The following is a 121,896-nucleotide window of genomic DNA, read 5'->3' as shown; positions in this document are numbered from 1 at the left end:
ACGAAGAACAGATGTCAGAAGTAGTACAATATGCAGAAATTGCTTTTGGTCAGTACTACCACGGCCCAGTAACGTTAGAAAATATTTCCTTGGTGTTCTAGAAATAAAGCAAAAGGATATGCACACATGGTTGAAGTAACTAGAGGCTGATGAATCATATAAGGGACTGTCCATCCCATTGCTATGGAAACACTGCTGTGACAGAACATGGGAGTGGCAGTAATCAAAAAATTAAGAATGTTTCTAAATTGTGACAATCACTCTAACTGAACTTGGTAGGGTGTACATGAAGCTAAACAGGATCCACTGATGGTAAAATTGAGTTGATTTTGAGTTTAAGGTCCCTTGCAGCAGCGAGGCTACATAAGACGGGATCTACTGATTAACGTGGATTCTAAATCACATGAACTCCCGCCGGGAATCAAACCTGGGCCTCCAAAGTCAAAGACGCGTACGCTAACCGCTTAGCCACGAAGAAGCTCTGATAGTAAAGTGTTTTGGTACCACAAGCTCTCTACACATGTTTTCTTGAACTACAAGATTCTTAGTTCCTTCAATACAGTGCTGGCAAATAAACTGAAAACTACTGTTCTTACAGTTATAAAGTCCAAGTCAGAGACTAGGTGGAGTGCAAGAGTAGGAACTGTAAAAATCCATCATTAAGCACATTGAAGAAGTACATTTTCAATTCTTTATGTTATCACAAATGATAAGTGCGAGAACGATGAAACAAGGAATGATGCAGAACAATTAAACGAAGTGTTGATGAAATACAGATTTCTAACTTCGTTGGGATTTTGGAACAAGGACCCTGCTTTGATGGACCGAATTCGGAAGAGGTTCCAGGATCCTAAGATGAGCTTCCATCCTGAATTAAAAAATGTCTCAAAAATAGAAAGAAAACTTTAGTCTAAGGTCACCCTGGATAAAGGATTGGACTTCTATCATAAATGACATGTTAGATTAGGTTTAGGAATTAGATTTCTGAGCTTTCGGCATTGATGGCCCGTCACGTATGACACACTTTCCGAGGAAAGAGAAAGAAGGTAGCAGCCTGAGACCTGTACGTTAGGCACTATCCCGGTATTTGTCTGGTGTGAATGTGGAAAATCTCACTCAAGACGGCTGGCCTGAAAAAGTTTTACACTTTTTCGACCGAGTATCCCTACCGGGAGTCGAATCCGGGACCATTCACACCAAAGGGGAGAGCATTAAATGAGATTTTGAAATTGAGAGATAAAAAATAAATAACATTTTAAAAAATGCAGGTGAGATGTCGAAAAATTAAGGACTTACCGTTAAGCAGGCGATGGAAAGGGTAATGAAGGAATCACTTAACCGTGTTCCGATGCAAGTTGATGAAGATTCACTCAGTTGCAAGATTCTAATTTAAAAGTTTGGGTTACTTGTAGATGATAATTGTGTTTTGGTGTTAATATTGTAACATTCTGGTTGTGCCATAAAAAGTATACAAAAAAGTAACATTTTGAACAACCCCTGTGTGATTCCATATTATTAAAAGTTTCCAATAAGGCAATTAGATCATTTCTTTCTTTTCTACTCTCATCAGAGAAAAGTGGATAAAGTCTTTGGAATTCTCCCGATGGGTCCAAAATAAACAGTGCTTCACAGTGAGTTTTCCAGTGTTTTAATTAATATAAAAGAAAGTTACAATTAAAAGTATAGAAGGTTACAATTAATCGTGTCCCAAATTATTAATACACTTAAAATAGTGAAAAGTGAATAAATGTGATTTTTCTTTCTTAACAACATAATACCTCACTCTTCCTCTACTCCGTTGTATACTGTGCAGTTGGCGGGAGAGAAAGGAAAGTTAAGAGAAAAAGAAAACAAAGACAGGGCAAAATTAGCATCAAAAGAATAAAGATGTAGTTATATGTTTATGCACCTTCAATTGGCGCTAAGCTTCGTATCATCTAGCTGACTTTGTTGGTGTAAAATAATTGCAGTGGAAATATATTGTTTAAAATGTTTAACATACGAACAGTTTGTAGTAAAATCAATAACAAACCAAAATCTGTTAGTAGCAGCTGAATAAGAATAAACATGACTCAATGCACGCAGTTATCTTATTGTGGTGTATATTGAAGCATTTCTTCATTCATCAATTTCAAAGTTTAATTCAGTGGAAGGCGTCTCTCCCAAAATGCAGCAAAGTATCAGTGCAGTTCAATAATAGTGATCGTAATCGAAATAATATGAATAATTCACGTCTAAAAGTGCAAAGACATAAACCGTGCATCCGTGACGCGAACTTAGAAAGTTAGGGGCTATAAACCAAAAGTAGAAAAATAATTAAATAATATGTAATTCAAGTAAAAAATAATCAATGTTTTTATGTGTTTGTGTATAATATGTGGTAAGTTGCGTACTATGTTTTAATAGCAACATGATCTTTCCTATATTCAATAAATATTTATTAATAACATTACATTTTTTACAGGTCCCTAAAATCATAATTGCTTCGTAAAATATATAGTTAATATATAAGTATTTTATTTCTATGTTTAGCGTTGTACAGGTAAAATGTATTAACTTCTTGGTTATTAGCTTGTATTTGCACAAAAAGGTGTTCTACAGTCAGTGACTATAGTTTCATTACGTCCAGTAACACGTACCTTTTCGGACTATAAAAGCCTAATAAAAATCCTATCCCGTTATTAATAGTTTGTCCATCAAAGGGATCAAACCCCATGACTGTTATATATGTGTTCACCCAAAGATACAAACAGGAAACGAACCCAGAATTGTTATAACATTAACGACTTAGAAAACAAATGTACAACCTTATAGGAGCTCTTTCGTTGTTATATGGTTAGCGTACACATCTTTGATGTGGTACACCTGGGATCGATTCCCGGTGGGAGCTAATGTGATTAGGTTCCCAGATTAAGTTGTACGTTCACGTTTCATACAGCTTAGGTGGTGAAGTGAACGCTGAAGTCCGAACCAATCAAAGTAGAACCCTACAGTAATGATATTGATGCACAGCAGACACATGAAGAAATTTTGATCTCTGAAATGTTACTCATAACTCGCGCTGCAAAACTTTCAAAGCCTTGAAGAATTTTTTACATTGGTTGTACGGTATGAAGTTTAAAGTGTGATCCTTAATCTGCGAATTGCCATCCAATAGTGCTAACTATTGTTGTTTGATTCTCCATGAACAATTAACCGCTTAGTAGGGCCATTGTCGGCTCTCGATTGGTCCGGAACTATAAATTCGGCCTACTATCCAACCGAAGGTGCATGATCATATGATTGGCAACTACGAAAAATAATTTAGCATACAAAATTAATTCTTTCTTACTTAAAACCATCCAAAGGTAAAGACAGACTGAGTTATCTTGCTCTTGTAAGTGATGAGTGAGAAGTTAAAAAAATAGTTTGAAAACATTATAGACAAATTTGCAGGAGATACAGCAAAAAACATTGCAATTTGTGTATGAAAAAACTATAGCTATCCTGAAAATGAAATGATGTTAAAGTTTCTTCAAACAGTTGTCAATGATCATTCTTCATTTATTTTCTTCCAAAGCTAATATGTTTTGAATAATGAAGTTTCCATTTTTCTCTCTACAATCAAATCATACTCGTGTTTAATAGAAAGAAAAAATACATAATTGAAATAATGTACACTCATGTCCAAAATGATTGTCGCATATCTATAACTGTCTTCTTGTAAGAATATAATTTGATAATTATTTTGCAGGATACTTTAAATACTGATACTATGTGTGTAATCGAAAAATGTATATTTGTGGTAAATTTCATAGAAAAATAATTATAAATACGAAAATTAGAATGAGTAAAGCAAAATGTTGCTAAATGAGCAAGAAAATTTTATTTTCGTTTTATTGTTCTTATTTACTGCTCTTTTGACATGAAATTTGCCACATGCATGTCTTTGCCGATTATACATAAACTAACATTATAAGAAACGCTAGACGAATTTGTTATCAAATTACGTATATTTCTCCAACAACATATTTATAGACATGCGACAATAATTTTGGACATGAGTGTACATATAGTGGTGGGGATAGGAAGTAGGAAGTAGACGCGCAATTCCCGCTCCTGCCCTAGACGCACCTGATGCTAGATATGTCACTGGCCTTCTCTCTCTTCCATCTTTTAAATTTGAAATAGTTCCAAAGCACAGTTCCGCTATTCAAAAGGACTTCCATCTTCTTCTGATAAGGGTTTCTATTAATCTGAACATTTTCTAGATTTTCAAGGTTTGATAATGAAATTCGCTGCTTATTTCAGTTTTTTTTACGGTATTCAAAATCCATGGCATCCTGTGATAGCAATTCGTAGAACGACTGATGCAAAAACTTTCACACATGTTCGAACATTTTTTTATTGCTAGTCAACAAGTTTTATTTCTTAAGAATATAAAAGAAATGATTCTTAATATGCAGTGCAATGTTTTGCGTCATTCTGCAGAAAATTATCTATTTTGCAACACACTTCATAAGGCTTTTAGTGGAATGACAGTCAAGTAACGGTACGTGCATATATTACATACTATAAAAATCTACAGACTTCACCACTTACCACTGGAAATTTGGTTGTCATATCAGGGTGTCTTACACGTGACTGAACGCTAGTTCACCAATAAAAGAAAGTGTTAAATTTGGTTCCACAAATGTACATAAAATATTTTGTATTTCCGATGGAGCAACAGCTCACTATAAAAATTGCAAAAATTAACATTACATCCCTTGAAGATTGTATATGTGTGTGTGTTATATGCTTTACGCTATTTTTTCACGTAATATGGATAAAAGTCATGTGACTAAGTAGGGGAATAGATAATAACTCCAAGACAGTTGTATGAACAAAGCAAAATATAAAATATGAATTTCAAGTATATCATCAATACGGAATATGAAGTTAAAAGCATCAGTGTTGTCTAATCGATTTTCTAAGGCTAATTCAATTCTTGGTACCTAGAAGATTCATACAATTATTCCTATTGGAAAATATATTAAAACTGAATCATTAGCCTGAGTAAGTGAATTTACAAAACACAGTTTAGTGGGACTTTTAGAAACCTTATAACTTAAATAAGTTAGTAGATTTATTACACGTATTTACAATGACAATGGTAAATCGGACGTGTTCGTAATGTATCTAAACAAACAAACAATGTAGAAATCAATCTTCATTCTCTTGAACAATTAGGATACACACGTTAACGAAGAAGAGAAGTCAGGTCGCCAGTCAATGTAAGCTTCCCGGACAAAAAATTAGTCACCCCCCTGGCCTGGATAACCGCCTGGATGCGGTCGGGAAGGGAGTCTACAAGGGTCTGCAAGGCCGTCACATCCAGTTGAACCCACTCACGGAGGATAAGATCACACAATTCCACCAAACGTCGGGGATGCTGATGTCGACGTTTCACCCGCTGTTCCAACTGGTCCCACAGATTTTCAATTGGGTTGAGGTCCAGCGATTTTGCGGGCTATTCGAGGTGTGGTAGGGTACCTCAGTGTTCCTCAAACCAGTCACATATGGGTCCAGCTCTGTGGACCCTGCTGTTGTCTTGCAAAATGGGGGGTGTCTATAGCAAAGTCATCGCGAAGAAAGTGACTCAAGGGCAACACCTGCTCGTACAGGATGTTCAAATAAACGTGCTGGTTCATGTTCGTCGGCACCTCAATGAGTGAGCCCACCCCATAGTACGAAAAACACCCCCAGAACATCCATCCCCGGCCTGCAACTGAATTTCCTCACACTGAGAGTGAAATGCTTCATGTGGCCGTCGGTGGACACGACGCCGGGCGTCATTCGAATACAGGAAAAATAGTGATTCGTCAGACCATATGACACAGTGCCAGTCTGCTACTGTCCATGTTTGATGATTATTGGCCCTCTGCAGACGAGTAACTTTATGTGCATGTGTGAGCAGTGGCATTTTGCGAGGTACCCGACTCCATATGTTCATTGCACGCAGTTCCCGTCGCAATGTTCTCTCGCTGACAGGTTGGATTGGGCCTGCATTCACGGACTGCAGTAATTCCTGGCGGGTTTGGAAGCGATTTCGATTCACAAGCCTAGAAAGCCGTCTTCGTCCCTATCTGTGAGGATCTTTTTCCGACCACAGTTCTAGCGTCATGTTTCATGGCCACGTGTGTTACACCACTGCTTGTAGACACGTTGAACAGTCCGCCGCGAAACACCAACAAATCCGGCAACTTCCATGACTGTGTGGCCATGGGCACGGCGAAACACGATTGCCCCTTTTTGCCACTGCGTCACGTCCGCGCTCTTCCCCATCTTGCCCAACACACACCGCTTCGATCAGTTCTGTCACTGCACGGTAATGCCCTATGATCGCCTCGAGGTAGTGTATGCACGTTTGGCCATGTGATTCGACGAATACGTCATCTGTACCTTTTTGCCGACGCATCCTTGCTCTCGCGCGGGGGTGACTAATTTTTGTCCGGGGTGCTTATGAACAAACGAGTACACATGAGTTTCCTTATGCTGTATGTATGTAGTTTTTTAACAAACAAAATCTCTTTTCCGATATTATATGTATATACTTTAGCTACCAAAATGCATTATTATTATTATTATTATTATTATTATTATTATTATTATTATTATTAGTAGTAGTAGTAGTAGTAGTAGTAGTAGTAGTAGTAGTAGTAGTAGTACTACTACTACTACTACTACTACTACTACTACTACTACTATTATTATACTATTATGTTCCTAACTGGCAATTGTCAATAAAAATGGCTAGTAGCAAAAACATTTAGCAAATAAATCGATTTTATATTATGTCCTCGTTACCATCCCAACTTCTATTTCAGTAAAGTTACAATATAACTTTTTGTTCAAAACATATCCAAGTTAAAAAAAAAAAAAATCCAGATATGCATCTTCAAAATTTTAAGCTCGATGATCTTCCGAATCTAGTAGTGCAATATATCATTTAAATGCTTACTTTATCATGATATATTGTTGGAACGTTTATTTCATTGCATTCCAAGTAGGACTTGAATCAGCCCTCTACGTCAATTTGGTCAGAAGCAGTGATGCATTAAATAGTATGCTCCAGAATTTGACGTTTTTTCTAATTTCCGAGCCTACATAACTCTACAGTTGTATAATCAAGAAAGTAAACTCTGTCATTATTTAATAGTTCAATATCTCGATCAGAGTTTCTAAGATGACTGGGTCAGAAACTCCAGTTTTATTTGATGGTTTCACATGTAATAAACGAACTCGATGAAGTGACTACATTGTAAAAGAAGAGTCATACCAAACCTAGACTGAGCAAATTTTCCCTCTTAATGCATATTTCCACTTTCCACTGATGAGAAAAAATTCCAATAGAATGTCAATTTTTGCTACGAAATCTCAAATAAATACAATAATTATACAGAATGGATCATTTATCTTGATACATTCGACCTGACGTAGAGCCATTTGAAAAAATACAACTACATGTTGGGGTGGCAACACTGTTAGAATTGTGATATCACAGAGTATATCAAGAAAATCTGCCTGCTAGCCTTTGCATAGTACAAAATATCAACGTTATCTGTTTATTACTTTAAAAGTTACAAGGGAGTATCAAGATAAATAGTTCATCCTATATACTATGTCTCTCCTGCATGAACAACAAGACGAACAGAATTAATTTGCTCCCTATAGTATTTCACAAAGAAATAACTAAGAAAAACTCAATTCATTTCACCTTTGAAACTAGGTCACTTAAAAGCTGCAACTTCTTTTCTTCAAGTTGCATTTTCTGCCGGTGTCTTTCTTCTCTTTGTTTTTCCCTGTTTACATATCTCTGAGTTCTTTCCTTGTCTCTTTTGTGTTCTCTCCGCTCCTTTCTAAGTAAATATTCATAAATAAGAGAGAATATGTTATCAGAATTTACTTTATTAGTAGAATGTTTCACTGTGGTACTAGAAGTATTACTATCGAATGGGTCAAGCTGGGGTACCCGAACAGCATCTTCACCACTTTCTTCTGTGCTATCACTAAACGCTAAAACAGAATCGTTGCCTTCTTCTCGTACATTGTCACTCATCAATGATCTTCCAGGACTCTGTTCAGATTGTCCCGTGTCACCATTTACTTCTCTTTCATTGTTAATTGATGATATTTTAATAAAATTTTCATCAGTGTCACCTGTGGTATCAGGATTATCTTCAGAGAGTTCTTTTAGATCGATAGATTCTGGTTCTGAGTCTACAGACTCAGAAACTACAGTTTTGTTATGAGACGTTTTAATTTCACTACCAAATGGAATTCTGTCTCCAATAATTTTATATAAGACATCGAAATATTTAAACTTTGTTTCCTGACCAGATTCCACCTTACAAAACGCACTTTTGTATTTTGCCATTAAATAGTTCCACTTGTTGTTACATTGTTCACCTGTCACCTGAAATAAGAAGTCTTATTTAGTATTGATAAAACAATAAAAAAAAAAAAAAAAAACATGTATTATTGCTCCAGTACAATTGTGCAATCATTTTTCTACGCTCCTGTTGAAAGACACGAAAGATAATTTATGGTTAATAATTACATTTTACTGTCTTATTTTCGATTTTCTACGAAGTAACTTTTCTGTTCAGTTATTTTTTGCCCTCGCAAGCGTGCAAACAGAAGGAAGTAATAAGCAACCAGTTGTGTTTCGTGTCTACCAGAGATCGTGTATATTATTATTAGTGTCAAATTATTTTAACATTAAAACATATACCATTTTATTATAGTCAGTAATATTTTTATAATTCTGTCAACAATGATATTTCAACATTTATGTTTCCGTGAGAATAATAATTCCTTTATTGTCATTATTTCTCTTAGTAAATTTTTGGAACAAACAACTCGTTGCTACTTGCAGCTTTAGAACATGCACTTACAATATTCGTGCAGCCTTCACCTAATAACCGAGCAAATCAGTTCAACGTGCTTTACTTAATTTTATATACCGAACACTTGTACTAAGCTAGAACAAAATCGTTTGAAATTAATGCTGCAAGATATATATTATTCAAAACCACATCATTATGATGCACATCAACAGTTTCGAACAACGTATTCATGATATTGGATAAAAATTAACTTTGGAAAAAATGGTATTTCCTAGTGAACTGACATTCCGTGTTAGCTGTGACTCAAGGTCGGCAGTTGTGGCAAAATGCTATCAAAGTGATTTTTGTCATTTTTAGAAGAAATCATGACCAAATGTCATTTATTCCAATCGTTGGTCATGTTTCCTAACTTATGGTTATCTCTAAACAAAATTTCACCTTTCTACCGGATCACATTGCTTCTTCTTATCGTGAAATGTAGCTCACCTTCGAGATGTGGAAACTAACACTCCTCATCGTAGAGGATAAATCATTGTTGACCAACCAAACATATCGAAAGCACGGTTCATATTACTACGAATTCCAAGATTACGACGTGATTCAAATAGAATCCTGTCACATCGATAGGTGTTGAACGATTGTTTTCAGGTCTCCAATGCATTTTAAGAGTCAGGCGATGTAATCTGTGTAGACGAACTAAAAAAAAAAAGGTTAGAATATGATGCAGATGTGAACTAGGTGTTGTATGGCATGACTAATTTATTAAGTCAATGTATTCACCTAATATGCACAGAGTTCTGATGTACTTTTTATTCTTATTATCACGGCATTTATTAGCACATTTTCTCTACAGTTTTACGTTTGATACAAACTTTTCTATGATTTGTAATTTTCTTTCTTTCTTTCTCTTTCTTCGTCTTGATGTCTTGTTATCGTTATTTTCAAGGTATACTTATTACTTAGTGCTATTTACGAAGGTTAATTCACAAATAATGCACAGTTGGCAAATATTGAGTAATGGATGACGCAATCGCAGTAAACCTTGCATCACTTGAACTTCGGTTCACGAGGCAAGAGAACGTGTGTTTGTAAGCAACGTACTGAGCATCTTTGGAGTGATAAGTGTTGGAAATGGGAGGCCTCAGGTGTTTCGGCTAGTCTGTTGACGATCAGAGGTCCTACCTTAAGACTGAAACTTTACATAGTAAACCCGACAAAAATTCACAGTGCTTTAGGCAGGGTTTGAAAAACCCGGGTATTTTTGAAAAAAACCAACTTACCTGGGCCCATGTAGGTTTTTTCGGATATTTTCGTTTTTTTTCGAAATATTTCAATGTCTTTAAGTTAAAAGTGTTAAAATGTGATTTACATTTCAAGATTGTCATTGTCGTAACTTGCAACAATTTTCTGTTCACTACTGTTTTGAAAGAAATGGCCACCATTTTGAAATTTTATATTGGATCGCCGAAAAAATTATATAGCAAATTTAGAAGGCCTCTTGCTTCTACCCTCAAAATTTCAATTTAGAGGTCCGAAAATTGCACCCTGTAGCGTGGATACCGCTAGTTGAAAAATGGCCGCCATTTTGAAATTTTACGTTGGATCGCCGCCAAAATAATACAGCTAATTTAGTGTGTCTCGTGCTTTTACTCTGAAAATTTCTGGGTAAAAGACCGAAAATTGCGCTTTGTAGCGTGGATACCCGCTATTTTGTCTGTGTTAGGTTTGTTCTGTTTTACCAAGTCTTAATTTTTTTTGTTTTAGGTTTGTAGTACGTAAGTAAGAAGCCCAAGAAGCCATGCCAACCAACCAGGAGAAGGCACAGTGTGTCCTGTGGTACCATGAGACACGATCACCAACCACGGTGCAGAGACAGTTCCAGATAACATTTGGGAGGACTCCACCTGATGTCAAGAGCATTAAAGCCTGGTATGAGAAGTTCAAGAACACAGGGTCGGTTACTGACCTCCCGAGGTCTGGTCGACCAAGAACCTCAGCAGACACGGTGGAGGCTGTGCGGCAGTCTTTTCTGAGAAGTCCTAAGAAATCGGTGCGCAGGGCCTCACGTGAATTACAGATGCCAAAAAGCTCTATCCATGACAATTTACACAAACGTTTATTGTTTCGTGCTTACAAAGTGCAACTCGTTCAGGCCTTGTTGCCCGACGACGGTACACGTCGATATGACTTTGCGGTCGAAATGCTATCACGTATTGAGGACGATAATGGTTATCTCAGACGAATTGCCTTTTCCGACGAAGCGACATTCTTTGTCAGTGGAGTAGTGAATCGCCATAATGTACGCATTTGGGGTTCAGAACCCCCCCAGGGAGGTCAGGGAGTTCACCAGAGGCAGTCCAAAGGTGAATGTTTGGTGCGCGTTATTGCACGATCGAATTGTCGGGCCATTCTTCTTCGCTGAGGATACCGTCACATCTGCAGTGTACCTGGATATGTTGCAGCTGTATGCTGTTCCTCAGCTGCTTCAGTATCGCCCCGATGTCGTTTTTCAGCAAGACGGTGCACCACCTCATTGGGGTTTGGACGTCCGTGCCTATCTCGATAGGACATTTCCTGGGCGATGGATTGGTCGTGATGGACCAACAGCTTGGCCTCCACGCTCTCCTGACATAACCCCATTAGACTTCTTTTTATGGGGTTATGTCAAGGATGAGGTCTACCGAACACGTGTACCAGATCTTGAAACCCTGCAGCAACGAATAACCACAGTCGTTGCATCGATCCCTCCAGTGATGTTGGCTAATGTGTGGATGGAAATTGAATATCGCCTAGATGTGCTACATGCTACCAAGGGTGCTCATGTGGAAGTGTACTGATGTGACCAAAACTTGTATAGTTTGTAAACAATTCAACACCAGTTTCATATTTCTATCTTATTTCTAGCCTGAGTTATCAATTTCTGTAATCAGGGAAGGACTTCTCGGACACCCTGTATTACAGGCACCCATGGCCTTGAACTCGTTAAAGGTATGAGGGATAACGACCCCCGACATCGCCGAGTCGGCGAGCACATTATTCACGGAAAGTATTTTCTAAAATATAAAATTGCATATTTTACTTCAAATAGGCAATTCATACTTTAATTTGTTCTATGATTATCTCAAGCTAAGGCAAGATTTTTTTTTTATTCATTCAGTGCGTTCAGAACTTTAAGTAGGTCTAACGTTGAATGTTGTATTCTTTAACATGAAAGCATCTAATTCGCCCAATGAAAGTCCAAAATCTGATAAAAATCACTTTCAATGTGATCACCTTAGTTGTACCAGTAATATACTAACAAAAAGCTCAAAAACCCAGGTGGGTTTTAAAGTGGTCTTTTTCAGGTGGATCCAATCCGAAAAAGCCCGGCGGGTTTTTTCGGGCTGGGCCTACTTGGGCAAACCCTGGCTTTAGATGAAGTTTGCAGTGACTTAACAAGGGACTGTAGTACAGTTTTTCGTTGAGCTACTCGTTTCCGTAGCTACTACGAGTCAGACTTGAAATAATGATTCAACGAGTGATGAGTTCCACTTTTCTCACAAGCAACAAAGATCACCAAAGAATCATCATGACAGACAGATTTTCATGTGGAAAAAATGTCACAACAGTGTATTATTATGATTCGTTACAAAGCAAAAGGAAGAAAAAATGCAAAAACTCACCCTCAATTACTTAGGGAATATCATATGTGGAAAGCTACACTATTACCGTTGGGATGTGTTGCTATGTTACCTCATGTTCCTTACAATCCGAAAATGAGTCCACCAAATTTTGACCTATCTCTAAAGTTGAACCAACCTATTCGTGGTCGTCAATTTCGACAGCTACACAAAAAGGTCTGATGAAGCTAATATGTTCAATTAGTTGGCGAAACTGTCACACATTTATTATTTTATAAATAAACGTTGCTTTGCTCAGCGATTTGTATTTTTAGTATAACAAAAAGATCGTGTTGGATGGAATACTGGGACGTTGAGACTCAGTCACTGAGAAGCAGTTACACTACGCTGAAAGTTTGTAAAAAAGATACTGCAAAAAAATTTAAACATGTAAGAAAACAAAAAAAGTCAGTGTGTATTATGGAAAAACCTATGTGCAATTCATAATGTAGAGTACTACAATTAATGTAAGTTTTTGGTTTTAAAAAATGCCTATTTTTGGCATATAAACTATCAGTTTTCAATGTCATTTTAAAAATTTATTTTGATATTTTTATGCTTTATTTTGCCACAACAGCCGGTCTTTGGTGATGACGTAAATCGACATAATATATGTATTTGACACTCCGATTTAGAATTTAGTGTCTCGTTCATTATCCAAGCTATATGAGACGTGGAGCTAGAGCTTAACATGGGATCCGAAGACATGAGTTTTCTATGGGAATTGAACCTGGTTCTTCCATATCTTCCGACACTGAAATGCCGCAAATTGCGAGGACGCACATCCGAGACAATCTCAGCATTAATATATGATATGCTTTAGTGAACCTTTCCTTTTTCATGAAACAACTATCAACGTTAGTGTGTGCGCGGATATGTTTGTGAATTATGCCATACCCCAGTTTCAGGGTATGCAGCCTTATATATTTTTTTCAATACAATGACATATCTTCTCATTGATTAATATTTGCACAGTAGTTTTTAGATAACACATTTCCAAATCGGTAGGTTGGTAGACACAGGCTAATCCTATGGCTGCCAAAAACAATCAGGTTTGGATTTTTGGATCACTGTTTTTTTTCTTCTTCTTCTTCTTTTCTTTGGAGATAAATCAAAGATTGATGTGTCACATCATCACATGTGTACATCTATTCTAGACATGGTGAAAAATCAAACTATTAAGTGTATAAGACAGCAAATGTTGCAATATGTCTGACGGGAAGTATAGCACACATTTCACATTTAGCTTTTCACAGCGGTGCCCATATAGAATGTATTAACTAACGATGTAATGCTTGATTATGATGTATATTTGTGCGTAAAATAACAGGTGATACCGGAGTATTCGTTTTGGAACATCTTATATATACATACATCTAACGACCAAACACTACATTATGATCCGCTTTAGAACAGTGTATTTCACCTTCCTGACATGTACGTTTCGCGATGACAAAGCGTGCACCCCGTAGCACATAGCTACGAATGTAGGTAGGCAGTAGTGAGAGTTGCCGCATAATAGGTAATCATTACCAGTTTTTGGCAAAGTCTGGTAATGATAATAATTTAATGGGCGCATGGGGGGATATTCAAAATTAACAAAAGAATGGCTACTTACCAATGAATCCTCCTTTGGAAAATTTTAAAGATTTTGACGTTTCGGAACTCTCAGCTGGTTCCTTCCTCAGTGGCAAGGTAGAAAGGATTAAAACGGAAAGGAGATAAAAGGAGTAAAACCAGGAATACATACCACTATATAAAAGTAACGTACAAAAAAGAGATCCTGAGATGAAAAGAGCAGAGTGAAAAAAGAATGAACTGAATAAAAAAGAACGTGGTGTCTATGTTAGGCCACTTTTGCCAGATCCAAAGTATGCATCAAAGGTAGGTACCCAAGCTTGATCAATGTTGCCAGTATCAAGGTTCAATGCAGGTTTGTATTTATGAATAAAGAACGATTCTTTAATTTCCCGTTGTTTTTTTTTTCTTTTTTTAACCTATTACCTTCACCTGTTTTATATTATGTGAATGTTGTTTTAGATGAAGCGCCAAACCCGACATGTTTTCTTCTTATGACTTTTTTGATTGTCTAACATGTTCCTTCACACGCGTGTTAATATTACGTTTAGTTTGGCCAGTGTATGAGGAATCACATTCGCAATGGACGCGGTAAATACCTGCCTTATTTAATGGATCGACAAAATAGCTTTTAAATCCAGTGAGATGTTTTTGTAAACTTTTGGATGGAATACTTGAAGCAGATATGTTATGCTTTGCAAGAATACGTTGAATTTTTGTTGAAATTGTGGAAAATAAGGAATTCCAATCCAAGTTTTTGCTTCTTTGGACTTGCAGCGATCTACGTGTTTGATTAAACAATTTTTTGTAAAATACACAGCTTATAACCGTTTTCTTGTCCTATTTTATATAAAAACTATTTCTTCATTGAGATCTTTTTGACGGTCACAAATTAATAATGATCTACGAAAGAAGCTCTTCTTAGACAACCAAAGAAGTCACAAGAAGGCATGTCGGGTTTGGCGATTCATCTAAAACAACATTCACATAATATAAAAGAGTTAAGGTACATAGGTCTAAGAGCAAAATAAATAAAAAAAGTTCAGCAAAATAAAATAAATAAATAAAAACAACGGGAAATTAAAGAATCGCTCTTTAGTCATAAATAAAAACCTGCATTGAGCCTTGATACTGGCAACATTGATCGAGCTTGGGTACCTACCTTTGATGCATACTTTGGATCTGGCAATAGTGGCCTAACAGACACACCACGTTCTTTTTTATTCAGTTCATTCTTTTTTCACTCTGCTCTTTTCATCTCAGGATCTCTTTTTTTGTACGTTACTTTTATATAGTGGTATGTATTCCTGGTTTTACTCCTTTTATCTCCTTTCCGTTTTAATTCTTTCTACCTTGCCACTGAGGAAGGAACCTGCTGAGAGTTCCGAAACGGCAAAATCTTTAAAATTTTTCAAAGGAGGATTCATTGGTAAGTAGCCAATTTTTTGTTAATTCTAGTAATGATAGTTTGGCAAGATCATAGGGTCATGAAGAGCTGGTGCCTCGATTGCGCAAACGGCTACGCTAGTAGGATGTTCGTGTACAACTGAAGTGAAAGTGTATCAAGAATAGTTATCATCATGGACAAGTGACAAACTGTAGATGACGGTAAAAGGCTATTGTAGGGGTAAGCGTTGCATTCAGCAGCTGGTATGGGCTCACAGGCGCAGCGCAGGAGCAGCTTACTACCCAAATCTCGTATGACCGTGTCCCGTACACTAGCACGTATGGCTTTTCCAACAGATATCCCTACGGTCACTTGCCACTAACATGAGTTCAGTAATGTCAACAACACGCCTAATGTAACGAACATGTGAAGAGACAATAGAAAGCTGGTCGAATATCTGCTACTCTGATGTCACGAGTTTTATTCCATTCAGAGAAATGGGGGCGTGTATGTTTGGACACGAAATCAGACACGGAAGCCCTCATGTATAATGTAAATTGTGTACGCCGCTAGCAGGGGTATATAGTGTGCAATGAACAAGATCCCGTGATGATTGTACATGAACACATAATTGGTACACTAGCAGACTGGATACTTTCCTTACTGTTGAAGTATTGCCATGCCATATTTCTGTCAATTTAGTTTTGGACAATATCCGGGGGAATGTTGGATTATGTCAATTAGTTGAGCAAAGTGTTGCTAGTGAATAATTTGACAAGGTGTTGAGAAATTGTACTAACAAAAGAGAGTGTTTCTATGTATTATAAATTGTCTGTAATTGTGTTAAGGTTGAAATGGAGCCGTAAGTGCCTGAAGTTGTTTATATGTTGTATTGTAGCGATAAGTGGCTGTTAATATGTTAGGATGAAGAGCCAAGAGTGGCTGTTGATATTGTAGGTATATGTGTCACGAGTAGCAAGTGATATTTTGGTAGTTTACGGTAAAGCCAAGGATGACTGGTTGTTGCTTTATTAGCTTAATAAAGGTTGATATTGAAGAGAAAGAGTTATTGATTTTTATTAGTAAATTCGAGATTTCAAACCTGGTTAAAGTAAATATCTTTAGCGTGCAATTTGTGACTACTAACAAATGACGCATTCTTGTGGAATGGGATCTACGTGTAAAGCTGTTACAAGATACGGGATATCTAGGTGAAAGAAACTTTGTTTGTGGATCTTACAGGAATTTAGGCGACGTGATCGTATAATTTCTCAATTATAAAAAGAAATTAAGCATGTGAAAACAAAGCAAAAGGGGATACAAACAAAGAATCATTATAAGCATTAATGTACAAATTTCAAGAGTAAATTGGCGTCTCAATTAGGTAATGGCAAATGTAATAATTGAAGAACCCTCCGCATTAACAAGGTAAATGGAGTCATCTCAATTTCTGATAAAACATACATAAATAAGATGTGAGGACTTACCTTCCTTTTCCGTTGTCTCTAGTTCGTATTAGAAGCATCTGTAGTAAGAAAAACACAATTCACCTGTATCAAGTCGCAGTTTCCTGATGCGTATAACCGAAGGCGCCACTGTCTGCGGCTAACAAAGTTAGGAGGCGACGCGATGTGTGTGTAAATTTGTTTCCAAGAGTCGGTTGAAGTGAAAGCACTGGTACGGAGATATATTTGATGCTTTTGTTCCGAAATGGACAAAATCAAAGCAAAGAAGAACGACTGAAAAGGAAATGACGAAAGAGAAAGAAAAATCGTAAGCCCTGGGAAAGAAATATGGCAAAATCAGAGAGAAATGCAGTGTTTTGTTTGTTTCCTCGATGTTAATATGGAAACTAAAACAGCGCTGTCAAAAATCTGAATATGGGAATATTCAATTTGAAAAATTACAATTCCGAATTTCAGATGTTGGATTTGAAAATCCAAAGTCCTGATTTGCCATTCGGATTTGAAATCCGAATCCGGTTTTTCGATTTACAAATTGGAAAATCGGGCAAGTGGGAGAGGGTGAAAAAGCTCCCATATGGGTCTGTGTCAGTTTCGAAAACGTATAATGGTGTAGGAGAAAAAGCCTATTCGTGCAGGCACCACCACTGGACACCATTTTCTTCTTCCTCCAAAAAAGCCAAACCTGAAATCAAGGATTCAAAGACGAAGGATGGAACCTCTGCTACAATTTCTTACTCTTGTCAAGCATCAGTTTTACAAGAACGTGCTGAAACCTGCTAATATTTTTGTATCTGCGCTCCCGGATTCTAAATCTGAAATGGACGTATCAGATTTGGAGTTTTAAACAAGGCTCAGTATAGTGCAGTTTCCGGATTTTGTTGTCTACAACGCTGATTATTGATATTTTGTATCCTCGTGTGTTGCAATACATACACGTTGCCACACACGTCTTTGTGTTCCCATTCTCCTTTTTCTTTCCACCACCACTTTAAGTTATGCAATAATACGGTAAATGCTTATTTTTCCATCTCCGTTATGGATTATTCCACATTTTCGATATTCGCTATTTTATGCTCCAAAGCACAGACCAGATGCTACACCACTTTTCTTCATAGGTGTTAGGATGAAAAATATAAGTAGTTGGTTGATCAGAAATGTTTCATAAATAAGGGCCATGTCTATGATGGTTAAGATTGGAAGAAGAAGTTAAAAGAGGATACTGTGGTTACATCTTGGGCTAGAATGAGCTTTTGTATAATTTCTATGTATTCGTTTATTTGTGTATGGTTTTAACTTATAAAATACGAGAAATATATTGTGACAAGTATACGTAATGTTTTATATATATTATATACGGCACTGCTTCAACATTATATTTTAGATAAATTTACATAGTTAATTAAGTAGTGCTTGTTATGCCTAACACATCATAAATCTTCATAGGCACAATTCTATTTTTTGATTACCTAACAATAGGCATATATACAAGATTGACTACTGTTAATTACTATATTGCACATTAAGTATAAAGCTTTGTAACTCAAAATATCCATGTTTCACTTATCTTATTGCAGAGGGTCCTTCAATTTTTCAAAACACACATGGAAAAACAATGTCAAGCTAAAAATCTTAGATGTTTTGCTTGTTTATCCATTGGTCACTATGCATATGCTCCACTGGCAGCTCTCGAACTACAGCAGTGACGGACGAATCATTCAACATGTCCATAAATTTAATAAGCACAGATGAACCAGCTGCAGTCGAGAATATTGCATTGCGTAGTACACCTACTTCAACACATTCGAAACCAGTAAGGTATACAGCTGAGCCAGGAAGAGAAATAGAAAGAGGAATTTTTGATGGAAGAAAGGTTTGAACAGAGTTCTATGAAGAGTATAAGAAAACTTAAAAAGAGCAAGAAGAATGCAATTTAATATAAATATCTGAGTGGCTCAGAATGATTGCAGACTCCCTAGACTTACTTGAAGTAACTGCGGCGAGAAATCGTCAATCCCATGGAATAAAGTTGTCTCGGGTAGAAAGATGTTCAACACTCGAATCAATGAGGAGAAAACAAAGGTCTGCGAAAGCGTAAACTACGGATTGAATGGCAACTGTGACCGTAACAAAAACATTGATAGGGATTATAGGCAATCACGAAAGAAGCAATCTGAAGTTAGGAACTCGAACCAGACATACAACAGTAAAACTATTACAAGATATGAATGATTATGAGACCAGTAGCAGGCAAGTATAGGATGTCAATGCATCCATCTCGTGGAAGAACTTTCTAAAATCTGGTTCCATGCAAGAAGATATATGTGAGAAGGGAAAGAAAACTGATCGACAAAGGAAGCTAGTTTTATAATCCCGAAGTTATCGTAAACAAAGTAAGCAAAAATATCTTCGGAAGACAGCACAAAGCGTACCTACGCACCCGCTAAAGACAACGACGAAGAAGCTCTACCATATAAAACAGCTAATACATACGAAATAGTAGACAATGTACTTAAAGCTTCACAACAGATGTATAAAATAACGTTCCCGGTGTCGATGCAAACATAACAACATTGTAGGGAAGATTTGTCGCACACATTCAAATTCCCTGGTATCGTTCTGACGATGTCACTTAAAGCGAGGTTTCGTGCAGAAAGTTCCTCTTGGCTATTTAAGGGAGTCAAAAGAAGGCTTCTTAGGTTACCCCACAAGAAGAAACTAGGTGGAGTGAGATCCGATGAATGAGCTGGTCCGGAAAACAGGACTCCATCGTTCGATTCCTTTATCTGGGAAAGTCTGATCGAGATACACATGAAAAGAGCAGAAAAGTGGGTTGGCACCTCGTCATGGTGAAACCACATATGCTGACCAACACCAAGCGGGACATATGCTAATAATTCTAAAAGTTTGTGCTGCAGAAACATGGCGAATACTATGCAGTTAAGCAAGGAGGAAGAAGATTGGGGACTATTAAGTGATCGCAAACGATGCTTGCCCACATGTTTACTGCAAATGTCTGTTGGTGACTCTTGATAACTGTCATGTAAGAATTTTCATCAGTCTACAGGTGGCTATTCCAACTACTGAATACATCGTCTCTAGTAAAACAGGCTTCATTGGTGAACAGTACAGAGGCATGGAACTGACAATCAGCCACACAGCGCTGCACTAACATTCAAAAAATACGACACATAATCGAAGTCAGCTTGACTCAGATTTTGTACTCTTTGTGGATGGTAGGGATGCAACTGTTGTTTATGTAGTACCTTCCACACAGTACTGTGGTCCGCGTGTGGTACTATATTGGCTACGGTCCTCGTGCTTGTCAAAGGCTGTTCCTCCACACGATCAAGCCCCGCTACTTCGGAGGGGGAAGTCCTGGTGATTTGTTGTTCCCTTTAGTCATGAAATTGTGGACGCAAAGGCCCCGTTTCTCGCAAACGCTGGGAAGAGATGCAAGTAAGGAATGCTTCGGATGTCTTCTTTGTGGAAATATTTCACGGTATACCCTAGCCTCTTCATGACCATTTCCATTAGCCATTCCACAGGTAAAGATCATATCTGCAAGCTCGTCAACCGCAATTTCATTACACTACTAAGTACTCACTGTCATGCAAACAACACGAAGTAACTGCACGATACCAATCTGTCAGCGCAAACCATATGACTGCAAACAAGCCTTCGCAACTGTCTCACGGGCAAGTGGTAACTAACACAGTAGACAAGCGACCCCTATCAATTGCACTAAAGTAATAGAGAGGGCATGATTACATTATTTCTATCATTAGTTCAGACCGACACCCCATCTACTGGCCGTTTCGTGGCACCCCGTATGTTTGTCTTATTTCAAATAGAAAACGTGTTCGCTGCTATGAAATGGCGCTGTTGTATACATCTTTGGTTCGGAAGTCATTCAGAAGAGAAATAGCTCTGTGAATCGCGACAAGACTACAAAGGAGCCTGAGAGGAGACAACACTTCCTACATCTTAAATAAAATTATAATAATAATAATATATATATATATATAAAAAACGTACTTTTGATCTCGTGAGGAAAACTACAGCAGGTTCATATGCTTTCTTTTGACCGGATCAAATTCTGACATTTTATTTTCAGTTATTGTGTATTCCCGTCACTTTTAGGGGGGAGCCATACTCAAACACAAAACATTTCGGGCCAATGGTCTATAATGCAGACTCATTCTTTCGTGATTAAGCATCGTCCCTATCAATTCTTCATTTCATTCAGGTATTGAAAATCTTTTCACCCAAAATCACTTTACTACACACAGTTGACAATTTCTTGTCGCTTTTTTGTTTAAGTTGTAAGAAATATCTTACTTTTTGAGGGTTACCTTGTGCTAACCCTGCTTTCAATCCATTCTTACAATAATAAAATCTCACACGAATAGTGTACATTGCTTTTGATTGGACCTTAATTCAGCACTTGTTCTCGAGCTATGGCGATTTTTCTCCTGTTACAACTAATTTTCGGTAGCCTCTATCTCCGAAATGATGAACTTCCGAATACATGTTCCTATTCTCAAATTGCCTCTTTTGTCATCATCTATCATCACTCCGAGTCTGTCCCCAGATCACGGTAACACATTGTATATCTCATCCTTTGTGGCCGTGAAATCATGCGCTGAGATGTAAAATAAAATACAGAAAAACCTGTCAACTTGGCCTCCTGCTCATCTTGGCCTGGTTCGTCTTGAACCTGAATTTTCCTATAAGACATTAATTACCTATTACTCTGTAAGTTGGCCACCTGTCTATCTTGGAGGTTGGCCGCACTGAAGCAATGTTTACCCTATGATGGTAATAATAAATATACCTGCGTATCTTGGCCACGCAAAATACTGTTTTCTTATTTTTCTTAACTCTTTCGTATTCCCATATGAGAGTCAGATGTTCTGCATTTGTGACTGGGAAAAAAGAAGCATGGATGCCCAAGATTTGTTCTTGGAGGTCAATGGCCAGAACACTACCCTGATAAAGTAGTGAAGGAACATGTGAATAAGAAAAAGCATGTACACGAATTCAGGAAATGGCTCTACGTATTTGTTTACCCTGTCTGTTTTGGTAAGACCATTAGCTATACCGACTCCTTTCATCAGTGGGCAGCTTTAGTAATTCCGGAAAATTTTCAAGGTTAAAATTGATCATCTCAATTTTCAACTACTTGCACCTGACGGCTTGTCGAAAGATAGCGGAGGTTTTGAGGTATGAATTCCCTTAAGACTTTCTCAAAACATCTTTTGCTTCGAGGGAAACACTTGTAGCTCATTTAGTCCAGGCCCTGGCCATAGGTCCCGTAGGAATGTCATGTCTGACAGCTGTTCTCTCTGGATCCGGTATCTACCATAAAAAAAAAGCGAAAAAAAAAACTTGGATAGACATTCTGAATTCCGGGCAGATTTTTCTATGACGTCATCAATATGGCTGCCAACGAATTTCGGCTTACCAAATTTAAAATTTCATAACTTCCTTACTATTCAAAATGAAAGCTTCTTCTTCTTTTATTTGACAGAGAATATATTGAGCTTTTATTGTAATTATAAAAGTTTGCCTTCTATTGCCGCCAATTTTAAATATGGCCGCTCAAACTACAGAATGAAAATTTTCACATTATTTTTTAAACTTTTATGGCAAATAACTTTGAAACGGTTATGTTTAAGAAAAATATCCTGAAATTAACGTTATGGAACATTTCAATAGCTTTCAAACGCGATCAAAATCATTGATGTATCTCAATTAATAACGGACATATTCAATTTTATATTAGGTTAAGTGTAAAATTTCCTTCAGTAAGTTCGAAGTATTAAAATTGTATCCAAAGATGTCGGCGCCGTAAACTTTCGGTGCTAGAGCTGATAATGCCGAGAAGTAAGGTTTGAAGAAATGTTTAGAAATCGATCTGCCTTGAAAACGAGAAGTAAGGTTGGATAGGTTAGGTTGAGGATAGCTTTAAACGACATAGCTTCAAAACTTGAAAATTAAAATTAAGTTGGATTAGATATGCTTAAAATACTAATCATTTCGAACCTCTTTAAATGCCTTTTCACCTTAGTTACCTTACAATTTCAGCTGTAATTCCTTAAAAAAAAAAAAAAATAATAAAAAAAAAAAAAAAACACTGGGCTCCGAAACATAGCGTACCCATAACTTATTCAGTAGTCTGACATATCTATCATTATTTTCTGCAAAATAACACGATATTTTACATAAACTAATCACTTTACATTCTTTCAGATCTATATTAATATTGTTGCTACTAGAGTTAGGAAATTCTTTTGATATTTACAAAGTACTATTTCCACTTTCAGGATGATGGCGAGAGGCGCAATTTATGTTTAAATTATTTATTCAGTTACCAATAATTCTATTTTTAGTTTCAGGCTATATGAAATATTGAACTTGTAACGATCAGAAACATTCTGTACCATGGTATCAAAATCATATTAATCTCAATCATTAGTTGGAATTAAATGTAATATATTTTGTGAAACTATATCCAAGACCATAGATTATTGATGTTCAGAATTGTTTAAAAGCTTCAGAATTACCAATGCTATGATCCAAACAAAATTCACAATTTAAAATCGACTCACGAATCAATACTTCTGCATTTCTTGCTCACTTGTGTTTCATATGGTTTCAGCTAACTGATCAACACTTAGCTTGGAAGAAGAAATAAAACTAGGTTCATTTTTTCTGACCGAATTACAAATTGTGTATCATGTCCAAAAGTTTTTAGCAGATAAAGTTTCACTTCCTTGTTTGTTACCTTTATTTCTCCTTTCTGGTTTATGTAGTCATGTATTCCAGATAGTGCCAACCATTACCTTCATCTAGAATATCTTTAATTAATGGAAAAACATCTTGCAACATTTCTTCTTTGTTGATTGCCTGTACTGACTTCTTTATTTTCATTTTCCTTCTGCTTTCTTCTGTACTTTATAATGTAATTTTCAGGGCATATCTTGTTATAGAACAGCCAGCTCCAAAAACAGATGTTTCATCTTCCAAGCGTGTACATCATCTTTCACACAGAAAGTTGCTTCAGGAAATACTGAATCTTTGGAACTTTCACAAATACGATATTTTTCTTTGATATCGCCGTTTCTTATAATCACACACTACAAAATTTATTTCCAATGGATTTATGTTTTGGGATGGCTTTTATCGAGACGTGATATCTGATCGAAATTTTTTCCTTTCCTGCTCAATATTATCAAGTCCATCATCATCATCTTTTCCTTCTTCTCCAATTAAGCTTTAATCTAACTTGAGCAATGTCTTCTTTAAAGTGTACTGTTTGTAACATGTATTAGCGCAATGATAACTAACTCTATTCCTGGTTGCAGAATTCCTGCAGACATTCTTTGATAAACTACATCTTTCCTTATTTCAGCAGCATAAAGAATATTTTTCCTTCCAAGAACTGGCGCACATGTTTTTTCTTTCGTACCTTGCGAACAATAATACATTTGTTAATGTCAATATGGATACTAGTCTCATGATATTTTATTCTTTCTGCTGTCAATTTAATTCCAACTAATGATTGAGATTAATATGATTTTGATACCATGGTACAGAATGTTTCTGATCGTTACAAGTTCAATATTTCATATAGCCTGAAACTAAAAATAGAATTATTGGTAACTGAATAAATAATTTAAACATAAATTGCGCCTTTCGCCATCATCCTGAAAGTGGAAATAGTACTTTGTAAATATCAAAAGAATTTCCTAACTCTAGTAGCAACAATATTAATATAGACTTGAAAGAATGTAAAGTGATTAGTTTATGTAAAATATCGTGTTATACTGCAGAAAATAATGATAGATATGTCAGACTACTGAATAAGTTATGGGTACGCTATGTTTCGGAGCCCAGTGTTTTTTTTTTTTTTTTTTTTTTTTTTTTAAGGAATTACAGCTGAAATTGTAAGGTAACTAAGGTGAAAAGGCATTTAAAGAGGTTCGAAATGATTAGTATTTTAAGCATATCTAATCCAACTTAATTTTAATTTTCAAGTTTTGAAGCTATGTCATTTAAAGCTATCCTCAACCTAACCTATCCAACCTTACTTCTCGTTTTCAAGGCAGATAGATTTCTAAACATTTCTTCAAACCTTACTTCTCGGCATTTTCAGCTCTGGCACCGAAAGTTTAGGCGCGACATCTTTGGATACAATTTTAATACTTCGAACTTACTGAAGGAAATTTTACACTTAACCTAATATAAAATTGAAAAATGAAATGAAATCTTTGAGTTTTACGTCCCACGGTTATGCCGGTTAGGCTAAAGGAGACGGTGATAATGAGAGATGAGTGAAATGGTGGAATGAAGAAAGTGGGAGGAAACGGGAGAACCCCGAGAAAACCCACGAGCACGGTAATATAAAATTGAATATGTCCGTTATTAATTGAGATACATCAATGATTTTGGTCGCGTTTGAAAGCTATTGAAATGTTCCATAACGTTAATTTCAGGAAATTTTTCCTTAAACATAGCCGTTTCAAAGTTATTTGCCATAAAAGTTTAAAAAATAATGTGAAAATTATCATTCTGTAGTTTGAGCGGCCATATTTAAAATTGGCGGCAATAGAAGGCAAACTTTTATAATTACAATAAAAGCCCAATATATTCTCTGTCAAATAAAAGAAGAAGAAGCTTTCATTTTGAATAGTAAGGAAGTTATGAAATTTTAAATTTGGTAAGCCGAAATTCGTTGGCAGCCATATTGATGACGTCATAGAAAAAATCTGCCCGGAATTCAGAATGTCTACCCAAGTTTTTTTTTTTTTTTTTAAAGTGTTTTTGATGGTAGATATCGGATCCAGAGAGAACAGCTGTCAGACATGCCATTCCTACGGGACCTATGGCCAGGGCCCGTACTAATTAACAAGAGGTAGAGGATACTATACAAGAACTACAAAATTAGAATGTGCACATATGCCATTACTATATACACATTATTTAAAAGTAGTTGTGCCTATGCTTATTAAAATTTTACAATCAAGTAATACTAGAAATCCTATTCTAAAAATACACAATTACATTTATTTTCTGTAAGTTGGCCACCTGTCTAAGGTGGCCCTTTTTAATGGAACCGATGGTGGCCAACATAGATAGGTTTCACTGTAATCAGAAAAGTTGTCGCTGTCCTAGTCCTGAAACTGAAGAAGTATCCCCAAATATTCTGAATATGTACATTTTAAATTAAACATTTAGTTTAAATGTTTAATTTAAATTTTTTAATCGTTTCCTAGTAACTTAAATTGGCTTTTCTTAAAATGTGGATAATGTCCATTCTATGTCCTCACTCTAAACTATTTTCTTTACGTGTTGTGTATTCGTTTGAATCTTATATACTCTCATTAGTTTTCATTTTGTATTAGGTACTCTAAAAAGTATTAAGCCTTTTGCGCACAAAATGGCGTTAGTGTACTAAATCTCAGAGTATATGAGTCATAGCAGTCAAATCTAACGTCATTTGACAGCTGATAGTGGGAGTTAATAGAGTACAAAAGGTGTCCGAATACTTACAATCAAACGTAAGGCATTGCGCCTTGAAATTGAATGAACTTTGCGTAAAACTGTACTACATTTTACGATTTTATTTCGATAAAGGCGCAGATGCCGTGCAGGCCCATAAAGGCACTTGTGTTGTTTATGGGCATGGTACGTGATCAAAAGTACAAGCAGAAAGATTATGCAGTCGCCTTCGTTCTGGGCATTTTGATGTCCAAGATGCTGCTCGCACTGAGTGACCAATCACACAAAAAGTTGGCAAAAGTCGAGGAAGACTGGTATGTAAACAGTCATGACATCGCCATGGATCCAAACATCCATAACCAAACAGTTTTAAACTATTTGGAGAAAGCTGACTACAACAGAAAGCTTGACGTTCGGGTGCCACATGATCTGACTCAAAAACATTTATCCAATCGAATTTCTTTCTGCAAATCTCTACTGAAACGTAACGAGCTTGAGCCATTTCTGAAACGGTTTATCACCGTTAATAAAAAGTGGATAATCTAAAAACAGCACTCTACGAAAAAAATTGTGATCGAAACAAGGACAAGCTCCACAATCTGCGGCAAAATCATACTGACACCAAAGAAGGCTACACTGTGCCTTTGATGGGATTCGAAATCATCGTGGATCACAAGCTGCTGCCGCCGGACAGAACTAGACTTGAGACTTGCGAGTGCACTTAGCAATTTAAAAGAAGTGGCCAGAATTGATCAACAGAATAATTTCGCATATCACGCTGACAACGTTAGGGTGTCGTACACATCTTTAAAAGGCTCGTCAGAAATGGAAAAAACTTGCCTGGGAGATTTTAACGCATCTACCGTATAGCCTGGGCCTGACACCATCACTATCGTTTGTTTCGGCCTTTGCAGAACTGCCTGAGTGAAGTCACCTTAGTTTCAAAAGAGGCCTGTGAAAACCAGGTGTCACAATTTTTTGACAGAAACGACAGAAGTTCTATAATGATGGAATTATGCGTTGCCGGAAAAAAGGAAGGTCATTGGACAAAATGGTACATATGTGGTTCTTAATGTTATTTTCGGATCACAATAAATGTACTTTTAGTTTTCAACTCCAAAGGCTCAATGCCCTTTGAAGAACCTAATAGATATTTTCTTGGAAAACCTTGTCCTGTTCATAAATTTACTCGAATTTTTCATGTACTACCATGGTTCATGATTGTCTACGTAAAAACTTTTATTAAAATTTAGAACCAGCTATTTAACTGTACAAATAAGCGCACTTCAATTTTCTCTAATTACTGAACATGATACAAACAAAATAAAGTAAGTTTATTAATACACAGATACACATTTTGGCAAATTTAACTATCGTTAGACCTCTCAAAAGAAATGCACAGCGTAACATTTCCTTGAAGAAGTTTAAAATGAGCATATATCAAATAATAATATGCAATTTTAATGAAACGTGTTAACCTTGAAATCTAATGCCTACTTAGTAAATAAATTAATTAAAACTACACAGTTATATAAATTTATAAATTTGTTTCACAGCGTTAATATAAATTATTGTTTTAACACCTCTGATAGCCAGGTGATCAGTCACTTTTTCATACAAACTTTACTTTCTCTTCCTTTCTTTCTTTTTTTTCTTTTTTTTTCTTTTTTTGTTTGTTTGTTTGTTTTAATGTTATCTTGAGAAATCACCTTCTTGCAAATAATGTAGTCATAGATACCAGAATATGCACACATTCACAAATTGTTGTCACTAAATTTCCTACTACGAATAAAAGGGAAAAAGAACAAGTACAAAACAAACCTCGCATCCTTGCGTGCTAAGATCCATGGCAACGCTGTCCCATACATATTTCCTTACAGGGGCATTCGCAAACTCAAGTGCATGTTTTTCAAAACTTCTGATCAAAGATAATATTTCTTCATAGGACCATCTCTTGATCAAATCTTTGAAGAAGAAGAAAAAATATTATAATACGGCTCGTAGTGCTAATTAATTACCAATAAAGAGAAAAAAATTATACTAAAAATTATTATTAAAGAGTAAAAAAAAAAGTTTTAGTGTTATTACTGAAAAAGAAGAAATCCATAGAAAAAGTTGAATTCAACACACGAAATAGCTCCTTATTATGATTAGAACCTTTGTTAGTATCTTCTGAATTAGACTTACATCAGTAGGTGTATATTCACTAAAAAACTGAACTGCTTGAATTTAATAGGTTTTTACTTACTAATTTACTAAATAACACATAACAATGTATCTTGCTACCACTTTGCTACTGTATTACCCATCAACAATACTTCTAAATTATATTAATATTCAACTAGCTCTAATGAGGTAGTTTTATAATAGAAGTAATGACTACTTTTTTCTTAATAATGTGCTAGAACCATAAGCAGTAGTACATAGTAATTATTGTATAGGAATAAGGTTGAAAAAATCAGGATTTAAAAAAAAATGTTTTATTTACTTTTTCCGATTTAAATCTATCACTTGTTTTTAATTGTTTAAAAGACGGAATAAAATTTAAATGATATTCTTTCCTTAACTTGTAAACTATGGGAGTTTCAAGTTTTTTTAATTATCTGATATTTGAATAAAAACGAAATCGAGAGTTTCCTGATATTTATATTGTTTTCTCCAAGGCATTTCTCACAGGAGATAGTTAATCAGTAGCAGTACATTATTGTTCTCCAACATACAAGAGTGGGTGGTCACAGTGACCCTCAGAATTCACTTCACAGTAATTGAACGAAAGAAAGATAGTTATGATAATCTTAGTACGTATTTCTTTAAGCATCTTAATCAGTAAAGAACTAAAAAAGAACTAAAATAAATTATGCACATGTACAATATGCTACCATTTTGTAAACTGCAACAATTTTGCACTGCATTGCACAGTGAGTATATATAACCTTACATACTTAAATAGAAAAAATGAAATCTTTGAGTTTTACGTCCCACGGTTATGCCGGTGAGGCTAAAGGAGACGGTGATTATGAGAGATGAGTGAAATGGTGGAATGAAGAAAGTGGGAGGAAACGGGAGAACCCCGAGAAAACCCACGAGCACGGTGTTTGTCCACCACAAAGTTCACTTGGCGGGGGTGGGATCGAACCCGGGACCCCAAGCACCAGAGGTGAACGCTCTATCACTGAGCCACCGCGCCCCCCCATACTTAAATAGAATACGATTTTTTATACTCATTTCATTATAACTTTCTCATAATGAATAACAGCATCTTTTGCTTTAGAACTGTAAAATTATTCACGGTAAACTTGCATATCAGCAAGAACTGTGTACGAATATAAATATTTGATTTCCAGTTATCTGCACTCAGTATAGCAAAAGTAACGTTGGAGCACAGACCATTTATTTATAATAAGCAATTTAAAAACAAAGTTTTATGTTCTAAATATAAAAGATTTGTGAAATACTCTATTTTTGGAGTATATTTTACAGCTCCTCTTACACTCCTTAAGGATACTCATTTTAATGAAAGTGACACGACAAAAATTGGCTCGATCCAAGTTTTAACAACGTCCAAAATTTCATTTTAAACGGTTCAACAGTTTTCCCGTAATAATAGGACAGACATCATCAATTTGAATATGGAAGAAATAATTATAGAAGGTTTTAGCTTTTCTCTTTAGTGGAATTTTTGAAAACACTGGGACACTTGTACAATTATTTTTAATGAGGTTTATATTAAGTTTCATTTTCCTAATTTGAGAGGCTCCTGAGACACAATTTATGGGATAAATTTTGATCCCCCTCCATCCTTTAGGATAAGCATTTCAATCAAGCTGACATGATATGATCTCAGTTTGAAATAAGGATTACTATGTTGAAAAATTAATTTGAAACGGTTCAGCCCATATAACGGTTCGTTATATGGTTAAAAAAATCTATATGATATGTAATGTATTACCACGATATGTACAATTCTGAACTAAAAATTAAGAGTATTGAATGCTAAATGGATTTAAGCTCTCTCTTCAAATTCCCTGTACAATATGCAATGGTTCAAACAAATAATTAATATTTTTCTGACCAGGGTATTTGTGATCAGAACAATTGAGCAAAGTACTTTATTGAAATTAAAATAATTCGTAACGGTTTTAATAACATAGCGTTATCTTCATCAGACGTATGTTGAAACTGTATGAATTATTTTAATTTTAATAAAGTGCATGCTCTTGTCAGGAAAATATTAATTATTTAAGTAATAATTCTAGAGTCAAGATGGATGGAGTTACATCAGTAAATCAGTATATTGTCATAATTCGTGGTCCATTAACTGTAGTTTAATAAACGATATACTTTGATTTGTATTATTAAAATTCTACCATCATATGGATTGAGATGTGAGTTTCAGTTTTTTTATTTATTTATTTTTTATTTATTTATTTATTTTTTTATGTGATTAACTTCACAGAATGACCCGAAATGTTACATTTTATTTCTGTTTTAAGTAAAATACATTTGATAAATTTATATATTCAATTTAAGTCGTGATTTAAATTGCTTTGATTTAAATCAATCAATTCTGTAACAGGAATTCCAGTTGTATGAAAATGTGGATGGAAAAACGTATCGTGTTAAATTGAAACAATGGAAGATTAGTTTGTAGATATTTATGACAACCTGAAAGTAGTAGAAATATATTAAATGCACCACCTTATTCAGAAGTAGAAGATGAGTATTGCTTATAGTCTCAAGACGACAACCATATAGTAATCTACATTAGTAAAGTTTTGAATAATATTAAGAAAATTTCATAATAGTGGTTCTGTGGGAGGAAAAAGAAAGGAAAAGAATACTGATAATATAGATGTATTTTTATACATTTCTATCATATTTCTAGAAGAAATGCTTTTGTTTTGATACTTCTATATCACAGTGATGGATAACATGTGATTATGAGTTTGCTATATATGTTTTACGAAAAAGCCGCTAAAGACGAGAATTCCCATTGAAACTTTTAGAAAATACTCCAGGGTGTCCAATATAGAATTCAACCCGGAGTTTGGGATAGTAGAACTTTTAAACCTGAAGCAATACACAAATAATGGTTATACCAAAATGAAGCTTTGTTCATGCATATATTTTTGAACTAGGAAGCAACGATTGAAGTACACTAGGAACTGCACAGTGTTGCTAGATGTAACCGAAGGTGTAAATCTCAATTTTTTTTTTTTTTTTTTTTTTTTTTTTTTTTTTGCAAAACATGTAAACTGACTCATAACTCATACGCATGGACGTTCTGTCGTTAATTTTCAGTTTGTTTAGTTGGAGTAGCTTGGAAACTATGGACAAAAAAAAAAAAAAAAAAAAAAAAAAAAAAAAAAAAATAAATAAATAAATAAAATAAAATAAAAAAAAATAAAAAAAATAAATTCCACCGATAACTAATCGGATGAGGCCTCCAAGCACCGGAGATGAATGCTCTACCACTGAGCCACCGCGCCCCCTTCCCATCATAGCTGAAAGGATTGACATGGGTTTTCAAACATTCTATCATAGCAATGATGTTTTTCTTATAACGAGATGATGCAGCATAGTATGCTTCATGATGGTCTTCAGGCTTTTTCAGTTCACTTGGTTTCATGGCTAGACCACATATCTTTGTTAGCTCTGGACTTGTTAGAAAAAACTTCATTAACGTTTCCTTATTTTGAGTTATTCCGACAATCCCACCTCTAATTTTCAATCGCCGATTTTCTTGCTCCAGTGCTTCATCCGCTCCAATATGACAAAATGGTGAACCAGATTTGTTAGGAGCCCACTTTCCTTCTTTAAGTTGTGACCATACTTCTGTATCATTTTCGGCTAGTACATTCATTTCTGCAATATACAAGGCGCAGAATGCACTGTAATTGGGCAAGTTCAATACAAGGAAATACTTTGTAAAATCTTTTAATGAAGATAATCTTAACTTCCAGTTTGCACTCCGCACTGCTCGCACAAATGACATCAAAGTAAAAACAATATTCATATAATTTAGAACCATTTTAAACTTCTCTTTCTTTCTTTCTTTTTATTTTATTTATTTATTAATTTTTTTATTTACAAAAGTCTCCAAGTTCTTCATATAGTTGCATGTTCTCCATTCCATAGGTTGCAGATTGGTTGGCTAATTGTACGGACTCTGAAACTTTTTTCTCCCATGCATCCCAAATCATTTTTGTATATTCTGGCATTTATCTTCTAAGTATTTGTGTTCTTTAAGAAACTCTTCAAAAAGTAACGTAAGCAGCATATGCAATGTAGTTATGTAAATTTTACATGACCCATGAACTGGTTTTTCGTCTAATAAATGACTGACAGTTGTATCACTAAAGGTATCGCTTTAGATCCACAGCTCGGGAATGCCAGTCAACTCGATGTAATTTCCTATAACTCTCAATGTGGCCATTATTATATGTAGGTCTCCTGAAATTATCATCCAATTTTGGTTCAATAAAGCCATTTGAATTTTTTTAACAATTCCAAACTTTAACTGTTAGACCCGTAGTGGGTTTGGCACCTACATCCCGTGTACATTTTTGTGGTCAAATATTAAAGACCTAGAAAAGAGCTTTGGTTTTAAAATAAGATAATCGAAAACGGATGAAAAATAAACGAGACAGAGATGGATTTAAATTTCGTCCGTCCGCCATCTTGAAATGACCACCATGTTTGCCAGTGGAGAGTCCAAGTTCTTCACCATCACATCTTGTACATCTTAAGTATCCAATAAAACTGATTTCTCCATATTCGCAGTTAGTTTAATCTCATCCCAAAATTCTCTTGCAACTATATGACCAAAAACATGAATTTTGCATTTTGGGTAAAAACTAAAGTAGATAGCAGAAATTTCGTAACAAATAAAAGTATAGGGCTACTAAAGACTTCTTGTTTAAAAAAAAAAAGATTATCGAAACCAGATGAAAAATAACCGAGATAGAGACAAATAAAAATGTCATTCGTCCGCCATCTTGGAATGGCCGCCATATTTGCCAGTCGCGGGTCCCAGATGTCCACCATCGCTTTTCTTATTCTATAAGGCATAAGGGGAAAAAATGAGACCACTCACAATACTTAAATCATCAAATTGCACACGGACTAAGAATTTTGGTAGTTAAAAAACCCACTAACTCGGAATTGTTTGAAGAAGCTACATACAATAATCGACACCTTTGGCTTTGTCTCCCTCTCTCAATTCTTCGACGCATGTCATTTTGTACGTATCATTTGTAGACTATGTAAAACACGTTGACACGTACTGCGCGGAATACTCACTTCTTGTAATAACTTACGTGTTCACATTAGAGGGTTTCATGCCATCCGTACTAGAAGATGTACAAAGGGACTGGGTTCATTTATTTTTGGCGTTTGCAACTGATCCTATTGTTCGTTACTTTTCATCAAACTTTGAATACTACTCTTTGCAGGAACACATACACTTGGAAACTTGTCTGCAAAAGTTTGCCGCGTCTCCTTAAATGAACCGGTGAACACAAACGCCTCAACTATTGCTATTTTCTGTGGAGACAATACATCTTGCAAAAAGCCGTCACACACTACTATCAAGGGCGCCGATTTCTCTGTAAATTTGGGGGGGAGGGGCATTCAGATGCAGAAGGTATATATATATGAGAATTTTAAGACAAACTGCATTCAAATTATGCTAAATATTGTATATTCATAAATACAATAGGGGGCCCACATCAGCTTTGGGGGGGGATGGCCCCCAGCTTCCCCCCAGGATTGGCACCCTTGACTATTATGCACTTAATCTTTACGACTTTATACTGTCGTGGGTATGTAACAACAATGAAGCCCCTTCCTAGCTAACTATCGCAATATACAATCAATAGCAACAGTTATTGATGCCGATAACAATAAGGAGTTTCATTGCAAACATGCAGGCGAGTAGGCTTCCCGTGGGCCACCCGTTAGAAATATAATGACGTTTAATTGGTGGACCTAGACAATGTCCAAATGTTTTTACTCCTAATTTTATTTTCCGTGATATCAACCGATGTGTTTTGGAACGTTATGTACAAAATTATGTTAATTTGAATAAGTTCGTATCTTTCAATTTTTGCTATGAATAAATAGCTGTTCTTACAAGCAATCTCTAATATGGATAATGATACATATTTAACTTATAGTCTACGTGAGAGATACAGTATTTCTATTTTGTTATAGTGTAAATAGGACACAGCTGGAACTGGGGAGAATTTTTAAAAAACCTGAAGAAAGGTAGCCATTTGAAAAAGAAAACGAAATGATTTGTGAATATACAACAACGTTATTCTCAGAAAAGTTTTGATTTCATGTAGTTTCGGACTACTAGAAAACATTAATTTCTGACTCAACACGTAAATACTACCTGCAACTATGAATTAAATTTACTTCTTAAGTGTAAAAAATTTAATCTAGTATTACACGTAATTTAATCTAGCTATTATTTCACCCTTACATTAAATTCCATTGTATTTACCTGCATGTTCCAGTAACAAACCAAATAAATGATATGTGCTAAATATTTCGAATATTTACTCGAATATTCTTCCTCAGTAGCACTAGGTTTTATTCCATATTGAGAAGGAGATAGATCGCATTTTTTGAAGTGGTTTCAACGTCCATTGGAGTTACGTAACCAAATAGGTATTAAATTTACAAGATACTGCTGCGTAATCTGCTTAAGTTCGGTAAAAAAAAATATCTTCATTGTAACCAAGAACGAAGATAACTTATCAACATACAAAGAAATATTGAAAAGAGTTACTTTATATATATAAATTCAACACAACACTCTAATAAATTATATATATTTTGTTCCAGGACCTAAGGGAAGTTAATTTCTTCAATATGTCACTTTAATACTAAGTTTACTATACAGGGACCATTTCCTCGAAAACTTCTTTCTGACTATAATAATCTTCAAATTTGCCATCCTAATAATTTTGAAATTCAATTGCAACTCCAACCATGGATTTATTTTCTTTTGTAAAATAAGTGATTTCTGAGTAATCGAAAAATATTTTCAGAAATTAGCAAATATAATAATGAAAGAAATTTAATTATAAGTTAATTTAATCTTCATTTTTGAATAAATTAGACCAGTCTATAAAAAAGAAATATTTTTACAAAATAAAAATTAATTTTTATGATATTACAATCTCTATCTAAATTTCCTTTCTCAGTGTTGAGTTTAGTATTCTTGGTTCTTATGTAATATGCCTCAAATACACTTCTTTCAGATATGGATGAAGAATGATGTAAAACTGTACCGTCCTGAACTGTGTGCATGAAAATTTTTAGATACGTAGAGAAGCCTGGTCTCGTCCTTCGTTATATTAAGTAATTTCGTTACGAAACTTAAGCGTTACTCAGCAGTACCTTGCAATTTAAATACCTATTTGGTTACATAACTCCACCGAAATTTGAAACTACTTAGAAACGTAATCTATTCCCTCCTCAATAAGGATTAAAGCCTAGTACTACTGAGGAAGAATAATCGAGTAACCATGTTAAATAATTAAGACATATCAATCATTTGACTTATTATAGGGGCATGCACGTGAGTAAACGGAATTTAATGTAAATACGATATTAAACAACTTACAAAGAGTGAAAAAGTAGCTTGACTGGACCGAGACTCGAACCCGGGATCTCCGTCATACCGTGCCGATGCGTTAACCACTACGCCACCCAGTCCGCTTCCCAGAACAGCTACTCAATCTCGCATTCTTGAGGTCGGTGCTCTCCACTCGGACCACATGGCTTGTACCACAGCCTAAGCTGCAATCTTTGTAAGTTGTTTAATTCGCACCTACAGATGATTGTGGAGTGTAAAATAAATCGGTTGTTTCCTCCTTTCATTAATATATAAATACGATATTTTTTACGATATGCAATTATTTCATAATTATTATTAAAACGCAAAGAACATTTATTTAAATTAACTACGACTTTACTCATTTCATACTTTTCATATATTTTGATTAATAATTAGGTTATTCTTTATCAGTAAAACTTCCTTAACTTCTTGCAGAATTCCATATCTAGTAATTACTAATCGTAATTACCAATAACGTAAGATTCTTATGTGTACGATTCTTTAGTTTCAAAGACGAAATTACTTCTTAAAACGAAGAATATATTAGCCTAATAATAATACTTAACAAGTACATCTTTACTATACTCAGGCACATCAATTTAATTAATCCTAAATTCGAGACGGATGAGGCATATAAACACAAAACCGATGGTTCCATTGAGGACGAAAATCTGGATGGAGGTGACGAATGTGGCTTATAAGCTTTATCTGTGATTCAATCTATCAAACAAGTCATCCAATACCCAATTACAGGCTTCGATGATTTTAAAACGTTCATTTTTCGTCTCTAAAGACAGATTGATCGCAGTCTCTAAAGGGTTAAATATTTGTTGTAGGTCAAGGAATTTCAGATTCTTAAATATATAGGAAATTCTTCCTATTAGGTACAACACTGAAGAATCATATACATCAGAATCTTACACTATCTATTTGGTTACGAAAGTCCATAAGGAGTAGAAGCAAGAAAAAATCTCCAAATTTATATTATAAAATTGAAAGTGACTATGTTTGTGACTCTTAATCTCTTGAACTGCCCACCCGACCTCGATCAAGTTTCTGACGTAGATGCGGTTCTGGCCTGGGAGTGTTTTTAGCTATTCACTTTGACAGCAGTACTTACGGGAGGAGGAGAGGGAGTTATAAAAAAAATAAATAAAACTTAATAACTCTTGAATCTAACGATCAATCTTGATCAAATTTTCAACATAGATAAGGTTCGTACCTGGAGTGATTTTTATCATTTCACTTTGACAGAGCAACCTGAGGGAGGAGGAGGAGATATACAAAAATTAATATATATATAAAAATAAAAGTGATTATGTTCATGAGTTAATAACTTTTGAACCACCCGATCGATCCCAAAAAAATTTTCAACATAGATGAGCTTCGAACCTTGGAAGTTTTTTTATCATTTCACTTTGACAGTAGATCTTAGGGGAGGGGGAGGAGAGAAGGAGAAATATATGAAAATGAATAAAACTTAGTAAGTCTTGAACCACCTGACCGACCTCGATCAAACTTTCAACATAGATAAGGTTCGGATCTGGGATGTTTCTGTCATTTCACTTTTACGGTGCAACATAGGGGAGAGGAAAGGAGGATATATATGTTAAAAAAGTAAAAATAAAAGTGACTGTCTTTATGACTTCATCACGCTCAAACCACCCGACCGATCTTAACCAAATTTTCAACATAGATCAGGTTCGGACCTGGAGTGTTTTTTTAACATATCACTTTTACGGTGGAACTTAGGGGAGAAAACGGGAGTGGAAATTTACATAAAAAATGAATAAAACTTAAGTCGAACCACCCAACCAATCTCGATCAAATTTTCAACATAAATGACGTTCGGCCCTGGGATATTTTTTGTAATTTAACTTCGGTAGTGCGACGTAAGAGGAAGGTGAGGGGGGGATATATTTAAAAAATAAAAATGAAAGTGATTATCTTTGTGACTTCATCACTCTTGAACCATCCGACCGATCTCGATCAAATTTTCAACACAGATGAGGTTCGGACCTGGGATGGTATTTATCTATTCACTGTGACGATAAAACTTAGGGGAGGGGGATAGGAGGGGGAGACATATAAAAAAAATTAACTTAACTCTTGAACCACCGCACAGTGATCGGAAACTTGGAAAAAGCGGACAAAAATAGTTTATCCCGAAATAATGGAAGTTGACGGACGTCTATCTATCGTTCTATACGTAATTGTCCCATCTAAATCCACTGCGAAAGTGATTCGAAGAATCCCTGCTACAATACGTGCAGTGCAGTTATATATATACAGGGTGGTCCAAAAGTGTGGAAACCCCTTGCATAAATGTCAAATACTGCAAAATATAACCAAAAGAAACAATGAAGGAGAGTAATAAAAGTGAGGACAATAAAAGTCGCCATCTTGAAATCCACCATCGTGAATTATATCATACATACAGTTTATAAATCGAAAACATAACATGTTGACGCCTTATGTGAATTGGACATCGCTAGTCAGTACGAAGTTATGACAGAAGTTAATATGCATCCAAGAAGCGGTTACAGGTTCAATATGCTCTCCCTCTAATTGTATGTGCAGCTAATAAAAAGGCGGTGTAAAACAAATGAGTGTTTGGCCTTAGGATACAAAATTAAAGTTCGTGGTTTTTCACCAGCACCGTCTTCGAAGAAACACTAATACTTACTGGAATGTAATTTAGTTCATGATTATGTTGTTTCAGTAAAATTAAAAGTTTTAATATAGAATATTCTTATATACTACTGCACTGACGTGTAATTCACAGCAGATTCACATGACTGATAGTTTATCACTGCAACATGTATGAGTTCACTACAACTGATTCACGGACGAAGGACAATCCAAATTACGTACAAGACAATATGCCTTTTCCCTTTGTAAGGCGCAGATAACGGATCTCAACTGTGATCACAACAACATTATTCATCACGCATTTTCAGTTAGATGGGACTGAGTCCTTCAAGTGCACATGGGTGCAGCTATTTTCAAATGTTCAACCTTTGTACTACTCATGATCAACTCAATAAGCCTTATTTTGCAGATAGACAAGGATAAGCTTAGACTGCAGAGCTTATAACATCAGCGTATATGTAACTTTTCGGTAACACTAACAAAGCCATCATATAAATGATATGACAATGGATAACAAATAAAACTTTTCACTAAACACACAGAATTTGAGTCTAATGTACAATTCTACAGCTTTCATCGACCTCAGAATATAAATGGTTAAAGCATATCATATTGTTTGGTTCATTTTTTACTGATTTGTTGGCATTCTTATTTGCTCATGTTTAGATGCATTTTATGGACAACGAAAATATTCCTATGTCCTGAAACTCCGGGTTTGGAAGCAGGAGAGTTACTTATAATCAAATATCAATACCGATTTCATAGGGGGCGAAGTTGACAAAATCGATTTTTGACCGCTTTTTTCCCAGTTTCCGACCACTGTGCACCAGACCGATCTCGATCAAATTTACAACCTAGATGAAGTTTAAACCTGAGATAGTTTTTGTCATATCACTTTGACGGTGTAACTTAAAGGTGGAAGAGGGGAGACACATTTAAAAATTATCGAAAATGACCGATATGTGTCGAATCCATACTTTTCAGGGTCGCTGAGATGAACAGTGACACTTCTGATACCGTTTAAATCCAAATTCATCCCCGCATCTTGGGAAGAAAGAGGGGATATATATATATATATATATATAATCGAAATGACCAATATCAGTGTCGAATTCATAGTTTTTCGGGGTCGGTGGGATGAACAATGACTTCCAATGCCTTGTCCCGCAACATGGGGAGGGGAGCGGGATGTATAAAAATAATCGAAAATGACCGATATCAAAGAGCGTTTTAGTAATAGTAAAAAGTGACTGACTAAGGGAACATATTACTATTTTTTGTTAATTTAACCCAGCGAAGCGGGTAATTGATGCTAATAATTTAATAAAAGCCTTGTTCTACAGATTAAGGATCACCGCATTGTTATTTGAAATATATTTAAAACTGACAAATTATTTAGATGAGTAAAGTCGAAATGAACCTATTTTATACTTATTCAATTGCTGCTTCTATTACAGTTGAACTCCTCTAATCCGTCACCTTTTGGACTGAGGGTATGGTCGGAACGCAAAAAACGTCAAATTATCAACAAACAAACAAACAAACAAAAAAAAAAGATTTTTAGCATTAAGCCAATGAACACTAAAAATTGCATAGTACAGTACAGAAAACACGCACAACGAAAGAAACGATAGAAGATATGAAGGAACACTAAAGCGGACAAGGGTAACATCAAGTAAACAATAATGCCACGATGGCAGTGAACGACAATGGGCCTCATGAGTCAGCGACGAGTCGGGACAAGTTCGGCTCGAGCATAGTTGAATCAACCGGAGTGGCGGACCAGCCGAGGGCGGAAGAGAGGGGTTATACTGTATTTCGAATTTAAAAATTGTTTTATACTATGTTATATCTTTGAAAAACAAGGTTAAGACAGCTAATAATGAGTTGATGTATACTATATAAGCGGAAGTGAAATTCGAAAAGGGCATTCAGATCCAGCTATATAGCGAACCACGAGACAACAAAAAGTCATTGCAACCTAAGAACCTTCGGTCAAGAAAGGGAGGAAGCTCTGAAAGTCAACCATTAGAGTCCGAACTTCAAATATCGAAAGAGGGACCTCTCTTTGGTGAATCATCAGTTTTGGCAGTAAGGTATTAAAAACACTCAAAAATTATAACATATCTATTAGCCTTCCGATGGACTGAGGAACGTCATGAAGCGACAAATTAACTTAACTGCCATCCAACTTGACAGTAGTTTTATGTGTTTTGAGTGGGTACTATGATTGTATTTTTTGGCAGTTAAGTTCATAGACCGCATTCCGGAACGAACTCAACACTTAACTTGCTTCGAGTTAAATGAATGCTTTCATAATTGTTAACAATCTTATTGTAATTTTACCTTTTTGAAAACTATACTACCGTAATTTTTCTTATATGACTATTACTTTGTAATCCATTTGAATACCCAAATTACCGATCTACATTAGTTATTCACACTAATTAGCATATCCTTGCAACTTTATCTTAAATTCCGCTTAGTACAAGAAAAAATATAAGAGCATACGACATAATCTTTTCACCTTGTAAATATTACCTGTTTTAATATTGCTAATTAATGATAATCTTTCTTTTCTCTTCCACTGTACCTTCTGTCTTATTTTTCAGGATAATAGTCCTTTCTAGCCAATATATGGTTCTCTTTTAATTGCATCTATTACTGTTTTTCCCCCCTACTATTCCCAGCACTTTTTCATTGATTTTACATTTGGCTCAGCTAATTTCTCTCATTCTTTCCCAGATATAGTACATTTCGAAAGCTTATAAGCGTTTACGTTGCTTTTATGTAGAATCAAATTTCTGTCCCGCGAAATACCTACTATGCACGAAACACTTGATAAGTCTTTTCCGTAACCCTTTGTTCAAAGACCTAGGAAATACTTTTCTTCTTTCTACACGTTTCTTTGTCCTCTTCATCTCGGATATCAACTCTTTAAACTCGTCTCTCGAAATAATAAGCCGTTTTATCAGCCTCGCTTACAGTATTTTCTTCTTCAATATACACCTAAGCAACCTATCCCTACTCTCATATAAATCTCCAATATATCCTATCTTTCTGTAACTACTCCGCCGGTTATTTTATTTTATCTTGTCATCGTAATTACTCCACGTTTCCTCCAAACTTCTATTCAGTCCATCTCCCTGTTTCACCAATTATTCTACGTCTTCAAATTTTCTTCTGTAAATATCTTCCCTTGTCCTGTCTGTTTTCCTCCAATCATTCTTTTGCCTTTTTCTGTATTAACGTGATTCAAGGCCTTCCTTTCTTTTAATTTTCAGCAATATGGATTCTTAGCCGTTTTCGGTTCGTGGTATCCTATTACTTCTTCAACCTAACGTATGCGAAGTTTAATATGTTCCAACACTTCGGTCATCAAAAGGTTATGATCAAAGGATCAGCCACACGAGTGATGTTCTTAGGAACGGAGACTTTACCTGAATCATTCCCACATTATTACAACGGCCCTTCTCATTATCTGAATTAAATGTATGGACTAATGCCAAAGGAGCCTACCAATTCTATGATTTCCGCCAACAATTCAGCAAGGATGTCTCTTCTGGTAGTAGACTACAGCCGATATGGCTCTAAATTTCACTATTGCATGCAATCCTCTCCACTCACGTAACGAAGTATCTTAGTAAAGATGTCTATCACCACGGACTTCATAGGTGCTGCACAATATTTAGCGATTTCACTCTAAACTTGACTTGTCATCAAAGGTTACACAATAAATTATATTGTGTATCTAAGGAAAAAAAATGCACGACTCCTTTGTTAAAAGAGACAGTTAACAGGCATGCTTTCCGTACGTGTGGTCCTGGGTTCGATTCTCGGTAGAGAATACACACTTGAGTAGTGGTTCGGATCCCACTTTAGACAGTAGGTTCCGTCTCACGTAGTTTCGGTGCTGAAAGAGGGTGTTAAACTCCAATGTTAAAAAATATAACGGTTAAAAATTCATGAAAAAGTATAAAAGAGATGTCTCTATTCCTTTAATACCAATACAATTCATTGTGGAAACCCCAAAAGTGAAAGCTTGTAGGAGAACAAAATCGAATTTAAACCATTACACAAGTGAATAGACCTAATGGTCCTTAAACCTTCAACTTAGACTATTCTCCCTCATGACTTGCGATAATTGCTGAGTAACTTTTTTTTTGTGTGTGTGTGGGGAAGGGGGTAATTGCTTTTATCTGAACCCTTGAATTGTGCATGTACTTCTACAGGGTAAGCTGGGGCAATTACGGCAAGGGCCTATAATTTTTACGTATTTCAGTTTTATAGATTAATTCAGTATAATATATGTTATTTAGGATAATACCTACATAAGGCAAACGTAATTGTTTAAATAACCTGGTTTTAGTAGCTGTTATAACCAATAAAAAAAAAAACTGCTTCCATCCACAGCACGGGGATTCCATATTACTTGGCCAGGTGTTAATTTTTACTTACGTTAACTATTTAAAAATATGTTTACGTTTTCAGTCATGTAGATGGTTTTACCATGTTCCAAGCACTAAAAAAAAAGTTCTAACAATAAATTATATTATTTACCAGAGGTACTATAATTGCCAATTTACGAGGGTCACTAAGAAAGTTTTGAGATACGCATTGTTATTGGCACAGTATTTGAATTCCAACAATTGCGTTCGGTAGTGGTAACCAGAGCGAAGAAGCGAAGCAAATTTCAAATTTCAATTCGCCTCGCTTATCGGCGTGACCGTATCGCCTTCACTTGTTTGTTCATGTGAGCAGTATTCGGCTGTCTAGAATGAAGCTCGAAAGGGAACATTTTCGGGCAATGATCCTTTACGATTCCAAAAGTGGTTTGAACGAGACACAAAGCCTTGATCGTTTGCAGGGGGCATTTGGGGACCTTGCTCCTTCCCGTGCTACAATTTTTTGGTGCTTTGGTGAATTCAGAAAAGGCCGGACATCGCTTAAAGATGAAGAGAGAGCTGGACGTCCGGCAACAGCTGTATCAGATGAAAACATTGCCGCTGTGGAACAAATGATTCGAGAAAATCCTCGAACAACTTTCAAGGACATTGAATCTACAGTGAACATTGGATCGCCAACAATAACAAAAATTCTTCATGATCATCTTCGGCTCAGGAAGGTTTCATCTCGTTGGGTGCCTCACACTTTGACTGAACAGCAGAAGCGCATGCGTGTGGAATGGTGTGAAGAAATGCTTGCAAGATTTGATGGAGGCAATTCTCGACGCGTCTCGGACATTGTTACTGGTGATGAGACTTGGATCTATCAATTTGACCCTGAAAATAAACGCCAGTCTACAGTTTGGATCTTTCCAGACGAAAATCCACCCACGAAAGTGAAGCGACCGGGAAGTGTGGGGAAGAAGATGGTTGCAACTTTCTTCTCCAAATTTGGCCAAGTTGCAACCGTTCCACTTGAAGAACAAAGGACTGTTACTGCTCAGTGGTACACCACTGTTTGCCTAGCAAAAGTATTCCAGAAGCTTCGGGAACGGCGTCCAAGAACTGGATTGCGTGGGATCCTGCTTCATCATGACACCGCGTCCGTACACACGGCCAACATCACAATTCAGTTTTTAGAATCTATGGAAGACAAACTTATGACTCACCGGCCGTATAGCCCTGACCTGGCCAAGTGTGATTTTTTTCTGTTCCCCAGGATCAAAGATCGCATGCGTGGGAAGAGATTTTGCAGCCCTGAAGAAGCTGTAGTGGCTTACGAGAATGAACTTTCAACACTTGAAGAAAAAAACTGGCAACACTGCTTCCAAAAGTGGTTTTCGAGGATGCAAAAGTGTGTACAGTGTAATGGTGAATACTTTGGGAAAAGGTAAGTGTTAAATTGATTTTAAGTATGTAAGTTATTTCACATCTCAAAACTTTCGTAATTATGCTATGAAAAAAAAAAAAAAAAAAAAAAACTGGAGCAGTAATGGTAGGGTTCTCATTTAGCAAGAATATAACATTTGAAGAAGAAATCTATCAAAACAGTATTTATTGGTATTTTGTGTAAGGTCTTCTGAATATGGATGATTTTGTAAACATCTGTGAAATAGATACCCACATTAAAACTGAAAGACTTCTTTTTAGATGTTGAGGTAGTGAAGTGGAATTTTTTCCCCTCTTACTCTACATAGACAGGAACCATTTATAGTTAAAGACAGTGAAATGTCAGGGGAAATGCGCAAACGGGTTTCTATGTAAAAATATTAACTTTTCCCACTCAGATATTGACTAAGGAAATGTACTAACAACATAGGCTATTTAAATTTTCCCAAAATATGAAAGTACTTAATGTTTTAAATAAATTGAGGTCTAAGAGTTCTAAAGTCTATTTGTGAGCTTTCATACTTAATTTTTTCTTATTTCTTCCTGTAGACTAAAAGAATATAACAATCACTTGTACTGTCTGGCATGTTTACTCATAACTTCTTTAAACACAGGGTATAGAAGACATTTGAAAACAACATTTTAAATAGCTAAATCAGGCCTATATGACATGATTGCCCAAATGTCACTGCAGTGTACATACAATAAAAGCTAGGAGACTTTGCCATAATTCCCTCCCTTCCCCAAACACTGAGGGTTGGTGCATTTCTGACAGTCGGAGAGTTCAAAAAAATAAATCTCAGATTTCTGTTACAGGGATTTTTCTTTCCAAATCATGGAAATAATATAGAACACAGAATTATTATAGTATCATAGTATTATAGTATCTGTCAAAGTTAAATATATATATATATATATATATATATATATATATATATATATATATATATATATATATATATATATATATATATATATATATATATATATATAAGCAGTTAGAAGTCCAGGTTTATGTTTACTTGCCACAACTGCCTCCACGTCACTCTAGAATAAAACTTACTTTCCTCGGACTTTTCTTCTGTGATAGGTTGGTTCTCACACTTGACGTCGACAGAACTCGCCAAAATGCTAATACTGCCATCTGGGTGAAGTTCTAGTTGCGGACAGTTGGCAAAGCATCCATGATTTGTAACATTTCCCCAGTCGTTGCCTAGACCAACTCCACAATCTTTACACTTAAACTGCATCTGCTCCTGAATATAAATAAATTATTATTATTATTGTTCTTTTATTAACATATTCTTGGAAGACTAAGTTACCTCCAGTTATATTCTGAGACAAAAATTAACAAAAGATTTTAGCTGCTCAAATGATTTGAATATTTTACTTTTATTACTCCTTCGTAACATTCTATACTATGTATACACAAGGAGGTAGTAATTTATACACCAAAGCACATACAGTACAGCTCAAAAGTTTTCCGATAGTCCAGATTTTTTGTAAGCATCTATTGTGTGTATTGGCATGAGAACTTTGCCGCCCTGTGTCAGAGGTTCTCCTGCGTAGGGCATAGAACTTGACGACCGTTGAATCGAAATCTGAGAAGTACTGCTAATAATATGTCTAAATTTCTAAAAATTGAAAGGAACAAACAAAAAATTGATATATAAACAAAAGTGTGGAAGGTCAGGCAACATATTAGTTTTGTTTGAAAGATATAGACATCCGGAATCAATGTAATGACAGAAATTTGAAAGGAAAAGCTGTTTTACAAATGTTTATACCCTGTTGCTATGCTATCTAAAAAGTCAAAAATACTTTGGAAGGTGTTCACGATGGCCACATACAGGTTTCTGTGCTCAATTATCGCTCGGTGGAAGGTATAGTACTCGTCGTAGCTACCCCAACGGGCAACAATGGGGCACACGAAACTACCATCAACACTTCAAAACTTGTTTTCTTTTTAAATTCCTGCCACTGCATTACTCCCTATGTCTATATCTTTATTTAAAAAAAAAATCACTCATCTTTCATACTTTGGTTTATACTATGCAATATACATCAAATTGACTTTTAGTTCCAACGTCAAGAATTATAATTACATATATTACCTGCAGTATTTCTCAGATCTTGATTCGACTGTAGTCAATTTTTTGCTTTAGGCAGGATTACCTTTGACGTACGAAGGCAAAGTTCTCGTGTCAAACTAGTAGGTTCACAGTAGATGAACAAAAAATCCGGGATGCTGGGAAACTTTTGAGTGATAGTGTATATCAAGTTTCAATTACTTTTATTTTCTCTGCAATTCTTGCGGGGACGTCCCAGAAATCCACGAGGAATCTTCTAATTTCCCAGATTTACTTAAAAAAAATACCAAATTGAAGAATATTAAATCGTCAAGCTTTTTGTAATATGGAAATAAATTCCATATACATATGCTTACTTTGTCTCTAAGAAGCATTAGGTTACTTATTAGTATATTGTTAAAAATTCCTAATTATTCTTATTTTTTTTTCTGGAAAATAAATGATATTTTTGTTTTTTGTTTTTTAAAAAAACAAACTTTTCTGATTTATAAATGTGTCATACAAGAACTCCTTATTTCCATGTGTGAGTGGGTGCTTATGACCTCAGTGAAGCAAACGTATCTGTTGTGTGTACCTATTGAAAGAGGGACTCTCCTCTAGAAATCTTACGCTGATGCGGTAGACGAAGTGTCATGAAGTTGGCAAAAATGTTCTTACTCACAGCTGACACTCTTTTACCAATATGTAATCAACACAGTTGCTAATAATGAACAGCTCTGGTGCTTTTAAACAGAAGATAAACAACACAATCTAAAATAATTCGCTACCATGATCTGACGGAGACGGGTTAGGAAAACAGACGTCTCCTCAGCGGTAAAGATGGATCTTAACATATGTATGTGACGGAACATTCTCATTCAAAAACTTATTCCAATGTTCACATTGACGTCACAATATGATTCAAACCTCCTATTTAATGACTGTCATAAGTAGAGCCCGGATTTCCATGCACAAACAAACCCCAAAATATGCACGAAAAATATCAAAAATATGCACTTAAAAATTTAACATTATGCACTGAAATATACACTAAGAAAATAAAGTGTCAGTTTCTCACAAATATATTATCTTAATGGTCTCTGTTGCAATGAACATTTTCCTTAAATTTTCTTCTGTCAACCCTCTGCGTTTATGAGTAAGAAACGTTTTGTAGGTCGAAAAGTTTCTTTGTACATCAGCAGAAGTCACTGGTGCATGTGAAAAACACCAAATGTCTTCCTGTGTTACGTTCTCTTCCAACTCCATGTTTTCACTATTAAGTACATTTGCAATGGCAAGATTGTTTTGTACCCGGGATTTTTCCCTAATACTTTGCAAAGTTTATCTGACGCTATTTTCGCAAGACCGTGAGTTGTTTCACTGAACAAAGTCTGCGATAATTCGCCCAACAAGGAGAGTGAATTTGCAAAGCATTCTTACGGGATTCCAACTGTCTGATAATTTCAGGTATTCTCGATAAGTGGTTGTGTATATACTTAATTTTGTTCTCAATGTCACTTGTAGAGAAACATTTTTGAGACACATAAATAGCGGCTACACCATCGGGACTTAGTGAGTCTACAACTGTCTTCACTTCATTTAAGTTATCTGCATAATACAGCACAGCTTCTACTCACGAGCTCCACTGGTTGAGAAGGTACTGGACAATTTTTCGCAACTTAGCACAAAATACGTATGCACGATGGATCTTTCATAAATATTTTCTTTACATTTGATACAAGCGCATCAAATGCCGGATATTGGGCATCTGTTTCTGCTACGTCATGAAGACCTGTGCAGGCCACGTCAGGTGGACTAATTTAAGATAGGATACAACACTGTCTTATTTTATGGAACATTTTATTCTACATCTGCGTTTACAAAGTGAGTCAGTTCACTTTAAATATAACCCACTTTCTTGTGATATACTCTCAAATGTGCTAGTATGCAGCAATAAAATTCGGAAATATGTAGTATCCTGCAAACTTTACGAAATATGCATGCACATCGAAATTCACTTAAAATATGCCCTTATATGCACCAACACATGCGTCTCAAACGAATCCTTGCAAGTCCGTCGGAAAGAAGAAAACATTTTCCATACGTTTCTGCATGTTACTATAAATGCATTTTGCATATAAATCCAGGCTGTAATCATAAGTGGTGCAAAATAAGATGCATATTCAGATCGTTATAGGACTTTTCCTTGATTATGGATCTTCTGAATCACATCGTATATTATTCGAGAAAATTCAAATATTTTGTTTTTTTACCTATTGATGGAAATATCTTATATACTATGTACAAGCATTTCTTTTAAGATTTTCATTTCTTAAAATTATTTATGTAGCGATTTGCACGAAAAAAATCCATCGCAATTTCTGATTTTTGCATATTTTAAGCAACTATATTAATTTATTTTGATGTTTGGCTAGACGTGAAATAATGAAAATAAGAAACTTATATACATCACAAGCATGTATGGTAAAGGAAGGCGCAGTAGAAACAAAGTAATAATAATTATGATGCTGTGCATTGTAAAAACGAGCGTACTCTCCTTACTTTGATATTTACGTCACCTTACAGCTCACCAATTTCAATACCCCCGGCGGAAGTTCCTGTAGTTCAGATTCCACGTTAAGGTATAGGTCCGTATTTCGTATAGCCTCCTGTTTGAAGCTGGCGTTAAACTCAAAAATCTGTCCAATTACGATCCCAAAAAACTGCACTAACTTTTTATCTTCCAAGAAAACACACGCTTTAGGTTCAAATATCAGTAAGTAATGACTAGTTTGTAAGGAAATTTATAGCTTACGCTGACAACCATCATTGCTAATCCACCTCCTGTTCACTATGGAGGCATCAATGTGATATCGCCTGGACCCACCACCTTCAATCTGTTTTCAAAGAAGAACAGACACCACTCCAGCAGCGTTCATATGTGTTTTCGTATAAATAATCGATTTTATGGCACATCAGTTTGCAGAATTATCAATTTCTACGCAATTATTTGCTTACGCAGCATGAAAATCGCACTTTGGAATACATTAATGTATTATTTCAAGCAAGAATAATAATCTGGTAGAATTTTATAAATTGGTCTACATATTCTTAATCTGCATGGAAACTTTCCTCATATTGGAATTAAGGCATTTTGTAAGCACAAATTTATAATTCATGATTCAAGGTGAAATAATATATATAGCCCGTAACTTCTATGCGATTCATTTTGATTCGTTCTTTCTAAAGGAATTCCTTTTTGACATATTCTTTCTGTTCTTTCCTTTATTGAATCTAGTACACTTTTACAATTAGTTCTACTTAACATATATAAGGAGTTTGACTACGCGCATATAATTTGAAGTACTCACCACTACCTCTATAAAAATGTTTGCGGGAGTACCACAGAATTCTGAAACTTGGATATTTAGACAGGGCACATACTAGCTCCTAAGTCTTGACCCGACTACGGTAGGTCCCACAGATTTGGAGCTAGGACCTTTAAAGTTCATTTTTTCATGTTTTTGGCAGCCTATAACTCCAAAAGGAAGCATTTGTTGACCCAGGGTGGTTTATACTTTTTATCTTGTCTTGGTGTCAGGAATCACCTCCCAAACGTTGACGGCGTTGCTTTGAGTTGAACTGATTTTGAGTTTAACGTCCCTTGCAGCAGCGTGGCTGTATGAGACGAGACCTACTGATTAACGTGGAATCCCAACACGAGCTCCCACCGGGAATCGAATCCGGTTAGCGTACGCGCCTTTGGTGCGGAAGACTCCCGTTTCCTTGTACTTTTTCACTTCACCATTTCTTTCATTATCAACGTCATCTCCCTTAATCTCCAAGGCATAATCGTGGAAAGTAAAAATAAAAGGTTTCATTTCATTTTTCCATCATCATTAGACAACTGAAGGACTATATGAATTAAGAAGTAGAAAATTCAGGCCCAGAAAAAAAAAGTAAAACATAATGAGAGCTAAGAGCTAATTTGCTTAACATTCATCACCCACTTGAACGTGCTTCATCTGGCTAGCCTAGCCCTTCATGGATTGTAGCAGCAGGGAGCTTAGTACTTCTTTAATCAAGATTTTAAAGACAATTAGAAAATCATTTGTACAAACAAACACCACAGCATTTATTATATCCATCTTCTTTACTTAGGTGTCAGTATGGTGATAGTTAAGCTTGCGATCGCTAATAGAATAGTTTAAAGAAAGCAGAAGGGGATTAATTCTATAAAGAAAAAAGTAATGAATAACAGCAGTGAACATAATATGTCAGTGGGAAATCGGAAGTGTTCGGGTCCGTCAGTTACATAGATCCTAGTGTTCGAAATAACATGCTAAGATTTATTGTTTCAACGTATATTTCACATTTCTTTTACATTTATAAGCGTGAAACAATACATGGCATCACTGTTTTTCCAAACACATCGAACCATGAAACTGGTGTTCTTACTACTGACTTCCCACTGACGTATTACATGTTCACTGCTGTCAAGCCTTACCTTCTACTTCCTTGGAACCCACCTTTAATTTAGAGCATATATATAAGAAACCTGTTGGGAGCATGTCTGGGAATTACGCCCTGTAGGGAATCCCTTACTAAAATATAAATGTGTACATGATGCATGTGTAATTTTCTTTTCACTGCTAATGACCGCCACTCCACAGCGTTTAGCTTTTAACATAACGTGTGTTGTAATTTAGTTTTTCCTTGCTTTTGAACGGCCCTAGATCTGAAACTATGAAATTTTGCCCATAGGTCCATATGGAACTTTTTTCTTTCTTATTTTGATAGGAGGAAACACCTCTTAGTTTCCAATTCTTAAGTGTATTCAGTATAATGCACTCATGCCTCTCTCTCTCTCTGCATTCTCTTCTGTCTCTCCCTGTCTCAGTTGGTGGCCTTCCTCTGTCCAATATGCAGACAGCCTGATAAGCAAGTTCGGAAATCTTATGGAATAAAAGATGAAGTGAAATTGTTATAGTTTTATGTCCTACCCTTATGTCCGTTAGGCTAAAGATCCATTAGTAATACGTCAAAAATTGTTAAATAATTGTTGGATTAACAATATAGGAGGAAACAGAATCCGAAAAAACTCACAGTCCACACAAAGTTGTCCAGCACAAATTCTCCTGGCTAGAAATCGATTCAACAACCCTTAATATCAGAAGTGAATGCTCAACTACTGAACACTGCTTCCCCACGTGCCTAATAATTAATTTTCTGTAATTTTTCCGAAACAAGATCAACAGTCATGAACTTTTTTTTCTTTGTTGAATCTTGCGAGACGTTATAGAAAACAAAGCAACAAGAAAGGCATAAAAGAAATGCAGATAATTTTAGATCAATTTCAATACCTTTTCTTTTTTCAAAGATACTTGAATCTGCAGTGCTTAACCAAATTGTTGCTTTTCTTTCCAAGCACAACATTATTTCTACGTCGCAGCATGGATTTCAAAAGACCAAATCAACAGCAATATATAATTATATTGTACAGGTACGGGAAGCATTGGATAATGGGAAGAAGTGTCTAGGTATTTTACTAGATTTGTCAAAGGCTTTTGATTTAGTACCCCATAATATGCTAATTGAGAAAATAAAAGCCTATGGTTTACGCGGAGTAGTAAATGACTGGTTAAAAGTCCTATCTGGAAAACCGGACTCAATCAGTCGAAATAATATACACGGATAAAGAAACGTCATCCCGTAGTCATTTCTTGTCACAATTCAACCCAGTTTTAAGCAGTGTTCCACAGGGCTCGGTTTTGGGACCTGTCCTTTTTCTGCTATAAGTTGATGATCTTCCTAACTACATTCACTCAGGGGAAGCCAACCTTATATGCAGATGATACAAGTATTCTCATTACAGGTGAAAAATACGATACACTGCAACAGGAAATAAAAAAACATAAACAATCAATTACAAGAATGGTTTACTTTATACGGTTTAAAAGTAAATACAGAAAAATCGGTGGCCCTGAACTTTCACCGTTTACGAAACAAACACTCATGACATAAATGTATCAATCATGAATTCTAACTTAAAGTATGTAATTTCAACAAAGTTCTTAGGTCTTCATATAAGTGACACCCTTACTTGGGATACTCACATAATGTCGTTAGTACAAAAGCTTAATAATGTTTCTTACGCCTTGAAAGTTGTTAAAAAATATTTTGGATATAAATAGCTGTAAAAGCATTTATTTTGGTATCTTTCAATCTTTGTTAATGTACGGCATTATCTTCTGGGGAAATGATCCAAGAAGTAAGTTCACCTTCCGTATTTAAAAAAAAAGTTGTTAGAGTATTAGCGAATGCGAGAGTAAACGAACCATGTAAAAAACTTTTTATAAGATTACAAATATTACCACTGTCATGTCTTTATATATTAGTTATTAATTTTCACGCACCAAAATCTTAATACATTCTTTGTCAATAAAGGAAACTTTCACTGTCATAATACTAGATATAGGGAAAATCTCCACATTTAAAATCACCGTACAGCATTGTTTCAAAACGGTCCCATATACTTAGGTTATAGATTACAATTTTCGGCTTTAACACTAATATCCACAATTTGGAAATCTACCTTTGTTTCACAATACCCACCGCAGGTCACTAGTTCTTTGAAGTGAAAAAAGTTTAACTGAATAACAATTTACTGTCAGTTATTAGCACTGATAAGACTAAAAAAAATATTAAACTCTGTAGCGGATTTAAGAAATAGACTAATTATCACCTTTATTTATTTGACCAAAGAGGGCTTAACCTGAAAAGAGAGGCGTTTCGTTGTAGTTGTCGTCTTCATTTTAAGTAAACCCTACACCACTTCGTCTTTATAAATTTATTTATTTCATTTTGAATAGAAATCAGTCAGCCCATTTAAACGTTGTTCTTTTGTGGATGTTCTTACATATTTCATTATTACTATTATTGGCTTTGAAAGCTGCATTTTCCCATTCATAGCTATAATAGAAATGGTGGGGAGAATGCAGTAGGCTATTATACCTTCAATGCGATAATAATTTTAATTGATCGTTACAATCCTAAGGTAACATAAGTTATTGGCGAATTCACTTGCGGAAACCCTTTGATATACAATGTTCGATTTATTGAATATAGGGCAACTAGGTTTGGAGTTTAATAAACTACAAATTCCTATCTGGGAGTAGTTCCGTACCAATCTTAGCAACATTTAGCGTACAGAAACTCAACACTAAAAATACAAGAAGTTTTAATAACTACTATTCAATTATTGCAAACGAAATCGAATATTTTGTGATACATTGACGCTAACCGTTACGGAATGTGCTCGCTAGTCCTAATGAATTTTTAAAACAGTTTCGCCTTGTTAAAGGTTAAGTTGGAGAAACATTACAGTGATATTTCACGTAGCCACAAGTATATGAATAAGTTAAGCGATATAAACTGAAACAGTGATATTAGTTCCGCTTCTTTGCCATGATGATCGCTTTTTTTTTCTTTTTTTTTTTTTTTTCTAATCGGACATATGAAGTGACAGGTGTATTGTGAAGTCTAGAATAAACAGGAATAATAGATCCAACATTATTGAGATTTATAGAGTTGTTTGATGGCAGAGTAAATTTGGTGGGAGAATACAGATTACGAATACGGAGATCATTATAGACAGTTTACGAATGAAATGAAGTAATTAAAAAACAAAGGATAGTATGTAAAGAACATACTTGTACAGTCCGTAGCAAAAAACCTGCAACATGAGCATGTAAGTTTATTGTGAAACGACGAAGTCTTTTGTTACAAAATAAGTGTGCAGTTGACGACGCCGAGGTTTCTCCTGGAGTGATTTGTGCCACTTAGCGTTATGTTGATTCCTTGCGTTGTTAGGCGTAGTTTCACAATAAACTTACATGTTCATGTTGCAGGTTTTTTGCTTAGGACTATACAGACGTCACCATCGGCGCAAATCTGTCTTCAACATTGGGGGGGACGGGTAAGACCGTTCCCATATTTTATATATATATATATATATATATATATATATATATATATATATATATATATATGTGTGTGTGTGTGTGTGTGTGTGTGTGTGTGTATGTGTGTGTAAGCGATGTTCAAAATATGTATGAAGTTGAAAAACAATGCTGTGAAGAAGCAGGGGACAGAATTGTCTTCAGTGGCGTATTTAGGAGGCTATCGGGCGGCTCAAGCTCTCCCCGAAATAAATTTGTTAGTTTCTCGCATTCCATGTACAACAATAATCCTTCTAACCATTTTTAAGAATGTCATTGACTTTCCATTTTCTTATGCTATTTGTTCAGAAACAATACTGTATTTCTCAAATTTCATTGCATGTAAGAACTGCGTCCTTTTGTTCTTTCTTTCGTCCTTTCTACTTTTCTGTTTCTTTTTCTTGACGTTTCTTTCATTTCGTCTATCATACTTTATCGACCATTGTCAGTTGTGATTCAAGTCGGCCGTCATCAGTAACACCAAAACTAAGAGGACTTGATAAGCAAAACTGGTGTTCCACACCAACTTAACGCGGATATCAACATGACAGGACTTTAGTTATTATAACAAAGGAAAAATTATATCGTTTAGTTATTTTTACAAGAAGGAAATGTTTGAATTTTCAAAAATCAAAACGGGGGAATAATTAACACGGGAAATTAAGAAGGCCAAGAAGATGCTTCCTTTTTCTTGTATGAATAGAATAAAAGGTTAGATTCACTCCTAAATTTTTGTATCATATCACATATGATTTATCGGTCTGCAATTCTTGCCATTATAACTTCAATTTATGCATAAATTAAAATATATTTAATTCTCAAACTCAGGTGGGCAATTGCCCACTTCCTTCCTTGTGTTGGGCATAGCTCCTCGAAACAAAATCCTAAATACGCCATTGGTTGTCTTCAACATTGGGAGGTGGGCACATTTGAGGCTTATTCTAGAGAAGGGAGATGAAACTCATATTACGGTAGGTGAATCTGATGAACTGTTGTAGAGTATATTATATATTAGGCGATGTAGATGAAGTAGTAGTACATATCAGTATTACAAATCACTGCCGTGAACACATTCTGAAATCTGAATACATGCATATTTATAATTGGTATGTTTCTAATTAGGCACCCACGAAGGTCCACGTTAAAATTGTTTTATAGTAATATAATAATATAAATAATAATTTCCCCAAAACTATGGAGAAAGAATATCAATTATGTATGACGCAACAATACTCTGAGCAAAATGATGATAATCTCAATTAAGGACGCCGATTTCTTGGGGGGGGGGGGGGAATTCATAAAAATGCATAAAACAATACACATAACAAGAGAAAATACATATAAAAACACATATTCATAATAATACAGGGATCCACGTGAGCTTTTGGGGGGGAAGGCTCCGACTTCCCAGGATCGGCTCCCTTGATCTCAATAACATTAATTGAATTCTTTTCTTTGCTTACGAAGCATCCTCTCTCAAAAGAAAAATTGGGACACGCGGAAATACGTAGCACCAAACCATGGTTCGAACGAGCAGAAAAGAGAAAACAAGCAAATTATGTTGGCTACAAAATCCGAATGAAATAACGCCACAAAATTTCATAGGCATCAGGCGGGAAACTTCCAAAACTTTTAGAACAAAGAAACGCGATTTTTTGAAAGCTAAAATTTAGGAACTTGAAGATAATAGTAAAAATAAAAACATTCTGGATAAATGGATCAACGAATTTAAGAAAGGCTATCAACCTCGTGCTTATATTAAAGAAAGCTGATGGAACAGTTCTCATTGATGCAGATAGCATTTTAAAAAGATGGAAAGATTTCTTTAACGATTTGCTTAACACGCAGCAAAAACTAATGTGCATGGAGAAAGGGAGATACACACCGCAGAACCATATATTCGAGAACCCAACCGAATAGAAGTAGAAATCGCTATAAAGAAATTAAAGAAACACAAATATCCTGGTGTAAACGAAATTCCGGCTGAGTTAATTTTAGCTGGAGGCGGAAAATTGTGGAACAAGATACACAAACTCATTCTCCTTATCTACAACAAGGAAGAATTGCTGCAAGAGTGGAAAGAAACATTGTTCCAATCCACAAGAAAGCCGACAAAACTGACTTATCGAGGCATCTCTCTTCTGTCAACATCCTATAAAATCCTTTCAAACATTCTATTAGCAAGATTGACCCCATATGCAGATGAAATTATTGGAGATTATCAGTGTGGATTTAGACGAAATCGATCAATTACCGACCAAATATTTACTATTCGCCAAATACTCGAAAAGAAGTGGGAATACAATACCCCGGTACATAAACTATTTATTGATTTTAGAAAGGCTTACGACTCGGTTAGGAGAGAAACATCGTACAACGTTCTTACAGAATTTGGAATACCGAAAAAGCTAATTAGATCAATTAACGCATTTTAAAATGAATCCCAAAGTAAAGTCCGGGTAGGAAAATTTTTGTCCACGAGCTTTCACGTCGAGAATGGCCTGAAACAAAGAGATGCGTTGTCGCCATTATTATTTAATTTTGTGCTGGGATACGCTATAAGGAAAATCAAAGATAGCAACCAGAGTCTAGAATTGAACGGTATTCACCAAGTTAGGGCATTTGCTGTTGATGTAAATTTAATAGGGGATGACAGGAGAATAATAGAAAGAAATGCAGAGGTCTTATTAAACGCTTGCAGGGGCATTGGTTTAGAAGCAAATGCAGAAAAAACTAAATATATAGAAGTGCGTCGGGACCGTAATACGATAAATTATGGATGCGTTAAAATATTAAATAATTCTTTTGATAAAGTGGATACTTTCAAATATCTAGGATCAATATTAACAGGCGAAAATCATATTCACGAAGAAATTAAATGTCGACTAAAATATGGGAATTCGTGTTACTATTCGGTTCAAATCTCATGTCGTCGCAAATTCTGTCGAGGAATTTGAAGCCTAAAATACATAAAACGATAATCATACCTGTTGTTCTGTATGGTTGCGAAACATGGTCGCTTACTCTAAAGGAAGAACATAGACTTAAAGTATTTGAGAACAAGATCGTGAGACGATTATTCGGACCCAAGATGAACGGGAATGGGGAATGGCGGAAACTTCATAACGAGGAACTACATAGTTTATACGGTTTACCAAACATTGTTATGGTCATCAAGTCTAGGAGGCTTAGGTGGCAGGTCATGTAGCCAGGATGGAAGAAAGTAGGATCGCTTTCAAAGTGTTAGCGGTAAGACCAATCGGAAAACGACCATTAGGAAGACCTAGGCGCAGATGGGAAGACAATATTAAGATGGATCTCGCAAAAATAGGAATACAAAGTAGAAGCTGGATCGAGTTGGCTAAGGATAGAAGCTAGTGTAGAGCTTTTGTGAACGCGGCATTAAACCTCCGGGTTCCATAGGCTATAGAGTTAGCTTACGAAGCATGAGTAGATGCCTAGGCTGATACTACAAATAGATTAAATTCCGATTTACTGAAAAGATGGGTTCTCCTGACATTGGATAGTCTGTATATTCTTCGTGTGCTAGGGCCTAGGGGAGAAAAGGAGAGAAGATTTCATATCAGGTTACGTCACGCACAGTCGCACGCCTTCATTTTATTTAAAATGAAAAAGCCAAGAGAAACAAACTTCATCTCACTTTCCTTTGTGGCAATCGGACAAATCATCACACTTTTCTGCAAAAAGCACTTTTCAAATCGGATTATTGGGAGAGCCTCCAGTTCCAATGTTGGGGGGGACATGTATCCCCATTTCCCCGCAATTTGTGCCCGTACCTACAGCTGAGACAACTTTTCAGCATGAGGAGAGGGGTATATTCTCCTCTCGCATCACAGGCGTGCGCAACGTGGGTGCCATGGGTGCCTTGGCACCCCCATTAGACAAACTTTTTTTTTTAAATGTAGAATTATTACAAACTGAGATGAGATTACGTGTTAATTATTTCCCGTCTGCTGTGTGCCATGCTTCGCCGACGCAGCGTCGGATGCAATGATGCTATCTTTTCTTAGGGGAAAAGGGGGAGGATGACATTCCATATGGTGGTACTTTAGATCTGGCACCCATATTCCCAGTGTCCTGCGCACGCTAGTGTCTGGCATTTATTGCAATTTGTGCCCAAGTAATGGAAGTGGAATTAATACATATTGATGAGACTACTAAACTCACTACAGCACGAAGTTCAGTTTGAAATACTACAGATTACGATTCTTTTTTAAAAATGGAAAAGCCAAGAGAAATCAATCATCTTACATCTTACATCTTTGTGGCAGTCGGACACAAATCAAGCTTATCCCAAAAAGCACTTTTTAAGTCAGATTATTGGGGGGGACTGTCCCCCCCAGGTCCAACATTGTGGGGGACATGTCCCCCTCGTCCCCCCCGGGATTTGCGCCAGTGGACGTCACATTTCTAAAGAAAGTAATAAGATACAAATCGCATAATTAACGCTAGCAACATTATCATGTAATCCACCATAAGGGAAAACAATTATACAGAATATAATAAAATCTCACGGGTTCATATTGATGAGCTGTTGGCATACATAAAGTATTATAAATATAAAATTTTGTTAAAAGAAAAAGTATTACGAACTTTTAGAATAATCCTAATTATATTTATTACGCGCACCCTTTACAATGTCCATAATTAATAACTACAAAATTACGGAACAATGCTAAGCTTGTAGCCATATCTGTGCCGAAAATAACACTACCCTTGTAGCCATATGTATGACAGTAATTTTCAATATGAAAGAATTTCAGATAGGCGGACATGCATTTTTGCTTCTTCTTCTTATTATTTAAATCCATATCAGTATTCATCATACACATAATAGTAGCTCTTTAACATACATTTTACCTAATAGCTCTTTTTCTTCATTATTTTTAAAATTTTAAACAATATAATCAAGTCTTTAAAAATACATACAACAACTTCGTTTAATCTATGATTGCAATCCGGAAACTAACACATCATTTCTTAGCCGGTGTTGTTTAGAAAATAAAATGGCGATCATTATAGCATTGAGAAAGATGCGACGTCACATTATTTCAGTACATCAACGGTATTACTGGTTAACGTCAGGGTTTGCCCAAGTGGGCCCAGCCCGAAAAAACCCACCGTTTTTTTTCGGGTTGGACCCACCTGAAAAAACCCATCTTAAAACCCACCTGGGTTTTTGACTTTTTTGTTAGTGTATTATTGGTACAACTAAGGTGATCACATTGAAAGTTACTTTTATCAGATTTTAAACTTTCTTTGGGGGAATTATAAGCTTTCATGTTAAGATGTTAAGATAGACAACAATATTCAACATAAGACCTTTATAAAGCTCTAAATACACTGAATGAATGAATAAATAAATAAATAAAAAACCTCACCTTAGCTTGAGATAATTGTAGAACAAATTAATGTGCGGATTATGCTTATAGCCTATTTGAAATAAAGTAAGCGATTGTATATTTTAGAAAACACTTTCCGTGAATAGTGTGTTTCCTGACTCGGCGCCGCCGAGGGACGTTATCCCTCATACGTTGACGGGTTTTAGGTCATAGGTGCCGGTACTAACAGTAAATATGTAAATACATTAGTAAAACTATTAGTATTATTTCTTACCTTTGATGGTAACAAAAGTATTCAGTAAAATTTGGTTTTCCAACAACAGTAAGTTCAGTCATTTGTTGCTAGCCTTCAAATAAGCATTTTGTAGAATAAACTCTAGCAATAACGTAAAAATTCTTGTCAAAATTAAGAAGCTTAATGCTCGGAGCTCCGAAGACTACGTAACGCTTACTATTTCAAGTGCTGCATTCAAACTTCAGTATTAATGGAAGTTTCGATGTACAGTAAAGAAAGCTGCATTTTCAGGGAAAACCCGTCGTGAAAGAAGTGTTCGGGAAATTCCCGCAATTGAACCCACAAAGCATCGAAAGTGAATACTTCAACAATAAACCTATTTATTTTACGCTGGAGGATATTTCATTTCATTTTAGACATTTTGAAACATTTATTTATAAAATATGAATTTATAGGCCTATCTTTGTTAATTGTTTTAAATTAATTTTCGGAAAAGAACGGTCTTGCAACAAGTGCTCGGGTAATTCCCGTAATTGAATGCACAAAGCATCGAAAGTGAACTTCAACAATAAGATCATTTATTTTACGTTGAAAAATATTTAAGACATTTTGATGAATTATGTGTTTGTTTTAAATTAATATAGCTATTTGGTATTCATATTTGGCGAACGTCACTAAGGCTCCTAGGATGACTCGATCTACATTTGTTAGTTTGTCTGACTTTACCACACAGTGTTCAACTTTCGGTCTTTTAAATTTTCAGGATACAAACCAGAGACATTCTAAATTTTCTGTTTAGATTTTGGCAGCATACTAACGTAAAATTACAAAATGGCGCGCCTTTTTTTTTTTAAAAAAATAGCTGATATCCACTGGCGAAAATCCCGGGGGATTGGAGGGGACATATCCCCTACAATCTTGGAACTGTCCCCCTCAATAATCCGATTGGAAATATGTCTTTTAGGAAGAAATGTGATGATTTGTGTCCAACTGTCACAAAGGAAAGTGAGATGAAATTGATACCTCCCAGAATAAGCCTCATATCTGACCGCCTCCCAATGTTGAAGACAACTCTGCTCCCCTACCCATGTTGTCCCGGAGTCCCACACAGGGGACATAAAATATGACGATATTATTATTGCTTTACAACTTTAAAATCAGACTGGCAACATTGAAAACTGTTTACAGGGAATGATCATATTTGGATCATCCCTTGTAAACAGTTTTCAATGTTGCCGGTCGGATTTTAAAGTTGTAAAGCAATAATAACGTCGTCATATCTTATGTCCCCTGTGGAGGACGCCGAGACCGACATGGTAATCCTCCTCAGCATTGTTTTTCGCCTTCATAAATATTTTGTACATCGCATACATATATATACTGTTACCTGTCCCTCCAATGTTGAAGACAAATTTACGCCGCTGCTCGCTACAAAGCGCAATTTTAAGTCTTTCAAGTTGAAATTTTCAAAGTAGAAGCACGATAGACTAAATTAGCTGTATATATTTTGGCGGCATAAAATTTCAAAATGGCGTCTATTTTTTCAAAATAGCGGGTATCCATGCTACAAGGTGCAATTTTCGGACTTTTTAAGTTGATATTTTGAGGGTAGAAGCACAAGACATTCTATATTTGCTGTATAGATTTTTTCGGCGATCCAATATAAAATTTCAAAATGGCCGCATTTTTTTCAAAACAGCAGTGAATACAAAGTTGTTGCAAGTTGTGACAATGACACTCATGAAATGTAAATCATATTTTAACATTTTTACCCCAAAGAGATTGAAATATTTAAAAACCGAAAAAACCCACATGGGCCCAAGTGGGTTGGGTTTTTTGAAAAATACCCGGTTTTTTTCAAACCCTGGTTAACGTGCCTTACAAAGTGATGCTTCACAATCTCTAAATATTTTCTTTTCAAGACTGATTCACAAACAAATAAATGTATACTCTTCTTACATAACCTATGGCGTCCTAATACATCATTCTCGTATAACGCGAGGTCTGGGGAAACTCCCCACTTGCTCCATTCACAGTACGGCTCTTCCTATAGAAATTACATTCTTTCAGGATCTGTAAAACACTATCCAGAGATATAAGTAATTTAATATTTGACACCAGCTCTTTCAAAGGATGACCCGTGAAGAACCGCAAACAAATTAATTTGATGCAACCTAGAAATTAAGCAGGTTCGTTGTTAGTGTATTAGATCTTTCTGTGGGGCTCCTAGGCGGCGTATCAGGAATATCGGCGTCCTTGGCAACCACGCTTAGATTTTGTCACTGGGCAAAACTCAGAAAATATGTATATCTATTGTAGGGTACGGGTTCGTCTGGTTTACATTTTGAAAATAAGTAAAAGTGAACAGTAGTTAAAATTCAGAAATGCTTTGTGTCAAAAATATATATTATATAAATAATTTATATTATTATAAATAATATATATATAAATAATATATATAAATAATTTATATAAATATATATATAATTTACCGAGCGAAGTAGCTCAAGTGGTAGAGCGTTGGCTTTGCATTCGGGAGGTCGCGGGTTCGATTCCCGCTGCCGTCCCTCCTGACTGAGGTTTTCCAGGGTTTTTCTCAGTCCTACCAGGCAAATGCCGGGATGGTACCTACTAAACAGGCCCTGGCCGATACCTTCCCAAATCCTTTCCATTGTTGTTGTTAGATATCCAGTGTAAAATGGCCCCGGAGCTGCATCTGGTGATTGTTAAATAAATAAATATATATATACTTATCAGTGTAATTACTACTAGACATCATTAAATAATTCGCGGTGTCTATTGACACTTGTCAAGGTGCACCAGGCAACAGCGAAACAAAGTTCACGAACAAACTGAAATAAGGCAGCAGCTACGACTATGGCATTCAAACGTGAAAACTTAAAAATGACGAAAAATCAGATTACTAATTGAATATTTTCCCACATGGAATAAATTTACACACACACACACACACACACACACGTACTCAACAATGATATATATATTGTTATGTGTTTGTTTTGGTTGCTGTGTTTTGTGTACACTTTCTTTCGTGAAATCGTGTTTGAGACCACTTCTTTACTCTCCACCCAGTATGTCAAACTTGGTACTGAGTCCAACTCCCTTTAAGCCTCAGTATCGGGACGTCTTAGGCTTTACTGGTTCGAAGATGATGAGAAAGTGCACTAAAAGTCTCAATAATGGGGGGGGGGAGACTTGTATCTCAGAGGTAGAACTCGTACTGGAAATCGAAACCCAGGTAACTCATGAAGACTGTGGACTGAATCCGGATACAGATGGATAGCATGGCCAAATTAAAGAGCCCATTTCCATCAATAATACAAAGAATTTTACATTTCGGAAATATGGGAGTACAAGCTTAAAGTGTTACCACATGACTTGTATGGGCACAACCCCTACATTACAAAACTGGGTCCTAGAAGGTTATCACGCTAAGCCGCGATTTATTGAAAATAGTAATTTTGATAATTTGTACTTGCAACTTGCCTTGGGAATAGGGGGAGCGGTAAACTCCGAAGGGGGAACTTGGTCTCATTTTGAAGTCGCAACTTAATCTCAAATTCTAACAAGTCTCGAAGTGCTCGTCCCATATCAAGGGAACTTAGAAAAAAAATCACATATCTGATCTTATAACGAGCGTCCGGAGCAAAGGTTGAAGTACACTAGAAGAAAGCCGGAGTAGAACAACCTGAGCTCGGCTAGGGGCCTCGCTTATAAAGCGACTTCGTCCCACGCATTTTCTGCTAGTTTTGACGTAGCTCGAGAGCTTGCGTCACGAGCCTTGACGAGCTTGGAGAAGATTTTCACGCGCATGCCCAATAGTGGCCAAGACTTCTAGTTTTCTATGATTTTTCCCATCACGTCGGGGCGGAAGTATCTACTTTAAATTTACTAACACATCTTTGTTTCACGTTCAGCTCCCAATATATAATGTATTTATGTACTTATTGCTTGCGTGATGTTCAATAAATTAACAGTAGCGACCCAGCACTGTGATTTGGGCAAATCAAAGCTAGGGTCATGCCACTATTATATGCGTGTGGGTTGGCGTCAATGAGACATCAGATTGTTTATACAATCAATGCCTCGATTGACTGCGTTCTCCCTTTCTCTCTTTCTTTTCTACACACACAAATAGAAAAAGCGCGGGCGTCTCACCCCATAATTTGAGTCCGGCTTAGGACTTAGACGCTTGACTGTGTAACAATATATATATATGGTATGACAAATCACTCCTTTGGGTAGTGTACACGTGTCATTGCTACTTGTTTTATAATTATGGTCATACTGACTTTGACGGGCAAGCACGCAATTACTTCTTCGATTCATATATAGTAAGAATATATCACTTGAAGGAGTCTTTTGTACGGTGTGATATTTTCTCAATATTGTAGCCGGATTTCTACCACTTCTGCTTGTAGTAGAGGGATTAGAGTAAAGACGGAATATAATCTTGGAATACTTAATTGAAAGCAGAGAGGCACTTATTGCTATCAATACTGTTTTTACGCTAAAGCGATCAACGTTAAAATCGAAAGTAGTCGATACTCTATCACGGGAAACTGCTTCTCGGTATCTATTACGTTTTTGTTGTTGATGTTGTTGTATGACGAGTAACGTCAAAAGCGAAAGTGGTTTATATCAGAAACTCCCGTTTTGCGTAGGGAATTCAGACAGAAAAAATAAATATTCTTAGAACGCAAAATCTATTTTTAAACAATTGCTTCTCGCTATCTCTTATTAATTTTGGTCTGTATAAATCAATACTGAAACCGACAGATATAGTGGACTTCTACTGTTTCTGGCTTTAGTAAAAAGTAAATGATATAGATGAAACGTATTCTTTGTATGCTTAATCGATAGCAGAAAACCGCTTCTCCATATGCATGTTACCGTTTTTGGTCTATAGTGATGAACGTAAAAGCCAGTAATTGTTTATTCTTATTACCGGTTTCATTATTGCTTAGGTAATCAAACTCGATTCCAAACTTTGACTCACTACTTACTGAACAAATTTGGTGGTGACGTATCAAATAATCCTTAAGATGCTTTCGTTTTGCGGACGACGGACACACCGAGAGGGTAAAGGTCAATCTACTTAACAAGATTTGTTCCTAATTGTAATACTTTCGCCTACTAAATAAAAGCTGTTCCCTATTTATATCCTGAAGATTCAAAAACATTCACAAGGGGGTAGGAGTTAACCGTGTCTGGGATGAGAAGTCTCTTCGTCGCGGGAGCACACAATTTTGGCACGGTAAAATTCCTTGCATTCCCACGTCAATACACACACTAGGAAGAATAAATGCTTTAACCCATTTTAGTAACAATTTAGTAGCATCTATGTAAACTTTACAAAAAAAGCTCGAATTATTCATTTTCTTGGTGTCTGTGAAAGCCTCGGATACAGAAGGTAATAAGTTAGCAACTTAGACTTAATCCTAAAATCAGAAACTTAAACTAAGAGGAGCAGAAACGTTTACTTAAAAAAGATAAAATACCCGAATCACGTTCAAAAGCTTTGAATTCCAATAGAAAGAAAAAAACTAAACACGCACGACTATTGAAACACACTGTAAACCTTTCTTTCAGTTGTATTGACACAGATTTACCTCTTTGTCTTTTCACGATTTTCTTTGTGTTAAAATGCGTGTTTTTATTATTATAATAATTATTATTATTAAAAAATTTTTTTGCATTTACCAAGTACTATTTTACTCTGAAACTAACATTACATTAAGTAATGATAAAGAATCCGAATATTTCAAACAGTAAACAAGAAGGTGTGTTGTGAAGACTTCACTGCTCTTTTTACCTTACAATTTCCCCTCCTATAACCTCGAGCACGTTGTTGCCAAACTTACAATTTTAAGGGACTTAGAACAATTCAGGCACGCAATTGTATATTGGAGAAGTGTACAACAGTGTTGAAGCATGAAATACGAAGTGTACTGTTTACCACGTAGTATCCATAAAGAAAACATGATAAAGTGAAGTGCCATGTGAAGGCAGCGTACAAAGTAATACGCAAAGTTGTGTCACACGATAGCCATGTGTTTCTACGCCATATGAACTGTTTTTTCACTATCTTTGTTCATGTGTATATCCAGCGTTGCTGATATCCTTCCTCTTATGTACGTACTCGGCGGGAGGCTCCATGCTGCGTCCCGATGCTTACTCGGTTGCATAGCATTAATGTCTCTTAGTAGCCACTTAGCACAAGTTGGTTTGTATCTTTAAGTTGGACTGTTTTATGCATTGCCCTGTCTCAGAGCGATAAGGAAACAAGTCATTAATTATGTTGAAACATTCTTTTCGTTATCCCTCACTATAACAGTTTGGAACACTGAACAGTTGAAAGGTACTGCTTTTGCGTAGTAGTATAATATAGACGTATACTTAGTGAAGAGTATAGAACACAAGAAATTAAGGGTGGCCCCGAAATGCAAAATTTACAAAATCAGACAAAATGTCATCGTGGGCGTAATAAAGGTTATCTGTATAGGTTAATTAATAAAGAAGAAAACTGGTGTTAAATTCTGGACTATATGAGTTCGCGGATTGATGAGATATGAAGTAAACAGGGAGTAGACCATAATGACAGTGTTTCAAACCCACTATGTTATTAACTAACGTACGATGTGTACGCTGCTGTAATCGAGGAAAGTACTGTACACAAATGTAGAACGGAAACTAGTTTCGGTAAAAGGAAAGTTGCATCTGAGATAAATGCAGTGAAATGGGGTAAAATTTAGGGTGATACCCGTTATGGGGATAGAAATTTGTAAAATCCACATAACGAGTTTTGTATCTGATTTTTCATTAGGACTGTAACAGAAATATAACATATCGGGATGCCACACATTCAATGTATAATAAGATAGAAGTACGAAAAATAAAGTGTACTCTATATCACATAATACTCTATAAAAAGAACATGACCACAGGAAGTGTTACGTCAAGGCATTCTACTGTGATAATATAATGTGTCGCAAAGCCTTGCGACACATAATGCATATCTTTTATGGCGTATGAAATGTTTTCCATTATCCTCAATTATACGTGTTACCACCGTCGCTAACGCGGCTGCTCCCTACGGACGCACGCTCTCAACGCCGCTCGAACCCCCTACTGTGGTCCTGCCTCGACTCGGTTAGATAGCATTCGTGCCTTTTAATGGGGACCTAGCACAAGTTGATTCATGTTTAATGCACTATAATTCTTAAGCTACATATCCATACAATCTCTTTTTACTCAGCCTCCTGAAGTCATCTGCACCTATTAATGAAATTCCTCCATTAAGAAGCACTCACTAAGGTACCAAGAATAGATGTGATGCTGTAAGAAATTCATTTTTCATGAATGTAAGTATTCCTCTATTGAATGGTTAGCACGCAGAAAAAAAAAAAAATTGTATGCATTTTGTAGCTTTTAATGTCCTAGGGACATGTATTTGATAGGGAACTGACCCCCAAACGCCCCTGAAACCAGTGCTTAAAGTGACATCAGATGAGGTGAAGGTATGGAACAAATATGACCATTTAGAGCAGTAATTTTGACATAACCCTAAAGAGCATCTCCACTCCTGACACTTTTGCACCATTTTTGACGTTAAAATCTATTGGAAGAGAGAGCACTAATATGCAAATGTTTTACTCCCCAGTATTATCAGCCTAGTATTCAATGAATATAGTTTTCCGTTGTATTCCATTGTATTCCACTAGTATTTAATAATTCTTTCCAATCTCATTTCCATTTTCAAAAGCTTTTTCTGGTCTCGTCTCGTGATCAACACTAGTTTTCTTATAATTGTGAACACATGTCCAGACAATGTGTAAAGAATAATTTTGAATTTTAAAAGAAAGTCCTGTCAATGCTAGGGGTAGATCCAGGTTAAACATGTTAGGCGAGTGGTAAGATAATAAGAATTTGAGGGGGTAGAATTGCTCTCCGAAATCTTATTAAAAAAAAAAAAAAAAAAAAATCTGTCATTGAATGGAGTGATAGGGAATTGTTATTTACTTTCGAAGCAGCAGCAACGAAATATTTGTTAGTACAAACATATTTGTTGACTCAATGCTAACATCGTATTTATTTCCATGTGTAAACTCTGTTGTCTTCTGCACGCAAATTACAATTTAAATCAGTTATTTTTACTGGTATGCCATACCAGCCGCTTTTCGAACTTTCGGATGCATAACCGGCTCATATCGCCTCACTTTAAGCACTGCCTGAAACACACAACAAGGAAGGAGATATCATTTACGAATTGTTAGTAGCAGTTTCGAAGCTATATTCGCCATCGCAGTTAGAAGGTACGGATTCATTGTTTCAGTAATTTCTTAGTGCGTAGTTTGCAACACTTAACAGTTCGAAAGTACTAATTTCGAGCAGTATTACTGTATAAATTCATACTGATCTAGAAAAGAGCAAAAATAGCACGAAAATAAGAAATATTTGTGATTAACAGTGAATAGGGAGAGCCTGAAATGAAACACGGGTAACCGTAAGTAAGGTAAGGTAGGCCTATTAAAAGTAAGTACAGATAAATAGAAATACAACGTTGGAAACAGGTTTATGTGGATCTTATCCGGAACCGCTATCCGCGGCAGTTTAGCCGAAATTAACAAATATTTGTGAAATATAATTACAACTGAAGTAGTGAAATGAAATATGAGTAATTGTAAATAAGGTATATTAATATACCCAAACGTAATAAAGAAAATAATGTTTAAAACAACTTTATGTTCCTACAACCATCAATGGACCGTCAGCCACAAAAAAGCAAGGGTTAAGTGCCATATCGCCGGACCAATTTTAGGAAATTTACCGGGTCAATTGGAGAATTTATTTAAGCTTGTGTGAAAGAATGAGTACAAGGGAGATAAAGGGAATAGTAAAAGTTAAGAAAGTGGTTGTATTTGTTGATTGTTTTTGATGTTGTAAGCGGCACTATGTGGAGGCGGATGGAATATTTCGCGGAGAGGTACACTTGGTTTACTATACGGATCCAGAAATTGTAAAATGTACAGAAAAAATTGGCAAGTCTTTAATTTGCCCGTTTCATGTCGAGAACAGAACCCAACCAACCCCTGCCGGGCTTCTAACCCGTTCCTACTACTACTATTACTACTCTTACTCGGGTGATTCCACGAAAAAGGGAAATTTTCACTTGGAAAATTTTTGTTCCGTTGATGGTCGCCTATTTCGATAAAAATATCACATGCACTTACTACTACTAAGTACATGTTAATTAGGTGTTCAGCAGAGCTGAATCGTTATTGGTGTAGTAAATAAAAAATAATAAACTTTTCAGCACCCACGGAGTTGAGACCACAGGTCACGGAGTTGAGATTAGTTAACACGGAGTTGAAAATTGCTGTGGAGTTGAGGAATGTGATACATCTGGGTGATAAGTTTTGGTTTATAAGTGATTAAGCTTATAATTTACACAAAAATTGAAATAATTTTCCAATAGTTTTTGTAAGTTAGAATTATTCTCCTTATGTTGAATAAAATTCTAACAAACTAGATGACACGTAATTTGTTATACAAAATACTCCAGAAAATACTGCAAACATATGAAAATATATCTAATGAAGGTTCCAAAATTGAGTACATATTATATATATATATATATGAATATGTGACGTAAATAAGAAAAAAAGAAATACACATACACTTATCGAATATTGAAAAATTATTGCGCTTTCAATATGTTGACTATCATATGGAGAGGACAAACTTTTTACATAAGCTTACGAAACAGACGAAGTAGTCACTAAACCTGTCTATTGTCTACTTCATTTGTTTTCTGAGCTTATGTAAACCGTTTGTCTTCTCTGTGTGATCAAGTCCACACGTCGAAAGTGCAATACTTTTTCAACATTTGGTAAGTGTATTTGTACCGTATATTTGGTATATATACAAGGTGTTTCAAAACAATACACACATCGTTTGGGAGCTGATTTCTGACACCAAGATAAGACGAAAAGTATAGACAACTGGGTGCACAAATGCTTCCTTTCGGAGTTATAGGCTGCCGAAAACATGAAAAAAAAAAAAAAAAAAAAATGAACTTTAAAGGTCCATAGCTCCTGCCGTAGTCGGGTCACGACTTCACTTAGGAACTAATATGTGCACTATCCAAAAATATGTTTCAGAATCCTGAGGTACTCACGAAGCAATTTTTATAGAGGGAGTTTGGTTACGGACGTATAATCTGAAGTACTCACCAACTACTTCTATAAAAGTTGTTGTGGAAGTACCGCAAGATTCTGAAACATGGATATTTGGATAGCGCACATACTAATTCCTAAGTGAAGTCTGACCCGACTACGGTAGGTCCCATAGTTTTATGCTATGGACCTTCACCTTCAAAGTTATTTTTTTTTCATGTTTTCGGCAGCCTATAACTGCGAAAGGAAGCATTTGTGCACCCAGATTGGTCTATACTTTTTATCTTATCTTGGTGTTAGGAATCACCTCCCAAACGTTGTCGGTATTGTTTGAAACGCCCTGTATAATGCACACTAAATGACAGTGTAAGGCACTCATCATTTTGTTTTCTTTGGATAATTCGATGTTCTTTGTTAAGTAGCCCTCATTTTCCACTCCAATGAAGGAAATGTCTTGAGGAAACAGGGAAGGGCTGTTCTAGTCTACACAGAATGACAACTGCCAACGCTTTTTAAACGTCAGGTTTAGTAGGCCAGGAGAAATTCCTCCCGATCCGCGTCATAAAATTGACTGTCCGCATATTGCCCTCAGACTCTTCGACAATCTCTGAAAAGAAAACAAGTAGTTGATCATAAGATTCAGACGTCAATAGGTTAAAAACAGATACCATCCATCTTGACTTGACTGAAGTTTTACCTCCGGCTACCTGACAGCCCCAAATCTGAACTTCCGCGAAACACTCCTTAAATGGGCTAGGACCCTCCAGCCGGTCTTTGAGTGTGAATGACACGTGGTCAGCGTGTCGGCTCCTACGACTGTTGCGATGGTCTGTGCGATCAGGTTTCAGTACATCTCTACTCAAATGAGTTTTTTAATTGCCTTACTGTGCGAAGTAAACACCATTAATTTTTGAGCTTCCACCGGGAAACAAACCCAGAACCACGCACGAAAGGCGAGCATACCAGTCACTAGACCATAAACGAGCTTTATTTCTATCAATATATTGAAAGAACAAATATTTGGAAGAGCATGAGCATAACAAACACTACAGGATTATCAACTCCGTGACTTGTCTCAACACCGTGGATTCCTTAGTTTTCAGATGGACATGGAGGTGAGAACCATGGAGTTGAGAAAATCGAATATAATTTATTTTTACCGGCCCACTTTTTAACCAGTACATGTGAGTAATTGTGTACGAATTTTCTACGTTAAGGCGTAGGTTCCTCAAGGGAAAGAAGGTATATACCATACAAATACATTCAGTAATAAATACCATGGTGTTGAGAATCAATTAATATACGCACCTGCTTTCCACACACAAAAATATTTTTCCTATAGCTTTTAACACATGCACACAACTTTTTCTGTTCTTCAGTCAAACATGTCTGCCTTGTCTTCTTGTGGGTGTTGCCAATGTGGACGACCATGCTATCTGTTGAGAGCAATGATAATTTTTTCTATTGCCATGGAGTTGAGACGAAATAGAGGTGACAGAAACGAAGCATATTCAAGCTTTGCAAAATAATCGTTATAAAGATTTACTTTCCACAAAACCGAAACATTGAAGTGTTCTCTTCCATTTAATTACCATTAAATGATGTTTGATTTGCGACTTCAGTTGTAATTTATTGATTAAAATCAGTCAACTGTAGTCTGTGACAGCCCACGGTGTTGAGAAATTGGGTAATAATTATTTTTTTACGTATGTTTCGTGTTATATTTGCAAACTGTTATACATGGCATACCTACTTTGTGACGGTTACTACCAAACAAAATAAAAATGAGGTGATTCTTTCTAGTAGTAGTTTGAAGAAATGCCCGTGACAGAAAATTTCCCTTTTTCGTGGAATCACCCACTCCTGCTTCTACTACTAATACTATGGATCCGTATTAAAGTGATACTGCACGCCTAATGTAACGTAATCTAACGTAACTTAATGTAATCCAATAAAATATAACCGAATGCAATACACTTTGGTGATTTCTTCCAGTTTTCAAAATGGACCGGCGACACGGCACAAATGCCAAAAGCAAATATTCAAGGAATGTATGATGGGCCCTTATTGTAAATGCACAACTTTCATTCCATATTTTTTCTTGGTATTTATACCGAAGTTGGTCATCCACTTGGTTTACGACAAAAAGTGGCTATTGGGGGGGATGGGTTAGGCTTTTAACCGACTTTCTGTGATGGTGTATTTAAATTCGGTTAGGTTAGGCTAATAGCATTTAATTAAGACAGTATTGCCGAGCGAGCGTCAGCGAAATAGAGATAAGGCGGGTTAGAGCCCCGCAGGGCACGTTGTTTTACGTCTACGTTAGTGTTGGCCCCCATTACTAAACAATTACACAAAAAGTATAATAACAGCTACGAAAATTTAAAAATAATCAATTTTTTCGACCGCTGTACGTGCAGTTTTATTATACGGGTTCACAGTATAAGTAGTAATAGGAGTAGGAGCAGGGGTAGCAGTAGTAGGAACAGGTTAGAAGCCCCGCAGGGGTTCGTTGGGTTCTGTTCTCATGAAATGGGTAAATTAAAGACTTGCCTAAATTTTTTCCATACATTTCACAATCTATGAATCCGTATAGTAAAACTGCACCTCGCGATAAAAGGGTATAATAGATGCAGGGGATTTATATATCTGGGTTGTCGGCATGTAAGGCCATTTAGCCCGTCATGTTTTGAGGGATGACGCCCCTCAGCGAGTTCACTATCCGGTGAAAGGGAAGGAAAAGAGCGGCCTGGGACCTATGTTAGGTACCACCCCGACATGTGCGTGGTGTGAATGAGGAAAACAAAGGAAAACCTCATTCAAAATGGCTGGCCTGAAATAGCGTTTTACACTTTTTTCGACCGTGTGCACCCACCGGGAAATGGTATAATAGAGCATGGTAGGGTAGAGTAGAGTAAGGTAGGGGTAAGTAGGGCAGGATAATATCGGTTTAGCTTAGGGTTAAGAAGTTTGTTAAAATTATTAGAGTGTAATTTCTCGTCTCTGCGTAAGGACCAACTACAACGTCTCTGTACACCTACAGCCATATTCAGAATACATATCCTCGTTATTTTCCCCACAATCTAACAATGCAGTAGCCTTACGGGTAATAGTATACATAAGAACCCTCTGATTTGCGTTTCTTCTGTGTTCTATTACCACTTCTACATGAAATACCATAAATTTTCTACATAGTGTAATAGTAAGAAGTATCCATGTGCACAAGACATGCGATATGCGTTAAAGTCCCTCCCCCCACACACATAGTCATAGGTAAAGTACAAGGGCACTACACATGCAGATATAAAGTACAGGTACGTTCTTTTTTATTTTCGTATCAGTCGATAAGTAAATAAAAGTCGCTTTGTTACCCCCTTTGTAAGTTTGTACATACTCAATGAATAACCCCTAAAAGTATGAGCGTCCTGCTCCTTCGGGAACTGATACAGCTTCATGTATACTATATCCTTTCTTATTTTCGTATCAGTCGATAAGTAAATAAGAGTCGCTTTGTTACCCCCTTTGTAAGTTTGTACACACTCAATGAATAATCCCTAAAAGTATGAGCGTCCTGCTCCTTCGGGAACTGATGCAGCTTCATGTATACTATATCCTGTCCTTACATATTATCAAGCACACAAACGAGCAAATTATCGATTTCTTCGCGGTGAATTTTCAAAATTTTGCTGGAAACACACTACCACCCTTGGAACTTAGCACTTTTTCTTGGCAAGTTATAAAGTCACCTTGTGAGTTGCATGATAAACGATACCTCCGAAGCAAAAGAAGTAAACACCTTCATTCCCAGTAGTAAACAAGTTCGCTTTATTCAAGATTGATTGTAGACGGTTCACTTTACTACCTAATTTCTTCACTAATACTCACCTTACGGGTAGGCACCAACATAAGTTAACCCTTTATGTGATATTCTTTCATTATAACAAAGTTACATATAATCTTCCCAAATCATGGGACCCCTATTGTACATTGGAACCATAGCCTATGAAACATTAATGTTTCGCAGAACGCGCTTCTTCTCTTGAATTTGAATTGTAAATACGCTTAGCAGTGATTTTTTAAAAGTATTTCTACTCAGATAATACAAAATTATCTCTTACATATATTCGAAAAGAAAACCTCCCATACCCAAATAAAAGGTAAAACCAGTAAATATTTATAATTCTCTTTTTCAAAATACTTCACCTTGTCGTACTCAAGTCAAATAAAACCAGAAAATTACGTTATCTCCTTTTCCTTGTCCGCTAAGCAAGAGTCATTGATGAACATTTAACCATGTACTTGCAGGAAGCAAGGTCATGAATCAAACAAGACCGAATCATGATTCTTTCCAAAAATTATCCGATTCTTCTGTTAACCATCCAATCAGTGATTTATCTCGAGTGTTCGAAATTCTGACCCCGTGCCATATTTCGTACCAGCCTTTGCAGTAACTGCGGAGAGTAACGCATAGCAAAATAAGAAAAAACCCATTATGAATGCTTTGACTATTATCGCAAGCTAAAAAGCAGCTTTTGCGTTGTGTTGACACAAACCATTACGCAATATTCCCTCTTACATATCGTTTTAGCTATGTTCCCTCTTACAAAGCGCAGTAACGCAAGTCATAGATTGCTTTTCAGTTTCAATAAAATATTTTTAGTTATATAAGCCCAGGTCCTTTGAGTTATAACGATTTCAAAAGTATGGATTTCTACTATTTTTTGGTTTGTTTTAATTTAACAGACTAGCGTGCGGAATAAATGAATAATATTTTTATATATATGTACGTACGTATAATACCTATGTTGTCAGATACGATATGTATGAACTCTGAATGATGCTCATAGTTGCCAACAAGTTGATATAAGAAGTAGCTAAATGGGAGATGAAATGACTCCAATTTTGGGTGAAAAGTCTCTAAAAAAAAAAAAAAAAAAAAAAAAATCCTGAAATTCCGTCTTTCTTTCTCTCGCTCTCTCTCATCAAGTGTGTGATCATATATATCAAATATGTTATTTATTTAAGGCATAATATATCTACGCTAGAAAAGCGTATAGGCAAAAACGTAAATCAATCATATATAACAAATAATAATTTCACTTTTAGTACAATTATATATATATATATATATATTTTTTTTTTTTACTTTATGGTTAATTTCACTTCAACGAAATCAAAAATGAGTTTAGAAATATGAACAAAAGTAAAAGTCTACACAGGAAAAACGTTATTTCCTATCCCCTTTTACTGAAGTTTCTACAGATAATCAGTTTGCTATCGGTAATGCATTATTTGTGCCTCTAAACGGAAGCTCTGCAAACTAAAAGGCATTAAGTTTGTAGTTGGTCCCCATTAGAAGGCAAGAGATACCGGCAATCAAAGCAGGAATAAGGAGATAAATGCTACGTACTTTGCCAGCTCCTCAACACTTGCGCTGATTCAAATAGGCAAAAGGGAAATAAACATATATCTGAACTATTCGAGCTAGTAGTGGGCCATTCCACGAGAAAGTGAGCCTGAACCCAAATTTTCGGAAACTGTCAAAATCATGCACTTTTACGTATATATGAAGTAAATAGAACGAAATTTATTTTTCACAAAGAAAAACTTATTTATACTTAGAATTCACGTAAAATTGTAAGTCTAAGTTGTGAATTTGTAACATGTCAGCTGCGAGGAATTATTCTTGTAATCGGCAACATTTTACGGTATATTGTGCATGTTTGGCTGATGTAACTTCGAGCTATTCAAGATGCTTCTTTTTGCTACAAGCTGCAGTTGAAAAAGTGTTTATAGGATAAAAATTGTTTATAATATAATCAAAGATATAAACGTCAACTTGAGTGTCCTGCCCGTGACAGAAAACTACCAAAAATTATTGTACTGAATAACTAAATTTGAGAACGTGGTTCGTACTTCGTAGAAGTAACAATTTGCACGTGTACTTCACACTTACCAAATTTCGGACTAATGCTAATAATGTATTTGGATTTATTTCAATTTGAAAACTTGTCCTGCCCGTGACAGTGGGCATGCCACTGGTGGGATAGTTTGTGTACATTGGTTATTCATGATAGAAAATAATTCCATGTGCACTAAATTAAAGTTTTCTAAGCATGAACATTATTTACTTAAATAGAGAATTATCTATTACTGTCAGTATGATGTTTTAACTTAAAATAAGTGTCATGTAAATATTATCATTAGCGTCACCTTTTTGTTCGTTTCAAATGAGAAGTGGATGGGATTGGAGTACGTACAAAAAGGCCAGTATGGAACTTTGTGAAACAAAAGAAAGTAATTGTAGAATGTGCTGTTGATTTCGTAGTAGCTTTAAGCTCTTCGTTTCAAAATATATCTGTTTTAGTACTAAAGTACGGGACAAGAATAAACGACCAAAAATGCCATTAGTTTTAATGGTATTTTTGGTCGTTTATTCTTGTCTCGTACTTTATCATCAACAGAAATTGAAACAAAAAAAAGACGCTTTGAATAAAAGACAGGAAAATGCTCTTGTCAATTGAATGTCTCCAATTAAAACAGTTTTTCCCTGTAATTTGAAAGCGAAAATTTGGTAGTTCGTCGAACTTTTAAATCAGAGCTTCATCCGTGTAGTCTTTAAATTTCTAACAGACTTTTATTCAGATTCTGAAAATGATGATTCCGAAAGCCATGAAGTTATCCTGAGGGACGACTTAGGTGTGCATGTTAACAAGGCTTGTGTTAGACCAGCTGTTGAAGATATAACACAAGGAACATTTTTGTTGGAATTTTTCTCTAGTGGACAGATAAAGAAAACATAGACATGCAACTATCGCACAAAGCCCAGTGGAAGAGGACGAAGAAGTCAAGGAAATTCGTATGAAGACCGTAAGCGATTGCGGTAAAAATTTTCAAGACTGTTGAAGATGTGTCTTACGTCATTTCGATCAAATAATACATGTGATACCAGCAGTGCCGTGCCGTGGGGGCAAGAGGCGAGCGGGGTGACGGCCCCGGGCGTCAAAGTAAGGGGGGGAAAAATTTAGGAGGAAAAAAATAGATATATATAAAATGGAAGGAAAAAAGTATTAAAAAGTGCTCAAAATCAAGGAAAAGCAGGGTTTATTTCTTGAAAAATTTCTTACGCGTCGCGCCAACCATGGTGACGCTTTGCGGCTGGTCTGTCGACTTCACTCATATTTACGGGGCGCCGTCGCGACGCGTCGTACACTCTCGCCCCGGGCGCTGATTTCCCACGGCACGGGCACTGGATACCAGCACCTATTTTATATACTGATAGACAGTGTTTTGTACGAATTTTTCTACAAGGTGGGTGTTAATGGGCAAATAAAACCATTTCCTAAAGTGTAGGTGGTGAGAAATAAGTGTACGACATATAATTTTTATGTGATAAAAGCGAGCCTCAAGTAAAGTAAATAGAATTATTTGTGTACAATGCTATAACAGAACAGCAGAAATTGACTTATTTTCGATTTTATTTCATTTTTGAAATTATTTTTATTGAGATTTTGTGTATTGATTCACACGGTGTCCTGCCCGTGACAACCATGTTACCTGCCCGTGACATAGTAAAGTTTAGTTTATTTATCAATATAAATATTTGCCAAATTTCTCTTATGTGAAGTTTGTTTAAAAATTTCATCATTTATACATTTCCGTTTAAATAAAAACATTTTGAGCTAAGAATTCACAGAGTTTTCTAACATTCACTTGGTGTGTCGAAAGTCACTTCTCTTTTTTGTTCCCGCCCGTGACAAACGTTTAGGGATTAATACTTTCTACTCTAAATGAAAAAAATACTGAAAGCATCGGCTACATATACTCCTAAGTCTGTACTCCTCATATATCATACAATTAGCAGAATTTATGTTGTACTTTTAAAAATATACAACTTTAAAGCATCAAAAATACAGTGTAAATGTCCTGCCCGTGATGATGGAATGGCCCTAGTACTTGTCTACAGAACTAGTTGTTTCGCAGTTCAAAATTCGCTAATTTGTAACTAAGTCGCCAAATTGTCATTGAAAAATCACCAAAAAGTCGCTAATCGGAAAAATTATTTTTTGTCGCTATGCTGGAAGTCGAATCTCCTAGATTTAGCGACTTTTCCCCCAAATTGGCAACACTGATGATGCTCTCTGCACAGGATGAAGGTCTCTGCAGAGGATAAAGATTTCTACACTGCTGTTCTATGTGTGAGGTATGCTGATACATTGACCATTGAAGTGGAGTGATATGCACGTGCGTGCTCTGTCTACTACATGGGTATCCATTATGTATTGCATATTGCTATTGTATTATCATAGCAACCAGATGTTAAAATGGATAAAAGAATTACCTCTATCTGGATTTTCTATCTTTAATAATGAAATTAAGGGTGTTATAAAGTAGAGAATCTGCCTATACAACAAAATCGTGAAGCATTACGCCGCGTCCACTCCGCCCGCCTCGACCACTAAGATCGTAATATTTTGAGCCACATTCATGATGGAAACGAGAGTAGCGAATCAGACGATGCTCAGTTACTTTTTGACTTTATCTTATATATAAAAGAGAACGCACAAATCCTTTGTTCCCTCATCACGCTAATACGGCTGAACCAATTTCTTTCATTTTTGGGGGGTTATTAGGATTTGGACCCTAGATGGTTTTTATCATATCACTTTAATTTTCAATTACCAGTGTCTTGAGATAATTGACCATTCAAGTGTCCATAACGTACAAATCCTTTGTTAGTTCATCATAGGTAAAAATAAACGTATTTATATGCAACCCGCATGACCGTGTCACTCGGCGGGTTAACATAAATGACAGGCGATATAATGTTAACATTTACTGCAATCTACTATGGTTTTTATCATATCACTTGAAAGCGAAAAAGTAAAAATTATCTAATTAACAAGGTTTATTGCGTTCCGGGGTGACCCCAGCGAAGCGGGGTGAACGCTGCTAGTTTAGTTCATAATATGAAGATACATATGGACAGATCCCTTGTTTGTTAACATCCTTGAATGAAATGGAATTTAGCAATAGTCAATTCGGACAGTACCATCATAAGAGTCGCTGACTATGTATGTCGACACTCTGACTCTGCAATCTTAACGTTTTTATCTTTAATAAAATTATAGTAATCTAAGTGACAAATTTCTACCAGGAATTTGGAAAGCGTCGAAGAAACCTATAAACAACTTAGCATGGCTTCTCTTCCAATTGCAGCAGCTATAGGACGAACGAAAAAAATTGTTTCCTCCAAATTTCCAACGAAATCATAATTTCTAGACTATTATCTAGCAGACTGACGAAGTATGCACTTGCTAAAACTAATAGCTCAGTATCTACAGAGCGTATAACAATATTTTTCAAACTGTTTTCTACCATGTTCTCCGAGCTGTAGTGATATTTTTAAATAAGGTTTTTTATGACCAGGATAATTTGCTTCACGAAGTGGTTATTACGTATGAATTTTATGGTATTAATTGCATTAATTGCATTGCATTGCATTAATTGTATTAATTGCATTCTTAACAAATCTTGCGAATTTCTAGGAAATTTAACATACGATAGCACTTATCGCCCGGTTACTTCACCCCATTCTCTGTCTGGCTCCATCTTTAATGCTTGGTGCCTGTATATATCCCAAATCAAATCAACTTTTGCCAGCCATAACTCCCAATGTCGATGCATATGTAAGTATGAAAAGTGCTAATGTAATGATTATGAAATGTTTTTTGAAGATTGATGAGGCTTTGACACTGTTAGTAAGAACTTCACCATCATAAATTTAGCGTTACAGGTAAGAAGTGAAATGAAATTACAATGTGTGACACCATTCTAGATTATAGCCGTCAATATTGAATTCACCTCATTTTGAGTGATACCTCCCCAACTTAAGGTTACTGTTCCCTCCCCCTTCTCCAAGCACTTCGTCTTTTCGCCACCAGATGCTCACTTTTTTATTTAGCAATCACTGCTGGCACCTCTACTGGGAAGAACTGAAAGATCGTAGCGCTCAGTTTGAATGTGTCCAGGATATCCACACTTGAAGTGGGCGGGGAGAGGAATGCAACAGTTTTTTTTCGTGCACCTGCAGTCAGTCAGAGTCTATTTTTACAAGCCGTGTTGTTCAGTCGCAGGCAAAACCTCAACCATTGACGGGTAACATAAATCTTTTCTTTTTGCAGGTAGGAATACAGTTTTTGTACGAAAAACGGGAATTAGGTTGCAGAGAACGTCATTCGCATCGCGTTGACAAATTTTCTTTCGTCCGTTTATCACATGAAGCTCTTTTTTTTTTCGATTATTACCAGAATATGAGATAAAAAAACCTAAATGGTTCTTTGTATACAGAAAACAAACAAACAATACTAATATTTTCTTACATATCAGTATTATATGATTTTTTTCTGAAGTGTATGATGCATGAGAAATGGACAGAATGAATTTTGACTTTTCTATTTGTCGCTATCCTTCTTAGTAGAGAGAATGCTGTGGCGCAACTAAAGGGCCTTCAGGGCCCGCAACATTGAGAGGCCCAGAACAGAAAGAGGTCCATTTCAGTTTCGAAGTTAAACTTTATAATGTTAGGATGTTAAAAATTGTGTGATGTTCCAACTATATATGATGTTCCAAATATATATCTCATGTTTACCTGTGAAGACGGTAACGCCTGAGCGATTATTTAGTAAATTAAATGCCAACAAAACTTATACTGACCAGCGAAACATTATGACTACTCGCTACTTTTTGAACGAAATCATTGGGCTGAGATAAGAGCTACGAGGCATAACACAACCGTGCGCCAAACGTGACAAGAATCTCACTCGATTAGTCAGTGGGTGTTTGTGCCTTGAATAGGGAAGGGCAACGATATATCAGGGTGACTAAATGGCTGGGAGTTTCATTTCGGAAACAGCGCGACTTGTCGAGTTTTCGCGATCTGCCGTGCTTATGTATTTCAAAGGTGGGAAAAAGACAGTGAAACCAGCATCGAACCAAACAACAAAAAGTGGGGCGACCACACCTCATTAAAAATGTCGTGTGTCGTAGACTCTCGAGGTTGGTATAGCAGAATAGACAAAAACTATAGCACAATATAATAATAATAATAATAATAATAATAATAATAATAATAATAATAATAATAATAATAATGTGCATTTTTGCATATGAACAAGTAATGACTCACTAGGTAGAACATAGAAAGCCAAAATATTCTCTGTAAATTTTACGTGACTTATGAATGTGGAAAGAGGGGGTCCGTTTAACATTTTTGCGGGGAGGCCCATTCGTCCTTACTTACGCTACTGAGAGAATGTAAGGTAAAATAATAACACCAATATATATATATATATATATATATATATATATATATATATATATAAACTAGTGCAACAGTCCCTTGTGATTTGAGTCTGCAGCGGGCTCATGTTAGTGGTCAGCACAACTACACCCAACGTCGCCGGCTGTCTAGATTGAAGTCCGCTATCTTTTAGTTTCCCAACTTTTCTCTCGATGTTTGGTCAACACAGCAATGTTTGAGTGCCACACCGGGAATTAAACCCTGGACGACGCACACCGTATCACTTTCACTAATCATTTGATAAAACTTAGGTTAGGGTGTTACTGAATTATTTTTGGAATATGCCATTTCTCATAAGGTAAAGCTCAAAAGTATTGTGACATAATTAAAAAGCTCATTATCAACCACGCATTCTTGCCTCTATTATTTCTAAAAGTTTTCGAGATATGTGTCAGAAATGGTTGAAACACTTGAAATTAGTTTAGTAACTTGAAGAAGATGGTGGACAATTAAAGTTGGCTAAACATACATGATTAAAATTGTTCCAATTTTTATTTTTATTCTTCTTTCTCGTAAAGAAATACAAAATCATAATATCAACCATTTTGGTACATTTTTCTTAATTTGAAGCGCGAGCAGCCGGCTTCTTTCCTTATGTTTTGAACTTGGGATTTATATTCTACTTGTCACTTATCGTGAAAGTCATATAATGACATGGGTCCCAAAGCTAGAATATATTATGCGACAGAGACAATGACAATTGTTGTCATTTTATCTCTCAAGATCTGTTAAATTTGACATTTATTGGACGATATCGGTTTTATAATACGAATAAATTTTTCGCAATAAAGTGCATATAGTGATCGTAAGAAATGACAAAAGCTACCATTGACCTTTATAGTTTGACTGATGCTTTTTCGATCATGGTCTTCCCCTTAAATTTTGTAAAGGACAGTATCATTTTAATTATCTTGGCCAAATTTCCTAAAGCCTCTCATTCGTACGCTAAAAGAAAGATTTCTATTTTTTATGTATAAGACTTCAGGGAATGCAAATTTATTCAAAATTCATTTACAATTAAAGTTGGCTAAACAGATATTCCTTCGAGATTTCTGTATTTTCAAAAGTAAATTCACGATTTCAGTTCTTTGTCTTTACTTGTTTCCATATTTTTTATATCAATACTGTATGATCAGTTCCCAGAATTATATTAGTTCCCCGGTAAATCCATTTATAACAAGCTCCAAATACTGCTACAATTTTAATGTGGTTTCAGGAGAATCTGCATATCTCATCCTTTTGTTACTCTCCATATATTCATCTACTATGCAAACAAACATCAGTGAAAGAAAGAAGCTGAGAGCTAACACGTGCTCCGTGAGGAACGTTATCATTACTTTTACTGGTATATCTAGAGAGTCTAGTGTTGCCACAACACGAGACGAGACAAGACGAGACTTCTGGCTGTGTCGTCTCGTCTAGAAAAAATGTGTCCGTCTCGTCTCGTCTCGAATGGTTCTGTCTCGTCTCGTGGCAACACCAGAAAGGTTGAGGCCCACAAAAAGAGCTGTTATACCAAATGGTTAAAATTAGAACTTTTAACCAAGTTTGGCTTGGTTTAGGGATGCGCACGAGTCGAGTCGAGTCGAGATTTAAGCCTGTCTCGATTCGTCTCGAGAAAATGTTGTCTCGACTCGACAGTCTCTGTCTCGACTCGACTCGAATTCGAGTCGAGACGTCTCGAAATTCGAGTCGAGACAAAATATAAGAGTTAAAATATACACACACATCAGCCAGACCATTATGACTACCTACCTAATTGTTAGTATGTCCACTTTTTCGCACGAATAACAACGGCAACGCGTCCTTTCATGGTCGCAATGTTCCTCGGTGGGTCGCTGGAGAGAGTTGGCCCTACATATGCACACTCAGGTCATCTAATTCCCGTAAATTCCGGGGAGGGGGTGATGCGCCCTCACGTCACGTTCAATCACATCCCAGATGTGATCGATTGGGTTCAGATCCGGAGAGTTTGCGGGCCAGCACATCACTTGGAACTCGCTCCTGTGTTCCTCGAACCACTCCATCACACTCCTGGCCTTGTGACATGGTGCATTATCTTGTCGAAAAATGCCACTACCGATGGGAAACATGGCCGTCATGAAGGGATGTACGTAGTCTGCAAGCAGCGTGCAACGCCTCGGCCGTCATGGTGCCTTGCTCGAGCTCCACTAGACACATAGATGCTCACCTGAATGTTCCCCAGGTAATAATTAAGCCGCAGCCAGTTTGTCTCCGTCCCGCAGTACAGGTATGAAGGAGCTGTTCACTTGGAACACGACGGATTCGCACCCTCACATTGTCATGATGAAGAAGATATCGGGATTCATCAGACAGTGCAACGCTCTGCCATTGTGCCAAGGTCTAGTGGCGATGGTTACGTGTTCATTTCAGTTGTAGTTGCCGATGTCGTGGTGTTAACATTCGCCATCGTTAGGAGTGTTCGGTGCACTGTGTGTTCAGACTAGGCTTGTGAAGGCCTGTGAAAAAACCGGAAATTTTGGGTAAAAAGTTTTTTTACGGTTTTCCCAAGCTGGGGGAAAAAACGGAAAATTTGGGTATTATCAGAATCATCATTTTTGTTAATCAGAGAATCATTTTAGTTAATATGATAAATCAAACATATATTTCATAGAGATATCTTCATTGTTCTATGTAAAATTCCGGAAATTTTGAAACCATTAGAAAAAAACATTTGTTCGGAAATATTGGTAAAAACAGGAAAATATAATTTAAAAACTATTTGTTGGCCTGATGCTGGGGGGCAACATATACAGTGGGAAGTCGAAAATCCGAACTAATTGGGACCACAGATAGTTCGGATTTTCAAATTGTTCGGATTTTCGAAAATGACCAAGAAAATGATATTTTGGCTTACATACACTGTACGGTATGTTCTTCTATCGATACAGTGGTTATTCAGTACATACAGTAATTACAATACCGTACGTAAGGCTACTTACATTTAATGTGTCTGAAGAACCTGCTTGTACTCTAAATAACACTGATCTTGTCACACTTAAAACTTATAGGCCTAAGAAAAAATAAAAATAAAAATACATGACAAACAATTACATATAAATAAACTTTTGTAAACAAAAACAAAAAAAAAACTGACCATATAACGTCGATGGACATGCCATTGTTTGTTTATCGCTAGCGTTAAGACAAAATGTAAAAAGCTTCTAGGGACCGCATTCAGATTTTTGACGTTAGGATTATCGACGTCCTATTGTATACACAATGTATTTCGCTAACGGAAAAATACTTAAAGCAACAGGTTTTTATTCTACTTTACACACATATACCGCACAAGTGAGTAAATTTGAGCAGCGAGAAATATATTAAGTGAAACTTCCGTTAGTTATAATTACAGACTAGCAGAATATCCGTTCCTCACACGGGGATAATAGTTTCATTTTGGACACAAAGGGCACCAAAACTGTCACCAATGAACTTGTGGAGCCCCAACTATGAATTTGACATTAATATCGGTAATTTTCAATTATCTTTATATGTCACCATCCCCCTTAGAGTGCTAATGGGGCTGAATTTGTGGATTTAAACGGCATCTTCTGTTCATCTCAGCGAGTATGGATTCCAGGCCATTTTCGATCATGTATATATCTATATCTACCTACACACACACACACACACACACACACACACACACATATATATATATATATATATATATATATATATATATATATATATATATATATATATATACACAGAGGCGGATCCAAGGGGGCTATAGGCCCCCCTTCACACTCAAGTATACACTGCATAAAATGGGCTTCAATCCTGCTTTACACTAGATAAAACTGCAAAATATGGTTTAGCCCCTCCCTTGATCATATCCTGGATCCGCCACTATATATATATATATATATATATATATATATATATATTCTGTATACAATGCTCAAAAAAATTAAGGGTTCAGCTGAAATATCACGCAAGACCTTACGATAGTGTATGAATAAGCTTGTGTTTGACTCATGTATATCATACAAGAAGGAATGCTTTAAGATACACTAGAAAAATGGGGCACATACTGGTGTTGGGGCACGGAAAACCTTGTTCATATGGCTCATGACACAAGACGGTTATGTGTGCACCTCTAGAACTGCTCACAAACAGGCAAGGCAACAACACTGATTGTTCCTTAATATGTCATATGATCACTTCGAATAGCCAACAGAGCCTCGCACCTGCGTGACATGGATTCAATCAGATTATCGATGAGTTCTTGGGGGATGTTGTGTCACTCATCCAGAATAGCGACTTCCAGCTCTGGAATGGTTATTGGATTTACTGGCCTAGCGGCAATTCTTCTGCCAAGCATATCCCAGACATGCTCAATTTGAATGAGATCCGGAGAGCATGCTGGCCACGTCATGCCGAGCGATACCTCCAGCATCCGAGTGATACCATCCACTAACCGAGCTCTGTGAGGACGAGTATTGTCATCCATGAAAAGGAACGAATCACCAATGGCACCAGCATAAGGAAGAACAAGAGTTTTCATGATTTCATCCCTATATCTCATCCGAGAGCCGTCAAAGAGCAATTTCGGATGATGTGGAGCTCAGTACGCCCACCAATGCTGATTCCTTCCCACACCATCAGTCCACCACCATGATACTGGGATCTTTCTCGCACAAACATGGGATTGTGTCGTGTTCCACACTCTCTCCAGATGAAAACACGTCGATTATCAGGTCCACACTGAATCGAAACTCGTCAGAGAACAAAACATTGCCCCATTCATTGCGTCCCCACCCACGATGTTCCTCCGCCTACGCTCTTCGATCAACATGGTGTCGTGCAGTTAATGGGACACACTCCATAGGCCTATGTGCGTAGAGACCACCTTCTCGAAGGCGATTGCGGACCGTTTGAGTGGATATTGTGCGCCCTGTTGTTGTTCGGAAGGCTCGCGGGAGCAGAGTTGTATTCTGACGCCGGTTTCGACGGGCTGTTAACAAGAGATAACGATCGTCTCTGGCTGTGGTTGCTAGTGGAGGCCCTGTCCTTGTCTTCTTCGAACACTTCCAGTTGTTTGAAGTCGATTCCACAATCGGGAAATCATACTTTGTGCCACTCCTATGGCATGTGCCACCTCCCGCTGTGACTGACCAGCTTCCAACATGCCGACAGCTCGCCATGCCAACGATTCTGGGAAATCACGTTGTTGCGCAATTTCACTACGTAGATTTGTGACACACTAAACACAATGAGAACAAAGGTATCCTGGAGCTGGAATGTGTTGGCAGCGTCGCACTACAAAATGATATGTAGTAGCGCCCTGTCACTGATCACGTGCACAGATGTTCCAAACGGTTCGTTTGCACGTTGGGCCTTCATGATTTTAATCTGAACTGGACAAGATACAATGTTCTCACATTATTCGTAAGAAGTTTTACATGTGTTTTCATCTGATTCCCTAATTTTTTTGATCAGTATATATATATATATATATATATATATATATATATATATATATATATATATATATATATATATATATATATATATATATATATATATATATATATACCTATTCTTTGCAAAATGAAAGTCAAGGCCTGTGGAAGTATTATCCTCATTTCCGCGACCGCGAAAACTATGGATCTGAGACTAAATCGATCATTTTGGATTACTTTTACATGTCTCGGTATCCTCCCCCACCCCCGCTGACTCCCGGCCCACATGCAATGGTAGCTGAATTTGCAAGTGATTGCTAATGAAAGTGTCACCATTCATCTCAGCAACCGCGAAAATTATGGATTTGACACTAATGTCGGTCATTTTGGATTACTTTTACATCTCTCGGTATACCTCCCCCCCCCCAGCTGATTCTCGGCCCACATACAATTGTAGCTGAATTTGCAAATCATCGCTAATGGAAGTGTCACTATTGATCTCGCGACCGCGAAAACTATGAATTCAACACTAATATCGGTTATTTTCTACTACTTTTACATGTCCCGGTAAACGATCCCGCCCCCCCCCCCCTGGTTCGAATTTTGACAATATCGCTTAACTCTGGTCTGGAGCCTGGACCAAGGTATTCGTGACTAAAATTTGGTAACTATCGGTTAATTTGTCTGGTTCCCAAGCCGGTTCCGGTAAACGCCCCCCCTGAGACTCCCTTGGTTCGAAATTTGAAAACAACTTTTCTTCTTGATCTGGGGCCTAGGCCCATTTCTAATATCAGTCATCTGTAAATTCATAAGGGGAAATCCTTGTTCGCACTCTGTCGTGGAAATTGATGATACTTCTACCCAATTTCTGCAACTTCTCATTGACAATCTACTTGTTAGACTTAAATCTGATAACGATTTTTTTTGGTCAGTTTTGAAATACTCAGCAAGACGTATCATCTTTCTATCACCATACAACATCTTTTCCATATCGACCATGTCAGTTGGCAATGTCGACCCATGTAGAACAGAAACTTCATCTACCACGCCTTTGATAGGGAATCTTGTGAATAAATTATCAATTAAAGCCTGATAAAGTGATGATTTTTTATTTGTTTATAAATTTAATTTTTGTAATTACACGTGAAGGTTTGATACCATTACCAAGTTCCCTCCCCCGTCTAGAAAGCGAAAGGGAACGAGGTTTCTGGAAAGTATTCAGACGTGAATGGGAATTTCCCTCTTTCTTCAACTTCAATTACCGGTACCACACTGCTGTTTGCCATGTGCCAAATTACGATGAATTTGAATTAAATTATCATAGTATAATTATTTCTTTGTTGAATTATCAATACTTTTCAGTGGAAAAAAGGATGAAATTTGAAAGTTCCAAATCAAAGTAAGTAGACCAACGTAAAGGGAAAAAAAGTGTAAAATTTTCCATACAATTATGCGTACAATCCAAGCTTCAAATTTCTGTGTAATTAAGCTTACAGTACAAATTTTATGCCTATTTTTTTCACAACTTTATGGGTTGATTGACCTGTTCTGTGAGCGCTCCATATAATAAACATAAGCTTCAGCAATTATTATAACAGAAAGCAATGGATATATGAAGCCAAGCACTGTTTCTGATTTTTTTTTCTGAAATAACATCGATCGTTTTCGATCATTTTTACAAACCAACTCACTACCAATTTTCCATATATAGAAAGTGCCCCCCCCCACATAAAGGAGAATTTAAAAAAAATGCTAGGACACATTCTGTTTATTTTCAATAAAGAGTTAATACACTGAATTTCAGCTCCGTAAGTTTAACGGCTTGCGAGATACTCATTATTCTTTCGCAAAAATTCGGATCCTCACTACCTCCTTAGGATATTATGCATTATAATGAAAGCAATATAACATCCCAATTTGGATTAAGGCCTAACTATATACCAAAAGTAATTTCATTTGACTTTGCAATTTGACCGTGATGATCAGGCACACGTAGTTACATTCATTTTTTTTTATAAATAATTTATATATTACAGTGATTCAAAAATGTATTTTTCCAGTAGTTAACTCTAAAAACTCACAGGTCTCGAAAGCCAAATTGTAGTGTAAGTCCTATTGCTATTATTACTATTAAAACTATCAATATCCAAAAGTGCCTGAAGTTCTTTTTTCACTTGGTTAGATGTACTCACCTCAGGTAAGTAGACAGAAACAAGTGGAAAAGAAAGGGAAATGAAGGTCTTGAAAGTAAAACGGAGACAAATTTACCAGTCTTCAGAAGATACTCTGTACAATGTAATGAGCAGAGAGGGTCGGTAGATCATACTGAGTCGATGAGTCGCAGTGGGTTACGGTGGGTGGTGGGTCGCAGTGGGTCATGGTGGATGGTGGGTCGCAGTGGGTCACGGTGGGTGGTGGGTCACAGTGGGTCACGGTGGGTGGTGGGTCACAGTGGGTCCTGGTGGGTGGTGGGTCGCAGTGGGTCCTGGTGGGTGGTGGGTCTCTGTGGGTCACATGCTGTTGACCCACGACCCACTGACCCACCGACCCACTCCATCTCTGGTTGGTGCACCAAGAAGCACTAACGATGCACTAACGATTGACACTAATTTTATCGTTAGTGCTCAAAGTGGGGGGGGGGCAAGTTCACGGACGTCAAAGAGGGTAGGACTGAGAGGTTGAACAACAAGTGTCAGAATATCAGGCTGGTAGCTCACAACATGTATTTTCACTCCAGTTTCGCAGAAGTGAGACTTTCAGATTCCATGATATGAGACCTCTTACCACGTCTCTCCGTAGCGGGTTGAACTATGAGAATGATTACAGTGGCTTCCTAGGACAATGTTGCATATACACACTGTCATTTTGGGTAATCAAGAACTCCTTAATGGTAAAAATCTATTTGTTCGTGATTACCTGTGATCCAAGATGTGCTCTTATGACTCTCTTCTGGCGTACCTATGGAGTCAGAAAATTAGAGAAATTATTTACTACCATGCATTTCACATGACGTGTCATGGTCCTCAAGATGGCAGCCGTTAGCATCAATACATTGTAGTAGACGATCCCTGAAGTTTCGAGCAGCTCTTGCACACATATCGCGGGGTATGGCATTCACTTCGTCAATAATCCGCTGTTTTAACTCTGGTAGGTGTGAGGGCGGCTTTGAAAGCCTTTTCCTCCAGATATCCCCAAAGAAAGTAGTCACAAATGCCTAAATCTGGTGACCGCGCAGGCCACTCGACATCACCCCTCAGAGACGAGGCGTCCCGGAAACATTTCTCTCAAAACATCAAGTGAAATTCGAGCTGTGTGGGCAGCCATGTGTACGTGTATCTATTCTTAGTGTGCTATCAGCTTCCTCCAACTGCCGAACCCAGGACCGAATTGTGTTTGCATTAGGAACGGCATTGTTGCGTGGAATGTTGAACTGTCGCCGAAAAGCTCGTTGTGTAGCGATCACAGATCTGTTGTTTTCATAATAAGCACGTACGGCAAAACCACGATGTGCACCAGTCCAGACCATATTTGCTACTGAAATGGGGTCAACGACTGAACAAAGGCAGACCACGTGCAACTGCCTACCCCCACCACAGCTCTCGCGGAAATCGATAGAAACTACTTAGTCGGTTCTGCCGCACCCTGTATTAGACCATTGTAGATATACATATATTCTGGAAACAGACACATGCAAACATATTTAGTGGAAACAATTTTTTCACTAAATTCGGAGTGTAAAGGACACAACAATAAAATCATAAATCATATTCGTACGCAAGATTTCCGGATAACAAAAACTCAAACCTCGTTACACCACATAGGAATAAAACTGCACAATATACTATCAAAATCTGTGAAACAAATGCCAAATTTGCAGTTTAAAATTTATTTTAAATTATTGTAGCACAACCACCTATTTTGTAGCATAGAGGTGTAGTTTAATCAGACTTTTTTATAAGACAAAAATTAAAATTTACGTTTTTTGTATCGAGCAAATATATGTTACGTACAAACGGCAGTTATTGAAACGTTTCGTATCGCGTGACGAAGATTGAACTTAGGAGTTCCAAAGACGAATAATTAATCGATTACATAAATTAATCCAGTCGTACTTGTTTGAAGTTCCTATTACATTCAGTAAGTCAGGTGTACTAACTTGGAAGGTCCAATGTTGTCATCTCATCAAGGTGCTCATTATGGGGAGGGAGATGGAATTAATTTTGAGTGTAACAAGCATAAATTATTTATCAGAGTGTAAGAATAACCATAGCTAATGATCACTAATTTTAAAATATCCGCATGTTGCCCTTTGTTCACACGTCTGGAACCAAATGCATTATTCCTGTTTCCACACTTAAATTGCAACGGACTGCTCGGGACGCACACGATCCTCGGAAGAAAAAACCGTCTGTAAGCAACTAACACTCTTGCGGTTTACTAACATTTCCAGTGTTGCGAACACCCAACCAATATCCTCCCCCACCAGGTGCCAAGCTACCAGCATCTCTCACCATACCCATAAGGTCTGGGTTTGTTATTTACTTCTTTCACTTGCATAAAACGGGACAAATACTACTTTTTTGCATCTACTGAAGGGCCGGGACACGTCCCGAAAACAAGACTGTCCCGGTGAAAACGGGACATAATGGTCGCCCTACAAAGATAGAATACTAGGTTTGCTGCGGTTGGGGATCGAATGAGTCCTCTTCCGGAATAGGTGTTGACCGCTCGGCTGAATGAACTAACGATCTAACAAAAATAGATTAAAAAGTAATTTAATACAATCAGGTCTATAAAGTTTGTATAAAAGTTTTATAAAAGAGGTAAATTACTAAATAGGACTCATTAAAGAATTAACACCAAAAACAAATATTTTCCACTAATATAAAGAATGCTTCCCAAAAAGTTCAGTAATCTCTATATCATCTTGTTCCTTGTATAGCTCTGTTTAAGGAAGTAGTTAGATTTTTAATTCTATCCCTGGATGGGACTGGGAAAGAGCGAAGCAAAATTCGAAATTTTTACTTGAAAGTATATACATTATGTGATTAAAAATATCCGGACACCTGGCTGAAAATGACTTACAAGTGCGTGGCTCCCTACATCGGTACTGCTGTAATTTAATATGGTGTTGGCCCGCTCTTAGCCTTGATGACAGCTACCACTCTTGCAGGCATACTTTCAATCAAGTGCTGGAAGGTTTCTTGGGGAATGGCAGCCCATTCTTCACGGAGTGCTGAACTGAGGATAGGTATCGATGTATGTCGGTGAGGCCTGGCACGAAGTCGGCGTTCCAAAACATCCGAAAGGTGTTCTATAGGATTGAAGTCAGGACACTGTGCAGGACAGTCCATTACAGGTATGTTATGGTCATGTAACCACTCCGCCACAAGCCGTGCAGTATGAACAGGTGCTCGATCGTGTTGGAAGATGAAATCGTCATCCCCGAATTGCTCTTCAGCAGTGGAAGCAAGAAGGTGCTTAAAACATCAATGTAGGCCTGCGTTGTGAGTGTGCCACGCAAAACAACAAGGAGTGCAAGCCCCCTCCAAGAAAAACACGCCACACCATAAAACCACCACCTCCGAATTTTACTGTTGGCACTACACAGGCTGACAGATGACGTTCACCGGGCATTCGCCATACCCACACCCTGCCATTGTATCGCCACATTGTGTACCGTGATTCGTCACTCCACACATTTTTCCACTGTTCAATCGTCTAATGTTTACGCTCCTTACACCAAGCGAGGCGTCGTTTGGCATTTACCTGCGTGATTTGTGGCTTATGAGCAGCCGCTCGACCATGAAATCCAAGTTTTCTCATCTCATGCCTAACTGTCATAATACTTGGAGTGGATCCTGATGCAATTTGGAACTCCTGTGTGATAGTCTGGATAGATGTCTGCCTAATACACTTTACGATCCTCTTCAACTGTCGGCGGTCTCTGTCAGTCAACAGACGAAGTTGGCCTGTACGCTTTTGTGCTGTACGTGTTCCTCCACGTTTCCACTTCAGTATCACATCAGACGCAGTGGACCTAGGGATGTTCAGGAGTATGGAAATCTCGCGTACAGACTTCTGACACAAGTGACACCCAATCACCTGACCACGTTAGAAGTCCGTGAGTTCTGCGGAGTGCCCCACTCTACTTTGTCACGAAGTCTAATGACTACTGAGGTCGCTGGTACTGAATACCTGGCATTAGGTGGCAGTACAATGCACCTAATATGAAAAACGTATGTTTTCGAAGGTGTCCGGAAACTTTTGATCACATAGTGTATGCCATACAGTGCCGGCAAAAAATCTTTACATTGTGTGGCAACGTTACATGCAAAATTCAGGTAACGGGGTCAAGCGCTGTTCCCGCCATAAAAATGTGAGAGGAGCCTGATGATGACGTCAATCATTAGTGCGCCACTTGCAATGTTCCCTCCCCCAGCAGAAGCTCAGTGTGCCTCGTGCCTCATGTACGGTGAGATAGTTCTTTCTTTGCTCTGTGCAGCTAGATTTTTGTTTAAGTTTTTAAAAGTTAGTAGTTTTTTCTTTGTTCTGATTACACACAATGGATCGTAAAAAACTGACAATGGCAGAGAAATCCCGGGCCTTAACTCTTCTGGAGAAAGGTGATTCGGTAATTGCTGTATCCAGAGATCTTGGAGTTTCAAGAGAGACTATTCATCTGTGATTTCTCAATTACCTCAGTGCTGTGATCTGATATATGGTGTTCAGTGCTTAATTTTAAGTGTTCTTTAGTATGTTTGTGAACTTGTGCATATATTGGTGTGCTCAGATAATGTACGATTTTCTTGTTATGTGCGCCTATCCCTGGCTGTTCATAGGCACTCTCCATTTCTTCCATTTTAGTATTTCTAGAAATCTTTCCTCTCATTTTATCTAGTTCTCTTAATCTACATAACAGCTAACCCGTCACTAACATTACGGTAATTACTAAAATTCCTAACACTGCCATAATTACAGCAAAAATAAATGCTATCCTTTCCATTATGCCAAATTTCTGTAAAATATAAAATATAACTTGGTATGAGGTTGTATTCTTGTTGTATATTTATCTATCTTATCTATTTTAAACTATTTGTAATTATCATTAACTTTCTAACTTTTGTCTACCGCGCTATATTGGTTGAATCTCAACTCATTCTTCCGGTAGGCCTAGTTCTCCGTTCTCTATTTTTACATTGCTTTCTTTGAGGCACAAATAATGCATATTTGCATGCAATGAACTATTTTCTATTCCTATGTCATCTACTCAGTGTTATGAACCCACTAATATTACATATAATTTCTAATCACTTCTTCTGTTTTACTCTCGTTTTCAATGTCTTCATACCGAGACTAATCGTCACTCCTATTTACATTCATAAATACACATTTTAACTATTTGTACGTAGGTATTCATTTAATAATAAGTCTATTAATCTTTCTTTTATTTTCTCGTATCATTAAATTGATTTATTAACTCGTAACTACTACATATTGCATCGTTATTTGTCCAAAAATGCTCTGTTCATTTCGCTCAGGCGTGCCTTAGTTTAACTCCATCATTCTTTCCGCAAGCTCCGCCTCCTGAGACGTGAAGAAGACTCAAGATCTCTGGCTGCCATCACGAATGCAGCTTTGTAGCCTCTCAGAATTCCCGTAATTTATTTCACTGATCGTCGTCATGCGAACAGAATCTCTCAACCATAAAACAAATAATGCAATTTACATACAACTTGTTACTGAACTAATCTTCCTCAATATACCAATATGTATTTAATTTTATTTTTGATATGTTATTATTATTATTGCCGATTCTTTTTTATTATTTTCTTAATAATTTAATGTTAACAAAATTGTTACTTGGTACTTATAATTTTAATGTTTACATAAAATTTTGAATACATTTAACTTACTCTATTGTAACTATAGTAATGATGCAATACGTAGGAATCCAGTTTTGACTATTTTATGTTCTATTAGTTATACTTTTTAATCTTGTACTATTATTTTTCCTCTCGATATCTCATTATTTTCACACCTCTACTTACTTCATCTCTCTTTTTTCTTTGCCTAGTAAGCTTACCTATTTATACTTGTATCTCTTTTACATATTCTTATGCACTATTTTGTCTATTTTCTAGCTCCATTACTATTTTATTGTAACAACTTATTTTCGTTGTTTGCACTAGCTTGAAGCTATTTGCCTCACAGATGTTTATTTACTATTAAACGTAATTATTTCTTTTCTATTTTATCACTTTTTCGCGTAATTGGGCTGCAAGATGTTACCGTTTCACTCTCCGTTCGGTTATTACTATACATTGACGCAACGACTCTAGGATCTATTCACCTATTATCTAGGCTTATTAACCTATGGCTAACGACTATCAATCCTGTTCCGTAAGTATCCTTGCATGTTTTCTTTCCATATTTTCAATTGTTCATTGTCCTAATTTATCATTTACTTTCCAGGATTTTTTTCAAAAATAATTTTCTTCTCCATACTCAAAAATGTTTTTTTTGATCCAAGGCGCAAACAACATTGTTTACCTTCACCACTGTTTATATTATTACTTCTCTATTATTATTATTATTATTATTATTATTATTATTATGTCTCTTAGTTCTGCATTTTATATTTATGAATTGACTTATACAGTCTAAAATATAGTACTACAAGCAACGTAGTTATTACTAACAATAATATTACTCCATCTACCACATACAGTATATAATCCGTTTTTAATCTTAACTCTGGTACAGTTGTGTCTACCTTTATCTTTAATAATTTTTCGGTCAATACGCTTAGTTCCTGCGTGTGTATTGAAAAATTTATTTGCCTTTCAGTTCAATTACCCATGAATTTTGATGTTTATTTTGTACTTGTATAATGTTTCTTTGGGATAACGAACTCGCCAATAAAAATATTAATAAATTTATCGTAATAAAATATGAACTATTATTTCCATATTCTAACTTCGTGGATGTAATCTCTCGGTCACCTAGTTTCGTCATATATCTTTCTTGTAAAGAAGAATACATAACCCCTGCGTGTGTATATCTATAGATCACTCACCCTAAAAAAAATCCGAATTTTGGTGACATCCTTCCAATGAGTTGTTAAGCACAATGTTATTTAAGCAGTTTGCTTCATCATCCAGCGTGATACTCACACAGAAATAAAGGAAACTTTTGAATTCACATTCAGTTTTATCCAAAGAATATTTATCATACTGCATCAGGCAATTCGTAGAATACCCTAGTATTATTTATTAAATACCCCATTGAAATTACATTGTACATAACAGATATACTGCTGTCATAAATTATTGGCGTTTTTAATAATAAATCTACATTATTTTCATCGTAGTGATACCTCATTAAGTATACATTGGACATACGGTAAAACATTCCAATATTTGAACTATAAATAGTATGTTTAAGTACATCATGTAAATTCACCAATCTCTTTACATCCTCATTTGATAAAATATGGTATGAAAGTTGATTATTTAAAATATTGTTTATAATCTCATTAACCCTTTCCTGTACCTGATGCGCAAACAAATTGGTTAGTATTTTCCGTTGTGATTGATGAAGATAACAATATAACTCTGGTATTTTATTTCTAAATCCCTGCAATACATGTTGCAACTAAACCACAAAACCATGTACCGAGGAAATCACATTGTTGAAAGATTATTTTAAATTTTTGATTTCTGCTGCTAGTAAATTCTCATGTTGAAGTAATTTACCTATTGCGATGACAACTGCTGAGTATGAACTAAATATTATGTGGAAAGACCAATTGACGATAATTCTAAAAGCCAAGACAATATAAACCTCCTATTCCTATTATTTTGTATACATTTAGTCTTGTCTTTTTCATATACAAAATGGCAACGTAATGAATTAACAATATTATTTCTAATTTTTTTCCTTTGTCGCATATTCATTCAATATATCATAAGTATCGGTGCATTTGTCGTGCATCGGCACTGCCTCATAAAAATTTAATTGCAATTTTATGGTCATAAATACAACGTTGGATGATTGTACTGCATAGGCATCCTGTACCAATGCCAACCCTATTTCTGTCAAAGTGACCTGCTGATGGTCGTCATCCGCTACTGTCAACGTCATCATAACCATGCCCCTTACTATGTTCTTCAACATGTTGTTTACTACAATTAATTAAAGTTTCCACTTACTTAATTTATTCCGGTTAATGAATTACTTTATTTATTTATGTGTTTAAATATTTAATCATTTAAAAATTATTTATTTATTTATTCCATTTGTGTATTTATTTATTTATGCTGTATTTGCACCTTAGATATTCCGTTATACCAATCCATCAACTTTTCTCTAATTTAAATAAAATATCTTTAATCCTACTTTCTCTAATTACTGTAAACAAAACACGTTTATCGGTTCAGATTTTATTAATGGAAACGGACATTTCCTACGGTTTCGGAGGGACTTTGGTAGTTCTCCTACGGTCCAGCTCGCAGTGCACCGATAAACTCATTTTGCTTACAGGTATCCTATTTAAATATTCCAAAACATATATTTTTCTTTTTCTACTACCAACATACTGCAAAACATAACCCTTCATTTTCCATTCTTCTAGTCGTCACTATCCGAATCCTGCTTATCCTCGTCGTCACTTTCTTCTTCCTACCGTCCTACAAACGGCTTAATCATTCGGATGTCAATGGTATTCATCTTTTCCTGTCCCTTCGCAGTGTCATATTTTACTTTGTGTGAATTATTATTCATTTCCAAAATAACTTCTCTGATATTAAACCGTCCTGTAAAACATGCTGGGATACCACACTTGTTAACCCACGTCAAATGTTGGTTGGGAATACCTCTTTTCGATCTGTTTCTTTTGGGATTTGAATTTTTTTGTAAATTTCGGTATGCTATTTTCCGTGCTTCCTTTACTGCCTGTATTCGCGCATCATTCTCTATATACTCGTAAGGTATGTCAAGATCTTGTTCAAGGAACGTTCTTGGTTCACGCCCTGTTAGTAAATAATATGGCGAATACTTTGTTCCATCGTGTACTTGGGTGGTTATCGTAAACACGATGCATGGTAGAATTTCATTCTAATTGGTGAATTCCTTATTTATGTAGTGCTTCATCACCTGCTGAAACGAACCAATAGCACGCTCAGCTGCTCCAATACCATAATGCCCATCTGTATTAGCGAAATGTAGCTTCATTCCAAATCTTTCCGCCAATTTTTCCATTATCCGACTTCGATGTCCAGCTAATCTAGCCAAATTCAACACCTCTGGTACTCCATGCTTAGTAATCAACTTTTCGAATATTACTTCCGGTATTCTCTCAGATATAATAGCTGGTACGGCGCGAGCGATCACGTATCTAGTAGCATTATCGACAAAAATCAAAATGTACTTATTCCTATGGTTTTCAACTGTTTAAATATCCCAATTTCGTCAAAAGTTACAAATTGAAACGGGATATAACTTGGATACGTTTGTGCATGAAGTGGTGTCTTCCCTGTCCTCCTCTTTTCGCTAACCTTTTCCTGGATATCCTTTCTCATGTTTGGAAAGTATACCGACTTCAACGCCAGTCTATAACAATTAGTGTAGGAATGATGTCCTCCACTGTAAATAGAACAGCGGAAATTTCGAAATACTTGCTCCCTCAATGCAAAAAGAATGCATAAGAGAAATTTCGTTCCATTTGCCATCTTTTGTGTCCTATACAACATTCCTTCCTTAACTACATACCATCGCGCCTATTTTTCAGCATTTATCTCTCTATAGAACCAAAGAATGAATCCTTTCTCTGAAGTTCTCCATCATCTACGTCGTCTTCGAATGTCAAATTAATTTCCAGGTCTTTCCTCTGTATCGGTAATGCTTCCAAATCCACATCCTCTGGCGTTGGCTGGATGTCCGTCTTCCTTGACAGAATATCGCTCGGGTTCTTCTCTCCTGGACAGTGAATTGGGGTGTATTGGTATTGCGCCATCTCGAGACTATACCGTAATAATTTGGGTGATAACTTAAATGGTTGAAGTTGTTTGAAGATACTTGATGCACCTACAATCTGTGAACAATTCAAACTCCTTGTTATACAGATAATAATTAAATGCCTTAAAAGCACTGACTACGGCAAGAATTTCAAGCTCAACTATGTGTCTCTTTGTTTCCAGCGGCCTTAATACCCTACTACAATACGCAATGGGTGTCCACTCGTTGTTTTGCTGCTTCTGCATCAGGACAGCTCCTATGGATTTCATGGATGCATCGGTGTATATCCTAGTTTCCAGAGTCTCCATGCATGGTACCAACAATGATGCATTCGGCAAAGTCTCTTTCAACCTCTGAAATCCTTTTTGATGCTCTTCTGACCAAACAAATTTCTCCCTTTTTCAGCGACGACGGTAATACCGCCGAAATTTCCGCGTAGTCTTTGCAAAATTTTCTCACATAGTTAGTCCCAAAAACGATTTTAATTCTTTTGCTGACTTCGGTGGCTTGCAGTTTTTAATGGCCTGTATAACTTTCTGACTTATTTATAACCAGCGTCGCTCACAACGTGACCCAACGCTAAAACTTTTTGTTCCATGAACTGGCATTTCTCTACCGACAATTGCAATTCATACTTTCTCAACCTTTGAAAAATAGATCTTAACACTGTCACCATTTTCTCTTGCTCATTCACATACACGAAAATATCATCCATGTAATATTACACCGCCTCCGGAGTAATATTTCAGAATGTGATAGCCATGATTTTTGTATATATACTGCCGGAGATTGGATATATCCCATTGGTAGAACCTTGAAGGAATACGCTCCTATCCCTCGTATATTGAACGCAGTGTACTGTCATGATTCTTTTGTTATTGGAACTTGGTGATACTCAGATTTTATATCCAGGACACTAAACCATTTATGACCCCCCACATCTCAAAATTTGGTGTATAGGTGGTAAAGCCACGGAATGGAACTTAAATTTAGTATTTAAGTATCTACAATCCAAACAAGCTCTAATAGCTCCTGACGGTTTCTTGATAAACAGCATCGTCGAATTATACGAGCTACTACTCTCTTCTATAATGTTTTGTTTCAATAAAATATTTATCTGTTCTTTGACTTTCTTTCTTAAAGCTATAGGGATGGGATATTGTTGTTTTCGAAACGGCACGTTTGACTCTAATTCAATTCTACGTTCCACCCCTTTTACTCTGCCTAAATCTTTTTCTTTCCACGCAAACACGTCTGCGTAGTCGTAAGACAGTTTCTCTATTTTATTTTTAATTTCTGGTTTCGTTTTTGCCCCAAATTTCGATCTCGACTTATCAAAATTTTCTCTCGCCTCAAATACCTTATCAACCTCTTCCTCGGTTAATCCTTCCTGTCTCAACTCCTTCTCGCTCAAACACTCCTCTGCTTTGCCAATTTTCAAATTCCGTGTTAGCATAATTGATTTACTAGATGGATTTATTACCTCTAACTTACTATTTTCTTGTGATAACAATACCCTAGGTATCAGCACATTATATTGTTGTTCCAATTTCCTATCTGGTTCTAACAAAAACTCATTCCCATTCCAGGAATTAAGTAGTTTTACTTCTACCATAGTTCTACTTCTTGGTAAGAATCTAACCTTATGATTCAATACCCATTTCGGTCTCAAACTCATCTTAACTCCAATAATTGTATTTTCTGATACTACTCTTGGTTCTTGATCGTTATCTTGTCTCATTCTAGGTTTCCCAAATCTTTGTAATATCTTATTCCCCTAATCAATCTGATAATTCTGTGTTTTTAAAAAGTAATTTCCTATGAATACCTGATATGGAAAATCATTATTACTCTAAAGGCCAAATGAAATGTCTGATTATCTATGTTAAATTTTATAATTGCTAATTTGTTAATCACTAATACATTTTGCGTAATACCGCGTATTTTCGTTTGCTGGGGAATTACTCTAGCACTAGGTGGTATTAGTTTCTCATTTATAATAGAGATCTGGGATCCACTATCTAGTAACGCTTTTACTTGCTTATTCTCTACTTCTATAGGTAAGTATACCATATTATTCTCCTGGAGTACTGAGGCTATCGCTTCTCTAATTGTAATATTCTTTCCCCCTGTAAATGTGCCTCCACCATTTACAGGACTCTCTAGTTTAAATTCAGAGCTCCTACCGGTTGGTAATATGTAGTACCATTTATCTGATCTGGTACTACTTGCACATATCTCTGCTCCTGACCTTGGTTTTTTTTTAATTTTTTAGGCTCAGTCCCGTCTTTCAGAACCGGTATCTGAAAATTAAAACCGGCACGGGTTATCATCATTGTCTTTTATTTCTTTAATTTATTTCGTTTTGCATTTTGGAATAGGTGAAAGGGGATTTGGATGAAGGGAGGGAAAGGAAACCACAAACAAGAAACAAGAGACAAAAAACGAAACAAAACAAAACAAAAAATGAACAAAGAATAAACTATGCAAAACTCAACTATTGACTGTTGCAATTTCCAAAGTGCTATAACTGTTGAGCTTGACCCTAATATATTCTAATATTAAACTATGCAATACTCAACTATCTACTAATACGATTTCCAGGTATTTGACCATTGATCTTGACACTAACATGTTCTGATACTAAATTGTTTGCTAATCAAATCAAAATTATCTAAACTCTTACTGATCTGCGTTGTCATTTTCTACCTCTGTTTGGTATTTTTATTTATTTAATTCTGATCTTGTTAGTATTTAGTTAGTTACTTCTAACTGTTTAGCTACTTCTATTTTTAGTATATTTATGTCTATACGTAATATTAGTATTATTATTATTATTACCATTCTTCTTGTTATTATTATTATTATTGGAGCTATTTAAAATTTGTTTCTTTACTTAGCTTGGTAGAGTCCATATTTATTAACTATGATTATTATGTTTTAATTTTAAAAAAAATATATACTTTATTTATTTATTCTATTTCTTTTTTATTTAATTTATTTTTGAATTTAATGTTTATTTAGTGTTTATTTTTTACTATATTATTTCATTTATTTTGATGGACTTCTCCTATCTTCAGGTTTTCCCTGTATGAGCTTGGTTTTCTCCTGCTATTTCAAGTTTCTCTCCTGTGATCATGTTTAATTCTTTCACTAATTATACACTGTTTTTTTCCCTGTATATTTTGCCCGTTTCACACACTAAAAGCACTAAGAACATTAAGTTGACACATAAACCGCATTCACCAAAACAAACTAAGCCACACTAGTCTTCACTAATCCATACCGCATTCCTCGTAATAGTCCCTTGAGCCTTCGTTTATTGAATGTTCTCGTGGTTGCAATAGATTTCCTCCCAATATCACAGGTTTGAGGTCCAGGGCCCACTCAGAGTACTTAGTGTGGACCCTGGTCCGAGGTATCCTTCCACCTGTGCCGATATAGGGATCAATCTCTATTAAGATGCCGTTATTGAGTCATTCACGAAGTAAACTTGTCTCTTATGGGGACATAGTCACAGCCAACACGCACACGGACACACAGATGGACCCGCCACCCGAAGGAAAGACACTTCCAAAAACACACTCTAGTGCGTCCGAAGTTCCGTTCCAAGTCATCTATGCCTGGAGACGCACTAGCACAAACGCACTCGTCCACCCCGGCAGATACGGAGTTCCAGTATCTTCCACGAGACGTTCTGAGGTCTCCGGTCCTGACAAGAAACTGCATTCCATTCGTCCTTCCACATTCATTCTGCTCTTGTTTTTCTTATGTGTTTTTCTCTATAGAATTGTTCTTTTTTTTAGTTTCGAGTAAAGGTCTGTTATTTTCTTCAGGATATTGTAATCTTTCTCGCTTCTCATTATATCAGCTATCTTCTTCTGTCTTATGTCCACTCTTTCCTTAAATAACTCTTCGAGAAAGGGGCACCAGAATATATGATGCTCTGGTGTCCCCGTTTCACCACATTCACAAATTGAATTGTCTTTGGCCTGTATTTTTTGTAGGTAGGTTTCACATGGACCATGTCCCGTTAGAAAATGAATGAGTCCTGGAGCTGGGTCAATAAACTTTATTTGTTCTCTGATTTCTACCGTTGGTATAATATTTCTAAGTCTTTGTGACTTAGTAGAGTGCGTCCATTCAATATTCCACAGTTTTTTGATTCTTTCTTCAATCTCTTGGGCGCTTTCAAGAACATCACCCAACAGTGCCCTTACCTCTTCTCTATTATTCCTTTTCATCCAATAATTTGCCGCTCTCTGTACTGCTATTAAGTTCAAAGGCTTGACATCAAGTAGCAAACACAGGGCATTGTTGGGGGTGGTGCTATATGCACCACTTAATCTCTTCAGAAGGTTTCTTTGTGGTCTGATAAAGTTTTCTTTTATTCTCTTGTTTTGAAGCAGTCTGTGCACCCATATGCTAGATCCATAAGTCATTGTAGCACATAACAGGGTTTCGTCATACAATTTTAATATTTTGTTAGGCAATTTATATTTATTTTTACCTAGGGTTATCAATTTATTTGTCACCTTATTTCCTCTCGTAACGGTTTCTTGAATGTGTTTACCATAGTTCAGGTTTTCATCGATTGTTAACTCTAGGTATCTAAATTCTTTAACTCTGTCTATTTTTTGATTGCCTAGTTTTATTTGTGGGCCTCTATTCAATTTTCTACCGAAAAGCATGTATTTTGTTTCTTTGACTGATAATTTTATTTTATTTTCTTGACTCCAATTGTTTAGGTCTTCAACTATTGCATTTGTTTTCATTTCTGTTTCTCTTCTTGAATTGGCTGATAATATTATCGCAATATCATCTGCAAAGGCTATTATTTTGTCTATTAGATTGTTAGCATTTAATTTTTCTAAGCAGAGTTGTATCAAAATGTCCCACATTAAGGGTCCTAATATTGAGCCCTGTGGACAGCCTTTTTCATTACGAATTTGCAACTCATCTTCCTCCATTTGTACTGAGATCCATCTGTTCCGAAAGTAGTGTTTAATGATATTTATCAAGTAGGTTGGCATTTCTAGTTTAACTAATTTATCGACCAATGATGGGACCCATAGGTTGTCAAATGCTCCCTCTATGTCTACGTAGAGCGACAGGACATATTTACTTTCTGAATTACTCATTCGAATTTGTTCTATGTACTCATTCAGAGCGTCTTCTGTTGATCTGCCCGCTCTGAAGCCAAACTGTAGTGTATCTTCACTCATATTCCTATGTTTGTTAATCCTATTTGCTATAATCTTTTCGTATATTTTACTTATGTTTTTTAGCAGGCAAATTGGGCGATATGATCTTACATCAGTTGTGTCCCTGTCTTCGTTTTTTAGCAGAATTATTAATTTTGACATTTTCCATGAGTCCGGAAATTCTTGCCGTTGTAGTAGTACATTGCAAAGTCTTGTCAGGTACGGGGTCCATATTTCTCTATTTTTCGTGAAGACTTCATTTGGTATTTCATCCAATCCTGGTGATTTTCCTGTTTTTAGTTTCCTAATGATGTTTTCGATTTCTTCATTTGTTGCCATGTCTTCCTTATTTACTTGTTCTACTTGTGTCGGCTCTTCGAATTTTCTTCTTATTCGTTTCAGATCTGTTTCATCTTCCATTATATCCTTCGGAAAAAACTTTTGTGTTAAATTTTCAATGGTTTCCTTTCTAGTTACTGTATAAGATCCGTCATTTTTTCTTAACGTGCAAAGTGTTAAGGGGTTTATTTTCTTCATTATTAATTTGTATGGAAATCCCCACTGATCAAGCTGTATGTTTTTGGTTAGGAATAGTTCCAGCTTCTTTTCTTTGCTTCTATGATTTCTGTTTCATACTCTTCTTTGGCATTTCTATAAGCTAAGAGTCTTCTTTCTTTCAAATTTGGAATTGGTGTGGCTTGGTAACTTTTTCTTTTTGCTCGCACGATTTTTCTTAATCTTTTCAGTTTAGGTGACCAAAAATCGCCATATCCTACTCTCTGCGTGGTTTTAAGAGTGGATGCCTCTATTGCCAATTTAGTAGCCTGTTCAATTTTTTGTACTAATTCGTCACTGCTTTTATCTATGTCCAATTGTGGTAAGGTAAGCTTCTTTTTAAAATTTTCCCAATTTATCTTTTTAATGTTTAACCTTTCTTTATTCTTACTTGGTGTATTTAATTCTATGTTAAATGTTATTATTTCGTGATCGCTTGTTGTTTCTCGATCCCATGTATGCCAATCTGTAATGTTATCAACTAAATTTGATGTACAGAGTGTTATATCAATATAAGATCCTCCTCGGGAGCCCACAAACGTTGGTTTGTTTCCAGTATTTACGATTACTAATCCATTCTGGGCTATGAAATCTTCCATAATTTCTCCTCTTGTATCTGTAGAGGGTGATCCCCAAGCAGTACTCTTAGCATTCGAGTCTAGAACAAACAATATTTTCTTTTCAGGATTCTGCCAAATGATTTGTTGAAGTTTACCTATAAATATTTCAAAGTCTTTGCTATACTGGAAATATGAATTGACTATCCAAAAGGTGTCTATTCCTTTCGTTATTTCTATACAGATTATCCAATTGTCACAATATTGTGAAAGTGTTAAAGCTTCAATGTTGCTGTTCATTATTACTGTGGCTGCTTGGGGTTCTTCACCTCCATATATTATTTTACTTGTTACAGGGAAAGTTGTTAACTTGTTGTTATGCAGATATGACTCCTGTATGGCTAAGATATCTATGTTGTTTGTTTCTGTAAATCTTCGTAATTCCATTGTTGCTATTTTTGATTTGTGCGAATTGTTTTGTGCTATTCTAATTGTTGTTAACGTGTTATGCATATTTGGTATAAACGTAGGCATCCATCCCCGTTTTACTGTAGTCGAAACAAATTCTACCATGCGCATTTACCAGTTGTTTATAGACATTCTCTAGATCCCAGTGGATGCCTCTTCTTTCGTATACCTCATTTATTAGATCTAGCAACTCCCATCCATTAGCTGGCAGTTCAAACGTTTTTAATTCCAATTTATCTATTTCTTCTAAGACCGGATATGTAATCGTTCTTCCTTTTTCATGGATGTCTCTTACTAGTTGTCTAAATGCTACGCTCAGTATGTTTTTATCTTCAAGCTTGGCTAATCTGTATAGATGGTTCATATTTGGGGTACAACATTTTGAGCTCATTAAATATTGTGGCAGAGCCCGTATTTTATTTATCAGCATTCTTAATTTAACGATTAACTTTATTTTTGTGAATATTGGTTTTTGTAAAAATATTAAAATTATTTGGTGAAGGAAAACAACTGTTACAATTGAGGTTAATACAAGTTGGTAAAATTGTATTATTTTTGCCGTCAGCAGATAAAATAAACAAAACACATAATTGGTAGTCTGCGAATGCAGGAAGGAAATTCATGAAATGCGTTGGCTATAACATTTATAACATTCTGTAAAAATTACGAGTTGCAGTTGTAACATGTTTGTGAACATCTGATACATTCACGGATATGTAGAAATTGCCTAGAATCGGGAAATCAGAGCATGTCGAGTGTTGCAGTTTTTGTTCTTGAAACAAGGAATTTGTTTTCCGAAAGAAAGGAGGTCACACGTGCCTGACAGCAGACGCCGCCGCAGAATTCCGGGAGTCGAGATCCAAACAAAACCAAGGGACAGGAGGTCTTTGGAAGAGAGGTTTAATGGTTTCGGAGGGAGAAGTCTCATGGTTTCGGAGGAGAAGTCTTATGGTTTCGAGAGAAGTCTTACGGCTTTAGAGACAGAAGTTCGACATCGTTTGAGAGAGAAGTTCTAAGTCTTTCGTCGAAGTAGTTATGAGTTCATCGCTGTTAATTTTCTAATGTGATTCATAGTACGAAGATAATCACAACGTCGGTAATCCGATCTTCAAACGACTAACAGCCAACGTTAGTTAATCCGGAGCATTGGTTCGAGAGGCCACATCCAATGCAAATCATCTATTGACCAGTGACGCCTGTTCATAGCGGTATCAACCTGGCGATATCGAAATCAACGTAGCAACCCCGGATATCATCAACGGAGAACGTCAACTGAAGACAACAGTAAAAGGTATGTGTTACTTCAAATTCAGGGTACAAATGCTCAACGCTCGATATGCACAACTCGTCTGGCAAAGATTCTAAATATCCGTTATAATCCACGACATTTTACACTAGCTACACTCTTTTAATAAGAAATATAATTGTTGTTTAATAATTGAATTTATGTGTTATCATTACGGCTTAATCCCCAAGAAATGTGCTTAATTTGAAACCTCTTGCTTATGAAACAGATACTTGCCCACTCATTCTAGATGGTGAGTGGAAGGTGATCTGCTCAATTCAATTTTCGCATCCCCAATTCAGGCACGAATTGAGCGGGCTGTCAATATTGTTTTCTCTTCTTTCAGTAGAGGTTATCGTGTTGTCTTGTATTCTTTCCTCTTTTGGTGGAAACAGATATTTCTGTTCTCCCTGTGTGAATGAGATTAATGTTTTCTTCTTTGTATCTCCTTTCTCAGTTGGTGTGATGTATGTATTCTTTATTCTATTTTCAGGTTCTATTTCCATGTTAGACGAATTACTTATAGTCCCTACTTTCTCCATATAGTAAGGCTGCAATCCACTAACTATAATTCCGATTTTCTTTTTATCTGTCATTTTTGAATATAATCTCTCGCACATCACGAGCATATAGTACACTCAGTTTATAATCGGCTCATCTTTCTGATGTAACCGTTCCCTGATTCTCTACTCTATATCCATTCTTGCATTTGTCCGAGTAAACTCCTCAATCCTCCTGTAACTTTTTATAGGTTATATCTTCGAACTTTCTTCTCTTTGAAAACAGGGGCCGCGGTGGCTCAGAGGTACTTGAGGTGCTGGGTTCGATCCCAGCCCCCGCCAAGTGAACTTTGTGGTGGACAAACACCGTGTGCGTGGGTTTTCTCGGGGTTCTCCCGTTTCCTCCCACTTTCTTCATTCCACCATTTCATTCATTACTCATCATCACCGTCTCCTTTAGCCTAACCGGCATAACCGTGGGACGTAAAACAAAGATTTCATTTCATTTTTTCTTTAAAAACAACTTAATCCACTGTCTACCTACACCTTTAAATACACTTGGTAGTAATTCTTTTCCCTTATTTTCCTCGACACCTGCCATTTGTCATGCATCATCAAACTCGTCAAAAAATGATACTATGTCACCATCGTTCTTTAAATCAAATTTGGGAAGTTTATTTACATCCGCGTAAAAAATCACGTTCGACGCCATATTTGTTTTACTCTTATTGTCTAAACTTCCTGAATTCCTGTCTTTACTATGATTTACGTCTTTACTATGTAACAAATTTTCGTCAAACTGAATAACCGATGGATAATCTTCGGAAAATGATTTCACCACCGGGCTACTTGGAAAATTAAACACAGGTCCTTTCTCTACTTCAATTCTTGGACTTGCAGGCTCCACTTCTGTATTCTGACTTTTTATCCTTACGTGTTTTCGTTTTTCAGGCATTCTAAAACTAGAGAAATTATTGAACTCTACTCGTATGCCTTTATTCGCTTTCTGTGCTCTAGTCAGTAATGTATTTTCACTCATTTATTTATTAAATTTAAACTCCAAAATAATTGTATTTAACCTACGGTAAGTATGAGCGGTGAGGGTTAACCTATTATTACTATTATTAATACTAATTTTCATTTCCTTTAACGTGTCTACTAAAATATTCTAAATTAACTTTATTCTAAATTAAACGGGAATTAAACCTATGACTCCTTTCACCATGGCATTCGTCTGGCGGGTTCCATTTTAATATTTACTGGGGAACGAACTTAAACCTCTCCACAGTGGGCCTTACGAACTTAGTTGTTGCATCTATACTTTAATACTCCGGGAATCGAACCAAAGGTTTCTAACACCATGACACGGTGGGCCTATTTAACTTAAAATTTTCTTCCATAACTAACTATCCCGGGAATCGAACCAAAGGTCGCCACCAACATGACAACCTTCTCGCGTCGTGCCTATAATTTTCTGGGACAAATGCGTTGTGACGCGGAGAAGTTGCTTCTACCCATTATCTGAAATTCGCAGGTTTCAAGAAATCTATTACACTAGCGAGAGGATAATTTAGTAAATCAAAAGCACTCCATTTCATCTGTAAAATCTCATGTATTATAACCAATTAGAAAGTGTAATGTGTAATGTGTTGTTGTTACGGATATGACCTAATAAATTCAGATCACGGAACTCGAGTGTCTGGAGATTTGATCACAATCAACACTATAGTTGAGGTACACATACCTTAGGATGTCCTGGCTGGTCCCTGGAGCTACGAATGTTCCAATTCTGGATTTCTCTCTGGACTACGGTTGGCAATTCATTGGACAGTCGCAGGTCTTAGTTCTCGGTGATGACCACGGACAAAATCTCGTTCTTACGTCGACCGAAGGTATAGACTACTAATGCTTCTACTAACAGTTCGGCTTTATAACGAATAGCCGACTAGAAGCCAACCATCGTAAGATGGTAGTTACTAATATTCTATTACTTGTAACCGTCGAATCCTAATTCTTCAAGTTCTCATCTAAAATTCTAATGTAGAACTTCGACCTCGATCCAATGTAGATTTCGTTTTTATTCTTTTTTAGACAATGGAATTCGTCGTTTCATGTCTCGACGTTGGTTACCTCAACTATTGCTCAAACTTTCGTTGCAGACCTTGTCACATCATGACCGAATTCCCAGACGGTCAACCTTTGCGAATCTGAATATTATGCCATATCCAAATTGTGTTTGTGCTAACGAAGTATTTTTCATTACATCTTCCTTAAACTCAGACTTACATCAATTTTCTCAATTTCCATTTACACCATAATGCGAGCTAGCGTCTCGACAGTATTTCATGACCATAAAAACACAACCATGCGTAACTCGATTGCATAAACAAACAATAACACGTGCCATTCCAACATATCACAATTTCACATCTTTCTTTGTAATCTCTTAACCCAAAACTTGACTTTATTTAAATTTCAATTATGCTACTCACCAATAAATAACTTATAATAATTTGATATTATTTTCCATGTATCTACAATATACTACACAGGTACAGCCTTTTACCCGCTTAGATTTTATATCATGTCGCTGCCGGATGTCTGACATCTACCAATCTTCTGTATTTTACATACATATACAAATGTTTCATACGTCAGCTATATGTTATATACGCCCATCTGTATGTGAGATCCTGACCGGCTATAGACACCTCTTTCTTGCACCATAGATGACGTCATGGAACAACTGTCGTTTGCTTGCGAGTTGGTTTATAAACGAGGTTGTTTACAAACGGAAAAGAATTGAGGAAGGAAACAAAATCCTGGGTAAGTGCAATAGTAAACTATCACTTTAGTTAAATATTCCGTTAATTATATATTCCTTTAGTACCACTTGCTTTAATATAGTACTAAACAAGTAATGTGGTTTATGACTACAGTTCTTACTATTGTAACTCGTTATGGTTGGGGAGAAGGGAATGGGTTAATCTGAATTTTGAGAAATCTTTGAATATTACTATTTTGTAACTTTTTACATTTCAAGCTACGGAAAATGAATGTTATGTGTTTATTCATTCCTTTTTATATGTGACGGTTTATTACTTGATGGAGATTTACTACAGGACTACTTAACATAATTGCTAAGAAACCGTTTTCAGCGCGAACATTTTCTTGTGTAGTGAAGATTTAGGATTTAGATCTCTGGGTTTCGGCATCAATGACCTTGTTAGCCCGTCACATATGAGTTACGACGTCCCTCGGTGAGCACACTATCCGGGGAAAAGGAAGGAAGCAAACGGCCTGGGACCTATATGTTAGGTACCACCCGGCATTTGCCTGGTGTGAAATGAGGAAAACCCAAGAAATCCTCATTCAGGTTGGCTGGACTTAAAAGTTTTTGATACTTTTTCCACCGAGTGCCCCCACCGGAATCGAACACGGGACCGCTCGTACCGAAGGCGAGAGCGTTAGCAACTACGCTACGCGGGGCCACTTGTGTAGACTAGAAAATCTATTTTTACTAGGATATTTGCAACAAAATTTATTTCATTTCTTTCTTTCATTTTTTTTTAGTTTAACGCCATATGATTGTACATCAACGTAAGGGAGAAGGTGACGACGAGATACATGATAATGGTGGAATGAAGAAAATGGGAGGAAACGGGAAAACATTAAGAATAACCACACCTACATGAGTTGATGACAATGGATTTTGGTGAGTCAGAGTAGGTCACAGTGGACGAGAGTGGTTCATGGTGGGTCGGAGTGGGCCACGGTGGGTGGTGGGTCAGAGTGGGTCATGGTGGGTGGTGGGTCGTGGGTCACGATGGGTGGTTGGTCAGTGGGTCGTGGGTCAAGTTTTCATTGTCCCACGCCAACTCTGATAGTGACTACTGTGTAGGAATCATCTTGTGAGCGAGCACGTTTTCGGCTCATACGACATTTAATTATTGCGACATTTAAAAATAACTTATCTGTTAATTAAAATGTACAGAGAAGTTGTTTCTGGAAAATCCTATTTAGGCGTCTTGTGGTAACAACTTCTGCACTTTGGAAGAAGATACTATTAAGGAAAAGAATGAGGTAAAATCGTCTTTATGTAGTACAAGCAGTAGATGATAACAACTTAATAAATGACTGTACGTAAATCTTGTTTGAGTTTGAATATAGGATTGTATATACATGGCTGTGCATTTTGCATTATTATTGAAGTGCTGCAACTAACTTACTGCAAAACGTATGATAAATTCTTACACATATTGATTTACTTTGTATGAAAACGAAAAGAGTTTAAGATATGTTAACCTCCTTTGTGCCAATAATTTTAAAATTAACGCTTGTGTCATTTTTCAACACTTGGCTTTGCAGTAGCTTTCCAACGAATTATCAGGAAGTCTAAACTTATAGGACACCCTGCAGGTAAATACATTTCTCTGGACTCTTTCACTGCTCCAAACTAAGATTTGAAAAGTGTAGTATTGTTTTATTATTATTGGCACAAAGGAGATCAACCATATTTTAAGCTATTTTTGTTTTCATACAGAGAAAAATAATATGTGACAACATTACAGTAAGAATGTATCATGCATTTCTCGGTATGTTGCAGCACTTCAATAATGGTGCACTATAAGTACAATCTAGATCCTGCATATGTCCAGTCCATACATTACAACAAGGCAATACGTATGCGATACAGGTAAAATCCGTATATTTCATATGGACAGTCTATAAGCTACATACATCCAATCAATACATTACATATGGCCAGCCTGTACGCGACATACGTATAATCTGTATGCTGCATGCAGATAGTCTGTAAGCTACATATGTGCACTCTGTATGGTGCATACGAATATTCTTATGCTGTATCTGGACCAGCTGTGTGTGACATAAGGAAAATCTGTATAATACATACGTACAATACGTATACTGTATCTAGTCGTACGTATGGGGCACAAGTACAATATAGATGCTTTCTGGAGGTTGAACGCAAGAAACATATGTACAGATCGTATATTTCATACTTCTTGAAATTATCCTCCGTCCTGATAGTCAGTGTGTGTCGTCATTATTAACCTACATGCTACATACGGTCCTGACGTCACAAAGCTAGATATCACCTCCGTATATACTTGTTACTGGAGATGACGTCACACGAATGACGTCATTGCACTTACGCAGACAGTACGTATAATACACACTTTTTCAGCTATACGTTTGCAGCAGGATGTTATATACGGTTGTACGTTAAGTCCAGAAACTACAGGAATTACGAATGTAACCTACGTTTTTAAGTATACCACCTACATTTTTCCTGTGTGCGTGGAGTCTCTGGTTCGATCTCTATCCAAGAAGTTTGTGGTGGAAAACATCGTGTTCGTGAGTTTTCTCGAGGAACTCCAGTTTCCTCCCACAGTGTCATTCCGCCAATTCTTCCATCATCATTCACTTGCTTCAATCATTGTCTCCTTTAGCCTAAAGACATAATTGTGTTAAGTTGAACTCAAAGATTTCATTTTATTTTTATTTTTCAAAACCTGTAAGGTACTACCTATAGATATAGGAACTTAAAATTTGACAAAAGTAAGATTTGTAATACAAGGATGGGAAAATATCTGAAAGTCTTCTTCTCTATGAAGGGAAATTAGGAACTATCTTCAATATTACGTATCGTTACGTCATTTATAACAACGGTTCAATATCTACAGGGTACTTCCTGTAGACATGAAAATTTGAAATTTGGCACAAATGTAGGATTTGTGACACAAATAAAGGGAAAAATAAGAAACTGCAAATTTCCCCTTTCAAGGAGAGAAATTAGGGTTAAAGAACAAAATTACATATTGTCACTTATTTTACAGCAGTTCGAAACCTATAGGGTACTTCCTGTAAACATGGAAACTTGAAATTTGGCAAAGGTGTAGGATTTGTAGTAACAAGAAAGGGGAAAATTAGAAAACTAGAAATTTCCCCTTCATAGAGAAAATTTAGAAGAATAAGGTAAAACTTACATATTATCGCATTAGTTTACACAAAGGTTGAAAATCTAATAGTGGATATGTAAACTTCAAATTTGATACAAATGTAAGTTTTGGGATACAAATAAATGAGAGAATCCGATAACAAATCTTCCTCTGCGTGAAGGAAATTTAGAGTGAAAAGTGAATATTTATATATTGTTACGTCACTTCTGGATATCCAGGGTACTTCTTGCAAACATGCAAATTTGAAGCTTAGCAGGATGAAAGATAAGCTACAAGTGAAGTAATATATATATTAAAAATCTCCGAATTTCTCTCTCCAAGGTGGGTATCAAGGGATAAGGTCAAGATCACATATTAAAATTAACTTATGAATACGAATTTAAAATTATAGTATCCTTCTTCTAAAGTTTTAAATCTGAGTCACTCAGAAATACTAATTTAAACACATACGGCACAATATTTCCTCTAAAAAGAGAATTACAGAAATTCCATAGAAATGTAAATATTTGGTATAAGTAAAGAAAAAAATAAAAATGTTACACTTACAAGTTTATGGAGAATAATAGAGGCATATGTACGTTAAAATTGCACATCGAGTCACATTGCTGTCACTCAGTAGCGTAGCCAGGATGTGTGTTTTTTTTTTTGGGGGGGGCAAGTGCTGTTATAGGTACATATAGAGAAATTACAAACAAAAAGTATATAAACATAAAAATATATAAACAATTACAAACATCAAAGTACCAAAGTTCATTGTCGGACCTCTTTGGGGTGAGCGGCCCCTCTGAGCCCCCCTCCTTCCCTAAGCCACTGCTGTCACTGAAAACCAATAAAACTTATCTGCAACTTGAAAGGGAAAATAAAGGTTGAATATTCATCATTATCACTATTTAATGTATTAACTAATGGTTTATCTGCTGCTGTAGATAGTAAGTAAGTTATTGTAAATGCTTTTCGAAAAGTAGTGATATCCCACCAAAAACATAAATGCAAAAGAAATGAAGGCGTGTTCTCGTACATTGATTACTTTGTTCCGCCAGAAAAAATAATAGAGATCTGAAACAATGCAAAGTTCCCTTGAAATGTGAAAATCAGAAAATAAAATTTGCAACTTTAGTGCTGTTTCCACTCGTAGTGTACTCGCTAACGCTCTCGCCTTTGGTGCAAGCGATTCCGAGTTTAATTCTTGGTGGGGGACACTCAGTCGAAAAGATGCGATCGGTTTTCTTTGGGTTTTCCTCATTCACACCATACAAATGACCGAAAGGTACCTACCATTCAGGTTTCAGGCCACTTCTTTCCTTTCAAATCCCTTTCTTCCTTACTCGTTCCCCTTACCCCTTATAGTGTGTTTGCCGAGAGACGTCATCCTTCATACCTGAAGCGTTCGAGATTATACATATCGGTTATCGTCAGAATTACGTACATATGAAATATGCATCTTTAGTGCTAATAAAAAAAATGCAAGGCAAAAGTCTCTCGAGGCGATGCTGCATAGAACTTGTTCTCAGCACTAAAATTTCAAATTTAATTTTCCGATTTTAGAAATTTTTAATTTTCCGAAAATAAAAATAACGATGTAAAAGACAGATTTTACGAAAAAAAGTGGAACAGGTATTTGAACATCTCCAGCGATATCATATGGAACTTTTACTAGGAGTTTTCAGTGAGAAGATAAGACGAGACGATATTTTTAATCCGATTGTAGGGAATGAAAGTCTGCATAAAGAAAGTAATGACAACGGCATTAAACTCGTGAATTTCACAGCGTCCAAAAGCCTTATCCTGAAAAGCATAAAATTCCCACATCGCGACGTTCATAAATATAATTGGACTTAACTAGATAGAAAAATGCATAATCAAATTGATTATGTTTTAGTAGATACAAGAAGACAATCTAACATAATTGACGTTCGGTTGTTTAGAACAGCTGACTGATACTACTCCCTCACCACCCAGTAGTAGCAACAATAAGAGAGATTCTGTATTCCATAGCTTTGTATACGGAGACCTTCTGAATTCGGCTTTTGTCCTATTGTTACTAACAATGAAAATAACTGCAAGGGGAGCCCGAGGCTCATCCCTGGTGACAGATAGTGAATTAATGTATGTACATTGCGATGTTAGAACTGACAAGTTACGCCCAGGATTTTGTAAAATTTGTATTGGTGTTTTTTCTTTCTTTTATGTTTTTTGGTGGGTTAGCGTTTGTTTATTTGCAAGTTTCTTTCATTCTTTTTTCTTCAAGTAAATGAAGCGGATGGAAGTTGGGTGCAGCGCGACTTAAACAGAGAAACCAATGCACTTGCGGTGATTATTTTAACTGAAATTATTATTTGCAAACGATGCAACATTGTTATTAATAACACCGTTAATGATAGTAAATGCTCTCAAAGGTAAAGGAATGAATAACTTTTAGAAAACTTAAAATTGTAGCTTGCGCTGTTACATGTTGCTTGGCTTGAAATTAAACTTTGAATACCTTTTCTAAAACTTTTCCAATGCTTTTTTTGCTTAACATCACTTTTGGGCTATTTCTTGGTCCATTGACATTTTTTCATGACGTTGAAAAGTGCAGATTACATAGATTAATCATAGGTGAGGCGATGACAGGAATGCAGACAGGGAAACAATCTGTTATTTTATTGATTAAGAAATTTAGTCTAGGCTCTGTCAATAAGAGCTGTAGAAAATTGGGGATGACAGCAGATCTCTTCAGAACCTGTTAGTGATTAAACAACAATAATAATAAAAAAAATCAAAGCTAACACTTTCGCAAAGGGTCTTCATTGTGAAATTCAATATTCAAGATGGCGCCCGCGCGCCAAGTACCAAATTGTATTTAAACTGGAATATTTTCTCACAGAAACAAGCTAGAAACTTCGTTTATGTATCAAATTAAAGATAATTGGTAGTAGAAATGAGAAAACTTTGTATATTGTTTACATGTTGACGCAATATTTAAAAAATAACGGTCATTTGGGCCAAAAATAAGTTTTTCTCGCTTCTTGTTTTTCATTTCATAACAAAGAACTATGAAACTATTACAAATATGAAAACGCAACCCAAAATAATTAAAGGAGCATAATCTTGACTTTCTATCGTTACTAATATCTTCAGTATATCTTAAAAAATAACTGAGTTAAATAAGTTTAAGTGGCGCAGGGTGTAGCGTTTTATGGACTGTTTAACAAATTACCGGAAAAACACTCACTATGCGCAGAACTTTCGGAGCTATTACTTTTCAACAAATTAAAATGGTCCATTCATTTTATAGGTAAATTAAAGGTAATAGGTTGCTATGTCGCGGGAAATGAAATAATAATGTTATTGCATTTGTCAAGAATTATTATTAACATGTTTGTTCACTGTTTTATTTTGCAGACTCTGATGTGGCCACTGGAATAATAAAAATTCATAGGTGGTACTAATATCCTAGAAATGACTACAGAAAACCTGTTTGGCATCTCCCTATCCCGGGACTCCCCTTCCTCTGTATCCATGTTAGAAATAAATGTCTGCATCATTTTTCAGAATCACGACAAATCGTCCGGTAAGACAATGTCGTCTTTTCGAGAGAGAGAAGCTATTATAGCTGCGGCTCAAACTCGCAAGGATTATGTTCTGAAAAGACTTAACGATCTTCTACCAGGTGCAAAATTTGTTTATCATTGTAATAACGTATGTGTTACAAACAAGAATGTGTTGTTACGAAAGAAAAGGATACGAGAACGTAGTGAAACTGCAGAACTGGATCAAAGCTCAATAAAATCTCAATCTGAGCCAACACCAAGGAAAATGGGAATAGATATTTCAGCACGACAATCTCCATCTTCAAACAAGAAAGTAAGAAATATTTTATGTGTAGTATGTGGGAAAGGGAAGCACAATGGAAATAAACAAAAGTATGGAATATGTGAATCAAATCGTGCAACTACATTTTTATCAGCAACCATGTTCTTTAAAGATGACGTGTTTACTAGAAGTTGTGACTTGGAGGATGAATTTTCTGTTTTCGGTGCAAATCTATATTATCATAAGGCCTGTCTTGAGTACTATTTTCTAAAGTTCAATAAATGTTCTCAGAAATCAGATGGCGTAACTACCGAGTCAAAGAAAACTAATAAAATCAGTTTTCATAATAAAAGTGAAGTGTTTAATAAAGTGGCGTCAATAATCAAGAAACTATTGGATGACGGTTGTGGATTGATATTGTCGGAAATTCGCGACTTTATTAATGGAAACAGTGAACTTGTAAGGGTGTCTCCTGGTTCGTATTTAGTAATCTTCAAAATAATTCAAACGTTTTAACACTTTCTTAGCTGGTTTTTAATACTTAACCATGAGAAGCGTACATAATCAACTTTCTGCATATACAACAAGATGTCTACCCCTTTTATACACACACTTATTTTCTCAACAAGATGTCTACATACATGCACACTTATTTTCTCAACAAGATGTCTACGTACATGTACATTTATTTTCGACGTTGCTATAGCAACAACTCTCTTTTTAGTTAACGATTACAAAATAATCTCTCGAAATCTGTATGTGTCTTTCTTTTCTTTATACATAATACTGCTCAAATAATTCGCCTCTGATCCCTTTTTATAAACTGGCACAGATTGCTAATATTATATACAACGTTATCGTTGTAGATGTCGCCCGGACGGGACTTCCATAATAGTTCTACTATTAAGGAAAGAACCCTGGATTGAAGGTTATAAAGCATCTACCTTTTGAATAGCCCTCGTATATTTAATATCACCTTTAATACAAATATTCTACTTTTCCATTTATATATAATATATTATAACATTACACATTTTTATATTTATCAATATATCTCAATACTAATAACGACGATTTACAATTATCATGAATGAGGCTATTCAAAAATTAAACCTAATTGATAGTTTCCTTCATGTTCAAATTACAAATAAAGATCTTCATAATATTAAATATTAGTAAGGTTAGAAGGCGATAAAATTAGAACATAATACATTATATAAACACATTGAGGATTATCATTTAATACATTAATAAACTTTGAAAAATTAAGAGATTCGATATTCATTATTCTTATTCTTTCCATATAATAAGTTGCATTTATCTTATATAAATGTCATCTGTCATTACCTTCATACGTTTACATCAAAATTATGATCTTTAATTTTTAAATATTTATAATATTCATATAAGTAATTATGAGAGAACTTTGCGAAAGACATGAAACACAAACATCAAACATCAGATAAAATATACAACATCAGATAAAATATACAATTCTGGAAATTCAACGATAAAATAACAAAGTTTTATACAATGAACCCTTTTTTAAAAAAAATTTTCAATTGGTATTTATATTTGCTTGCGTCATGACTTCAGAAGGAACTAAAGTTTTGACTACATCTAACCACCGTTTTCTAGTACTTTCAGTAGGCTGCAATAGCTTGATTTCATCAACATTCCGTAGTCCTAAAGTTTTTCCCGTTTTTATATCCACAAGTTCAAATACCTTGGGACTGAGTTGTTTAGAACATAAATAAGGTCCAGCGTACAAATCACAAAATTTGTATATCCTTTTTAATGTAGCGTCACTCTGAGGATGTAATCGTACAAATACTAAATCTTTAGGTTGAATTTTAACTTTTCCCAATTGTTGCTCTTCAATTTTCGAATTTCGAGATTTAAATTTCTGTACTCTCCGTAAATGAATCATGCTTACCAGGTGGGAATAATCTATTTCACTGTTATTGTCGAGTCGAATTCCAAAATGTTGTTCGATTAGTGCTACGTAATCTGTACCATTGTGAATATTGGCAGGCGCCACTCCAAGTGTATCAGACACTGAATAGTTCAGAAAATACGTGATTTCAGTCACATATTTAATCCAGTCCTTATGATTATTATGACAACAATGTCGAAACAACATTTCTAGATGTCGATGAATATTCTCTACAACAGAACTGCTGGGATGATACGGTGTCACGAAATGCACTTTGATACCTGCATTATTCATACCACGTAAGAACACATGACTCCTAAATTGTCCATTATTACATAATACATGTTCCACATGACCGCAATGCGGAATGTATACATTTAAAATACGGTTAACTCTCGCTGATGCAGTTGCTCTTCGCAAAGGATATGCTACTATGTATCTGGTGAAAATATCCATTACAGTAAGCAAAAAGGTTTCGCCAGTGGAAGCTCTTGGAAGTGGTCCGTACAAATCTATGGAGATGAATGAATGTGGTCGTTCAGGTATTGCGGACATCATAGGTTTATACATAGAACGATAGTTGTGCTTGATCCTCATACACTCTTTACAATCATTAATATAATTTTTAATCTGAGATCTAAATGATTTCCAGTAGAATGATTTATTTATAAGAGAATATACCTTCAGATAACCGAAATGTCCAAAGTCATCGTGTTAAGCTTTCAATATGTGGGGCACCAATTTAGGTGGAACACAAATTTTGTTTCGATGTTCAAATTTAAAATCCTTAATTACCAACACATTGTTCGACGTACGATACAGGGTGTTTCAAGAACGAGGGCAATCACATTTATCTGGACATGAAGTCAGATGTTGAATGATCTTTGCATATGGTTCATATTCTCTCTGAGATTTTTGCAATTCGTCAACAGAAATATTGGAAATTTCTTCTTGTAAAATTTTGAAGACATTTATTGATAATACATGATGGTTTTCACTAGGAAATAATCGGGATAGTGTATCTACAGGCACGTTATCTATTCCCTTTATATATTTAACTTCGAAATCGAAGGATTGCATTTCTAAGGACCATCTTAACAAGCGACTATTGTATCCCTGGATTTTCTTCAAATGGCATAGTGAGCTATGGTCAATAATAACGGTAAAATGGCATCCACTTAAGTATGGAGCAAATTTTTGCAAAGAAAATCGCACCGCCAATAATTCGATTTCAGTGATGGTATATGCCTTTTCCGCATTTTTCAGAGTCCGACTTACACAATGTATCACTGATGGTTCATTAGTATTAATCCCAGGTTGCCAAAGTATACCAGAAATGCCTGTAAGTGCTCCATCGCACTGAACGAAAAAAGGACGGCTATAATCAGGATGGTTTAAACGGATGTTTCTCATTATACAGGTTTTTAAACGTTGGAAGCTTTGTTCTTGTGCTTCTCCCCATCGCCATGGTACTCCTTTCTTCGTAATAGAAAACAAAGGTTCGGCAATTTCAGCAAACTTAGGAATGGATCTCCTAAACCAATTAAAAAGTCCTAATACTTGCCGAGTTTCTGTTAAATTTGTTCGAATTGGTAGATCTCTAATTGCTTGTACTTTAGAGTCGCTATAGCACACTCTATTGGCGTCTATTAAGTAACCCAAAAAAATCTATTGACCTCTGAAAGAATTTAGACTTTTCAATGTTTACTGTTAAACCAAAATTTCCTAATCGTTCGAGAACTAAATCCCGATTTTTCAAATAATCTTTCGGGATTTTACCCATTATCAAAATATCATCTGCGTAATAAACTACATTGTTGCGTAGGTCTTGTTTTAGTACTTTATTCAGACAAGATGCTAATGCTGCACTGCCATTAATCAGTCCAAATACTACACGATTATACTCATAAAGCTGACCTTCAAACAAAAAGGCGGTATATGGTTTTGAATCTTCATCTAATACAACTTGATTATACGCCATGACTAAGTCCAAATTCCCAAACACAGTGTTACCTTGTAATGTACCAAGGATCTCATCTATCTCAAGGAGATATCCCAAGGAGAATATCTCACCTGTTGTAACTTAATGTGCGAGTTCAGTTTTCTGAGGTCCATTACAATTCTCAGATTTTTTCCATCCTTTTTGGGCACTACATGTAATGGATTGAGATGGATACTCTAGGAAGGTCGTATTATTCCTTGAGCTAACATTTCAGCTATTTGCTTGGGGATGCGGCACAGGATCGACACGGCACAGGATCGACACGGCATACGACCGACAATTCAGCTCAGAAACCTGTTTCGGTCCTGTGCCGTGTCGATCGTGTGCCGTTTCGGCCCTATGCCGTGTCGA

General features: G+C 36.2%; 1 protein-coding gene across 3 annotated transcripts; it reads right to left on the bottom strand.

Moving 5' to 3' along the window:
• Window positions 1-1,632: 1,632 nt before the first annotated feature.
• Window positions 1,633-74,820, bottom strand: LOC145686349 (uncharacterized). 3 transcript variants are annotated; one of them, XM_081759596.1, is made up of 4 exons: window positions 74,651-74,820; window positions 45,645-45,837; window positions 28,286-28,428; window positions 1,633-8,437 (listed from the first exon to the last, which is right to left on the bottom strand). In XM_081759596.1, the coding sequence occupies exons 2-4, from the start codon at window positions 45,829-45,831 to the stop codon at window positions 7,730-7,732; spliced, it is 1,038 nt and encodes a 345-aa protein (XP_081615722.1). In that variant the 5' UTR covers window positions 45,832-45,837; window positions 74,651-74,820; the 3' UTR covers window positions 1,633-7,729. The 3 variants fall into 3 exon arrangements, with proteins under 3 accessions (XP_081615722.1, XP_081615721.1, XP_081615720.1); XM_081759595.1 differs by lacking the exon at window positions 74,651-74,820 and adding an exon at window positions 74,333-74,499; XM_081759594.1 differs by lacking the exon at window positions 74,651-74,820 and adding an exon at window positions 74,220-74,264.
• Window positions 74,821-121,896: the final 47,076 nt, after the last annotated feature.

This window comes from Thermobia domestica, chromosome 5 (assembly GCF_964235325.1).
Source record: "Thermobia domestica chromosome 5, izTheDome1.hap1.1, whole genome shotgun sequence".
In the NCBI taxonomy this organism is placed as follows: domain Eukaryota; kingdom Metazoa; phylum Arthropoda; class Insecta; order Zygentoma; family Lepismatidae; genus Thermobia; species Thermobia domestica.
This window is presented reverse-complemented; position numbering and strand designations above follow the sequence as displayed.

Bases quoted from the DNA above. Each gene is read 5' to 3' on its own strand.
- LOC145686349 (XM_081759594.1), bottom strand. From the start codon at position 74,249: ATGAAGGTGTTTACTTCTTTTGCTTCGGAG. The intron at 28,429-45,644 runs GTAAGTTTTATT...TCTTCTTCAAAG, and splicing joins AGAAGAAAAGTCCGAGGAAA to ATTTGATCAAGAGATGGTCC. The intron at 8,438-28,285 runs GTTTGTTTTGTA...TTCTTATTTCAG, and splicing joins TTAGCACGCAAGGATGCGAG to GTGACAGGTGAACAATGTAA.